This window comes from Culicoides brevitarsis, chromosome 1 (genome assembly GCF_036172545.1).
Source record: "Culicoides brevitarsis isolate CSIRO-B50_1 chromosome 1, AGI_CSIRO_Cbre_v1, whole genome shotgun sequence".
NCBI classification, from domain to species: Eukaryota; Metazoa; Arthropoda; class Insecta; order Diptera; family Ceratopogonidae; genus Culicoides; species Culicoides brevitarsis.
This window is the reverse complement of record NC_087085.1, coordinates 45,564,997-45,709,175: the sequence shown is the minus strand read 5'-3', so window position 1 is coordinate 45,709,175 and position 144,179 is coordinate 45,564,997. Positions and strand designations below refer to the sequence as shown.

Genomic DNA, 144,179 nt, shown 5'->3' with positions numbered 1-144,179 from the left:
AAATAAAAAAAAAATTAAATTAAAATTAAAAATTAATATTTTAAATATTTATTAATATTTTTAAAAAATAATTTTAAATTTTTAAAATATTTTTTTAATTTTTTTTTTCAAAACTTCAAAGTATTCTTAATTATTAAATAATTAAAAAAAATATTAAATTTTTTTTTCATTTTTTTGTATATTTTTTTAAGAATTTTTTGAAATTTAAAAAAAAATTAATTCTAAGAATGAAATAATTTAAATTTAAATTATATTAAACTTCAATTAAAAAAATAAATGAAAAAATATAAAAATTTAAATTTTAGCATTTTCTTTTTGCATTTACCTGATTTGGAAAGAATTCTTATTTGTTCGTTCAAATCTTGAAAATTGATTCGTAAAATGAATGGAAAATGTCTTTTTCTATGGTAATAACAATTTTCCATTGAATGCCCAAACCAAAAATTAAACATCATTGTTGGCCCATAAAGCACATTTTCTCAAGGGGGGAAAGAGACTTTTTCCCGATGTTTTATTGCTCAACAATAAATTTCAAATGGTCATAAATCTCTTTATAAAATCCACACTCATTTTTTCTGTTTGCCCCTAAATCATGACCGCGATGACAATTCACTTATAACGCAATGAAAATCATGTTATTTTCCTATCTCCTTCTGTTTGTTTGTCCTTTAATGTTTATTTTACTTTTCTTTTTTTTTCTCTTTCCTTCATTTTTTTCTGTTTTGTCATAGAAAACCACGAACTGTTCGGATGTTTGCCCAGTTTTGAAGTCATGTGTGAGAAACGTTTGTTTGTAAAAGACAAATTTTTCTTGACATAGTGCCAAGATTTGTCACCCCATGCTTTTTTTTCTTATTTCAAGAGAAAAAACTTTTACTCGTTTTCAGAGTAATTTGAGGTAGGTTCAGGACAAATTCTGAAAAAAAAAATGTTTTTTTGTGTGAATTTTTCACGAAATATTAAATATAAATTAATTTTAAGATTTCCTTCTGAAAATAGATCAAAAATCACTTAAACTTTAGTTAGGCTCTTTAGACATGCAAATCCCGTGTTACATTATTTAAACATGTGTAATGCAAGGAGATTTGCATTTTCTTGTGTGACATTTCCATTATTTCTCTCGTTACGGATTAAAATTCCACAAAAAGCTCAAAATTTAAATTCAAGTCTCTCTTTAAAATTCCCTTTTGCCCAAAAAATAGATTTTACCTTTCCCTTGCCAAACAGAGCGATAAAACAAATAAACGACAACTTGACAAAATGAATGCAAATTTTCATTAAAATCTGCATTTATTTTTCTTGCTCTCGGATTTTCAGTTGGAAGACGTCGTCTTTTGTGGATCCAACAACAGAGATAAATGGCATCCATGCGATATCAAAAAACATAAAAGATTAAGTGCTTCTCTTTAACACAATTCAATTAAAATGTTGTGTGTCTTCCTGTGTATTTTTGTTATTTCAAGGCATTTTCTGTGTTGGAGGGAAATTTTATACTTCAATAAATACAGTCAGTAAATATTATTGCATGACACTTGAAATTAATATTTAAATCTACTCTCTCTCTCTCGCCTCGCTCTCTGTGACGTCGTATTGCAGTTATTTCAGAGTAGAGCAAAATTTTCCATTTTATATGAAAAACAATAAATAACTGAGACTTGAACATGACCCCTGTGTGCTTCACTGTTTAATTCTCTTTCAATTTATACCAATTTTCAATTTAAATTTTCGCCTCTGTTCGTTCTTGTTATCCGCCTTAACTTATGTTCGTGTCTCTCATTCTCAATTCTTGTAAAAATTTTTTTTGTTCTTTTTCTTGTTTTTTTTTTTTTTATCAGGTTACAACATTTTTTTTACCGCACTTTGTTTCAATTAATTAATTAGCACTCAATCTTTGGGACAACCGTTGTATAAGGCACGTGTACGCATCAAAACGACTTATGTCGAAGAATTTTGTTTCCGGACCATTTTTCTAATTGTTTCACAGTTTGTTACGCACCGTAATAAAATTAGGGCGCGATGCTAAAAAGAGAAATTAGGAATTAAGTTTTTACGAGAAATTAGTTTTCTAAATTTTGATATGTCAATTTTAGTATTTTTTTAACATTTTCACTCAAAACATTAAAAAATAAAAAAAAATTATTTTGAGTTTTGCTTGAATAACTTTAATAAAAATATTTTTTTTAATTGTAGATAAATTATAAAAAAAAATAAATTTGAAAATTTTAATGGTATAAAATTAAGCTATATTACCGTTCTCCAGCTCAAATTGAAGGTTTAAACATTAGAAACAACTTTTGTTCAGGACTTTTTCAAAATTTTGTGTTTTCGATGTACAGGAGCGATTTAAAGATGTTAGCAAAAAAAAGTAATAAAAAAATTTCTGCCAATATCCTCTTATTATGAGGGCTCATGTTCCGATTTTTGAAAATTGAGCTATATAACCGTTCTCCGGCTCAAATTGAAGGTTTAAACATTAGAAACAACTTTTGTTCAGGACTTTTTCAAAATTTTGTGTTTTCGATGTACAGGAGCGATTTAAAGATGTTAGCAAAAAAAAGTAATAAAAAAAATTTCTGTCAATATCCTCTTATTATGAGGGCTCATGTTCCGATTTTTGAAAATTGAGCTATATTATCGTTCTCCGGCTCAAATTGAAGGTTTAAACATTAGAAACAACTTTTGTTCAGGACTTTTTCAAAATTTTGTGTTTTCGATGTACAGGAGCCATTTAAAGATGTTAGCAAAAAAAAAGTAATAAAAAAAATTTCTGTCAATATCCTCTTATTATGAGGGCTCATGTTCCGATTTTTGAAAATTGAGCTATATTATCGTTCTCCGGCTCAAATTGAAGGTTTAAACATTAGAAACAACTTTTGTTCAGGACTTTTTCAAAATTTTGTGTTTTCGATGTACAGGAGCCATTTAAAGATGTTAGCAAAAAAAAATGTATAAAAAAAATTTCTGCCAATATCCTCTTATTATGAGGGCTCATGTTCCGATTTTTGAAAATTGAGCTATATTATCGTTCTCCGGCTCAAATTGAAGGTTTAAACATTAGAAACAACTTTTGTTCAGGACTTTTTCAAAATTTTGTGTTTTCGATGTACAGGAGCCGATTTAAAGATGTTAAAAAAAAAAAAATGAGGGTCATGTTCCGATGAAAAAAAAATTTCTAGTAAAAAAAAATTTCTGTCAATATCCTCTTATTATGAGGGCTCATGTTCTGATTTTTGAAAATTGAGCTATATTATCGTTCTCCGGCTCAAATTGAAGGTTTAAACATTAGAAACAACTTTTGTTCAGGACTTTTTCAAAATTTTGTGTTTTCGATGTACAGGAGCCATTTAAAGATGTTAGCAAAAAAAATGTATAAAAAAAAATTTCTGCCAATATCCTCTTATTATGAGGGCTCATGTTCCGATTTTTGAAAATTGAGCTATATTATCGTTCTCCGGCTCAAATTGAAGGTTTAAACATTAGAAACAACTTTTGTTCAGGACTTTTTCAAAATTTTGTGTTTTCGATGTACAGGAGCCATTTAAAGATGTTAGCAAAAAAAATGTATAAAAAAAATTTCTGTCAATATCCTCTTATTATGAGGGCTCATGTTCCGATTTTTGAAAATTGAGCTATATTATCGTTCTCCGGCTCAAATTGAAGGTTTAAACATTAGAAACAACTTTTGTTCAGGACTTTTTCAAAATTTTGTGTTTTCGATGTACAGGAGCCATTTAAAGATGTTAGCAAAAAAAATGTATAAAAAAAAATTTCTGCCAATATCCTCTTATTATGAGGGCTCATGTTCCGATTTTTGAAAATTGAGCTATATTATCGTTCTCCGGCTCAAATTGAAGGTTTAAACATTAGAAACAACTTTTGTTCAGGACTTTTTCAAAATTTTGTGTTTTCGATGTACAGGAGCCATTTAAAGATGTTAGCAAAAAAAAGTAATAGATGTAAAAAAAATTTCTGCCAATATCCTCTTATTATGAGGGCTCATGTTCCGATTTTTGAAAATTGAGCTATATTATCGTTCTCCGGCTCAAATTGAAGGTTTAAACATTAGAAACAACTTTTGTTCAGGACTTTTTCAAAATTTTGTGTTTTCGATGTACAGGAGCCATTTAAAGATGTTAGCAAAAAAAATGTATAAAAAAAATTTCTGCCAATATCCTCTTATTATGAGGGCTCATGTTCCGATTTTTGAAAATTGAGCTATATTATCGTTCTCCGGCTCAAATTGAAGGTTTAAACATTAGAAACAACTTTTGTTTTGTTTTGAGCCATTTAAAGATGTTAGCAAAAAAAATGTATAAAAAAAATTTCTGTCAATATCCTCTTATTATGAGGGCTCATGTTCCGATTTTTGAAAATTGAGCTATATTATCGTTCTCCGGCTCGAATTGAAGGTTTAAACATTAGAAACAACTTTTGTTTTGGAATTTTTCTTAATTCTGCGTTTTCGATGTACAGGAGCCATTTAAAGATGTTAGCAAAAAAAATGTATAAAAAAAAATTTCTGCCAATATCCTCTTATTATGAGGGCTCATGTTCCGATTTTTGAAAATTGAGCTATATTATCGTTCTCCGGCTCAAATTGAAGGTTTAAACATTAGAAACAACTTTTGTTCAGGACTTTTTCAAAATTTTGTGTTTTCGATGTACAGGAGCCATTTAAAGATGTTAGCAAAAAAAATGTATAAAAAAAATTTCTGTCAATATCCTCTTATTATGAGGGCTCATGTTCCGATTTTTGAAAATTGAGCTATATTATCGTTCTCCGGCTCAAATTGAAGGTTTAAACATTAGAAACAACTTTTGTTTTGGAATTTTTCAAAATTTTGTGTTTTCGATGTACAGGAGCCATTTAAAGATGTTAGCAAAAAAAATGTATAAAAAAAAATTTCTGTCAATATCCTCTTATTATGAGGGCTCATGTTCCGATTTTTGAAAATTGAGCTATATTATCGTTCTCCGGCTCAAATTGAAGGTTTCACAACTTTTGTTTGAAGGTTTAAACCAACTTTTAAAGACTTGAAGGTTTCAAAATTTTGTGTTTTCGATGTACAGGAGCCATTTAAAGATGTTAGCAAAAAAAATGTATAAAAAAAATTTCTGTCAATATCCTCTTATTATGAGGGCTCATGTTCCGATTTTTGAAAATTGAGCTATATTTCCGTTCTCCGTCTCAAAATGAAGGTTTTGGCATTAGAAACAACTTTTGTTTTGGACTTTTTCAAAATTTTGTGTTTTCGATGTACAGGAGCCATTTAAAGATGTTAGCAAAAAAAATGTATAAAAAAAAATTTCTGTCAATATCCTCTTATTATGAGGGCTCATGTTCCGATTTTTGAAAATTGAGCTATATTATCGTTCTCCGGCTCAAATTGAAGGTTTAAACATTAGAAACAACTTTTGTTCAGGACTTTTTCAAAATTTTGTGTTTTCGATGTACAGGAGCCATTTAAAGATGTTAGCAAAAAAAATGTATAAAAAAAAATTTCTGTCAATATCCTCTTATTATGAGGGCTCATGTTCCGATTTTTGAAAATTGAGCTATATTATCGTTCTCCGGCTCAAATTGAAGGTTTAAACATTAGAAACAACTTTTGTTCAGGACTTTTTCAAAATTTTGTGTTTTCGATGTACAGGAGCCATTTAAAGATGTTAGCAAAAAAAATGTATAAAAAAAATTTCTGTCAATATCCTCTTATTATGAGGGCTCATGTTCCGATTTTTGAAAATTGAGCTATATTATCGTTCTCCGGCTCAAATTGAAGGTTTAAACATTAGAAACAACTTTTGTTCAGGACTTTTTCAAAATTTTGTGTTTTCGATGTACAGGAGCCATTTAAAGATGTTAGCAAAAAAAATGTATAAAAAAAAATTTCTGTCAATATCCTCTTATTATGAGGGCTCATGTTCCGATTTTTGAAAATTGAGCTATATTATCGTTCTCCGGCTCAAATTGAAGGTTTAAACATTAGAAACAACTTTTGTTCAGGACTTTTTCAAAATTTTGTGTTTTCGATGTACAGGAGCCATTTAAAGATGTTAGCAAAAAAAATGTATAAAAAAAAATTTCTGTCAATATCCTCTTATTATGAGGGCTCATGTTCCGATTTTTGAAAATTGAGCTATATTATCGTTCTCCGGCTCAAATTGAAGGTTTAAACATTAGAAACAACTTTTGTTCAGGACTTTTTCAAAATTTTGTGTTTTGTAAAGGATGTACAGGAGCCAGGTTTTTAGTTTTCGATGTAAAAAAAATGTAGCAAAAAAAATGTATAAAAAAAATTTCTGTCAATATCCTCTTATTATGAGGGCTCATGTTCCGATTTTTGAAAATTGAGCTATATTATCGTTCTCCGGCTCAAATTGAAGGTTTAAAAATTTTGTGTTTTCGATGTACAGGAGCCATTTAAAGATGTTAGCAAAAAAAATGTATAAAAAAAAATTTCTGTCAATATCCTCAATATCCGATTTTTGAAAATTCTTATCGTTCTCCGGCTCAAATTGAAGGTTTAAACATTAGAAACAACTTTTGGGCTTTTTCAAAATTTTGTGTTTTCGATGTACAGGAGCCATTTAAAGATGTTAGCGATTATTTGAAAATTGAGCTATATTATCGTTCTCCGGCTCAAATTGAAGGTTTAAACATTAGAAACAACTTTTGTTCAGGACTTTTTCAAAATTTTGTGTTTTCGATGTACAGGAGCCATTTAAAGATGTTAGCAAAAAAAATGTATAAAAAAAATTTCTGTCAATATCCTCTTATTATGAGGGCTCATGTTCCGATTTTTGAAAATTGAGCTATATTATCGTTCTCCGGCTCAAATTGAAGGTTTAAACATTAGAAACAACTTTTGTTCAGGACTTTTTCAAAATTTTGTGTTTTCGATGTACAGGAGCCATTTAAAGATGTTAGCAAAAAAAATGTATAAAAAAAATTTCTGTCAATATCCTCTTATTATGAGGGCTCATGTTCCGATTTTTGAAAATTGAGCTATATTATCGTTCTCCGGCTCAAATTGAAGGTTTAAACATTAGAAACAACTTTTGTTCAGGACTTTTTCAAAATTTTGTGTTTTCGATGTACAGGAGCCATTTAAAGATGTTAGCAAAAAAAATGTATAAAAAAAAATTTCTGTCAATATCCTCTTATTATGAGGGCTCATGTTCCGATTTTTGAAAATTGAGCTATATTATCGTTCTCCGGCTCAAATTGAAGGTTTAAACATTAGAAACAACTTTTGTTTTGGACTTTTTTTTCGATGTAAACAATTACAGGAGCCATTTAAAGATGTTAGCAAACTTTTTCAAAATTCTGCGTTTTCGATGTACAGGCCATTTAAAGATGTTAGCAAAAAAAAAATGTATAAAAAAAAATGTCTGTCAATATCCTCTTATTATGAGGGCTCATGTTCCGATTTTTGAAAATTGAGCTATATTATCGTTCTCCGGCTCAAATTGAAGGTTTAAACATTAGAAACAACTTTTGTTCAGGACTTTTTCAAAATTTTGTGTTTTCGATGTACAGGAGCCATTTAAAGATGTTAGCAAAAAAAATGTATAAAAAAAAATTTCTGTCAATATCCTCTTATTATGAGGGCTCATGTTCCGATTTTTGAAAATTGAGCTATATTATCGTTCTCCGGCTCAAATTGAAGGTTTAAACATTAGAAACAACTTTTGTTTTGGAATTTTTCTTAATTCTGCGTTTTCGATGTACAGGAGCCATTTAAAGATGTTAGCAAAAAAAATGTATAAAAAAAAATTTCTGTCAATATCCTCTTATTATGAGGGCTCATGTTCCGATTTTTGAAAATTGAGCTATATTATCGTTCTCCGGCTCAAATTGAAGGTTTAAACATTAGAAACAACTTTTGTTCAGGACTTTTTCAAAATTTTGTGTTTTCGATGTACAGGAGCCATTTGATAACTCTAACGTTATCAAAAACACTTAAAAATACGGAAACAAAAACAAAATAATATTCAATGTTGTAAAATTAAAAGCTTACAAATTCTTGTTTTGTTGTTTTGTAAAGTATCTTGTTATTGTGGTACTTAATCTCGTTTTTGTTCCATTTTTTTTTCTTTTTTTTTTATTCAATTTGCTTTTTTAGTTGGTATAAATCTCTGTCTTGTTAAACCAATTGACAATTTTCTCTTTTTTTCCATAAAATGTTCCTTCGTCAACTAAAAATAAAAAAAAAATAATTATGTTTACAATTTTAACGTCAATTGGTACTTTTCCGTTTCTATGATAGACGGTTCTTTAATTAAAAATAATAAAAATAAATATATTTCTAAAGCTTACCTTGAAGAGCTTTAAAATTTGCGTATCCGAGGTTTTTCTGTATCCTCTTCCGTTTTGTAGATTTTTTTTTTGTGGATGCTCGTCTCTATTTTTCTTGTGTGTGTTTTTTCACTTAATCCTCACACATTTTTCATCGTTCGTTGTTGCTGCGAAAAAAAAGCACAGCAGTAGATAAAGTTGTTACATTAGTAACGAAGCGGCGAAACATTTCAAGCCGAGAGAATAAAAGTTTTACAAAGTCAAATAAAAACTTTTTTTTTCTTCTTCGCTGTGCGCTATCACGATCATCATCATTATGCGATGACGCCGTTCTATTTCTTTTTTTCGCACACAAATGACCGTCGAGGCGCAAAAGCTCATAATTATAAGGGAACGACAAGTTTTAAAAAATGCACAACAGACACGGTCTATAAATCAAGTTATTTTTTATTTTTTTGGTAACTAAACTATTCTATATCATTATTCCATAAAATATTATACCCAAAATATAATTTCTGAACAAAAGACTTATTATACCCTCTAAAAATAAAAATATAATAACAGTGCGGGTCGAATCGAGTATAGCTGCGTGAAAAAAAACGTTAGCAGGCACTAAATATATAAAATATTACGTCGTTCGGTAAATAAATGTAAATGATAATAATAATGTTCATAATGTTAAAATATTTATAAAGAGTCCTCTTTCGTTTACATTTCGAAGTTACACACACAAATTTTAACTAAACGATGATCTTTTTTCATAAATTTAGCAATTTAAAACCATTCACCCCTCATTTAGACGCCTAATTATCATCATTTATATTCAAACATTATAAATTTTTGCCTTTTTGGGCATGTTTTTCTGAGTGTACGGTACATGAAGTGCTCTTTATGTGTCTCATTCTGTCGTATTAATAGAAATATAATGTCGAACATACAAAATAAAGTTGTTTTCTATAGAAGAGAGTTTTCATTTCAAAAAGTTACTTATATTAAAAGTATCAAAAAGTGAATTGATGCATAATATAAAAGATTTTTTAAGAGCTTTACTATTTGAATTGAGAAAAATATTTTATTTTTCAAAAGTTTAAATTAGTTTTTATTTAAAAAATAAATTTTTAGCTTACTCCTCTTTGTGTAAAATTTTATAACCGTATTTTTACTTTGAATTGTGGTAAAAGCAAAAAATGGAGACGCCTTGTAATTTATTATTATTTTTTTTATTTTTTCAGGAAAGATTTCTTCAGGGAATAAAATTTGTTTAATTTAAAAGTTAAACTTCAAAATTTTTAAAAATTAAACTTTTAACTTAAACTTAACTTTAAAATTGAACAATTTTTTCCGTATTTTTTAAAAATTAAATTTTCAGAAAAAAATTCATAATTTTTGATCCCCTTTAACATGAAATTTCCCCCATTCAATTGCGTAAAATGGTATTTTAGATTTTGTACGAGAGTTTTCAATGTTACTTACTTGTCGGGCATCATGTTGCTGTTTTTTTGAACATTTGCTCTCCATGTCGCTCTCTGTCTTTTTTGTCGTAGTAGTAAACATGGAGAAAATTTGTTGTTTTGTATCATAAAATGACATGCAGCGTGTAGATACAAAAGCAAAATTTAGTCACTTGCAAATGAGTTTTGTGGCAAAGACTCGAGTTTATTACTTCACTTACTTTCCTTCACAATGATCTTGTGTTTGGGTTTTTAGTTAATTTGCTGGTTTTTTGTTGTTGTTGTTGGTTTCTGGTTGAAAAGTTTCCTCGGTACGAAGAAAATGAAATGGAAAGACAAAAGACCTGAAATTTGCATGAGTGAAATCGATTATACGTTAATTAACTTTGGGGAAAACAAAGTCGGGTTGTTAGGGGGACACAAATTGTTTGTTTATGATAATAAATAAATAAATAAAAGGAGTATTTACGCACGCAAGGAACACCTGTACAATGGAAAATATTTCCTTTTGTCTGATGGTTTCTTGTCGAAATGGAGCTTGATTAAAATTTAACCTGAAAAATTCCGGAGGTAAATATTTTTACTCTTGTTGTCACAAATTTTGCACAAATTAAATATTCCATGGCCCGCAACATACCGAGAGAAAAGAGATACCTTCATCATCATCATCATCGTTTGTCATCATCCATGTCATCCTGGTTTGTTAAATGAATGACCGAACATTGTGACAAAATTTCAGAAAACTTACCATCATGATTCGCGCTATTCATGTCCTAAATTTGGTTGCGTCAAATTTCGCCCGAAAAATTAATTAATCAAGTCGATTCATTTACGATTGAACAAACACGCGTTCTTTTTTTTTTCGTCGATATTTCCGGAATTCACACTTTGATCTGATTTCTTTTTTTGTTTTTGTTCTGAACAAAAAAAAAAAATCGCGTACAAAAAAAGATCCATAAATCAACCCCTTTTTTCTTTTGTTCGATGTTTTTTTATTTATAAACATCCCGGCGTTCTTTTATTTGAGCGTTAATCAATGCAGCAGCGGCAATGAATGAATAAATTATGATGGGAAACCTTTTTCATTCGAGGAAATAAAAATCTGCTTGTGGGATTTCACGTTGGAATCGGTTTTTAAATTGTTGATTATTGAACTTTGATGCATAATGTTATTTCCTTGAATTGAGTCACGAAATGACATTGAAACACGCGATATTTTTAATCAGTTTAATGAGTTTTATTTTAAAGTCGTTCAGTTTTTATTTTAAGATTATTACTTTTAATGTTTAACTTTTAACTTTTCAATCGTTTTTTAATGAAAACAAAAAAAATCGAAACATTACTACATTTTTTCTTTGAAATGCGGTAAGAAAAACAAAAAATGGAGACGCCTGTTATTTTACTTTTCCAAAATCGTTCATTCAACTTCAATTTCTTCTTCGTTTTCGTCGTTTTCCTTGATTCATCAGGAAATTACTAATGGACTTCCATTAAAAAAACAGCTAATACACGAACACACAGGAAACATTTCGTTCAGTCAATGATTTCATTTCTCCTTTCACGGTCGAGCTGTTGAACGAAGAAGAAAAAAAATGTTTTTTGGGTGAAATGGCAAATAATTAACTTTGCTAACAAGTCCATTATTATCCATCCATCCACATGTTGTAACGTGTCGCCCATAGCGATCGTTCGTCATTCCAACCGCCTGTTTAATAAAGTACAATTAACAGCAGAACGCTCACAGCTATTTTGTTATTCTGCATGTACTTAACGCATCCTCGCTCTCTGCTTTGTTCGGCTGTGACAATATGATGAAATAATTGCGACGGCGACGACGTATGTTTATTAATAATATTTGTGTTTACGTTACGGATGCCACTCCATTGTTAAATAATAAGCAGAAGATATCACGGAGAGAGAGGTCGAGACTGATGATATCACGTTACATAAGAAAAACAAATATCAACAAACCTTTTTATTTGATATTTTGTTTGTATTTGTGTACAAGGAGAAAAATCAGAAAACGACGAAAATGCTGTTTTCATTGTCAGGCGTTTCTTGAACATTGAAAAGGAAAGTCAAATAAACACTTTGAATGGGAAAAGAACAAAATATTTGCCAAAGATATTGTCGTTTCGTCTCTCTGAGTTGAATTTGTTCAACGTAATAAAGTAAAACAAACGAAATTTAAGGAAGTAAGTCAGACTATTTTCTGTTTGGAGATAATTAAATGCCTTCTGTTTAAACTAAAGTTATCGAAAATTAAAAAAAAAAACAAAAAGTTTTTCTCAAAAATCTCAATATTGAGTAACAAATTTTTAATTTTTTAATAAAAATTATAAAAATATACATATAAAAATAAAATTTAAAAAATACTAAAATAATTAATAAATTATTATTAAAAAAAAATTAAATTTAAATTTAAAAAAATTAAAACATTAAGTAAAAAAATTAATTAATTAAATTAATTAATTTAAAAAATTGAAAATTAAAAAAAATGCGCTTTTATACCTTAATTTTCCATTGTATCGACGAAACTATCAACATTTATTCACATTATTGGACATTGCCATTCCAACTGTCATTTTCTCTTTACGGCTTTAAGTCGAAACGAAACAGTAGAGACAACAAAGAAAAGGACACCATTACCATCAAAATGAATCTCGTGCATTATTATTGTCAGTTTTATGTCTTTTGGATGTGATTCGCCTACTTATAAATATAAAAGTTTCTCCTTTTACATTAAATGCTTAAATTTACCAAAATGACCTGAAAACGTTTTTTTTTTGCGGGACAAAGGTAAATTTTTTGTAATAATAAATTAATATAATGTGAAAATTATTATATTTAATGATGTTCAGTGCCATAAAATTTTTCCCACAATTTTGCTTTATTTTTTTTTTTATTTTTACATAAAATTAAAATTGAGCATCGTCATCTTTGTGAACCTTTTTTTTGATATAAATTTAAGTTGTATGATAAATTAATCATTTTTTTGCAATAAATTAATTAAATTAAAAACACCTCGGGTAAATTTATGGGTAAGCCGATTACATTTTAGCAACTTTTATGCTTTTAATAGACCTATTGGAAAAATATCATTTTTTCGAAATGAATTAATTTCTGATACCAAATTAATTTTCCGCTTGACAAACCACTAATTCAGAAAAATATAAAAAAAAAATAAAATTTGGTTTTTATCTCATTTCAGACTTAATTAATTAAAAATTTACGTGAGCAACAAACATCATCGAGCCTCATTGGAGACGGAACATGAAGATAAACTGAAAAAAATAATAATTAAATTACCTTTTAAATAGTTTGTGGATACGCGCTGCGATAAAAATTAAATGCTGCGAAATTAAGCGATAACGAGAGAGTTTTAATCAAAACAATTAAACATTTTATCCTATTTCGCATCATAATGACTTTAAATGCCTGAGCAAATGCCATATCGTCATGCGAACATTTTTGCGGAAAATAATTCGGGATGATGATGATGATAATGATTGCGGTGAAATCCTTCGGGCAAGCAATTCAGAAAATATTTTTCGCATGAATAACAATAAATTGAGCAAATAAAAAAAAGATAATTAATTATGTAATGAGAGTGAATTCAACAAATTAACAAACAAAAGAAAAAAATTAATTATTTATCAAACAAAAAAAAATGTAATGATACCAAACTTGTCCATTTAATACTTGATAAATTCAATAAAAAAAATGGAAGATTTTTCCGGGTCACCTTCCAACAACAATGTGAGAGAATTTAATTTATTTTTTTGAAAAAAAAAGAAAATGGAAAAAAATATGTTCCGAGAATAAAAAAATAAATAAAAAAAATATTTTGTGAATAAAAAAGTGACCAGTTTTAAATAGAACAGCTATGGAACAAGGGACACATTTATCACTGGATATTTGCATATTGCTGATATACATTTTAGGTAAGTGCCATTTTTTGTACTTTTTTTCTCGTGTCTGTAAGATTTTCGTATCTCTATGAAATCGCTTTAAATATTTTCACTCTGAAAGTTAGTCAAGTACGTTCTAAATTTATGTCGAGCTTTATAAATAGTACCCAGAAAGTTGTTTACATTTGACCAAACGAACCGTTTATAACAGCTATGCTGTGGTAAAGCGACGGCGGTTCGTTTAGTAATATTAACTGTTTTAATACTTTTTTTTGTGTTTGCCTCTCATAGCAGCGAAATTTATAGACATCACATGATATTTTAGCTATGGCAATATTTAAATTTTGTTGTTATTTATATTCAAGCGTGCAACTTTTGTCTGTTTTTGAAGGCGGGCGTAACAATGGAGTTTGTTAGAGTTGATGCGATGCAATGTTGTTGCCATCAAATTTTTTTTTCATCTATTTCGAGCGAAAATTTAATTTTCATGACAAATGAAAGTTTTTTTTCCGTATTTTAGTTATTTATATTGGTGAATTTTGTTGTGATATTCATTTAAATTTCAAATTTTGTGGTTTATTTCATTTTATTTTTGTTACTTTGTGATGAATTTTCAGGTCAAATTAATAGAAATAGAAAAGCCAGCTCATAAAAAAATATGAAAAATTTAGAAAAATAGAGAAATTTAGAAAAATTTTGATGGAAAATTTTTTAATTAAATATTAATTTATTTAATATTTAAAAAATAGTTTTAATTAAAATATTAAAAAAATAATTTTAAAAAATTTATGCTATTTAATTTTTAATTTTTTCACTAATTTTTTCGAATTTTTATAAAATTTTTAAAATTGATAAAAAAACTTAATAATAAAATTTTTAATTAATAATTTAATTTTTTTTCTAAAATAAATGTATATTTTGCATAATTTAATTAGCTAAAATCAACCAAATATAACTTCATTTAAATCAAAATTTCCTCTTGTATCATTAAAATATCATTTCCTTTCGAATTAAATTGAGCAACGCAATTGTTGACACCCATCTAATTATCTTCTTACACTCAACTTATTTCTCTCTTTTGCTTGAAAAAAAATGCAAAACACACGACAAAACGAAAAGTCGGTGAAAATTCAAAACAATTTTGCAAAAATAAAAACATTCAGTATATTTTCTTCATCATTATGTCACTTATCTACTTTGTTGTCGAGGAGAGGAATTTAGCTTATAAATGTAATTTCTTTCCGTTCCTCCTTCTCACATCTTATAAGAGAACTGCAAACTTTGTCTGAAAAAAAAAATAAATAATATTGTTTCAAGTATTCGCTTCAATAAGCAGAATTTTTCTTCTTATCAAAATGTTTGCTCCTCTTTCGTGTCGTCGTCGTCAGTTTGTTGAATAAATTCGAATGAATGACGAAAAAATATCAGATTTAAAAGTTTTTTTTTTGCAACAATTTAAAGTCGGAAATAAGAAGTGAAGTGATGTGTGATTGAAAATTGTTCGAACGATTGTTGCTGGATTTTTCGAAAAAAAAAAAAATAAATAAACATTTGCATCGCTTTCAATTACTCGGGTTTTGCCAGAAAACATTCTGCATTATTTTGTTATTATTTGGCTAATGAGAAAACTCGGAGCGGTTTTCGGTATAATATTTTTATTTAATTTGATTGCCAAGCTCTGCAAAAGCTCACGGATTTTCGTGGTACGCGAGGCAGCATTTTATTACACGATACGAGAGTTGTTACAAAAATATTAATAACCATTATCATTATAATAATAATGTTGCCTCTTTTCGTTGGATGGAAATTCATCCGCCGACGCCGCGTCGCGTTGCCTAATGCAAAAACGTGATTTTATCTGTTGAAATAAGTATTTATGAGCTGTGTAATCATAATATTCCGCCGTTTTCTACGATGTGCCAACACACATGCGATTAATATGCCCGGAACTGTTATGTGATACGTGCCAAAGCCCGGCAGATATGTTGTTTGCTCACATTTGTAATAATGTGAAATATAAACTGTGAGGATGCACATTTCCAGAAATGCTCCGAAGCCGTGCCAAGCCAACTTTATTTTATTATATATGGGAGAGGTAAACATTCAACATTATTATAGTAAATATGGCGCAGATTAAATAAAATACGAGAGTGCTCCAACGTTCGTAAATATTGTAATAATAATTATGCAGAAATTAGGCGGAATTTTATCCTTTAAGTCAAATAATTTTGCGAGACTAATTTATTAGACAGGTGTTTTAATTGTGTGTGTGTGGGAACGAAAATGGAAGTATCCTGAATTAGTTGACATGTAATTTATCATCGTTGTGATACTCGGGCAGTTAAGCAGCTGGATAATGGGAAATTTATGTGCTGTAATGAGGTTTAAACTGGAATAAGAGGAAAAGTTTGAGTCATTAAAATGATTAAAATTACTTCTGATAATGAAATAATTCAATATGAAGCAGAAATTTTTATAAATTAAAAAAAAATATTTAACTTATGATTTAAATTAAACCAAATTTAAGCTTCAGTAACTTAAGCTTAAGTAAAAATTAAAAATCATTTTTTTCAAATTTAATAAAAAAGAAAAAAATTAAAAATAATTTGATTTTTTGAAAAAGGAACACATTTTTTGAAAAAAAAATGTAAAATAAGTTTTTAAAAGTAAAAAAAATTAAAAATGTTAAAAATAATAAATAATTAAATAAATAAATTATAAACCAATAAAAATAATTCAATAAATAAATTAAATCTATTTTTAAAAAAAATATTAAATTAAATTAAATTTTCAATTTCTTTAAATTATTTTTTATTAAATACTATAATTTATTATTTTTAAAATGATTTAAAAAAAAATATTTTTTTTTAATTTTTAAAATTTTACCCAAAAGGAAATTTATTCAAAGTTAAATTTAACTTAGCGATAAAGATTTGAAAAAAAATTAAAAATCTTAAAGTTTATAAAAAACTGAAAACCTGAAATATTCTTTCATCAACAAGTTTTTTTGTATGTAAAAATATTTCTTTGCGTGTATAAAACATTTAGTTTTCTCTCTATCTCAAACACAAACAAAAACCCTCTTAAACCAACAAAATATATATGTCGTATTATCTGCAAAAACAAATCCTGCTCTTTACATTCCGGTCCTTCTGCGAAATAAAAGTGTCATCAACAGTCAAGACACACACTTTATTTGCTCGTGTATTTCATCTTTTGTTGTCCTTTTTTGTTGTCTCACCTGTCAGCATGTTGATTACAAAATATCGATCATCACAAAATTCCTTCCACACATACGAATTTCTCTCAAAAACCACAAGAGCATACAAAAGTAAAAAAAAATATTCTATGGTTTATTGTAATCTGATTCGTTTCAATTGTTCTCCGCATAGACTTGGAATTTTCACGAAATGAAGAGTCCTGACCTGCATAACAAATCATGAATAAAGCCAGAGACAAACAAAAAAAAAACAATAAAAATAAATATCAAATACTTTGTTCGAGAATTTGAGATTTGAATGAAGCAAGAAGGCTTTTGAAGCAAAAAACAGCAATTCGAGAGACAAAAATCAGAAAATTCGAAAGAAGACTTGTTTGCTTTATAACTTGCTTATATTTTATTTACTTACAGGAATGAATAAAATATTTATCTGTGTATTTCGACAATTCAACCCACAAACAATGTATTGCAAACAAGGAAAGAAGAAAGGAGACTCAAAATGAATAAATAACAAAAAAATCGAGTCTCCGGTCTGTTTGAATGAGAAATGAAAATATGAAAGGTATTTTCGGTTCACACAAACACAAGAGAAAAAAATGATTCACTTTAAGTGGCATATGGCATGGACCAACGTGCGGTATAAGCTTTTAATATGCCATCTCATCTTCTGTGGCTTAGTTATGCTCCGAATGTCATAAATATTCAAACTTTTTAAATAAGAAACATTTTTGTTGTGTGTGCGTTCATCATCATAAACTAAAACTTTTCTCTCGGAATTTTTTTTTTATTTCTAAATAAAAACAAAGAAAGAGACAAAAATTTATAAGTGTTCTTTTTTCGTATTTTTTTCTTGTTTGAATGCAAAATTATGAAATATTCATATTCTTTGCAAGTTTATTATTAAACAACTTCTGTCTATTCAGATTTATCGTTGCCTTAAATTAGATTTTAAAACAAGTTTTTTAGTTAAATGAAGACACGGAGAAAACCGAGAAAAGAAGAAACGACATGAAATTTCATAAATTTAATTATGAACGTCGTAACATAAACGGGTTTAGTTTTAAGGACTTTTCTTTTAGTGCGGCGCGTGACGCGATAAAAAATAAAGCATTGGCGATTAAAAGGGATAAATTTGGCGGACAGATGTTGGTAATGGGTGATTAAAATTCATGATGAACGAGGCATTTTGTGCATTTTTTTTTGCACTAAATTCTTGTTTTAAGAGCCACAAGAGGATTTTCTGATTAAGGATTTATTTCATTTGTTCATTTATCATTCGAGATTTCATTGAAAATTAACTTAAAAAATTTATGAACAGAAAAATTTTAAAATATTTTTTAAAAAATTCATTAAAAATGTAGAAAATTTGCCATATCCAAAGAATTTTTCATTGAATAATTTTAATCAAGTTATTTTTAAATTTTCGCATCTCGCATCGATCTATTTCCATCCGCATTTCCGGCAAACTAAAAATAAATAATGTGTGTGAAGCGAAAAAAAAATATCAATTTCACCCATTTATCATCGGGTGAGTGAACTTTTTGCTCCATAAACTCGAGCCATCTGCCATCGTTACCTTTATCATATATTATTATTTATTCTCGTCTCCAAATGACACCGAAACACGACTCGTTTCATACATTTATGCGATTATCGTGGCAAATATCATCGTCATAATCGTACGAAAAATTGTGCAAACTCTCCGCAAAACCGACTAAAGCACGAGAATCCTTTCCACTCGTCATTTCGGAATGTTGGGACGAAAAATTGAAAAATTTATATGTGTGCTTCGGTGATCTTCATTTCAACTTTTATCATGTGTATCGCAGAGAGAGTGTGCGACAGAAATAGTGCTGCGGTGAAATTGTGAGCAAAATGAACTCTGAGGAAAATATTCATCCAACCATTTTACCATATATAAATTTATTTGATTACATTCACTTTGAATTTATCACATGACGATGGCAGACAAACAAACGAGCAGAACGTAACAAATTACTGAGAAGCAAAACACACACACATGATGTGCATTGACTGAAATGTAACGAAATCCTGTTATTTGTTTTCGTCTTCTCTCGAACGTTGTGGCTTTTTGTTTCGTCGTCATCTTGATTTTGTCTCATGAAACGAAAATGAGTAAATTTCAAACGTTTGAATCCCTAATTTTCTCTCTTGATGTTTAAAATTCATCTTTTTTCAAGTTCCCGAGCACTGAACGATTTCATGATAATTTTCATGCATAAATGTGTAAATAAAGTTTCAATGACGACAAATTCTACCCCTTAAAAAGGCGCCTTAAATGGCAGATAATTACTTTAAACTGCTGTTTTTGCGTTCAACCCCCATAAAAATTGATGTTTTCATTTTCAGTCCTTCAGTTTTGAGACTTTTCGTGTGTCCGTGATTTACGACAACCATAACTCATATCGCCCTCAAGTCCTTTTTCGTTCAAAAACACCCACTTTTTTTCAAGTATCGACAAATAATGAACAATTGAATCGCAAATGGCATTTCGCCAAAAATATGTTTGTTCAAAGATTTCACGAGTAAAAAGTTAAATCGAAAATTTGCAAAATTATTTTGTACATAAACATAATGTGGCTTTTTTCAACCTCTCACTAATTTCGAAAGCAATGTTGATGATCGATCATAAATAATAAATGATAATGCGCATCAAAACCAATGTTGTTGATCGCAAAAATTAGAAACATTAGCGGAATGTTTGTCGTGCGAGATTGTCGAAAATTATTTATCTCTTCACTTTGGCACGAGAGAGATAATGGCTTGTAGAATGCAAATTTCTGTCTAATAAACACGTGACCAAGAATTTAATTTGTAAAGCAATTAATTCTCAATGATATTCTGTTTTGTGGTCGATTCTCTGTTTGTTTGTTTAATTTTGACGTGCAATTTATGTGTATTAATAATATAATATTTTGCTGTATCTCGGAGAGAGAAAAGTGATATTAATATCAAAATTAGGTTGCAAATCATTTAATTTAAAATTATTTGGAGAATGCGAGAGAAGTGGCTGAGGAATTTTGCATGTTGCAATCAGACACTTGCATATTTAGTGCATAATTGTGAGAACGATATGGTTTTGTTGTGAATTGTTGATTGTTTTCGGATTTTGGTTGAAAGTGATTAAGAGACACTTTGTTTGTAGATGGATAAATATTTCGATATTGTTAGCAATAATTGTCAATTGCATGTTTTTGTGTCGGATTACGGATGTGTTAAAAGTGCATTGTTTCCATTGTATTCATTAATTCGACAAATTTTCAAGATTTGCTTGGTTTGGATTAATTGAAAAATTAGATTTTCTTACCTTTGAGAATATTTTAAATATTTCATTTAATTTAAAAAAACAAATATTAAAAAAATTTAAAAAATATAAAAAAAAATTTAAAAAAAAATTAAAAAAAAAAAAAAAAAAAAAAAAAAAAAATAAAAAAAAAATTAAAAAAAAAATAAAAAAATACCTAATTAAAAAAATATAAAAAATGAAAAAAAGGAGATAAATGTTTTTTTTTTTTTTTAAATTTTTAAATTTATATTAAAAAAAATTTAAAAAAATTAAAAAAAATTAAAAAAAAATTAAAAAAAAATTAAAAAAAAAATTATAAAAAAAAAAAAAAAAAAAACTTACCAAACGAATAATTTCCTTTTACAAAAAATTCTCTTTGATACAATTTCCTCTTTTTCCATCGATTTTCTGTTTAACAACACGAACCTGAACACTTTGCTTCTTTTCCCTTTTAAAGCATCATGCTTCACTTTTTAACAATATCAACACTTCCCACTCCAGCTTAAAAACCATAGAAAAATATGATCAAGTTGATGATATAATTATAATGATGAAGAGGCCAACAAAACCGTAACTATGAAAAATAATTCCTGATAAAAAGCAGTGCGCGTTCGTTACACGATGATGAAATGGTGTTGATGATGTTGTCGGCCAGAAAACGGGCTGAAATAAAAAACCATAAAAGAAAAATAAGGAAACGATGATAAAAAATAATTTTTCATAATATTTATGGTTCAAATGCAGAAAATAAAAAAAAAGTTGCTCATCATTCTTCAGTACAAGAATCAGTCATGCTGAGTAAAAAATTTTCCTTTTTACCATCAAATTTAGATGATTGCGTCTTCCTCCCTTTTTTTCGCGCCTCTTCGTCAATGACAAGCAACCACACCTTTGAAAAGAAATTACTTTTTTGTGTCAATTAATTACGAGCAGTATCAGATTTGTTCATTTTTTTTTGTTTTGTCATTTTTTTCACGCGATTTTTTTTGTATCTTTAAAAAAAATTAAAGTAGTTACATATTACTTTTTGTTGGTTAAAGTTGGTTCGTTAAAAAACTTTAATTGTAAACTTCTTTTATCCTAAAATTGTAAAAATTGACTAAAAAACTGAAATTCAATAAAAATGCTAATTATTGTATCAAAACTTGCATAAAAACTGTTTTCCCTGAAAATTTTTCAAGTTTTCGTATCCTTTCATGAAACAAAATTAAGAGCTTCATCATTCAATTTCCGATATTTTTTATCGGCTAGCTGTCGTCAAACGTGACAGACAACGAGATCAAATTAAAATAATGTTGAATGAACGAACCTTATCAGAATCGCACACATTTTAAAATTCATTGAAAAAGTTCGTGTTCGTCACTTCACAACAGATTTTTACCTCTTTATGTCAATTTATGTTTCGATTTTTCCCCTGTGTGCAGTTTTTTTGTGTTAAATTTTATATTTATTTTATATAAAAAAAGAGTTGAAAGCGTGCAGATTTCTATTGAATTCAAGGAAATATAATGAAAAAGCTGCTTTTTATTCAAATTTTTGACTGTTTTATGCATTTGATGCGAAAAATTGAGGAAATGAGAAAAATATTTGATTGTTTGAGTTGATAAATCAAATGCACGAAATGTCACTTTTTTGTGAATTTTTCAATTAGTATTTAAAAAAAAAATTAAAAAATAAGCAAATTTATTTAAATAAACGGCCATTTATCGAGTCGAGTGATTTTCCTTCAGGCTATTTGAGAATTTTATTTGTGTTTCAATTTTGTTCCACAGAAACACAGACGTAATTTTATGAATTTTTTAACAATTCAAGGCATTTAATAGACTTCCAGCATCGGTTTGTAGAACTCAGACCTTTATTTGAGTTCATTTTCCGTGTACTTTTCATATAAAAATCAAATATTTTTGTTTGTTTTTCGCTTCAAGAGAATTATTATTATAAAATCAAGTCCTTCTCATTTTTTTGCTGCGAATGTTTTTTTTTTCTGCAGCATCATCGACATAATTAAGAGAGGAAGGAGTAAAAGCTAGTTCCTCCGGATGTTTAACCATCAATTGTTGATAAAACTGATAAAATAATTGATATGAGATGTTTTTCTTGCGTGTTAGTGAATTGATGATACTTCGTCTACTAAATCCCTTTTCAATTTGTATCAACGGAAAATCGGAGAGATTTCCTTTCATGTTGCGAGACGGCAAATCGTTTCATTGAATAAAATGGACAAGGTTAAGTAACTAATGGATTCTATTGGAAGGAAATTGACTTTTATCTTAATTGTTGCCGTGATAGATGAGCAACCTTCGACCAATATCGTTTTTCAAGTTCAGTCAATCTTTGCTTTTATCTGTTTTTGGTTATTCAACATGAAGATTTTCTCATCCAAAATACACAACCGACGAGAATATGGAAAATATTTCAAGCGTTTTTGATCAATTTTTCGTCTGTCTGTGAAGAAAAAGAAAAACATTTTATAAAACAGTGACAAAAATAAAGTAGCTCAATAAATATTTAAATAATTTTTTAAAAAATTGAAAAAAATTGTTATACAAAATTTAAAAAAAAATTAAATGTTTAGAAAAAAAATTAATTTCATTTTAATTTATTAATTTTAAAAATTATTTAAAAAAAAACATAAAAAAATGTTGAATACCTGAAAATTGCTTTAGAAGGTTCAGACGTGTGTTCTTTGCTCGATTTTTTGTTTTTCTGTAAATAAAAAAGTAAAAATTTTTATCATAAAATAATAAAATAAAAATAAATAAATTTAATTTAAAATTAAAATCTTTCAAAAAAAAATTAGAAAAAGTTAAAAAAAAAATTAAAAAAGTTTAAAACATAATTTAAAAAAAAAATTAATTTTTAATATCTAATTAATTTAAAAAAAAATATTATTAAAATATCACAAAATTTCTTTTAATACCTAATTGGATAAAAAACGAAATGTGCTTAAATTATAAAAAAAATTCCCTTCACGAACGCGAAACTTTTACATCTTATTTATAACATAATAGATTTAACTCATTTTTGATGGTTTTACGTGCTTCTTCGTATTTCATGCGTGCGCCAAACTTTTCGTCATTAACCTCGTTCATCTCCCCGATTTTTTTCCTCGTTCTTTATGCAAAACTCATATCAAGCCATTGCTCGAGACATAAAATAAACAAAAACGCTTATCTAAGCGAGACATGCATTGAAACATAAAAAAATATAGAAAGCGAGAGAAAAATTGTCTCATCCTCATATTTGGATGCGATGATAAAATAAAACAATAACATGCAAGAGAATCTTTATTTACCCATAAACTACGATGGAGATGTACGTCAGTGATCAATGACTTTTAGTGATCTGGTAATTTTTCTCTATCTATCCGTTTTATTTTTTCTTCTTGCTCGCCTAAAAGAAGAAAAAAAAGTTTTTCACATAAAAAACGAGGAAATGTTCGATAAGACAAAAGAAAATAATAAAAGAAGCAAAAAAAATCGAATTTTATTACCATTTTTTGGCTTACATCATGTCGCTATCCCGGCACAGTCACGTTAAATGTCTCTTTTTTTTTGTTAATCCTCCGAGGCATATTATTACATTTGTGGCTTTTTTCGCCAAAAACTGCCTCCGTCAATGACATCGTCGCATTAATCAAACAAATCAATGTTTGGCGTGCGTGCGATTGGCTGAAAATGATTTAATGATGTACAAATTCGTCTTATCTTGATTAACGCAAAGCCCAAAAACGAGAACAGAACACATAAATAAATAAATCAGCAATAAATTCCGAGACGATTGAATGAATTTTGACAAGATTTGTTGTTAGTGCGCGACACATTACAACTCGGATTTTATTGCTACCGACTCGAATTGTCTGCATGCTAAACACGCACAACAAAGAGCAGCCAAATAACGAAGATAATGCGAAAAATATTGTAAGTAAAAGTTTTTGGACAGTTATTTGGTGTATGACACAACAACATGTCGAACTTTTGTGTTGGAAAGGATGCGAAACAGGAACGTCTCGACTTGTTTTTTGGTACGCTTCAGTGCAATTCAGGGCGATGCCATGCGATGCGATGATGAAAAATGATTTAAAAACTATTGTTTAGTATCCTCTCGAGAGTTACGAACCATAATTCGGCACATCCGATAAATATTTCATCCTTCTTGTCTCTGTTCGTTGTGAAAATTTTGAAATTCTCATCGGTTTTTTTATTCTGTAAAATATAAAAATAATAAAATAAACTAAATTAATAAAAATTTTAAAATTTAAAAAAAAAATTAATTAGAAAAAAAATTTCGAAAAAAAAAATTAATTTAAAAAAAAAATTCATTCAATTTTTGAAACAGTTGAAAAAAAAATAAAATTAATAAAATTTTTGAAAAAAAGTTCGAAAAATAAATTTTCTACATTAAAAAAAAAAATAAATAAAAAATTCATGCGATTTATAAAAATTTTGAAAAAATTTTTTTATACATTTTAACAAAAAATTTGGAAAAAATTCATGAAATTTTTGGAAAATTTGAAAAAAAATTTCGATACAGAAATTTTCCACATTTTCACTATTTCTCTCCTATAACTTTCTACTTGAGACACATAAATACCGTACATGATATATGATTATTAGTTATGCTATAGTAGTTGCCATCGACACACATGTGCGATACAGGAAAGATGATGATAACACGTTTTTACCGCTTTTTTTATGTTTTTAGCACAAGATACGTGAAGAATCAGACACGTAACGAAGGCAACTCTCGACCAAAAAACACACAATGATTCAACATTCATCTCATACATAAATATCGTTTCGCTACTTTCATCTGGATGGGCATTATCGCCCTTACTCAACTTTACTCAACATCAAAACCGCACACTACTCGGCAAGTTTTTGCTTTTTTTTTTAGACAAAGGAACAGTTGGATCTAGATTTAGAGAAAAGACGAGAAAAAAATGAAATGAAAGTAGAAACCGTAAAAAAATATATATTAAAAAGACGGAGTGATTCTTGCGGAAATGACTGACAGACAGAGCGATATTTAACGCAAAAGTAGCAGGGAATTGAGAAGAAAAGAATTTATGGGCTATCTTAGCGTTTCGTGAATTCTTTTACAGCTCAGTTTTACTACTTTGCTCAAAGACTCGGAGAGAGATGAAAAATGTGATACACGTTTAATGACTTTTTTTCTCGTCTTTAAGCCAAATTCTTGTGTTAAGAACTTTTTTTTTCGCAAAGGAAATTTTCGTTTTGATAGTTTTTGATTGTCTGTCAGTCATTTTTTTATATAAATTCATCAAAAATTAAAAAAAAAATGAAATTTTCTTTGAAAAACAAAATTTGAGAAAAAATTTATGAAACTAAAATATTGTTAAAAGAAGTAAAAATTGAAAATTTCTTTTTCAATTTCAAAAATTGAAAACTTTTAAAAATTTTTAAGAGTTAAAAATTGTGAAAAAATCTATAAAACTTAAAAATTTTTGAAAAAAGTAAAAATTGAAAATCTTAAAAACTTTTAAAAAATTTAAAAAAGTAAAAGTTAAGAAATTAAAAAAAATTAATAAAAAATGAAGAAAATACGCTCTCACAAATTCTTACCTAATCGTTGAGTTTCTTCATATAATTCATCCTAAAGCACTTCATTATTCATACGACAACGAGAACGAATGTTCATCACGATTTCCCTTGAAGAAAAAGAAAAAAATTAACTCGCAACTAATTCATTGTTGTTTTTATTTTGTGTCATTAACATAAAAGAGAGACTTCACATAATTTGCGCTTTATTTGACAAATTAGCTGCAAATTAGTCACTAATGATAACAATATAAATTTGAACGCACAATAATTTCCTTATACGATAATTTATTTATTTTGTTTATTTAACTCGGTTCAGAGGACTTTAAATCAACCATAAGCAAGAAAAACATCCTTTCGCACTAATTTACAGGACAAACACGATTTTTTTCTGTTTCACTCTCGTTCTGGTCAAAAGTCATTCTTTGCTTCGAGCAATTTTTTATTCGAGATAAACAATGGAAAAGTAGAACAGAACAAGAAAAAAACCACAAAACGTTAAATAAAATTAAATCCTAAGTAAACATTTCATTCTTTTTACGCTCGTTGCTCGCTTGTCTGAACTGAATTTACACGAAAAGGAAAAAAAATGTTTGATTTACCATATTTTTCTCTTTACTCTTGGCTCTGTAGCTATTCATCATTCATTCTTGCCTTGCTTTAATTTTGCAAAGAACCACATAATAAATTATTATTACGGCTTGAATGTTCGTTGCCATCTCCAATCAAGAGATAAAGATTATAAACTCGCAATTATTTTCGGTGCAGAAATTGTTTGCAAAATGGTAATCAGCCTAATGCGTATCATGAGTCGTAAGACGATGAGGAAACATGGCAAGAAGAAAGAGATTAGTTCGATTTTAATGTTGTTTTTCCTCTTTCGTTGGTTTGCTCTTTGTCGTTTTTCGTTGGAGCTCAATTGTCGTTCAAGAAAGAATGTTCGAGAGAGAGAGTTTGTTATATTTGTTCCAATTAAAAATATATGAAATTAGGTTTAAATTTTGATGTTTTTTATCGTGCCATTGTTAAATTGTTTTGGAAACAAAAACTTTTTTATGGGGTGATTCGTTTTGTTTTTGGTTTGGCATGAACATTTGTCGCTACAATTTAAAATTTCTTTCATTGAAAAATATTTTAAGCGCATTTTAAAGTAAAATCTTTGAATGAAAAAAATTTTCAAATGAAAAAATTTAAAAAAAATTAAATGAAAACATTTTCTTTGGAAATTATGATAATTATTTTTACTCTTTAGAAACAAAAAATAACAGAAAGACGTCAAAACTTCAAAAAATAATTTTTTCATAAAAAATTGTTTCATTTTAAAAACGTGCGGAGACACTTTTCTCATCGATTTTTTATTTTGTCGAACAAAAATCAGATTATTGCCAGACAAAAAAAAACTTGCAAACCGCCATAAAGACGACAAAAATCGATAAAAGACACTCCAAAGACAAACATTTGATTTTATTTGCGGATTTTTCATAATCCAAAAAGTAAAGATGATCAAATTTTCGTTAAATTTTCATTTTTAATTAAAACAAAGAACAAACTGACCTACTTTTCGGCGGTTTTTGCGGTAATATTGTAAGAGCAACAAATAACTCGAAAACTTCTCGTATCGTATCGTTCAACGTTGATTATGTCATTTTTGATCTCTTGATGGCTTTATTAATCACAGCTTACTTTTAGTTTTGTACAGTCATTGCGCTCATGAAGTTTATTTAATCTTTTTGATTGAAAACTTTTTTTTCTGATATGCCGTCAAATAGATTTTGTTCATATCCATAAAAGCCGATTAACGTTTACATCTGTAAAAGTTTAGTAAGTCGGATTTTTTCGTGTCGTGCGTTTTTTCAGTGCAAACTCAATCAGTTTCGCATTTCCAATTCGATATTTGTCAAACAAAACCCTTTTAAGCCTACTAAAAACTTCAAATATCATTTCAATTGGTAAATATTGTTTTTCTCGCTTTCATCGAATATTTATCACACAAGGAATTTTTGAGTACCTTGCGGATTGAAAAAGAGGAAATTTTATCAACTTTCAAAAAAGACTCAATAAAATAAAAATGAAAGAACATGAAAATTGAAAAAAATTAACGCTTAAATTCATTTTCATTTAAATCACAGAGTATTTTGGAACTTTGTGTCGCAAATATCAACAAAAACTTTTCCTCATGAAAAAAGATTTAATTTAAATTACCTTTGATCCATTTTCCATATAAATCTCTTCGCAAGTGTTTCGTACATGTTCAGACTCAAACAGGATATTTATTATGCGGATATTAAAAACACACATTTTTGTAACGAGAAAATCCTTTGAGTGCTAAAGTTCTGAATAGACTTTTTGTGTATGAATTGTCGATGAATACATGCATCAGACGTCAGTTCATTGGCTTCCAAACCACTTTCAGCTTTTGTATTCGCAGAGAAACGACATAATAGAGCCTTGAATAAACAAACAAAAGAGGTGAAGTGAGTCCCTCGTGTCTCGTTTTCGATTATTATTATACGTTATTGAAGGCTCTTTCATAGACAGAGAAGTAAAGATATAACTTTCGTCTTTTGTTCTCCTCTCTCCCTCATTTTTTGCTATGCTATTGTAAAAAAGGATGCGTGATGGATATGATGGATGCTTCTCACATAAACACACGTCGAACAAAAAAGAAACTAAAGTGTAGTCGATGGATTGGATTTCTATTTACCAAAAAGAACGTGAAATAGGAGAAAACGTGAATTGATGGGAAGGCGTATATGGGAAATAATTGACGCGTGTTTTGCAAGAAGAACGTGTTTGAATACTTTTTAAGTATTCATGAGGGAAACGCAAAACAAGAGATGATGGCTATCAATTACTAAAAGGACATTCAAATCAACCAAAATTTGTTTCTTTCGAAACTTTGTTGCGTGTACTTCGTGAGAATAAATGAAATTACTCAACGTCAATTAATTCAATGAAATCGACTGACATTCAATATCTTCTTAAATCGACATCGGATTATTTTATCATTTTATTGACGTGAATAATAAACTCCTTTTCGAATTGAATTTCCATCACTTATTACCAATTATTTAATTTTAAGCTGCGGTTTTAATTGAAAATAGTTCAGATTACAGTCGTCAATGAGAATAATTAACAAGAACGTACATACTTGCGGTATGCATCAAATATATTTCAAGTAAAACGATATTAATTAATATCGACTATGGTATTTTAAAATACGAAAATAATATAAAATTTAAAAATTGAAATTTCAAAAGTTCGTAAAATTTCCTGAAAAAAAGTTATTTGTTTTAAGCACGTGAAAGTTGCACCAAATCTTTATTTTTTCTGAAAAATAAGAAAGTTAAATTAATACAAAATTAAGTTTAAAACTTACCTATGAAAGTCCTTGAAAATTTTCTTCTAACTCTTTAATTTTCAACTTTTTATGGAAACGTTGTTTTTTCTGCAAATGTTTTGTACAAATAATAAAGTCACTTACACTATCAAAGCACGTGAATCTTAACCGCAATTTGTATTCTACAAGATGTTCTGAATCGGGTCATTAGATAATGTTTCTTTCACATTAAATCTACATTAAAGTCTTTTTCTTCTTTATTTTCAATATAAACAGTTGAGTTCAGGATGATTACGGATCCACAAAAAGACAACAACGAAATCTTGTTGTTTATATTATTTTATTATTAGATATTTAGCTCGTACCAATTTCATTATTTCGGATTTTTATTGTCAATACTCATTCCATTTTCCATGCAAAAAAAGAAGATGATGGGAAATAATAACAGTCACGACGATGATGATGATGATAATAGATTCGAGGTACATTTTCCAAAATCCCTTGTGCGTTGTTATTATTAGATTTGTTTTGTTTTGTTTCAATCAAATTCGCACTGGTTGGTCCTTTTATTACGGATGCCCAGTCGTAAATACATTCGGAGTCCCAAAAAAAGATAACATTCCGTTATGACAACATTTCGGGTTTCGTCTCCGATATGAATGTTCGAAAAAAAATTGGAAACAAAAAGTAATGCTTTGTGGTTCTTTTGTTACATTGAGGGACGTTATGCAGATTCTATCGTTGTTTAGGTGTTTCCGGAAAAGACAGACAAATGTTTCCGTTTTGCACCCCTTTTGACGACACAAACGGATAAATATCATTAAAGTGTCACGAGCATTTAGAGATTTTTTTCTCTATCTAAGCGTTTGTTCGTGCCAACCTCAATGACAATATTCATTTGTTATGAACACAATACCGACAAAAAACACAACAAATTTATTCAAAGAGAATGAAAGCAACAAAAGACATGTCAATAGAATGTTTTTGATGTGTTTGAGATTGGTCATTCATCCGATGTTGATTTTGCTCGACCTTAGATTTCTTTTTTTATGAAAAAAATCTGAAGTTTTGCTTAACATTAATTTTATTAATTTTTTAAAATTATTTTTGAAAAATAAAATCTTTCTGAAATAAGAAAAAAAATCTGAAAAATGTTTTTAGTAAAACTTAAAAAAAATCTAATTTTTCTTCATTTGGTATGAAAAATCTAATTGACAGACATCAAAAAATCCATTCACGTACTTCCAAACATCCCGTTAGTTTTTCTCTTTCAACTAAATAGCACTTCGTTGTATTTTATGATTAAGAATTTAAATTGGATTCTTCGCACATACGAAAAAACACATTCTCCGCACTCATAAATTGCCGAAATTTATCTAATCCGTGTTTGTATTGAGCACTGTAGAGAAAACGTGCGCAACATCTTCGCATGAGCGCTCATGATAATTATCATGAAATAATACGAGTTTCCACAAAAAGTAGGACATTTTTTGCCCGAAATGTAGAAAAAAAAGTGAACATTGAACATTGCTTCCCAATCATCTAATCAGGCACATCATGTACGGAATTAAATGGGGAATACGTGTCATGGTTTTTACTTTTTTTCTCTCTCGCTTTTTTGATAAGCGATTTTTTGTACTTTTCCTTTTTTTTTGAGGGAGGATGAGAAATTTTGTGGAAAAAGTCAGCAATATCCGCAAAAAACATTAACATCGTATATTTAGTGCAATTTTGTTCATTTTTTTTTTGCACCTGATGTTACCAATTTCTGTTTTCAAGTCATGTTTAACCCAGTTCATAAGCTCCAATTTTAATTTCATTTTGGAGTAAATTTTATTTTTTTTTCGACATGTGTCTCAACGTATTTTTCCATAAATCTACTTTAATTGAGTGGCACAGTTTTTTTCCGTTCGTCGCGTCGTTTTCACAGGAAAATGGTAACTAAGTGTTAAGTATTAAATATAATCTTGTTCACCTTGTCAAGGTAACAAATAATCATACAAAATTTACATAAATTACATTTCTTAAAGGAAAATTTGCATAAATCTTATTTATCATCACGGGACTGTCGCGCGACACAGCGAAGAGTATTTTTTGTCGATATTTTAATTTTTTTATAATGGAGGAGGAAAAACGAATTGGATTATGGTAGATTAAAGTACTTAAAAAATAATTTTATTATTGGTTTTTGACGTTTAAAAGTCGTTCAGGAAATATCATGGGAAAAAAGCAGTTAATAACGTTATGAACTAATTGAACAGAATTCAGATGAAATTCCATTAAGGTTTTAAAATTTAGTTTATTGGACAATGTTTAATGTTTTAAAAGCAAACTCAATAATTCTATGAAAAATTCAGAAAGAGCATTTTAAATGAAAACCATTTACAAAAATTGTTTGAAATGACCTTAAAAAAAATTATTTGTTTTAAGCACGTGAAAGTTGCATCAAATCTATAATTTTTCTGAAAAATAAAAAGTTAAATTAATACAAAATTAAGTTTAAAACTTACCTATCATTTTTTTCTTCCAAAAAACGTACTCCATAATTTTCTGAAAAAATCAGAAAGAGCATTTTAAATGAAAACCATTTACAAAAAAAAAAAAAAAATCAATGGAAATCTCTAATACTTTAAAATTTTGTTTGATAAAAAAAATTTTTTCACAAAAGAATTTTAAATGTTAATTTTTATACCAATTTTAATTCCCATAAAACGAATTTTTTTGCAGAAATTTTGGAATTGATTTCCATCGACATTCCGATTTTAATATTTTCATTAAAACCGACATCCTTCATTCATAATTCAAAATTGGGAAACATATTTTCGTCGTCTAGCATGAATTTCAACAACAATTCACAATCCCCGCAAAAACAACGAAATCTCTTGTATTTTTGTAACAACATACATCATAACATACTCACAACTTTTCGGAATATAATATTTATAAATAACAACAATTTTCACCTAGTTTCCCCCGATGATACATAATAAAACCATTTATTTCCACAATAAACATTAAATATACATTTTGCGTGTCTGTTCTCGTGTTCTCGCTTCTACATGAGAGCTGCTGAGCGACGAGAGAGCTGAAGAAGCAACAACAACAACAAAAATAATAATAATAAATGAATTTATGCCTTGTTTGGCAGTGGTCTGTTAAATGTTTTATAATCCCCCCGAAAAATGCATGAACGGATAAATAATTATCATAATTTTAATATTAATTGGAAAGCAAAACTGAAACCATGTTTTGTCAATTAAAACGAAAGTTATTTATGACTTTCATCTGGACTCATGTTAAAACACATTATCATGTTATAAATCTAATTGATGAATTAACTTTCAATTTTAGTGAGAATTAATGGATTAAATTTTATCCGGGAAATTTTTGACACTTAATTTACCACGAAGGACGACGTTTTTTTTGTGTTGGGTGCAAAATAATTGAATTGTGTTCGTTCGTTGCTGTGTTGCAGTCAAGTAGTAATAAAAACTTTTGTTATTATTGAAAATATTACCGGATAGAATTGCTGTCATAAACTTTTCACCCTCCGTTTTTTCACGTTGCGCTGAAAAGAGAACATGAACAACTTTTTTTTGGTTAATAAAGAACGATTTCAACAAATTTACCTTTAAAATTTATGAAAATGCTCAACTTCGTTTCAACTCACGCTAAAGGATAAGTTATAGGCAGAAACGAAGAAACCACTGACACCGCAGAAATTGTGATATGAGTGTTTCGTGTACGCTGTGAAGGAAAAGACAGCAGTGAACAATGATAATTATAAAAGTTTTTGATAATGATAAAAATTAAAGAATTAAATGGAATGTTTAAAAAAGTAGTTCGCTCCGGTTGCATCTTTCTGTGGAATAAAAGGAAATATAAAATGAAAATTATTTTTTTTTTATAAAAAAGAATAAAAAGTTTGAAGAAATTGCTTTTAATGAAAGAAAAGATGCAAAAAAATTAGATGAAAAGAAATTTTAAATAACAAAAGCGTATTTTGTTTAAAATTTAATTTTTTAACATTTTTAATTTTGATGAAAATAAATTTTTATTCAAGCAAAGTTTAAAATATTTAAAAAAATAAATTAAAAGAAACTTTTTAAAGAGCTCAAAAACTTAAATTTTAACTTTTTAAGAGCCTTATGAACAAAAACTTAAGAAATTTCTCTTAAAAGTCATTGAAATAAATTTATTGACTGTTAAAGAAGAGACAAAAATGTTAAATTAGGAGTAAAATCTTTGTGATTTTTATTTTCGTTTTTATGAAATAATGAAAAAAGTTAAAAGTGAATGATTTAAAAACTTTTGAAATTAAACCAAAGACAAGAGCTGTTGATTGTTTCTCATGAATTTCAACAGATATTAATGACATCGATTATGACAATCTCTACAAAGCCATTTAACTTTTCAAAGACGATGATTAATTACCGGAAATTAGAGAAACTTCATTTACGTTGCAATCCCTTTTTGAAATATTGCGCTTTTCATTGCCCTACTCAGTGACATCATAATCGCTTGCTGTACAACGCTAATTAATTTGCACACACATCCAACAAGAGCAAACAAAAAAGGTTAAAATCTTCATTATTTCTCCCATATCGTTAAACATACACGACGTAAAGCAGAAGAGATGCCATGGCACGACATGACACGTGACACATTGTTGAAAGTGATGCTCTCGTCTCATTTGCTTTTTCGTCGTCGTATGCGAACGTCACTAATGGCGGCACACTTGATCTAAAAGTAGAACAATGTTGAGTGTAATTTAAATTGGTTGCACTCCTCCTGCGTTGATGTTGTTGTCTAATTAAAATTGTATGCATGCACATTTTAATGCTCTCAGTTGTTGACATCGTTTTTGTTGATGTGCTTCTCAGGATGTTGTGAGACGAAATACTTACGCAAAAAAAGTTTTTAAAGTTAATATTGTGACAAAAAATAATAAAAGAAAACGGAGTAAATTAGGTTAATAAGTCACATAAAAAAGTTTGTTTTTCAAAAAGAAGAGAAAATTTAGTTAAAAAAGAGATTTAAAGTACATAAAGTCTTCTTTGAAGTTCATTAATTAACAAAATTGTTAGTTTTTGCATAAAAATACAAAAAAGCGGGAAAGAAAAGGCGGGAATTTGATCTACAACAAAATGAAACGCCCTCTGAAGGTCATTTCATGAACTATTTTTACAAGTTTTGTTAAAAAATTATCAATTTTTGCATATTTCTATTCAAGCTTTTGTCAAAAATCAAGTTAAATGGTTCATGAGCATCATGTTGGCCACAATGTAGCCCAACAAGAAAAGCTTTTAATGCAAAAACCACAAACACTTAACTACCAAGTGAGTTGCAAATTTGTTGCCCATGAGCTGAAAAATACTCACATATATTCCAATTTTGCAAAGTCCATTGTCTTTTCCCATTGAGTTACTTTAAATAGAAAATGATAAATTTATGTAAAAAGGATCTTTCTCCATCCATGTTTACAAAATTCATTACAACAATGGCACAGAAAGAAGATGAAGAAGGTACAAGAGGGAGGTAAAAGCTTGCGGCGCATCAACATATCGTTCCTCTGCAGTAAACTCATTGACATGATAAATTTTCTATTGTTATTTTATAAATTGTATATTGCTTACGAGTGCATTGTAGTAGAACAAGGGATACAAGAGAGAGATACAAGTTTACGTGATTGCATAAAGAATTCGAGAGGAATTTGCAGAGAAGATGTTTTCCGGTGTTGCAAAAACTTGCTTGGAATTCAATTTTTGTGTGTTTTTAAAACTTGTTTTGGACACAAAAATGTTAAAAAATACTTCATTTCTTCTTTGTGTGAAATCATTGAAACAACAAAATCACAGTAAAAGCCTGTTACGACGCACTCACATCTGGTAAGAGCCGTCATTCATTCGCAATATATCCTTCTTTTCCTGTTTTCCAAGCACAACTACTTCATCTTTTGAATATGGATTACTACCAAGGTCTGTTTCTGTTTTGTTCTTTTTTTCCTGCTTTTGAATAATTTTCACATTTGCAAAATGATGTTTATGAGTTATTTTATGCTAATATTGCGTTCAGGTCTGGTTACGTAAAAAGGCGAATGTTTCTTGCTGCAGGAAAAACAGAACGATAAAAAGTAGAGAGAGAAAATTTTTAGAGAAAACTTTTATCACAATCTTATCGAACAAAAAACAGAAAAGAAAATCTTTTTATATTATTTTATTGAATGATGATCCTCTCTCTCTGTGCACACACATTCTTATTATTCTCTGTGGTATTTCACTTATTTTGTGTATGAAAAAGTTTTTTTTTTATTAAATATAAAATTGAGCCGTTCATGACCGGTTATTGCATATCATAAAAAACGGAAGAAGAAAATAGAAGTTTACGTTTCGAGAGGAATTTCTTTCATTTTTTTGTGAAAATTATTTGAATAAAAAGTCGCTTCAGGATTTTTTAAAAGTCATTTTTAAATCTGAATTTCATATTTTATAGAAAAAAAAAATTTTTCAAATTAAATATCTAAATTTTTGAAAATTCGAATTTAGTTTTACAAATTTTCGAAAATTCGAAATTAACTTTACAAATTTTCGAAAATTTATTTGAAATGCGCTTTCATTCATTTTTCTTTCGAACAAAAAAGTATTCATTTTTTATTAAAAAATACAAAATTGTCGAGTGATGCACAGCTAAAGGACAATCAAACAAAATTGCGTCTTGTACGAAGAATTTTCATCTAAAATTTATGATCCAAAGATTAAATCTTTCGAGAATTACTGCTGTTTTTGTGTGCTACGTTTTTCTTATTATTTTGCTTTTTTTACCGTATCAAACCGAAAAACTTTTGAAAATAACGCGATGACGGACAGTAAATTACAAAATTTATTACTTGTGAAAGCAAACCGTCGCTTTTGCTGTCACTTTATTGAGTGTTTTATAACCGCCGTCGCCGCGTGCCGACATAAAATCAGGAAATCATTTACCTGTAAAATTGACATTCCCTTCTCAAGTACCTCAAATACGCAGGAAAAAAAGTCAATGTCAATCATGTATTAAGACATTTATTTTATGTTAGCACCTCCGTTCAACTCTTGTCGTTCATCGAGTTTGTTAAATGTTCTCGTACCAATTTTTCTCTGCTTGACAACTTGATGATTTAATTTTGTCTTTTGTGTTGAGGAAGTCTTCTTCTCTTGCTTGATGGATTTTAATACATTATACTTTGAGCTGAGTGTGTGCTGATGAAAAGCTCATCTATCTGTGAAATTGTTAATAATAAATGAATGAGAATTAATCAAAGAGACTTGGAAAGTAATTAAAGTTAAATTATGGAAAATTTTGAATTTTATCTTTTTTATCGTGTGAAATTTTGAGGAAAATTTTCGTTAAAATTGAATTTTTTTTTGAGAGAAAGGTCAAGGTGACACAAAAAAGAACAAGAAAAAAGCCACAAATGATCAAAAAAGATTTATAGCCGAAATAGATTTGCATGCATAAACAAATCAAATTAATGTCTTCTCTTTTATTGGAAAATTTTCCTTCAATAATAATTTATTACATTGCCAATATGCCCATATTCTAATATTATTGCCGCACGATACAAGATACACCGCAACACAGACATATCCTCAAATATTGGCAATGATTGATAATCCCATAGACAAACACACCTCTTGCTACGAGACGAACCATTAAGTTGTGTAAATTCCCCCGAATGTTGTCTTAGACTTGATATTCATCCTTGTTCTATGGGAGAAACAAGAATATTAGGGATTCATGTTAGATCATTAGATTTATTTAAAAAAATATATGAAAAAACATTTTTTTACGACAAATTTGTTTTTTGCTTTTTTATAGTTTTAAAAATTTTTGAAATTGAAAAAATTTGTTAAAATTAAAAAAAATATATTTTTTAGATTTTTTTTTAATTTTATAAAAAAAATATTTTGAGATTTGTTAAAATTTTATAAAAAAAATTATTTTAAGATTTGTTAAAATTTTATAAAAAAATTATTTTATTTTTTAAAATTTTACAAAAAAAAGAAATTTTTTTAAAATTTTTTAAATTTTAGAAAAAAAAATTATTTTAAATATTTTTTTTAAATAAAATTTTAAGATTTGTTAAAATTTTATTTAAAACTATATATTAAAAGATTTGGTTAAAAATTTTATAAAAAAAATTATCTTAAGATTTTTAAAAATTTTATACAAAAATTATTCAAAAAAAAAAATAATTTTTTTTTTTAATTTTTAACTCAACATATAAAATTGAAGAGTTTTTATTTCGCATATTTGAGCAAAAAAATATTTCTGCCATCCCTAATATTAAACACCCGAAGCAAGGCATCGAAATAGTGTGTAATCTATATTAAACCACAAAACATATTTTCTTATCTCTTGCAGATATTACGAACGGAGCGCAATCAATAGGAGGAGGAGGAGGAAACGGCGGAACACACGAGAATAGCAACAATAACCACAACGACTTAGATGCTGGGCCTTACAAAATTCCTACATCCAAAACACATAATAAGCCATTAATATCAACTAATAGCGATAGCAATAATGTCACGACGCAGGATCCCTTCAACCCAGATGCCCGACAATTTGGGAAGAATGAGCCGTATTTCGATGCGTCGACACCCAAAAATGTCACGGCGCTCGTTGGAAAATCCGCCTACATGAATTGCCGCGTGAGGAATTTGGGCAATAAAACTGTAAGTCACACAAAAAAATATAAATCATTTTGATCGGCTTTTCGCTGAATATTTGTTTTGCAAACGCACACAATAAATGCTATAAAAGTGACGCTTTTCATCAATTCATTATATTTTTATGCTTTTGAATGGATGATGATACTTGAAATGAAATGATATGAATTATTGCAAAGAATTCAAGTTTTTCATAAATTTTGTATTTTTTCATTATTTTCGATTAATATTAATCGAACATATATTTTTCGAAAAAAAAAATTTTTTTTTTCATACTTTCATAATTTTTTTAAGGTTTTATATTTTTTTAAAAATTTCTATAATTTGTTTTCATAATTTTTAATATTAAAAAAAATTAAGATTTTGTTTTTTTTTTAAATAAAAAAAAAAAAAAATTCAAAATTTTTTAAGATTTAGTATTTTTTTTTTGTAAGTTAAATTGTAAGTTGAAAAATTTTCAAAAATTAAAATATTTTTTTTTCATAATTTTTGAAAATTCTTTAAGATTTTGTATTAAAAAAAAAATAAATAAATTAAAAATTTTTTTGTCAAAAATAAAAAAAAATTCATATTTTTTTTAAATTTTTGAAGATTTTGGATTTTTTTCAAAAAATTATTTTTTTTTTAAATTAATTTTTTTTTTCAAAAATTCATAATTTTTTTTTAAAAATCAACAAATTTTTATTAAATAAAATTTTAAAAAATTTCCTTTAATTCATAAAATTTGCATATTTTTGATTGCAAAACTTAATTTTTCACAAAATACAAACAAAAAATAATTTTTCATTGATATAGGTCACTGAATATTATTAAATGTGCTCATGATTCATTTTATTCATCAACTGACATGCACTTTACCTTGAGTCAAATTTAAACGACCTTCATTCTGAAAAAAAAAAACAAAAAATTAATCAACTGAAAATTTTTATGTTTTCTTCCAAAAAAAAAAGTCTTTTTTTAAAGTATCAACAAAACCGAGTAAAAAAAATCAGAAAAAATAAAAAAAAATGCCCCGAAAATTCAATTTCTCTCCTTAAATTACCTTAACGCGCGCACAAAATCCGCATAAATCAGTTTTTCCATTTGAGTTTTCCCCAAACCTCTAATCCGTCATTCTGTTCATCTTGCTCCATGTCTGTTCTTGATGGATCACTTTAACAACAACTTGTCTGTAAAAGGAAAACTATTAAATTATAATGAGCTCCATCTCGCTCTCTTGTAAAATATGAACTAACCGCAAAACTTTTTTTTCTTCTTTTCACATGAAAAAAGGTTGCATTTGTTCGTCACAGAGACCTCCATATATTAACTGTTGGAAGTTATACATATACCACAGATCAACGGTTTATAGCAACGCACCACAAAAAAACTGACGAATGGACATTACAAATTAAATGGACACAGAAAAGGGATGCGGGGGTAAAATGAAACTTTTTTTTTAGAATTTTTTTTTTGCATGATGATATTGTTATGTTACATAATATGTTTTTTTTCGAAAGGTCTACGAATGTCAGATATCAACGCAGCCTGCACGTAGTTATTTCATTTACTTGAGTGTTGTTGGTAAGTTCCTGTTTTATTATTACGACGGAAAAGTTTATAATTTTTGCTTCCTCCTTCAACATATGTTCATAAATTCCGTAAAAAAAAAATTAAATTATAACAAAATTGCGGGAAAAAAACATTTTTCGCAATATATTTTAGGTTGAAAAAATTAAATTTTGCTTAAATTATTTTTTTTCTCGTTTTTTCTCTAAAATAGTTCCTACTGCCAGCATTTTAGGCGGACCCGATATATATGTAGACAAGGGAAGCATGATAAATCTCACTTGTACAGTAAAATACAGTTCAGAGGTATGAAAAAAATTATATAATTATGTCTCTTATTTTTAATGTTTGTCTTGTTTTTTAGCCTCCTGCTTATATTTTTTGGTATCATCATGAAGAGGTAATTTTTTAAAAAATTATTTTTTGCTTTTATGTAGGATTGTGACAAAAATAACACGTCATGTTAGTCAGAACGGAGCAAATATGCGAAGATTTCTCAGAAAATTTCATTATAAAAGGATAATATTGTCTCGTAGGAGTGAATTTTTTATTTGATTTTCCAGTCAGTCTGCTTTTGTGCGAAATTGAAACGCAGTTTGATCCATAAAAGACAATAACTCCAAAAATTCACCCCCAAATTTCATCAGAAATGTGTCTAATCAATAGACAGAAATAGAAACCGCTAAAATTTTCGCTTTTATGTCATGCTTCAATTCATTCGCAGTTTAGCCAAATAACTCACTTTATTAAAATTTTCTCATTTCAGGTAGTGAGTTACGATTCTCCGCGTGGCGGCGTATCTGTGATAACAGAAAAGGCAGAAGTAACAACGTCCTATCTCCTCATCCAAAATGCCGATACCGCGGATTCGGGGAAATATATTTGCGCGCCATCGAATGCGGATGTCGCTACTGTGAGAGTTCACGTGTTAAATGGTAAATTAATCATTTTTGACAATAAATTTATTTATAAAAAAAATATTTATTTTTTTGTAGGTGAACAATTGGATTATCAAAAAATAAATAGCGGCGTTGTGAGATGGCCATTGAGCAATTGCATTTATTTAATTTTATTCATTCTGCTAAATATCACGTCGATATTCAATTATCTTGGTGCGGAGATGCCGCATCTGTCACGATCATCATCATCAATGCATCATCAATCAATTAACAGAATTTTACATGTGAATAATATTGACACAGACAACAGGTGATAAATTAATGAATGCGGATTTTTTCTGTTGTTTCGTTAGGGGCGTGCACGAATTTTACTCGTGCATGAGTAAAAAAATTGTAATTAAATCAAATAATTAAAATAAATTGTTTAGATTTCATGCCCAACAAAATTTTTAGAATGAATAAAGTTAAGAGTTAATTGATAGGGCATGGCAACCATCAACAATGCAAAAACTTAATTGAAATCAAACAAGTACGAAAAAACAAGATAATTTAATCAAATCAATATATTTTAATTAAAAATAGTAAAAAAAAAGTTTTTACATGAAAAATGAACATATAAAAAAAAATCTAGCAATAAAATGTAATATAAATGGAAATATTGATCATAGCTTGTAAAATGTAGAAAAGTTAAGATAAAAGTATTGAAAAAAAAAATAAAATGAAAGAAAAAATGTGAATAAATTGGAAAATATTAAAAATTGTTTGAATTTAAATTTTAAAAGAATTTATTTTAATTAAAGAAAATCTTTTTTTAAATAAAATTATTGAAGGTAAGTTGACCTAATTAATGAACTTTTCTATTCAAACCTTAAAAAACACACATTTCAAACTACTTGACACTGTTGAGTCAATAAACTATTGTTTTAACTGCACATAGAAATAAAACAATTGAACTCATTGTGGGAGATTTTTGCGTGAAACCCCCCGTTGGCGTCGCATATTCTGTGAATATCATAATTGAGCATCATCATCAAAGAATGCAAACAATTCAAATAATAAATAACGGCACTCTACTTCATACATAGAACAATAGGAAAAATGTATTTTTTAATAACACTGCATTTTTATATATTTTTTTTTCATTTTTTGAAGTGAATTTATGATAAAAAATATAAAAACTTATAGTTTGCCTGAAATGAATTCAAATTGAAAAAAATATGAAAATTTCGAAAAAAATTTTTTTTTTGTTTTGAAAAAAAAAATTTTTTTTTATGTTTGAAATAAAATAAAATTGTGAAAAATAAATAAAAAATATTAAGAAAAAAAAATTTATTTCTTTAATTTTTTTTTTAAATTTCGAAAAAATAAAATATTTGAAAAAAATATAAATTTTTCAGTCTGTCTGAAATAAATTAAAATTGCAAAAAATTAAAAATTTCAAAAAAAAAATGTTAACCTACTTAATTTTTTTTATTAAATTTCTGTCTGAAGTAAATTCAAATTGAAAATTTTGAGAAAAACAAAATATTTTTTTATAATGCTTCTGATTTTCATTTTTTAATAATAATAATTTTTTTAGCTCACGAAGTATTTTTTTATAAAATTATTATTATGAGCTGCTTAAAATGATACATAAAATGCACTCAAAACATTCAAATCCATCGCATTCATGGAAAATCCTCTATTATTGTATTTTATTGCTGAAATAAAATACATTCTGTAGGCTACTTACTTATTTTTATTGCGCTTGTTCCTCGTTCATGTTGCCACATCATATCATAAAATAAACATCACGCATAATAAAATATATCAGAAAAGTACTTCAGGAAATTCATTTTTTTCAAATCCGATTCCATGTCGAACAGATATCGTCTCATCACAATTAGAGACAGAAAAAAGCGCAATTACAAAGAGATCAATTCATTCTCCGAAGTTCACAGACAGAATGATTTAGCATCCAAATAGCAACCTCAACTGTTCCTCCCTCTTTTTCCTGTGTGTCGGGCTTTTGATAAATGAACTTTTGTCACACCGATGCAAAAAAGAATCCGTTATCATGTGACTCGTGTTCTCCTTTCTCTCTTTCGATACAATGAATCCCCGTGACATGGCATGTAGTTCTTTCACAAACACACACAAGATAAATGAATTTTCCGATTGAATTCATTAATTACGTTTTGTATTACAAAATTGTCATGTACATTGCGGGGCGAGGAAAATATTTTCCATTAATGGTTACACTTTGCATACAACATTTTCGCATCTCTTCGGTATTTTGGATCAGAATGCGAAGCAGAGACAATGTAGATTTTGCGGTGTTTCTGGTTGGCATGGATGATTGAATCATAATCCATGTACCTCGTTATCTGAGTGTAATTTCAAGTGGATCATGAATTCGGGGAAATATGACCTAATACATGACATTTTGAGGCATAATATTGAGCTTTTATTACTTTATTTTATCGTTCTTTAAAAATTTTAAGTTTTTATTGGTTTAAGTGCAGTTCAAGAACATTTCCATGGAAAAAAAATTCCCTTCAGGAACTATTACTGTAGAAAAATATAAAATATTTTTGTTAGATATTATTCAAAATATTTTTATTTGCTTTCATTTCGCAATAAAAATATAAAATACAAAAAAATGATAGAAACTGCAATTTTATTTACATCCCATTTCTTTACTAAAATTCAAATGTTATTTGTCATTAATCATAAATACAAACATTTTCATGTCAAAAAGGACTTGCTATCGTCAAAAAGTGGCAGAACATCTCAATCAAAATCCTAAAAGGTGTCGGAAAAAAGGGACTAATAACTTGTATAAATCAACCGGCATGAAGACCTCAGATAAATCATACGCAGAAAATGTACCTAATCTAAAGTACATCTGCAAATAAAACGTCAATTTATATTGGCAAACACCCCGAAACTATTATCACATCTATCAAACATTAATTTTATCAGACGACGACAGACAAAAAAGGATAAATGACGATAATTTGTCAGTGTATGAAGGGAATTTTTGCGATGAGGTGTATTTGAGGTATTCTCTTTTTGTATACCGAAAATTGTCGCACTATAGTGTTGATTTATTGAATACAACTAATAATAAGGAAAACAAGAAAACATGAATTATTGTTCTTTAAATTAGTGTCATTACTGAGTTTTTGGTTGATTTTTGAGGTTTGTAACGCAATAACTCAATTTTTGTTTTACAAATCTTTGAACGGATTTTTGATAAATTATTCGTTGAAACTATTAGAAGGTTTTTGTATTGAAAAAAATTCAGAAAACTCGAAAAAATTTAAATTTTATATATTTAATATTTTTTTTTATATATTTTATCTTTTGTACTTTTTGAGGAGCAATTTTTTATTATAATTTCTTTCTTAAATATTTTTTTATTTAAAATATTTTTTGACATTTTTTTAATTTTTTTTTTTAAATACAAAAATGATTTTAGAAGTTTAAAACTTCAGAAATGTTTTTTTTTTAATTTTTTAAATATTTTTTTAAAATGTTTTTTAAATATTTTTTAAAAATATTTTTAAAAAATATTTTTTTAAATATTTTTTTAAAACATTTTTTTAAATTTTTTTTAAAATATTTTTTTAAATATTTTTTAAAATATTTTTTTGAATATTTTTTAAAGATATTTTTACCGCATTTCGAAGAAAAGATGCGGTATTAAACTCGACTTGTCGTGTGTGTGTTCCGGTGTGCCCCAAAATTTTTGTAAGTAATTCTTAGTTATTTAAGTACCCTAAGGGTCTCTGGGCATAAAAAATTGAAACTGAAAAAAAAATTTTTTCTTTGACATAGTTTTGTTTTGAAAACTAAATCAAGAGAAAACTATGTCAAAAACTGTGTCAAAAACCGTGTCAAAGCAATTTTTGTCAAATCTTGCTCTAAATGGATAAAAATTTGTCAGAGGGCTCTAATTTATCATTTTTAATCATTTTGCAACTCAAAACTGCCAAAAAATTGAAACTGAAAAAAAATTTTTTCTTTGACATAGTTTTGTTTTGAAAATTAAATCAAGAGAAAACTATGTCAAAAACTGTGTCAAAAACCGTGTCAAAGCAATTTTTGTCAAATCTTGCTCTAAATGGATAAAAATTTGTCAGAGGGCTCTAATTTATCATTTTTAATCATTTTGCAACTCAAAACTGCCAAAAAATTGAAACTGAAAAAAACTTTTTTTTTTGACATAGTTTTGTTTTGAAAACTAAATCAAGAGAAAAACTATGTCAAAAACTGTGTCAAAAACCGTGTCAAAGCAATTTTTGTCAAATCTTGCTCTAAATGGATAAAAATTTGTCAGAGGGCTCTAATTTATCATTTTTAATCATTTTGCAACTCAAAACTGCCAAAAAATTGAAACTGAAAAAAAAATTTTTTCTTTGACATAGTTTTGTTTTGAAAACTAAATCAAGAGAAAAACTATGTCAAAAACTGTGTCAAAAACCGTGTCAAAGCAATTTTTGTCAAATCTTGCTCTAAATGGATAAAAATTTGTCAGAGGGCTCTAATTTATCATTTTTAATCATTTTGCAACTCAAAACTGCCAAAAAATTGAAACTGAAAAAAAATTTTTTCTTTAACATAGTTTTGTTTTGAAAACTAATTTATCATTTTTAATCATTTTGAGCCAAAAAATTGAAACTGAAAAAAAAACTAGTTTTATTTTGAAAACTAAATCAAGAGAAAAACTATGTCAAAAACTGTGTCAAAAACCGTGTCAAAGCAATTTTTGTCAAATCTTGCTCTAAATGGATAAAAATTTGTCAGAGGGCTCTAATTTATCATTTTTAATCATTTTGCAACTCAAAACTGCCAAAAAATTGAAACTGAAAAAAAAATTTTTTCCTTTGACATAGTTTTTTTTTGAAAACTAAATCAAGAGCAAAAAAACTATGTCAAAAACTGTGTCAAAGCTTTTTTTTTGTCAAATCTTGCTCCAAATGGATAAAAATTTGTCAGAGGGCTCTAATTTATCATTTTTAATCATTTTGCTCTTTTAAACTGGATAAAAATTTGTCAGAGGGCTCTAATTTATCATTTTTAATCATTTTGCAACTCAAAACTGCCAAAAAATTGAAACTGAAAAAAAATTTTTTCTTTGACATAGTTTTTTTTGAAAAAAATCAAGAGAAAAACTATGTCAAAAACTGTGTCAAAAACTGTGTCAAAGCCATTTTTGTCAAAACTTGCACCAAATGGATAAAAATTTGTCAAGATGCATAAATTATTCGATAAACATTTTAATGCAAAAACAATAAAATCAATCATTCTGACATCAACAAACACGTAACACACACAATTTTACATCATTTCCTCCGTATTGTTCGCGTCGTAACGAGCTCCCAATGTAAATGTGCATTTGAAATGTGCGGAGGAAATGCATTTTCATTCTCAATTTAAATTAATATTCTGCAACAGGTGTTCATCAGCATGTTTTGCTACTCTTGCGCTCGAATGAAAACACAATTAAATTATATCTCGACAAGCAACGATGACGACGTCAGTGTGTGATTTTTACTTATAGATATTTCTTCTTTGGTAAGAGAAAAAAGTTATGAAAAGTAATTCCTTTTGATTTTTATTCTTCAGGGTTTTTTTATCATTATTGCACATCATTTTATCATTTTCAACGGCAACTGATTTTTTTTATCGAAAATTTATAAAACAAGCAATTTAATTTCTTCGCAAGAGTAAATGAATTTACTCGAGGAGTGAAGTAAAAATCAATCGTGTTCGTGCAATGCATTCCAAGGTGCATGTACTTCTTTTTTTTTCTGTGAAGGAGTGAAATTCTTGTGAAATTAAATAAAAATTTTCTTTTAATTAGGTTTTAAAATGAACTTTTCTCGTGTTCGATGCTCTGTGGGAAGAAAATGACAGAATTTGACTCTTCGTGAGGTTAAAATTTTCTTTAAAATTTCTTCAATTTTGACCCAATGCACATTTAAAAACTTTGACCCAATGGAAATTCTTCATTTTTGCCCCATTCGACATTTAGATTGAATTGGCCCAATGAACATTCAAAATTTTTGACCCAAAGTGCATTTAAAAGTTTCGCCCCAGTTGACATTTTGAAATTTCCAAAAATTTTTTTTAAAAGAAAAATTTTTGCAACTCAAAACAACAGTTTCGTTAAAAAAAAGTTTAAAAAAATCAAAAAATTTTTTACCAATTTTCTCGTTACAGGACACACAACATGCAAGCAAAGTGTTACTTATGCCAAAGGTATTTCATGCCTTTTTCCTTTACTCATTAGAAGTCAATTAAAATAAATGAATCTGATAAAGTGAGAAAACATCTACTTACCGTTAATTTATTGAGAATGACACGACATTTGAGCGCACATGTGACCAACGATACTTTCAAGAGTGTTTCTCGATGCCTGTAAGATGAGCAAAAAACACTCGAAATGCAAAGTTTCCTTGAACACTCTCTTTAAAAAAAATAAAGTCCTTGAACAAAGTAAGAAATATATAGTTAAAGGTAGTTTTCTCTCGTCTTAAACGATTTTGAACAAACTTTGTGCAAAATATTTTCCTGGATATCGGATAAAGAGGCAACAAAAAATGGTAAATTGGTAAAAGTTTTCTCAACTTTCCTGTTCAACACTAAATATTTTTATTTATTTATAACACAAGTGCCAAAACATAAAAAGATTAAGAAACCAATAGTACTCGGAACTTCTAATTGCTCTCTTGCTTGCAACTTACCATTTTTGTTTTTCTGCCTTATTTCTCTCCCTCGCATAACTTTAAATTAAAATTTATCGAAAATTTATTCATTTGGCTGGGAGCCCGAAAGTAAAGGGGAAACTAACAGTAAACAATAAAATTTGTATTTTTATTATTTTTTCCTGTTCAATAAGAATTTTTCAATTTTTTTTTTAGTTTCTTGAGTAAGGTCAGTAAGGCACAAATCTTGAATTGTGGAAAACAAGAACATCGGTTTAATAAATAAAATAATTTAATTTATTTCTTAACTTTTAGCTTTGAAATCCATCAAAAATTGGTTGAAAAACTTGAGAAAAAAGTCGATTTTTGCTCCATTGATAAAATCGTACAATTTCTTCAAAAATTGAATTGAAAACTTTAGAATGCATATTTATTCAATTTTAAAATCAAAAATTGGTTGAAAAGAAACCCAAAAATTGGTTGAAAAGTTTAAAGACTTTATTTCTTCAAAAATCAAATGTTTTGTTTTGCCTCGAATTTATTAAAAAAAATTTGAATTTTGCTACATATAATAAAATAGTTTTTTTTTTATTTCTTCAAAAATCGATCAGATATCAATTGAAATCAACTTTAGAATGAATATTTATTAAATTTTAGCTTTGAAACCCATCAAAAATTGACTTGAGAAAAAAAGTACGATTTTTGCTCCTCATATGATAAAATCGTACTTTTTTTATTTCTTCAAAAATCGATCAGATATTTGGGAATCAATTTTTTACTTTTGAATGCATATTTATTCAATTTTATTTTGAAACCCATCAAAAATTGGTTGAAAAGTGACTTGAGAAAAAAGTACGATTTTTGCTCCTCATAATAAAATGAAAAAAGTATTTTTTTTTTTTAAATCGATCAGATATCAATGGGAATCAACTTTAGAATGCATATTTATTCAATTTTAGCTTTGAAACCCATCAAAAATTGGTTGAAAAGTGACTTGAGAAAAAAGTACGATTTTTGCTCCTTATATGATAAAATCGTACTTTTTTTTATTTCTTCAAAAATCGATCAGATATCAATGGGAATCAACTTTAGAATGCATATTTATTCAATTTTAGCTTTGAAACCCATCAAAAATTGGTTGAAAAGTGACTTGAGAAAAAAGTACGATTTTTGCTCCTCATATGATAAAATCGTACTTTTTTTTATTTCTTCAAAAATCGATCAGATATCAATGGGAATCAACTTTAGAATGCATATTTATTCAATTTTAGCTTTGAAACCCATCAAAAATTGGTTGAAAAGTGACTTGAGAAAAAAGTACGATTTTTGCTCCTTATATGATAAAATCGTACTTTTTTTTATTTCTTCAAAAATCGATCAGATATCAATAGGAATCAACTTTAGAATGCATATTTATTCAATTTTAGCTTTGAAACCCATCAAAAATTGGTTGAAAAGTGACTTGAGAAAAAAGTACGATTTTTGCTCCTCATATGATAAAATCGTTGTTTTTTTTTATTTCTTCAAAAATCGATCAGATATGAATGGAAATCATCTTTAGAATGAATATTTATTAAATTTTAGCTTTGAAACCCATCAAAAATTGGTTGAAAAGTGACTTGAGAAAAAAGTACGATTTTTGCTCCTCATATGATAAAATCGTACTTTTTTTTATTTCTTCAAAAATCGATCAGATATCAATGGGAATCAACTTTAGAATGCATATTTATTCAATTTTAGCTTTGAAACCCATCAAAAATTGGTTGAAAAGTGACTTGAGAAAAAAGTACGATTTTTGCTCCTCATATGATAAAATCGTTGTTTTTTTTTATTTCTTCAAAAATCGATCAGATATCAATGGGAATCAACTTTAGAATGCATATTTATTCAATTTTAGCTTTGAAACCCATCAAAAATTGGTTGAAAAGTGACTTGAGAAAAAAGTACGATTTTTGCTCCTCATATGATAAAATCGTACTTTTTTTTATTTCTTCAAAAATCGATCAGATATCAATGGAAATCAACTTTAGAATGCATATTTATTCAATTTTAGCTTTGAAACCCATCAAAAATTGGTTGAAAATTGACTTGAGAAAAAAAGTACGATTTTTGCTCCTTATATGATAAAATCGTACTTTTTTTTATTTCTTCAAAAATCGATCAGATATCAATGGGAATCAACTTTAGAATGCATATTTATTCAATTTTAGCTTTGAAACCCATCAAAAATTGGTTGAAAAGTGACTTGAGAAAAAAGTACGATTTTTGCTCCTCATATGATAAAATCGTACTTTTTTTTATTTCTTCAAAAATCGATCAGATATCAATGGGAATCAACTTTAGAATGCATATTTATTCAATTTTAGCTTTGAAACCCATCAAAAATTGGTTGAAAAGTGACTTGAGAAAAAAAGTACGATTTTTGCTCCTTATATGATAAAATCGTACTTTTTTTTATTTCTTCAAAAATCGATCAGATATCAATGGGAATCAACTTTAGAATGCATATTTATTCAATTTTAGCTTTGAAACCCATCAAAAGTTGGTTAAAACTTGACTTGAAAAATTTCATGACCGTTTTTCTTTTTTTTTTCGAAAAACGGTCATGAAAATTTTTTTTTTATTTCTTCAAAAATCGATCAGATATCAATGGGAATCAACTTTAGAATGCATATTTATTCAATTTTAGCTTTGAAACCCATCAAAAATTGGTTGAAAAGTGACTTGAGAAAAAAGTACGATTTTTGCTCCTCATATGATAAAATCGTACTTTTTTTTTAAAATCTTCAAAAATCAATCAGATATCAATGGGAATCAACTTTAGAATGCATCAATTTATTCAATTTTAGCTTTGAAACCCATCAAAAATTGGTTGAAAAGTGACTTGAGAAAAAAGTACGATTTTTGCTCCTTATATGATAAAATCGTACTTTTTTTTATTTCTTCAAAAATCGATCAGATATCAATGGGAATCAACTTTAGAATGCATATTTATTCAATTTTAGCTTTGAAACCCATCAAAAATTGGTTGAAAAGTGACTTGAGAAAAAAGTACGATTTTTGCTCCTCATATGATAAAATCGTACTTTTTTTTATTTCTTCAAAAATCGATCAGATATCAATGGGAATCAACTTTAGAATGCATATTTATTCAATTTTAGCTTTGAAACCCATCAAAAATTGGTTGAAAAGTGACTTGAGAAAAAAGTACGATTTTTGCTCCTCATATGATAAAATCGTACTTTTTTTTATTTCTTCAAAAATCGATCAGATATCAATGGGAATCAACTTTAGAATGCATATTTATTCAATTTTAGCTTTGAAACCCATCAAAAATTGGTTGAAAAGTGACTTGAGAAAAAAGTACGATTTTTGCTCCTCATATGATAAAATCGTACTTTTTTTTATTTCTTCAAAAATCGATCAGATATCAATGGGAATCAACTTTAGAATGCATATTTATTCAATTTTAGCTTTGAAACCCATCAAAAATTGGTTGAAAAGTGACTTGAGAAAAAAGTACGATTTTTGCTCCTCATATGATAAAATCGTACTTTTTTTTATTTCTTCAAAAATCGATCAGATATCAATGGGAATCAACTTTAGAATGCATATTTATTCAATTTTAGCTTTGAAACCCATCAAAAATTGGTTGAAAAGTGACTTGAGAAAAAAGTACGATTTTTGCTCCTCATATGATAAAATCGTACTTTTTTTTATTTCTTCAAAAATCGATCAGATATCAATGGGAATCAACTTTAGAATGCATATTTATTCAATTTTAGCTTTGAAACCCATCAAAAATTGGTTGAAAAGTGACTTGAGAAAAAAGTACGATTTTTGCTCCTCATATGATAAAATCGTACTTTTTTTTATTTCTTCAAAAATCGATCAGATATCAATGGGAATCAACTTTAGAATGCATATTTATTCAATTTTAGCTTTGAAACCCATCAAAAATTGGTTGAAAAGTGACTTGAGAAAAAAGTACGATTTTTGCTCCTCATATGATAAAATCGTACTTTTTTTTATTTCTTCAAAAATCGATCAGATATCAATGGGAATCAACTTTAGAATGCATATTTATTCAATTTTAGCTTTGAAACCCATCAAAAATTGGTTGAAAAGTGACTTGAGAAAAAAGTACGATTTTTGCTCCTCATATGATAAAATCGTACTTTTTTTTATTTCTTCAAAAATCGATCAGATATCAATGGGAATCAACTTTAGAATGCATATTTATTCAATTTTAGCTTTGAAACCCATCAAAAATTGGTTGAAAAGTGACTTGAGAAAAAAGTACGATTTTTGCTCCTCATATGATAAAATCGTACTTTTTTTTATTTCTTCAAAAATCGATCAGATATCAATGGGAATCAACTTTAGAATGCATATTTATTCAATTTTAGCTTTGAAACCCATCAAAAATTGGTTGAAAAGTGACTTGAGAAAAAAGTACGATTTTTGCTCCTCATATGATAAAATCGTACTTTTTTTTATTTCTTCAAAAATCGATCAGATATCAATGGGAATCAACTTTAGAATGCATATTTATTCAATTTTAGCTTTGAAACCCATCAAAAATTGGTTGAAAAGTGACTTGAGAAAAAAGTACGATTTTTGCTCCTCATATGATAAAATCGTACTTTTTTTTATTTCTTCAAAAATCGATCAGATATCAATGGGAATCAACTTTAGAATGCATATTTATTCAATTTTAGCTTTGAAACCCATCAAAAATTGGTTGAAAAGTGACTTGAGAAAAAAGTACGATTTTTGCTCCTCATATGATAAAATCGTACTTTTTTTTATTTCTTCAAAAATCGATCAGATATCAATGGGAATCAACTTTAGAATGCATATTTATTCAATTTTAGCTTTGAAACCCATCAAAAATTGGTTGAAAAGTGACTTGAGAAAAAAGTACGATTTTTGCTCCTCATATGATAAAATCGTACTTTTTTTTATTTCTTCAAAAATCGATCAGATATCAATGGGAATCAACTTTAGAATGCATATTTATTCAATTTTAGCTTTGAAATCCATCAAAAATTGGTTGAAAAGTGACTTGAGAAAAAAGTACGATTTTTGCTCCTTATATGATAAAATCGTACTTTTTTTTATTTCTTCAAAAATCGATCAGATATCAATGGGAATCAACTTTAGAATGCATATTTATTCAATTTTAGCTTTGAAACCCATCAAAAATTGGTTGAAAAGTGACTTGAGAAAAAAGTACGATTTTTGCTCCTCATATGATAAAATCGTACTTTTTTTTATTTCTTCAAAAATCGATCAGATATCAATGGGAATCAACTTTAGAATGCATATTTATTCAATTTTAGCTTTGAAACCCATCAAAAATTGGTTGAAAAGTGACTTGAGAAAAAAGTACGATTTTTGCTCCTTATATGATAAAATCGTACTTTTTTTTATTTCTTCAAAAATCGATCAGATATCAATGGGAATCAACTTTAGAATGCATATTTATTCAATTTTAGCTTTGAAACCCATCAAAAATTGGTTGAAAAGTGACTTGAGAAAAAAGTACGATTTTTGCTCCTTATATGATAAAATCGTACTTTTTTTTATTTCTTCAAAAATTGATCAGATATCAATGGGAATCAACTTTAGAATGCATATTTATTCAATTTTAGCTTTGAAACCCATCAAAAATTGGTTGAAAAGTGACTTGAGAAAAAAGTACGATTTTTGCTCCTTATATGATAAAATCGTACTTTTTTTTATTTCTTCAAAAATCGATCAGATATCAATGGGAATCAACTTTAGAATGCATATTTATTCAATTTTAGCTTTGAAACCCATCAAAAATTGGTTGAAAAGTGACTTGAGAAAAAAGTACGATTTTTGCTCCTTATATGATAAAATCGTACTTTTTTTTATTTCTTCAAAAATCGATCAGATATCAATGGGAATCAACTTTAGAATGCATATTTATTCAATTTTAGCTTTGAAACCCATCAAAAATTGGTTGAAAAGTGACTTGAGAAAAAAAGTACGATTTTTGCTCCTTATATGATAAAATCGTACTTTTTTTTATTTCTTCAAAAATCGATCAGATATCAATGGGAATCAACTTTAGAATGCATATTTATTCAATTTTAGCTTTGAAACCCATCAAAAATTGGTTGAAAAGTGACTTGAGAAAAAAGTACGATTTTTGCTCCTTATATGATAAAATCGTACTTTTTTTTATTTCTTCAAAAATCGATCAGATATCAATGGGAATCAACTTTAGAATGCATATTTATTCAATTTTAGCTTTGAAACCCATCAAAAATTGGTTGAAAAGTGACTTGAGAAAAAAGTACGATTTTTGCTCCTCATATGATAAAATCGTACTTTTTTTTATTTCTTCAAAAATCGATCAGATATCAATGGGAATCAACTTTAGAATGCATATTTATTCAATTTTAGCTTTGAAACCCATCAAAAATTGGTTGAAAAGTGACTTGAGAAAAAAGTACGATTTTTGCTCCTCATATGATAAAATCGTACTTTTTTTTATTTCTTCAAAAATCGATCAGATATCAATGGGAATCAACTTTAGAATGCATATTTATTCAATTTTAGCTTTGAAACCCATCAAAAATTGGTTGAAAAGTGACTTGAGAAAAAAGTACGATTTTTGCTCCTCATATGATAAAATCGTACTTTTTTTTATTTCTTCAAAAATCGATCAGATATCAATGGGAATCAACTTTAGAATGCATATTTATTCAATTTTAGCTTTGAAACCCATCAAAAATTGGTTGAAAAGTGACTTGAGAAAAAAGTACGATTTTTGCTCCTCATATGATAAAATCGTACTTTTTTTTATTTCTTCAAAAATCGATCAGATATCAATGGGAATCAACTTTAGAATGCATATTTATTCAATTTTAGCTTTGAAACCCATCAAAAATTGGTTGAAAAGTGACTTGAGAAAAAAGTACGATTTTTGCTCCTCATATGATAAAATCGTACTTTTTTTTATTTCTTCAAAAATCGATCAGATATCAATGGGAATCAACTTTAGAATGCATATTTATTCAATTTTAGCTTTGAAACCCATCAAAAGTTGGTTGAAAAGTGACTTGAGAAAAAGTACGATTTTTGCTCCTCATATGATAAAATCGTACTTTTTTTTATTTCTTCAAAAATCGATCAGATATCAATGGGAATCAACTTTAGAATGCATATTTATTCAATTTTAGCTTTGAAACCCATCAAAAATTGGTTGAAAAGTGACTTGAGAAAAAAGTACGATTTTTGCTCCTTATATGATAAAATCGTACTTTTTTTTATTTCTTCAAAAATCGATCAGATATCAATGGGAATCAACTTTAGAATGCATATTTATTCAATTTTAGCTTTGAAACCCATCAAAAATTGGTTGAAAAGTGACTTGAGAAAAAAGTACGATTTTTGCTCCTCATATGATAAAATCGTACTTTTTTTTATTTCTTCAAAAATCGATCAGATATCAATGGGAATCAACTTTAGAATGCATATTTATTCAATTTTAGCTTTGAAATCCATCAAAAGTTGGTTGAAAATTGACTTGACAAAAAAAGTACGATTTTTGCTCCTCATATGATAAAATCGTACTTTTTTTTATTTCTTCAAAAATCGATCAGATATCAATGGGAATCAACTTTAGAATGCATATTTATTCAATTTTAGCTTTGAAACCCATCAAAAATTGGTTGAAAAGTGACTTGAGAAAAAAGTACGATTTTTGCTCCTTATATGATAAAATCGTACTTTTTTTTATTTCTTCAAAAATCGATCAGATATCAATGGGAATCAACTTTAGAATGCATATTTATTCAATTTTAGCTTTGAAACCCATCAAAAATTGGTTGAAAAGTGACTTGAGAAAAAAGTACGATTTTTGCTCCTTATATGATAAAATCGTACTTTTTTTTATTTCTTCAAAAATCGATCAGATATGCATGGAAATTATCTTTAGAATGCATAATTATTAAATTTTAGCTTTGAAATTCACCAAAAGTTGATTGAAACTTGACTTAAAAAATCTCGATTAAACTCGATTTGTATGTGTGAGGATCCTGAAGGTCTGAAAAAAAAATACGGAAAAAAACTACGAAATTTCAAACATTTTTTAATTGAAAATGTTTTGGAATGACAAAATGAATCATGTTAATTTTTTTTAAAGATTAAAAATCCGGATCTTCAATTTTTTTATTTTTTTTTTAATAATGGGCGGATATACGAAAAAGCAAATAATTATAAATGAAATAATATTGATATAATTATGCCGGAATTGCAATGTGATTATAGATTATTGCATGAAATGAATTTATTTGCATAAATTGTTCTGTCAGTACGACGATATATTTGTTCTTAATTATTAATTGCAAGTTTGTTATAGGAATATATTCGTACAGATATAAATTTTACAAGAAGGAGAAATTTCCATATATTTGTTTTTATTTTTAATTTAAATAAATTTTAAAGAAATAATTTTAAAATTAAAAATTATTTGAGTTAATTTTTTAATTTTGCAAAAAAAAAACTTTTAAAATAAAATAAAATTTAAATTAAAAAAAAACTTTTAAAATAAAAAAAATTTAAATTAAAAAAAAATTTAACTCTAAAAATAAAAAAAGTTAATTTTTCCGAAAATTTCCTTCCTCAAGTGAAAAATTTTTTCATACAATGCAAAGTCATCATATTATACTATTAGAAAATTGACAATGCGAGACAACGTATCATCTCTTCTACAGTAATAATTGTTACAATGCAAACAAATTTCAAATTAAGAAACGATTAGAAGGATAATTTGATGTTAAATTATACTATTTGACTTGCTCAATTTGAATAAATTTACGCAAAAGGGTGTTTAATGACGCGGAACTTTTTACTTGTTAATATATTCATAAAATAATATGTACCGCAAAGCACTCGTGGAGACGCCTTGTTAAATTTCGCATGAAAAATCATCATTCAAAAAAAAAAAAAAGTTAAAAGCCACTCAACCGATACAATTCACACATTCATTTGTTCTTTTCTGGTTCATCATTTGTTCATTTTTGTTTGTGAAATTTAAAAAAAAATTGTTAACTTTACCCTCAACACAATGTTTGCCCATGCCTATCAGCAAATTATGCATTCAGTAAATTTGTGTGTGAAAAAGGCATAAAATTTTTTTTTTGAGCAACTATACGAGGTTGTAATTTTTTATAGTTTTTCATGTAAAAAGGGATGCGAAACATTTTAATATTTACGCAAAAGAGTACATAATCTTTTTGTTCTTCTGACTTATTGCTCCACAAACGATCTGTTTGTTAAAGTTTTAAAATAAATTTTGTAGTTGCCAAAGGGACGTCATTAATTTAACAACGCACAAAAAACAGCAGCCTTTGAGAACACGTGCAAAAGTAATCTAAAAAATGAGAGAGATGAATTTTATTGCTCAAACAAGTTAAACGTAAGAAGCACACAAGCGGAATTTCAACTGATCAAAGTAATTATTAGTTACTTTATGTGAGTTTTTTATGGTTGAGTGAATGAATTTTATGATTTCATGTACGAAAATTTTAGTTTTTAGCATCAATTTGAAATTTTTTAAGGTATTCAGCAGAAAATTTTTGAATTTGAAAGATATTCAGCAGCTTGTTTTAGATATTCAGCAGCTTGTTTTAGATATTCAGCGCTTGTTTTAGATATTCAGCAGCTTGTTTTAAATATTCAGCAGCTTGTAAGATAAAAATTAAAACCTCAAAAAATATTTTTTTTTACTTTTTTAGATATTCAGCATATCTTTTTTAAATTTTTTTGATATTCAGCAGCATATTTTGGATATTCAGCAGCTTGTAAGATAAAAATTAATAACACAAAAGATAATTTTTTGCATTTTTCGTCATTCAGCAAGCAGTAATTGACACCTGAAGATATTCAGCATGTAACTTTTCACTCTCTAACATATTCAGCAACTCTTTAAAGATTATTTTAAGCCTTCAATGTACATTGTATCATTCTTTAAAATCCTTATGACTCATAAATTTTGTCACTTATCTCATAAAACATTATTATCTCCATTGTCACTCACAAAGCCTACTTTATAATCATAAAAAATAACTCAATTTAAATGGTAATGCTAATGTTTGGTCATCAAAAAGTACTCCAAATATAATAAATTTATTTATTATTTTGAAAAACTCATTATTGCATTATTCCATCGGCAAACAGTGAGAGTGTCATAATGTGAACTATACGGAAAAAATTAACAAAAGTCATTAATTTTATGTGATTTGATTCAAATATTTATTTTAGCTCTCCATTCTGCCATGATAGAAAATTTCATGAGTATCGGTAAATTTGTGTTTTGCATAAACAAACATATCAGGAGCACAATGATGATTGAATATCCATTTCACCTCGTCATTGTATTTCTCGTCGTCATAAACATTGTTGAAAACGGAATAACGACACACAAATTATATCCAAATAACAAAATAATTAAAATTTGCAATATAAATTAACAACTTTATTATAAGTTTATGCAAACATAGCGTACACAGCGAATGAATATATCACGACGATATGATGCATAATTCTGTTTAAATGTCAAATACATGTGCCTCTCTCCCGCTCCCTCGTCTTTGTTGTTATGACAATGTTGATATTTATTTTTGTTTTGTTGCAAATTATGAGACACAACAATACCTTCTCTGATGAATGGGATGCAAGCAAGTTGTTGTTGTGCTGTTTATTTAGTCATTTTATTATAGTTTTGTAGCATATATATTTTGCTCAAATAATGACAAACAACACACAATGCTTGATAAAAGGCTTTTGCACACACAATTTTGTGCAATAATGAAGGGGCATAATGTCTCTTTATCGTTTGTTTTGTGGCTGCTGTGGATTCAAGCTCAAGTGATGTGATGTCATGCAAAAAGGGAATATTCTTGCATTAATCGAGTTATGTAAATGGAAAGTTAGTAAAGTGCAAACTTGAATGATTTTTGAATGCGTTTGACAAAAGAGTGCTTTGAATTATTCACCAAATGAAATAATTCTCAGTTTTCAGGTTGTTGTGTCAAAAGGATTTGTAAGTAATATGTTACTGAAAGGTTTTACTGCTTCAGTTGAAAAGTTGAATAGTTTTGAAAGATATTCAATAACTTTTGATCATTTCATGTAATTAAGCAAAATTTGATATTCTTATTTAATTCAGCAAATTTCGATTGGTTTCATATTCAGCAGCTTTTGATATTCAGAATTTTTTTTTTGATATGATAAGATCAAAACTTAAATAAAAAAATGTAATAATAAAAAATCTAAATATGCTGAATATAAAAAAGATTGAAATTTGCTGAATATAAAAAAAACTAAATTTGCTGAATATATTGGTGCAAGCGTGCAAGGATAAAAATTTGCTGAATACTTACATTTTATCTTTTTTATATTCAGCATATTTCAATATTTTTTTTATTCAGATAATTTCGATCTTTTTTATATTCAGCTAATTTAGATAATCGGAAAGTTTAAAAGCAATGTTAAAAAATTTTTGATATGTATTCAGCAACTTTTGTTTTATTTTTTTTATATTCAGCAACAAGTTCTTAAATAGAAAAAATTTACTTTGCTTAAATTTCTTAACTTTTCATTATGAAATTGTACTTTAACGAACAAAATTTTAAATGAATAACGAGCTTTATCTTTTACAAATTTCAAATAATTTTCTCTCGTCGAGTCAACATTACTGAACATTGCCTTTTCCATTTTCCAATCATCTGTTTCTTCCATATACGGAAAATAACGTCTAATGCACTTTCCATTGGCATACATCCTTTGTCAACTTTTCTCTCTCTTGACCTTCGACAAAAAATTCCATTTTCCTCTCTTGTCGTTTATCCTTTTATCGGGAAAATTACAAAACCCCTCTTCACGGATTTTGCTTAAAATGTCATGCGCGTTTGATTTCCCCGCATTTTCTTCCATTTTCCAACCGATGTAGCCTTTTACAATAATTTTCACTATCATATATTAAGTATAATAATTTCCCGTTCGAGTCTGTTTGCACAAGAAACGAGAAGACTTCAAACACCAGACATGCCGTTCAAATATTTTTGCATGAAAAAGTAACATTAGTAAAGGACCTTTTATGAAAGTTAGTAGCATTTGTGTGTGATGCCATAACGGAGAGAAAAATGTAATAATACGTAACAACAACAGCACTGATGACGATCATATGAATTGTTTGAGTCATCTGCCGACATTCGGAGGTACGTGCGAGTATGAGACGAAAGAAAACAGAAATTGGGTGATATACTGCTCTGATAATAATAATTTCACGAATCGTTTTGTTGTAATAATATGACAAAGGAAGAGTGTCGCACGTTCGCACGAAAGAACAAAAGAATTCAATTTTTGCACGTGTGTCAATTTTTTCTGCGAAAAATGTCGTGTTTATGGTAATTGTCGTTTTTACGCACTTGTTAATACATTAAGAAACTTGAGACGAAAAATGTTGATGTATTTTGATGAATTTCATCAATTTTGCACGAAAAAAAGTTAAGAAACTCTTTTCCAACAGATTTCACTAAAATAATATCCATTTTGTAAGCTACTTGCTGTAAATAAGCAGAAAATGACGCAAAACCAGGACGCAGGAAGAAACGAAGGAAGAAAATTCTCAAAAGGAATTTTTAATCGGATTTATATTGTTTACCTTTTGCACGAACTTGCTGTAACCTAGCATAACAATATCTAAAAGGGACGCAATTGATGTTCTGGATGTTTACGAGACACGAAAATGATGAATCCTTCACTCGGCTCAAATGGCTCGTGTTGATACATGGAAATTATTTGAATAATAATGAGAAAGGTTTTTTTCTTGTTTTTCGAGTATATTTGAAGGTATCTAAGAGCAATAAACATTGAATGAGAGGGAATGAAATGGAAATTTAATGGATTTTGTGTTTTTTAGTCATTTTTGATGAAAGTAAAACTACCAAATTCGTTGAAAACGAAAATAAGGCAGATGAAAATAATATAAAGTTTAGAGAAAAAAAAAGTTTTTCGAAAAATTTTTAATTAATTTTTAATTTTTTAGCTATTCAAAAAATTTGAAAAAAAAAAATTAAATTATTTAATTAAATTTTAACTTTCGACGAACTTTAGAAAATTTTTTTTTTGTAATTTTAATTTTTTAGCTATTCAAAAAATTTAAAAAAAAAATGAATTAAAATTAAATTAAATTAAAAAATTTTTTTTAAGCTTTAGAAAATTATTTTTTTTTGTAATTTTAGTTTTTTAGCTATTCAAAAAATTAAAAAAAAATGAATTAAATTTTTTAAATTATAAAAATTTAACTTTCGACGAAATTTAGAAAATTTATTTTTTATTTGTAATCTTTAAGCTATTCAAAAAATTTGAAAAAAAACTAAAATTAAATTATTTAATTAAATTTAAAAATTTTAACTTTCGACGAACTTTAGAATTTTTTTTTTAATTTTTTTAAATTAAATTAAAAAATTTTAACTTTCGACGAATTTTAAAAAATCATCATCAATTCACATAAACTATAAAAAAATTAACAAGTAAAGTTTATTTTTTTTTTCTTAAAAATACATAATTTGCAAGGATTATTCTAACTGTTTCTAAACTCTTCCAATCAAATTTTTCCTTGAAATCAGTTTAGTAACAAAGTTTCTTTTCACTCTTTTCACAGACTCTTTCAAAGGAAAAAAAAAATCGAGCAAATGATCCATAACGAAGCATTTTTCCATCAGTTTACTGTACAAAGCCTTAAAAATCGGAAAACTTCTTGTCCAATCAATTACAATGTTCAGGTCAATTTATGTTTTGTGCAAAAAAAAGTATCAAAATAATTGCAATTAATCTTATAAGCAAGGAACTTTCCGCAATTTAAGCAACCAACGATGGATAGTAAACAAGGATTAAATTTTCGTCTTTTGTTTCTTCTGTTGATATTTTGTCTGGGACGGAAGAAAAACTGTCATCGTAATAATCTTTCGGAGCGTATGGCACATTCTTTTCTTGTTTTCCGTGTACTTTTTTAATAACAGTAATAATGCAGCTTGTAGAAAAAAGAGCAGAAAAGTTGAGGAGGAAAAAATTCTGTTTAAAGAGATAAGTAATTGTATGGAAACGTTTAAAAAGCATTGTTGAACGTGATAGCAGCAGAAAGAAAAGTGCATTTAATAATAATAATAATGTTGTAGCTGGCTTTTGTAACAGCGACGACGACGACGACGGGCAGAGTACCAACGCGAGCAAGAAAGAAAGAAGGCAACTTCAAACTTTTATAAACAAAATAAAGTGCTGTACTTATAATAGGATAAGGTGCCTATTGTTGGATTATGCGAGCAGCAAATGCATGAAATATGCATCGCAATCCTTTTAACGTCTGTTCATCCTTTCGTCAGTCTATTCAATTTATTTTTGTTGTTTCTCTCTCTCCTAATGCTACTTAATTAAGTTTATGTTGCCTCGTAAGCAAACACACAGAGAGCAGCAACTGAAATTGATCTTCTTGTTGAAAATGCTCTTTATCACTACCTATTAGAGCAGAAATTAATTTTGATATAGAGCAGTACATGTCGCTACTCCCTCCAGCTAATGGCCATCAATAAAAGCTAATATATGCAAAATTATTATTTGATAGAGAGAAAAGGTTCGCCGTTGCGCTCGAGAGGTTAATAACAATTATTTTCGTGGAATGTGAAAATTAAGCGAGCCGGTGTCAATGTCGATATTATGAAATATCGGTAATGAGGTAATCATAATGCTTTGTCCCTATTATGAGTAATGAATATGATTGATAATAATTAACAGTTTGCGCTTTTTTGTTTCATTATGGGATCAATTACGCTCGAAAATGAGATGATTACTGTTGAAATGCAAAATTTTCAAGTTTTTAATTGTTTTGTTGATTTAAATTAATTTTTTTTTTAAATTTTTATTTAAAAAAAACAAAATAAAATAAAAATAAGCTTTTTTTAATTCTCTAAAAGGTTAATTCTCTATAAATTAAAAATTTTAATTCAAAAAAAAAAAAAATAAATAAATAAATTTAAATAAAGAATAATTTTTAATAAAAAATAAATTTAATTTAAATAAGAAAATTATCTTTTGGTTAAATATTAAAAAAACTAAATTAAATTAAAATAAAAAAAAAATTAAATAAATAAAAAAAAAAAATTAAAAAAATTAAACTTTTTTTTATTTCAACTAAATTTAAAATTTTTTAATTAAAAAAAAAATATTTTTAATTTTTTTTATCAAATTTAGAATTTTAATTCAAATAAATAAAATAAAATAAAAAAAAATTTAATTTTTTAAATTTAAAATTTTCAAAAAAAAAAAAAAATTATAGTTTAATTCAACAAATGAATGAAAAACTTAAAAATAAAACAAAATAAAAAAATCTCATTAACTATCAAGATAAAAAATTTAAACTTCTAAAAAATTTCTTACCTCATTTTGATTTTTCACATTTTTTCAGTTTCGATTAAAACAAAAAAGAATAAATTTAAAAAGATCGTTGTAATAAATAAATAAATACGTTAAAATTAATACAAATTCATGATCGTCTTTGGTTATGGCAGTATACCAACAAACATTTCCTCCGTAAAAAATTTCTTTAAAAAAATTTACTTTTTAATGTCTTTGATGTCTCTGAATGCCGTAAAGTAATACGGCGGATACTGTTGCGGATAACTCTCAAACGGTCTTGGTCTCGGTTGATTTGGCACAGAAATGAATTCCGCATCAGGATTAAAGGGACGTCCCTGTTCACTCAAAATCTGATTCACGCGAATGTCGTTGGTCAAATCGAACACTTCAGAAGCTGTTTGCCCCGAATACGGGCCTGAATTCCCAAAACGATCGTCATCGTCATCTTGAAGCTCCGTATTGTAAATCGGTTGAGGAACTTCATTCACGAAAGGACGTTGAGGCGGCGGATAAACAGGACGATTGAAATTATGGTTGATGGGATACGAAAACGACGGCGGGAATTGCGGGCGATTAATGTTGTTTACGGGTCGATTTGGATTTGTGTTGTAAAATGTTGGTCTTGGTTGTCGATGCGGCGACGTTTGCTCGGGAGGTGCATTAACGATTGATTGATGCGAATTTGGTAATGTGAAAATTTGAATGTGTTCCAACGGAGCTTCTCGTACTTCTAATGACTCTCGTGAGGATGACGATGATGAAGATTGACTTGGCGCATCACGAAGCATCTTGAAATGGGAGAAATTTCAAGTAAATATTTTTTTTTATTTTTTTCTTTTTATTAATATAATTCTATAGAGCATTCAATGTCACTTACCTTGAAAATTTTCTCGATATGTACAAATTTTGTATTTACATAATTCTCCTTAACTGATAAATATTTGTTTTTAATCAAATTTCATGCAATTTGAGACAAATTCTTGTCACAACTTTGATTAAAATTAAGGAAGAAGCCTCCAAATATGTACAAAACTATTGTCATTGAGAATTTTTGGCTATTTAACTATCTTAAGTTAGGGGTAATGAAATATTTTTTTTTCATTATTCATCCAAAAACATATAAAAATTTTTTTTTTGTCAAATTTTATCTTAAAAAAATTATGAAGAGAAAAAAATATTTTTTTGAACCTTTAAATTTAAAGTAAAAAAAAAAATAAAATTTTATTTTTTTATTTAAAATAGAAAATTGTTCTTCAAATCGTAATTTTTAAAGAAAATTTTTTTCATTTTTCGTCCAAAAACATACAAAAAAATTTTTGATGTAGGTAAAGGTTTTAAAATTAAAAATTTAAATTTTCAGTTTCAAATCAAAAATTTCTCTTCAAATCGTAATTTTTATAGATAATTTTTTGTTGAAAATTTTTTTTTCATGATTTTGAATAAAAAATAATATATAGGAAAAATAGAATTTTGTTTACCCGTAATACAGAGAGAAGCATATTTACACAGCAAGAGAAGCAGAAAATTACCATTCTCAATCATCATGTAGGCATTGAGAGGGAAAGAGGATTTACAAAACAAATTACAAGCTTCAAGAATACAAATACTAAATAATAATATATAACAATAATACAAAATATAATACAATTCATGCCATAAAAAAATTATTATGGAAATTCTGTCATGCTATTCCATGCTAACATTCCTTTTACTTTTAGTTACTGAAGATTTTTTTTATCTTTTTAGATCGTAGCAGATCCCTTCAACTTTCCACTTTTGGCATGCTTTTCAGTTTGACGCTCATTCAATACCTGATTTGCTTCGTCATCATCGCTCTCCGACTCAATTTGCTCCGTATCACGAACTTTTTCATCTGACGCGGCAGTTGTCGAGATCGAATCAACTTCTGCACTTTCGTTCACGGGACGCACATGAACTGTGCGAACTTTGACGAATTGCGTTCCATAAGGAGTGTCTTTCTTGTAAACGGTGTCGTTAATTGTGACTTTGTGATTATCGACGACTTTCACAGTAGATGTTGTGTTGCCTTTGTCGCCATCTAAGCCTTCGCCGCTGACGATTCCGTGGAAACGGTTACGCATGCGATCGATCCAATCTGGAAAAATCACAGATGTGAGTTACCTTTTATAGTTTTTTTTTCGAGAAAAGTCGTGCAACGCTTCGAAGCATGAATTTAATTATAGAGCAGGTGATTACACAATTTGCACGCCGAGCGTTATGTAAGCAGATAAGGAATGGTAAATTGAAAATTGACACGAAAGAGGTTTTTTTCAATGGATTTTATGGAAAAAAAAGATGGTTCAAGGGTAAAATTTTGCAAAAATATCTTAAATTTCTTAACTTATGAAATATTTATGTATTTAGTTAATTAATATTTTGTTCGAATATTAATTTGAACATATAAAATATTTATTATTTCGAAAGATTTTTCGCTCTATAAATTGAAGTTTAAATTTTTTTTCTGAATTTTAAGCAAATTATGAAAAAAAATTAAATCATTAGATTTTAAAACAACTTTTACATTTGTTAACTTTTGTCTTAAAAAAAAATTAAAAATTTTTCTTTAAAAAAAAATTAAAAATTTTATGAAAAAAATTACAATTTTTTTTTTGAAACTTACATTTTTGTCTTTAAAAAAAATAATTTTTTAACTTAAAAAAAAAATAATTTTTTTTTCATAATCATATTTAAATTTTTTTTTTTGTAATTTTTTTTTTAAAAAATTAAATAAATTTAAAAGTAAAAAAAAATTAAAAATTTAATTAAAAAAATTATTTTTTTTTTAAATTTTTAATTTTTTAAACTTTTACATTTTTAAATTTCTTAAAAAAAAAGTTAAATTTTAATTGAAAAAATTTTAATTAAAATTTTAATTAATTTTAAAAAAAATAGAAATTTTTTAATTTTTCGTCTTTAAAAAAATAATTAAATTTTTAACTTAAAATAAAAATTTGAGTAAAATAATTTAATAATTTTTTTTTCGTAAAATTTAGAATTTTTATCAAAAAAAGAAAATTTAAAAATGTTTTTAAAATTGCAAATGCTTTAAAATTTCATAAATGATAGAAAATTAAAACTTTAAACACAAGTATCATAAAAAAAAACCTTCATACAAAATTAAATTCATCTTTTTTAAAAAAGTAAAAACAAACAATCTTCAATTGTTGCTTAAAAAAGCCTCAAACTACTGAAGTAAGCAACTTGTAAATCAAACAAAGACATTTTTATTATTGTCGTCATCCTCAGTTGCTCACGGTTATGAGTCATGCTCGTCGTACAGCAAGTTAAATTCACAAAAAGGCCAGAAGTTAACAACAGTTATCGGCCTGCGTTAAAATTGTTATAATAAACATTTGCTCATATGTTATGACTACAATTACTTTTCTACCTTCTAGACTAAATATGGGCATTATATAAACACACACACAGACAACATTACAAGGTCACGGAGAGATATCACCTTAATAACGTTCCGCGGAAATTTCTCGAAAAAAAAACTTGTCAGTCAAGGTTTTGCTCAACTTACCGTCAAAGCCGGTAAAGAGACTCCTGAAGTCGATGTTGAACGGGAAATATGCAACCGGAACAAAGCTTGCCGGCGGATAATCGTCGTCATAGTCGGCACCAAAGGCATGCGATGCGTTTTGCTTCTCCAGAGGAACGACCTCAATCAACTCGACATCGTCATTTTTTGCTGTAATGCGATATAAATTGAATAAAATTATGATTAAATGAGGTGCAGTGCATTAAAACATCATTAAAGTGCTCTTGCTCGTTGCACACTTTTTTATGCATGTCTAACAACCGTTATGTTCGACAAGTCATCGCTGTTGTTAGAAAAATCACGCAAATACCAGAAAGCTCCATCGAATCGAACAACGACAATTTATCAAGAAAAATTACATCGCAATAATCGTTAATCTATATAAATATCATCATTTATCCGGTTAGCGCTTATATAAGTGATGCTCATCGTGCCTCGAATACTCAACAATAGATGTTTGTTAAAAAATTCGACGAAAAAAGAACACGACATGAGATCACTCTGCATGATAAAGTACAGATCAGAACAATAAATTGACCGGAAAATGATACTCGTATATCGACAGAAGCTAAACAATTGCTTACCTGGAGCACCATTTACGGCGATGATCAGCAACGACACAAAAATAATCAATTTTTGCATTTTTACGTCTTTTTTTTGTCTATCTGGAAAATACGAGATTTTCACTTCAAAATATTATTATTTTGAAAAATGGGTCAAAGGTTGCTTTAATAATTTTCTTCACTTCAAATTTAAATTTTTAATAATTTTTTGTTTATTTTAATTTTTTTTAGAACCTTGACGTTTTTTTTTTAGAACACAAAATCTTGAAAAAAAAATTCACCTTTAAAATTTTTAGTTCGTCGTCACCCAATTCCAAATACAAACTGCGGATTCAACTGAAATATATTTATCGACTGAACTGGACTATCCGTTAATCTCTTGCTTATATGCTTGCGTTGTTGTTGTTGTTTTTGTTGTTATTACAACGAGTAAGTGAGTACAAAACGTGTATGAATGAATTTATTTTAAATTTTTTTTTTGCCACACGCATTTCTACACGTCTTTCGTGAGTGTGTGTGATAAAATGAGAAAAATTTATTCTCTCACATGATTCAGCAGCGGCAAATAGTAAAAAATATTAATAAAAATAAAAGAATATTGTCCCCAAATTGGATTTAATCGTATTAGAAATGATCGTATGGAGAAAAAAAAATGAGAGAAAGAGAGAGAAACGATCAATGGGAGACCTATTTAACCGGCTTTGTTTTTATTTTGTACTTGAATGTTGGGTTAAGTAGTCTGTATTTGTTGAACGGATCGTTTTTTTGTGTGATGATCGTTCAAAAAACTCACTCTCATGTTTTTACGGCGTAAAATTCAGAGAGAATTGCGATCTTCAAAGTGACATCTGTTGAGAAATTCACAAAATTTTTGTTTTTGATCAAATTATTTTAAATTTTTGTTGAATAAAATCATCGAATTTTGACTTAAAAAATTTAAAAATTAAAAAATTTTAAGTAAAAAAATTTTTTTTTTTTAATAAAAATATCTTTAATTTACGTATAAAAGTATCAAAAAATTCTTCTTTTATAAAATTATCACACTTATCGACATTTTGCGATCTTCAATTTCAGCACAAAAAAGAGCGCAATTTGTAAAATTAGAATCCAACAAAGTAATCCGCAAACATCAAAGACGTAAGAATCGTTCGCCATATCCAATCTCTCCAAAAATTTATCCGGGCGCCTTTCGCAATACTTGAATGGATCAGGACACTCCAATTTTGATCGATTATATCCATAAATTGCTTGAACAGATCCTTCTAACCCATATCGGAAGTATGACACATACGTAAATGGCTTGAAAAACGAAAAAAGCTCATCAAAACGGATGAAAAAGCCGGAAAAGATGAGCATTGGAATGCTGGTTGCTGGAAGAAGGAAGACTCCGTGCTAAAAATATTAAATTAAAAATAAGTTAAAAATTTTTTTTTAACAAAAATTAAAAAAATTACTTTTACACTAAAAGCTGCTCCCGCAACAAGTCCCAAAGAATGTGACATTGTCGCCATTAACACGCAAATGAAGAGAAGCATCAGAAATCGATCACATTCAAAGGGTTGTCCCGTCATGAAATACGAGATTGTGACAAAAAGTGTGGGACAGATGAGTTGTAACGGCAGATCTGCGATGATTTTTGAGAAGTAATATGCTTTCAAGGAATACCAATGGTTCAAGAAGCATTGATTCACGAACACTTGAGCCTCGCAAGGGACTAAAAATGAAATTTTTGATTAAATTTGGATTGAAAATTGGTTTATAAAGGCGAAAAAAAACTTACATGTAAGAACAGTTGGCATGGTATTCGCGAAAAAGATGAAAAGTAAGAAAAAGAAGAGACAGGATAAATTTGTCATCACTTTTGAAGCATCATTTCCGACATCATAAAAGACACTTCCAAGTAAGAGGGCGACAACTACATGTGCAATGACTCGTAATTGGGCGAAATACTGAAAAATATAAATTTTAAGGGAATTTTTCAAAAATTTTCAATTAAACAAAACTTACCAAATCTCTTATAGTACATAACATTGATCTCTGAGTCAAAACAAGGATTTGCTTCATCATTGACGTTTCGTAACTTTTTCTGTTTTCCTCTTCGACTTCTGATGATATACTTCCATCTTTGCTGCTTCGAGGAGTCATGTCTCCCAATAACATTTTTTGTTCAACAGAGACACTTCCGTCATCCAAACAATCGATTCCGTAATCTTCTGATTCTTTTGCCTTCATTTTATTCAGCGAAATTAGCCTTTCAAGACCATTTTTCATGATTTCGACATTTTCCGCTTCTTCTGTGTCATTTTTCATCCCGAACGACGCAACTTCCAACGCGAAATCCGCTCGATTGTAATAATTCGGGCAATTTAATCCAACTTGCTGAAAACTTTCGACCATTTCATCCAAAGCTCCATTGTAAATGCAATTTCCATTCGTCAAAATGTACAAATCGTCAAACAATTGCAGCAAACTCGAACTCGGTTGATGCACAACGACGATTATTGTTCTTCCATCGTGCGCTAACTCACGCAAATGCTTGATTACCTGTAACGACGACACGCTATCCAACCCGCTTGTGGGCTCATCGAAGAACATCACACTCGGATTTGTAATCAACTCGACGCCAATTGACAAACGTTTCTTTTCTCCGCCCGATAAATGATAAACTTTGTTATTTTCGCATCTCTGAAGTCCCAAAAGTCGTAAAATTCCTTTCACTGTTTCGCGTTTTTCCGTTTGACAAACTTTTGAGGGAAGTTTCAGCTCCGCAGCGAACATGAGAGTCTCAAAAGTCGTCAAGTATTCGAGAAGAGCGAGTTCTTGTGTGATGAAGCTGCAGGCATGACGAAACGTTCGAAAATCTATCGGTTCTTTGTTTGCGAAGATTTTGCCGGAAACGCCATAATTTCTGAAAAATTTGAAATTTTTGAGAAAAAATTTTAAATAAAAATAATTGAAAAATTACTTAAATCCGCTTAAAATGTTCAAAAGGGAAGTTTTTCCTGATCCGCTTGGTCCGAGAATAGCACTTAATCTTCCTGATTGAAATTTTCCATCGATGCTGTTGAGAATTGTAATTGGATCTCCTTCTGTTGAAAAAAAAAAAAATAAAAAAATGAAAAAAATAAAAAAATGAAAATATGTCAAATTTCAACCCAAAATGAAGTCAAAGATAAATATATTTTTAAAATTATTTAAAAACTTTTTTACGAATCTTTAAATTTAAATTTTATTTTTAATTAATATTAATGATATCTTTAAAATTATTTGAATATTTTTCTTTACATTCAATATAAGAAAAGAAAATAAAATAAAAATTAAATAAAAAAATATAAAATTTCAAACTTTAATTCAAAATTTTTAAAATATTTTTTAATTAAAAAATAAAAAAATTCTTAAAATTTTGATATTTTTACGTAGAAAAGTATTACAATCCTTGAAAATTTCATTAATCTTTTTTTTTCTACGCTAAAATTTTCATGTCAATAATAACAAGCGATTATTCTCTTTTTTTTACAACAAAGTCAATGTCATTGATAAGTAAAATCTATTCTATTATAATAATAAAAGAAGACGCAAAGGCGATCATATTAAAATATTTCTGCCCGATAAGAAACACTAAAGTCTTGTTTTGCGCCTACGTCAGAAAAAAATACTCACTGCATGTTTTTGATGAGTAAGTTAACCCATTAAAGCAAATATCGATACTGGATGCTTTCTTCCTGCTTTCAACGATGTCGATTTTCTGCTCATTACACTTTGCATGAATATCCGCACTCATTATTACGCAATTTTTTTTGTGACTCCGGAACCGGTTTGACGAGATCACAGAAAGTTCAGTCGCTTTTACGATATTTTTATTGTTCTTTGTGCAATTTTTAGCGACACAACGTGCATCGCAGTCGAGACGCTGATTTTAACTGAACCGTCTGAAGATTAAAAACAAACACTAACGTCGTTCCTATCGACAAATTTTGTTTATTTATATTGTTTTATATATTATGTAGTGGCGTGCTCTCAAGAATATTGATAACTTTTTGGTTTGATTAGACACATGCCATGTACATAACGCGCAAAAAGAGAGACAAAACTTAAATTTGTGAGAAAAATGATCGTATCGAAGACATGCAAAGTGTTTGTTTCAGTTTTGTGCATGCACTTTCATGAAGACTCGAGTGTTTGATCAATTTAGAGTTAAGTTTGTGCAGTTTTTTGCCATTTAATGATTCACATAACTTATTAAGGCGTTATTAAGTTGCACATTCTGTAATTTTCCAATGCAATTGTAGGTCACTATTTATTTGAAATCAAAAAATAACAAGTTTTTATCGTAAAATATCTTTTGCTTGAGACTTGTTACGAGATTTCATTCAATCTGAATTTTAATTTTTTGATATTAATTGCGAAATATTCACTTTTTTAAGATTTTAACGTTTCTTCTTTTGGTATTTAATATCAACTTTTTACCTTTAACGTGGCAAAAAGCTCCAAAAATAAAATTTTAGACGAGTAAATAAACAAAAACATTCAGTTGCGCGTTCGTTTACTTCATGACTGAACTCAACTTTCAATTAATGTACCACGCAACTTTCGTACGATGATTTATTTCGTGAATGAATACTGTATAAAGTAATTTCTGCATGTCACTTTACATGAATAACGGGAGAAGGCATAAGTCAAGTGATCATGCATACAAGAAATTTTTATTAATTCGTACGTTTGTTAGAGTAAATGAATGAATTGTGAGGTTTCTGTCGTGAAATGACGTAAAGGTATTTTATTATTAAGTGAAAGGTCAAAGAATATTAATTTTAAGCTTCATTAAAATTAGAAAAAAAAATTAAAATAAAAAAAAAATAATTTTTAATAAAAAATAAAATTAGAAAAAATATTAAAATAAAAACAAAAATAAAAATCAATTTTTTATTAAAAATTAAATTAGAAAAAAAAATTAAAAAAATTGAAATAAAAAAAAAAATTTTTTTTTTAAATTAATTTTTCATTAAAAATTAAAATTTTATTAAAGTTAGAAAAAAATTTAAAATTAGAAAAAAAATATATTAGAAGAAAAAAATTAAAAAAAAATAAAATTAGAAAAAATAGAATAAAAAAAATTAAAAATAAAAAAAAAATAAAAAATTATTTAAAAAAAATACTTCCTTTTATCCATTTTGAAAATCACTTAATTTGCTTTCTTTTAATTAAAACGACATAAATTTATCTTGAAATCAATAACATTACTGCGATTTTATTAAATTTAATTTTTTTATGTTCACTATTAATATAAAAGAAGTTCAATACATTACTTTTTATTAACTTTTATATCACTTTAAATTATTTCTTGTTTTTAATTTTTAAATTCCATAATTTTAATTTTTATTGATTTAACTAAATTTATCTTCCTTATTTATTTTTAACAGATTTTATAGGAATTTATGTATCACTTCTTATATTTTCTTTTTACTTATTTTCTATCGTAAATATTTAATTAATTGTAAGTTTTTATTCTTTCTTCAAGGTTTTTTTCACACACGTTAGCAGAAAAACTTAAAAGAGCATTCCACAGGGCAGGAAAATATGAATCTCAAACTTTGGCACACTTCGAAAATTTTTTCTATAAACTTCTAATTTGTTGATTTTTTTAAGAATTATCATCCTTTGTGTTTGATTCTGTATGACATGACGTAAAATGCAGCAACTCGAAGCACTAAAAACATGACGGTCAAAGAAATGCATGCATGGAGAAAACTTCCGTTATCGAGAGCCATATCTTGGATGAATTTTTTTGGTTTTTTATAGTAACAGAAGATCTCATCGCATTGCATTTCGGGTCTGTTGTAGCCAAAAATCGACAAAACTGCGCCTTCGAGTGCGTATTTGAGGAATGACACATGAAATAGCCACGTTAGAATTCCGGGAGCATCGACAATACGGATGAAGAATCCCGAAAAGATGAGAAATGGTGAGATGAAAAATGGACCGAAAATTGCACCGTACTAAAAATTAAAGATTTTAACAAAGGTTTTCATTAAAAAAAAATTTTCTTACTTTGACACTGAATAAAGCGCCAACAAACAGTCCGAGAGCTTGTGCAACGAAGACAACCATCAGTAAAATCGTGACAAAAAGTCCAAATCTGTAGAATTGCATCGGTTGTGATGTCATATAGTATGTGACCATGAGATAAATCGTCGAACAAAGCATTTGAATGGGAACATCAGCTAATGTCATTGCCAAATAATACGCTCTTAAACTGTACCATCGGTTAAAATGTTCCCTCGTGATGATCGGAAGCTCTAATGGAACTAAAAAAAATATCAAAAATTAACTTTTTTTTGATTTTAAAAAATGTTTAAAGAACTTACATGCCAATTGCATCGCACTGAATGCCGTAAACATCAAAAACATGATACTAAAGAAGATGTAGTTCAAATTACTTCTTGCGAATTTCGCATCATTTCCAATATCAAAGAACAAAATTCCAATTAGAGGCGCCATGCAACAATGAATAACCAATCGCGTTGTCGTCATCGATTTATCTCTGCTCAATATCAGAAATGTTCGCATCAGTAACACGCAAAATTGCTTGAAAAATGACGTTGGATAGCGATCATTGCGACGACAACATTTTTTCGGAAGTGAACAGGATTTGGCGTGTGTCGAGGCATTTGTCGTTGTATCGCCATCGATATCGTCAACGGGATTTGCGAGAGCTTCGTTTGATGGCAGGAGCATTTCAGCAGCTGTTGGACCATCGACTGTTGATGTTTCTTTCAGAATACGAACATTTTCGTTTATGATGGATTTTTTGCGATACACGGAGCAACGGCCATTTTGTATTTTCTTTGAGAGAGAATTATTGTGAAAACCATAGTCGTTGGTTGCAATCTCGAGTACTAAAAGAAAATTTTATTTTAATGATTTTTTCTAAATTTTAGGTAAAAACGAAACTTACGATAATCTGAGGGATTGTAATATGAAGGACATTTGAGACCTGCTTCTGATAAAAACGGCACTAAATTGTGAGGCGATCCAGCATAGATGCAACTTCCTTCAGCAACAGCAAATAAATGATCGAATTTTTCAAATGTTAGAGCGTTCGGTTGATGAATTGTGCTAAAAAACAACAAATTTTCAAAAATAATTAAGTTAAAAGTTTGAAAAAGTTAAACTTAAAATCTATTTCAATTAATCCAAATCAAGCAAATGAATCAAACAAGTTTGAAATTATTTTCCATAAAACGAAAGTTCAATACTGACGAGTTAATTTTCAACTAAATTTTGATTAAAACGTTTTAAAATAATTTTTTTTACCAAATAATTGTCCTTCCTTGATGAGATAATTGCTTCAACAGGCTAATACATTGGAATGACATCGACGAATCCAATCCAGTTGTTGGTTCATCAAAGAACATTACAGGAGGGTTATTAACTAATTCTAATGCTATTGCTAAACGTTTCAACTGTCCTCCCGATAGTTGTCCTGTGAGTGTTTTTTTCGCATTTTCTAATCCGATTGCCTTAATAATACCTTCTATCTGTAATTTTTAATAAAAAATTTTTTAGTTTAAATATTTGTAATTTTAAACTCTTTTATGAATTTTTTTTATGAAAATTTTTTTGATTAAAATTTTTAATTTAATTAATTTTTTTTTATTTTTTATGAAATTTTTTTTGCAAATTTTTTAAGTTTAAAATTTTTTTTAATTTAAAATTTTTTTATGAAAATTTTTTTTTTTGATTTAAATTTTTTTTAATTTAAACTTTTTTTCATTTAAAATTTTTTCATTAATTTTTTTTAATTTAAAATTTTGTTTAATTTAAATTTTTTTAATCTTATTTTTTTTTTGAAAATTTTTTCAATTTGAAATTTTTTAATGGATTTTTTTTTTAAATTCAAAATTTTTTTATAAAAAATTTTTAAATTTATTTTTTTTTTATTTAAATTTTTTAAAACTTACTCTAATTTTCTTATCTTCTTTGGACATTTCATCACCAATTTTCAGACTAGATGAAAAATGCATCGCCTCTTTGACCGTCAACAAAGGTTGCAAGTTGCAATCTTGCATAATATACGCCGATTGTCGTCGAAACTGCTTCATATTAATCGGGAGGCCATTCACCGATACCTTGCCATTGTATGTTTCTCTGTAAAGTACAACAACAAAAAAGTTCATGAGAAATCGAAAACTCTATTTATCAAGTGGTTGCTCGAGTATGTACTTGCTTTTAGTCCATTTTAATCTCAAATATTTATTCGATGAAGTACAGAACATTGACCCATTTAAGTTATTTTCTAAGCAACCATCGCCGTACACACGAACCCGAATGCACGAAAACAAAAATAGAGGAAATAAACAAAGAAACACACATCTGATCGAGTACAAATGAGTGACTCCGTTCGTTAAAGAAGAAAAAAAAGTGAATATGCAACATTTCTTCGACCGTACAGAAAAGGTAATAAAACTCGCAGGTACAAAAAAAAAATGAGTCATAATAATTCAAAATTCGTGAGTTACTGTCAGCTGAGTCAGTACGCTCGAGTGCAACGCGATCGAGTTTCAAGTACATTCGAGTGACGAGTTCGAACTGACATTGCATTTGCTTCTTTGTTGGATTTTATTGAAACAACTGATTAATTAAAAACGAGGTTTTATGCGAATCGACGTCACATGCATTGTTAAATGATTCAGAGATCAAAGTTCCTGTTCGATGTTCAAGCAAGTGTTTAAATTGAAAAACAGTTTCATTGAAAACTTACACGTATCCGGAGAGGATGTCGAGAAGCGAACTCTTTCCAGCGCCCGATGGTCCCATAATTGCTGTTAGTTCGCCAGCACGAAAGTCTCCGCTGATGTTTTTGAGAATTGTCTTTTGTTCTGAAATGATAAAAAAAAATATTAAAGGTCAAATTGTTTTTTTTAGTAATTGACTTTTTCCTTTGATAAGTCGATAATTATATATGGGAAATTTTTGCAGTCGTTTAATAAATAATTATTGACGTTGCGTTGATTTTTATTACTATGTCTAATTTAAAAAGTGATTGCTTCGTTAGAAGTCTTCGTATGAAACATGATTGTGACTTTGTAAACGCGTTTATCAAGAAACTTGATCTCATCCGCTGAGATCACTCGATTTTATTGAAGACTTTAAAATTGAAATGTGAGTTTTTTCTTTCTTAATTGAGTTACCTATTATTGAATTAAACTTTATGATTTTTTTTTTTCAAAAAAGTTTTAATATTTAATAATTAAATTTTTATTAAAATTAAATTAAAAAATTAAACTAAATTTAAAAAAATTATAAATTTTAATCAGAAATTAATTTTAAAAAATATATATTAAGAAAATAAAAAAAATCTTTGAAATTTGAAATTAAATTAAATAAAATTTTTAATTAAATTAAAAAATCAAACTAATTTAAAAATTAAAATTTTTTATCAGAAAATTTTTTTAAAAAATATATTTTGAGAAAATAAATAAAATAAAAAAAATATATAAAAATATATTTAAACATTATATATTTTTTTTAAATATATAATTTAAAATTAATTTCTGATTAAAAATTTTAATTATTTTGATATAGTTTAATTTTTTTTAAATTTAATTAAAAATTGCATTTGATACAATATATTTTGTATATGTTTGCAAATTTTTAGTTTCATTAGAAAAAATTAAATTTTTTTGAACGAACTTTTCTAATTGGCTTGATAGTTTTAATAAATACTAAACTTGCTAATTTCTCTTACTCTATGTATAACTTTAACAAATATTAGTTAAAGGAAGCTTACTTGATAATACAAAAAAAAAAAAAAAATGTAAGATAATCGCTTATAATGGCAATGAATTATTTTCTTATCAACTATTCCAAATTTTATTGTCAAAGCAACACCTGAATTTCAATCAATATATTTATTACATGACATTGACCTTATTTTTTGATCATAATGAAAATTGATTCATCAAAATTGTCATCGATGTTAACCTAAAGATCAATATCGCAAAATTTTTATCAAAATATTAATTTGCAGCTGCAAGAAATTCCAAATTCTTCCAAAGATTATCTCAAAATGATAAGATTTTGACGTAATTCTGATTGGAAAGTTACGGAACAAAAAAAGTTCAAGGTCAATTATGTCCTTTTTGTAAAATTAAAAGCTTTAAAAAGGTCTTTCACACGCGTAAATCACGTCGCGTGCCCGACCTTGCCCAAAATAAATTAATTTGTTGATAAGAAGTTCATTTTTATGTGACACCCCTTATGTTCGTCGCGCAACATGATCCGTCAATACCGCAACGAAACTCTTATCAGCTATTTTTGCTTGAGTATTTGTTCGAGAGATTAATTTTGTAGTTGATCGACTAACATTTAAATTTGGAGTGAATTCATTTTATTACGAAGTATATTCACATTTATTGATAAGGGAGAGTCTTTGTTTGATTCTTTTCGATTATTGACCGTAGAATGTTCATCGACTTCAAGGCGATATAATTTTACGACGAATTAATTAAAATCACATAAAAAACTTAAAATTACCTTTCTTTAATATTCCAGTCTTTACGGTGTAATTTATGTCGTCGAATTTGATGTCTAACGTTCTCGTGAGATTTGTCACGGTAAAAGAGCCCGCTGTCGATCCCGAACTGACTTCTCCGTCGTAGCTGTGACGCGATGCATAAACTTGTTCTTTACTACTGCTACTTGTACTGCAACTGGGAATTACTTCCGCTGTGCCATTCGATGCTGAGGTATATTTCACTGACATTTTTTCTTTTTTTTTTTTGTCTTTTTAGGAGATGAAACCCTTTTTTGTGACAGCACTGAATCAATTTTTAATTTCACTCTCTCCGAATCTCCGCGAGAATTTTATCACACCATGCCGGTTTTTAACCATTTGGCACATCTGTCTAATGTCTTTATGTAATAAATTTTTATTTTATTCGTTTAATGAGAGTGAAAAGCGACACACTTGGATTCTATTCTATAATTAGCTGCTCGAACAGAGAAATTCTTGTCCAGAAACGTGTTGTCGCTGCGTCAATTTCAAACTTCCTTTGTCACTTTGGAACAAAAAAAAATCGCTTCCTTGTAGGTAAGTTACTTTAGTTCGTCGCGAGAGAGTGTCATCGGTACAAAATTTTAATATTATACACAAAAAGGCGAACAATTATTGTACATATGTATTTTAAATAAAACACTTCTTTATATATTTTGCACGTAGGTCCGTAGATTCATTTTTATTATCTTTGTTAACACTGTAAATTATTCATTTGTATTTGTACTGCGAAAATATTTGCGGATTATTAATTAATCAGTTTCATTGTCATTCCAACTTCAACATTTCTCCATATTTTTCCTTCATTGTGCAATCTTTTCGTTCTAAAGTTACAAAACGAATTACAAAAAAAAATTAAAAAAAATCTAAACTAAAAACGCTCGCGGAACGACTTCTATCCGCATTTAATACTCGTGCTAGACTAAAGTCACTCTCGTCAAAATACGTGCATTTTGTTCACATATTAATTGAAATGTATACTAAAATAAAATAAAACAAGTTACGATCGTGTACAGATGGGCGAATGACTTAGTGCGTCGCGTATATGTGAAAAATATCGAAATGTGTAGTCAGTTAAGTAGATAGATAGAGAGATGTGTGTGTTCATGTATTTTTTTTATACATATTAAACACATTTTGAGTTTTTGGGGAGACACACTCACTCACTGTTCGAATTTGTGTGGAAAAGTAAATGAATGAAAAAATGTAAATAAAGATTTTTTTTGAGCGGATTGAGAATATTTGATCGTTCACACTTTGTGAATGAGGTGTTTTGGGTTGAATTGCTCGAAATTGAAGAAATGCACTCTTTTGTAATTTGTTCTATTTGACTTTAATTTTGTTAAAAATCTATTTATTCGGAAAATTTTAAAGAAATTTTTTGAAAAGTTATTTTTTTTGATGATTTTTGCAGAATTTTTGAAGAATTTATAAATTTTTATATTTTAAAGTTCTTAAAAAACTATAAACATTAAAAAAAAATTTTTTTTTTTTTGCTTTTTTTTTTTAAATAAAAATATAAATTAAAAGAATTTTTTGAATTTCTAAAAAAAATCTAAAATTTCATGAAAAAATTTAAAAAAACAAAAACGTTTGAAATAAATTGAAAAGTTCATTATTTTTTTTATAGATTTTTGTTTTGAATTTAAATATTTAAATTTAAATTATTTAAAAAATTAATTTTAAATTAAAAAATTAAATAAAATTAAATGAAAATTTCATTAAAATTTATTTTTTATAATTTTTACTTGTTATTATATTATTTTTATTTTTATTTAATATTAAATTAAATAAATTAAATTAAATTAAATAAATTTTTATTTTTAAAAAATTAATTTAATTTTTTTTTATTTTTGAATGAATTAAATTTAATAAATTTTAATTTAAAAAAATTAAAAAAATTATTTTTTTTTTAATTTCTGAAAAAATAATTTTTTAAATAAAATTTCATAAAAAAAACTTACCCGATATGAATAAATTTTTGGATTTTCAACTTGAAACACCCCAATTCGAGATTTATAAAATACTTTCTTGTATATGGTCAGCTGTAACAAATAAAAACTAAGACATTGAATTATGTGTGGGTCTCGATTTATTGTTGTCGAACCTTTTTTTTTCTAATGTGTCTTTTTTTTATTTCAACATTTCTGTGTCTCTGTGTTAAACAAGAACAAAAAAAGTCGCGTGTGAGATCACTGACCGTTGTTAATATTAAGCAAGCGTAACGAATCACTCCACACAAAAAATGATGCGATTGAATTTCTTCTTATCAAAATTTTAAAATAAAAAATGACCTTAACTAAAATTTCTCACTAAATTCAGCGCAAATCTATTAACATAAGTAAACAAAGATCGCAAAAAAAAACCGCGAATCTAGGTCTACAAACGACTGAAATACAAGAGCGCTCTTTATGGTTTTCAGTCTCTTTCTCTCTCCTCCCTCTGTGTTACTACGACAACTACCAACTGCTTCTGCTGCAAACACAACGAAACTTTTAATGAATGGTCAGGCACTCAATTATTGCATCAGTTTTCATGAATATTGAAGAGCAGCTGATGGAGTGTTCTTGTTATGATTGCAATGTTTACATTTAACGCATCGGAATTCGTTCTGCGGAATGAAAACAAGAACGTTTTTTAATGTATTGAAAAAAAAATTTTTGATGTTTTTTTGGCGCTTTAACAAACAGTTGGAAAGTAGCAAATTGATGTTTACATATCGGAAATGTGTTTTTTGTTAGGTAAGTCATTAACAAGAAAATTTTTTTTAAGATTGATTTTTTTCAAATTTGAAATTTTTTGGATTCTTAACATTTTTTTGTTTCTTAGTTTGCTTACTCAACCAATTCAGCTACAACGCTAATTTAAAAGCTGTATGAAGTTGTCAGATGTATCATATGTGTTTACATATGAGTTTACATATGAGAATAAATACAGTTATAATACAACAGTGCTATCTAACGGTAAGTAGGAATATACTTTTAAGATAAGATTAATATTTAAAAATATTTTTCGTTATTTTTTGAGCTTTTATTTTTTTAATTCTATAAAATTAATTAAAAATAATTATCATCGTCAATCTTTATTAATTTTTAATTGTTTATTTTTAATAAAAAAAAAATTAAATTTTAATTTTGAAATAGAAGTAAAAAAAATTGAAAGTATTTTTTAAAAAAATTGTTAAAAAAAATAAATTGAAAAATTAAAAAAATAATTAAAAAAGATTAAAAAATAAATACATAATTAATTTTTTTTAAATTTCTGAAAAAAAAATATATATTTAATTTCATATTTTAATTTTTTGTGAATTTAGAGAAAAAAATTATTTCAAACAAAAATTTATGCTTACTATAAATTTAAAATGTTTTATATTATTTTTAGAATATTTTTCACTAAAAAAATAACAAAGATAAGAAAATATTAAATTTTATCATTTTTATGAATTTTTTTTTAATCATTACAAACTTTTCAGTAATTATTTATCATTTTAAGGAATAATTTTTTAGCATTTAAAATTTTTTTTTTCTGATTTTAAAGTAAATTTTTTTACGACATAAAGAAATTTTTCAAAAAAAAAATTTTTCAAAAATCATTTTAAAAAAAATTATCTCAGAGGATGATAAATAATTACCGAAAAGTTGAAAGTAGAAAAAAAATTTAAATAATTTTTAACAAAAGCATAAAGAAAATATTAAATTTTAAATTGATAATTTTAGATTAAAAATAAATCGCAAAAAAGATGTCTTTATGATGCAATAAAATAATAGAAATTATTTATTTTTGTTTACTTATTTCGAAAATTTCCATCCTAATCAATATTTCTTAGGTACATATTGAATAATGGGAATTTCACTTATTGAATAACTGATAAGACAGGCCTTCTAGATCTTTCTCAAATGACTTATCAGATCTTAAAAGAAAGCGTTATTGCTGATAATCCTCAAAATAAAATAATTCTTACTTTGTTTCAAATTTCAGATCCGCATGTTGTGACTCAACTCTTCCGCGCGAACAATTGAATGGAATATTTTTCATTTTACTATTTTCGCATCATGTGAGTATTAAAACGAGATAAAACGCTCCATTAGCGATTGAATGGGAGGAAATACAATCAAAAAATTACAAACAATAAGAAACCTCATTTGAAATTCATTTGCAATTCAATTGAACCCTCTCACAATATTTCGACGATTATTTTGATAGCACACACGACGACGACGACGAATATTTAAGATGATACAGATGGAGATGATGGTAATTGACTCTCATACTTATTTATTGAGATGAGATGTAACAATAGACGGCTTTTTTCAACACGAGCTCGTAATAAAAATGTTGGAATAACATTCTGGAATGAAATAATCTGCTCTACTTTTGCGCTATCACACAAACCCTATGATTCGTATAAATGAGTAAATTTCTACTGATATCACGGAAGTGTATTGTCAAAGTGAATCTTTTGCTCATAGACGCCGAAATTGGGTCATTCTTATCAAAAGACGACACAAAAAAAAATATGAAATGTCTGTCAAAATTGCACTGTTAACTAGGTCAAGAAGTAACTGTTTATGTTGTAAAATTATTTTAATTAATCCAAACCAAGCAAGTGAACGAGAAAAAAAAATTTTTTTTTTGGTACTCATGAACAAGTTCAAGGTCGAATGTTGCTTCTATAGTAAAATTTTTTTGTTCATGAATTTGATCATATGTTTTTTAAGCTCACTAACCGGTGTTTTTATCCATGAAACAATTTTTTTATTTGTCGCGCGCGATCATTAACGCGTATTTCTCGAGAGAATTAGGTCGTGTGTAAAGTTACGAAATGCTTAGAAATTATTCGGGTTTTGTGTTGCGTAAGGGTTTTTGTAATGTCACGTCATTTTTTGATCAAGTTTCGAGATTTTTTTGTAGAGTAGGCTTCATAATAAAGAAGATTATGTAATTTAATTAAATTCCCAATTGACCTGAATGATTCTGGAAAATGCATTTCTCGTTGAGTTGAGATCCAGTTGAGATCAATTGCATACTCGATTAAATTAATGGAGGGTTTTTGCGTAAATGCTAATGAGAATTGTCACTTGAGTGACGTAGAACGGCAAATTACAAGAGTTATGATATTCTCTGTAATTAAAAAATTAATAATTTTTACCGTTAAAGAAGTATAATTTTTAAGTTTTTTATTTTTTAATTAAAAAAAAATTAATAATTTTGAGAAAAAAAATTAAAATTAAAATTTATTTTTATTTTATTTAATTAAATTTTATTTAATTTTAATTTTTTTTCAAATTTTTTAATTATTTTTTTATTTTTATTTATTTAATTTCATTTATTTAATTTTATTTTTATTTAATTTAATTTAATTTTATTTTAAGTCATTTGTACAAAAAAATATTCTTTTTCAAACCACAGAGTAATTAAAATCATTTTTCTGAAAACTTTCATGAGAGAACTCAAATTAATTCTAAAATAAAACTCTTATCTCAGAATTTTTATCAACAATCCCCCGTAACTTATTGACAAGAGCTTTTGAAAAAAGCAACTTTTTTATCATTAATAAATACAAAGCAACTTCAAAGTGAGTTGTTTCTCTGTATACTCGAATTTGTACGATCGTGCGTCGTACACTTAATTCACTTCATTTCATTTTGAGTTAACCGATGAGTGCAAACCGTGATTTTGAACAGTTGAAGTTTAGCGGCGATCGTGAACAGGCCATCCTTTAAACAATAAAATTTTTATAATTTTATTAAGAACTTTAAAAATTCATTAAGAATTTTTTTTTAAAGTGACTAATGTTTGAATTATTTAAAAACAAATGACAAACAAACGATTTTTTTATGAGTGAATAACCGTAAAAAATAAAAAAAAATATTACAAAAGATAAGAAATAAAAATATGAACAGAAATTGAGTGCAAAAAAAAAATAAATAAATAAATAAAATGAATTTGAATAAAAACAGCATCTTCTAATAAGATAACAAGGCACGTAAATATGTCATCTATTAAAATATATCATTAAATATTAACGGTTCACAAATTCCAAAGCTTTTTTTTTTGAAACTCGGAATCGAATGTCAATTGATTGCAAAAAAAATTCTGAGGTCGCGTGAAGATCAATTTCATTAATTTTTCTTTTGTTATGTGAGAAAGCGCAAATTGAACTCAGACATCCATCGATCGAGTGGCGTTTTCAGTTCAAGTTCCTATCAGATGGAAAATTTGCATAACTCGCTTCCAGTTTTGACACATTGGTCCATTAATTTATTTAAATCGAATGCAAACGGCTTGCGAATTAATAAAAAAAACTTCAAACAAATCAAAAGTTGCAAACAAATGTAAGCAAAAAAAAAAATGAGATTGTTTCTAATTCAGTTCGCATTTAGCGCGCGAGTGTAGTGAGTGCAACGTAATGTCTATGATTAATAATGAGATTATCATTATCGTTTTTTTAATGACATGCGGAAAGCTATGAATTAAATATAAAAAAAATATATCACAGAGAGATTATTTTGTTGTTTTTGATCGAAAAGTGATGCATTTTAATTTTTTGGCGCCTATTTTTTTTTTAATAAAAAAAATAATTTAAAAAATAAAAAAAAATAAAAAAAAAATAAAAAAATGCAAGATTTCTAATTAATGAAACAAACGAATGATTTTATAGTTCACGCAACTTCCTTAATTATATCTATTATTTGTTGTTATTACAAAATCATTACAAATTAAATTTTATTTCTAACCCGAAGTAGATTTATAAATTAATTTCTCGAACTTTGTGTGATTTCCAAGAAAATTTTTTAATCTGGAAAATACGTTTGAAAGGTAAATTTTTGCCCCGAGTTCGACAGGCATGAACGAATTGATAACAATCTGGTCCGTCGTTTGCTTTTAATTGCGTACCTGACCTTTGATATTTTTTTATCAAACGTTCTTCACCTAAATATGTATTTAAATTAAGTCGATATAAGTAAGGCGCACAAAATGTGTTACACAAAAAAATAGGAAAAATAAAGCAGGAAAAAATCAAAACAAAAAATCTGATTTTTTGAAAACCTGAACCGGTAAACAAATTAATTAATTCTAAATAAATATTTTTTGATAAAAAATAAACAAAAATCACAGACAAGAGGAAACAAGACAATGTTGTTATGCTTATTAGGTTATTAATTTAATAGCTGTATAAAAACGTTACTTATTAGCATATTATTGGCTAAGGCGCCCTTCGTTAGTTATTTACATTTTTTTCTGAGTATTTTTTGGTGAGCAAAAAAACGTAAATAAATCGTAAAACCAACCTCTTAGAAAGGGCTATGACTAATTAATTGAATGTTTGTTATGAAAATATTCTATTTATGGAATAAAACTAATGTTGACATCATTCATGTTGATAAAACTCAACTCAACTGATAAATTTTTGACATGAAAATATTGCCGTAAGAACATTGGAATGATGTAAATTAAAAAAAAAATTAGCACTTCTCGGGTTTTTTTTATTGATGGTTCTATTAATTCAATTATGATAATTTCGTGACACTCGACGGAGAAATATTTCAAGTGATGATCGCTAATAAAAAGAATTTGACAAAATATATTTTTTACGGAATCTATTTTTGTTTGAATTTCACAAGTTGAGTGCTAATTAAATTTGACGCATATTTTTTGTCAATATTTTTGCACACTTTTACGGTATCCAAAAATTTTTTTTTTATCAATTTTAGTTTGAAGAAAATCAAATTAAAGAATTTTTTGAATAATTTCAAATGTTTTATGTTAAAAATAACTTCAACTTTAGAAGTTGGATCATTTTTCAAAAAAAAAAAAAAAAAATAAATAAATAAATTAAACAAAAAAATTAAAATTAAATAAAAAATATTTTTTTTAAACATTAAATTTTTAAATAATTAAACTTCCTCTAATTTTGAAATTTTATTTTATTTTTTCAATTTCTTTAAAAAATCAACTTCAAGTTACAAGCAACTTTCAAAGAAGTTTATTTAAAGAAATTGTGTCTTAAAAAAAAATAAAAACAATATAAAAATACTTTTTTAAATTTTATTTAATTTTTTTATAAGTTTCTTAATTTCCTCTTAAATTTTATTTATTATTTAATTTTTATTTTAAAATTAATTTATTTATTGAAAAAAAATAAATAAAAAAAAATTAAATCGTTAAGTTGAAAGCTGTTGAACTTTAAAATGTATTTTTCACTTTAAGCCAACAAACACGAGTTAAATTTTGTGTTTAAATCACTTCCTTAAAAAATTCGTACAATAAAAAAAATACTTGACATATTACATTTTATTCTTAATAATAAATTGCTCTTCCTTAAAAGAAAACCAGAATTATAAAAAAATGAAACCATAAAAAAGATACTTGTCAAAAAATAAGCTCTTTTTAAAAAAATTATTGTACCTTCATAACGTTCAAGTACGCTCCACAGACTTCACGTGTGTTTTATTGTTTATACATGTCTCGATCGTTGTCGACTGTCAGACAGCTTCTATTATATTAATATTATTAATTTCATTTGTGTCTTGACTTAGACACAAGAGACATCATTTCAAGTTGACATGTTTGTTTTTTTCTTCATTCGCGCGCGCACATGGCAACATAAGTCGATGACATTTTTTTTAACGCGAATGAACAATTACAATGGAAGTTTCGCAATGGTTTAGATTTTGAGGTCGATCGTGAGCTGTTAAGCTTAAGAATGACTTTGGCGGTTACCCGGATGAAAAATGTTCTTCTTCGTTTATCACAAAAGAAACCACAATTCTTTTGTTTTTTTGCAGCAATTTGTCATGAAATTACTCAGCAAGTACTTTGTCATTTTTTTTTTCAATGGAAAAATGTTAAACGTGCTGTTCTCACACTCTTTGTTTATTGATTTAAATGTTTCATTTTTTATTATTAAAAAATAATTATTGTAATAAGACAAATAGCTCGTTAAGAAGTTTTTTTTTTATGTATTAACACGCAAAAGCACGTGACATTCATTAATTTTAAAAATTTTATTGTATCTTCAGAATAATTAAACAAGCGATAATATCCTTCTATGATACGTTTAAAGGGAATTATTTTAATTATTACTTGAAGTTTCAATAAAAACAAGTAAAAATTAATAAATCTTTGAAGAAAAGCGCTTTTAGATAAAGTTGATAACGACTTTTGACATGAAAAAATTAACAATCATTTAAGAGAGCCTTGCTAATTGCCAGTTAGATGTAATCATTAGTACTTTTCTATGTAAGTGACTGTGCAGAGAAATACGAATTTCGCCGTTTCATGATAATAATTATCAAATTTGAAGTGCATTTAAGACGTTTTCATTGCACGAGCGACGTTAATTACATGTAACAATGAAATGTTCTGTGTAATTATTCGCTGAGAATGTAATTTTCTCACGATTTTTTTTTGCATTGAGTTCCGAGTTTCAGTTTTTAGTTTCAGTTTTATGAAAAAAAATCAAAATTGAAAGTTTACCCTATAATTTGTAGTTTAAGCAAATCGACAAAAAATCCATCAAAATTGAAAATTTACCCCAAAATTACAAAAAATCCATCAAAATTGAAAGTTTACCCTATAATTTGTAGTTTAAACAAATCGACGAAAAATCCATCAAAATTGAAAGTTTACCCTCTAATTTGTAGTTTAAGCTGCTCTAAAGTGAATATTAACTTACTAATCGATACAATAATAAATGTTTAATGTGTGATTCCCAACAGGTGTGCGTGGTGCATGCAATGAAAAATCCATCGACGACGACGACGACTGAAAAAAAGGCAAAATTAAGGTTATACCGAGAAAAATAAATATATCGAATATCAGATAATACTCTACTTAAAAGTACACGACACAACAGACAATAGAACAAAACTTAATTGTATATCATACAAATAAAAACTTCATACAAAAGTCAGAAACATGACAATTGTTAAAACAGAAGCGATTCAGGCGCAGGCGACGACACTCGCTGGTTGCTGTCAAAGTGATAATATTAGCACGGATTGCGGATCATCCATGGAAGACATCGATGAACGCATCAAGATGGATCCATCCTCAGTTGATCCCGAACAGGACGACGAAAAATATTCATTTCCCAAACGAGAGCCCGTCGATGTCGAATTCAAGGATTTGCGATTTACTGCAAGCAGATTTTCGCTGAAAAATTTCAAAGTTGGTAAGTTCTTAAAAAAAATATTTTTATCGAAAAATCGAGATAGCCGGCTTATGCTTAACATAACGTGGAATAGACCAGACTATGCTCAGTTGGTTAGAAATGTCGGAAGTATATAAACGTATAGCAGCATAAAAAAAGAGAGAAAAACTAGTTTGGCTTGATTGCATTTTGCAATTTTTTATTCGAGACGATTCGATTTGCTTCAAGTAACACTAAACCAATGCTTGTAAAGTTATTGCAATGACGCTCGTACTTTCTCTTGTCCCGATTTTTATTTCTTTCTTGAATTTTTGCTCGATTTTTGTATTTAAAAAAAATTCTTAATTTTTTTCTATTGAGAACAAAAAATACGTCGTAGATTCTTTTTTTAAAAAAATTCTTTAGATGACAAAAAACAAAAGATTTTTTTAACTAAGATTTTTTTAAGTTATTCTGCGACGTTTTAACGCCTTTTCACGAATTTGTGTAAATATTTGTGAAATAAATTTAATTTTTATAAGTGTATTTTGAAATATTCAATAAATTTTGTGAATGGAGAAGAAAAAAAAACAGACGATAAAAAAAGTTGTTGGATCAGTTCCTGACCTAACTTTAGCTTAAATAAATTAAGAAATTTGGATATCAGTAATAATAATAAAAGATAATAAAAAGAAACGTCATATTTTAGCCTTGACTGTGAAAAATTTATAAAAAATTTCATTCATAAACATTTTTCGAATTTAAAATTTTATTTAAAAAAAATATTTTTTACACTTTTTTTAATAAAAAAAAATTATTAATTTTTGAATAATAATTTTTAATTTTTTTAAAGAGAAATTATCAAAAAATTTCCGAATTTTATATATTTTTTTTAAGTTTTAATTCTTACAATTATTTAATAAATGAAAAATAATAATTACAAAATTATAATTTTAATGTTTTTAATAAATTTTTTCTAATTTGCAATTTTTAAAAATTAAATTATAAAAAACTTTAAATTTTAAAAAAACAATTTTTGTAATAAAAAAAAATAATAAAAATTTGAATTTCGTAAAGAGAAATCATCTCAAAAGGTTCTTGTGCCATTTATGGTTATGAATCATCTTCGGATGCTGTCATCGACTTGACAAAAAAACCGCAAGCGAAACCTCTTAGGAAGTAAATAAATGAATACAATAAGAGTTAATCCGACAAAGAGAGATCATAACCGGCGAGGTGTGCATCGTGTCAACAGAAGTCGCTGTCTTCGTTAAATAAATTGAGATTTTGATCACGTTTCACAGACATTAGTTACGAGAATTTTCGTATACTGTACAAAAAATTGCATAAATATTTAATATTTTATACAATAATGAATGCAATTTGCTCGGTTGACCTACTAAATGATCAACAGCTCTCGTACGTTCACGATATAGAACGAATGTATTTTTATTAAGTGGTGGCTGAAGATCAAATAAAAGTAATTTATTTGTTTTGTTATCTCTTTGAAGAAGATGTTTTTTTTCAGAAGAGTGTCAAAAACTTACAAAATTTGAATAAATAACCGATGGCGTGAAAACGTGTTTCTTACTTCTATTTCTTACAAAAATTGTCGTTGTCACATTTTAGTTGTGTAATAATTGCAATTTATATCCTAAAAAATATTTGATACAATCACGAGAAATATTTCCTTATTTCATGCGAGTTAACCGGTTCTGTTGTTGTTCCCGCAATATACTTTGCGAATAATCGGATACTTTTTTAAATGTCATGTATCTTGTGTGTTGAACTACGAATGTAAGCAATTTACCAATAATAAAATAATAATGGAATTTAGCAACAACGGAACGGGAATTTTATAATAAATCATGGAAATATTTTGTTTCGCAGATGTGAACGGAACAAAGTTACGGGGCATTGACTCGTAATGCAATTTGCAATGAGGTTGCTAATTGATTAATGGAAGATAAATTGCAACAATTAAAGTTTTTTTTCATGTTAAGCATTTTATTGTGTTTTAGAATATTTAATTTTCGAAACTAATGAATTGGATAAGTTCATTAAGTTAAACTTTGATGTGTTTGATTCAACTTTTTTAACTAAAAATATTTAAAAAAATCTTCATTAGGACAATACAATAATGAAAAATGTTTTCAATTTACTGTCAAATATTTTTTAAAAATTCAATGCCTTCTTGCATTTTAATTGGATCTTCCATATCATTATTTTTTTTTTAAGTTTCAAGTCGTCAGCAAAAAGCAAGCATTCACAATTCTTAAAAAGCTTAAGTAAATCATTTATAAATAACAAGAAGAGAATCGGGCTTAGAAGGCTGCCTTAAGGGACATCAGAGGTAATTTCAATTTCTTCTGATAGCAAATCTTCGAATTTCACCAATTGAACTCTATTTGACAAGTATGACTTCAACCATCTCAAAAAGGCGCCCTGAAATAATGAATTTTTATTAAAGTTCTTTAAAAAAAATTCATTAAAATTAATTAAAATATTTTCATACATTTTCAATTTTTTTTAATGAAAAATTCGTAAATAAAATATTTTTCATTAAAATTTCATTTATAAAAATTATAAATTAATTAAAAAAGATATTTAAAATTTTTTTTCTTTTTTTTAAACAATTTTAAAAATAAATGCAAAAAAAGTTTAAAATTCTAAAAAAATTCAAAAATTTTTGTTCTTTTTGCAGTTCATTAAAAAAATTTATGAAAGCGAAAACATTTTGAATTTTTTAACGGCTTTAATAAATCATTACTAAAATACTTACTTGCAAAAAAATAACTTGTGACTTTGATTATGAATAATGCAATTAAGGCCAATCAGCGCGTTTATCTCGTTAATGTGCTCACCTGTCATTAACTTCATAAAAAAATCAATTTTAAACTAATATTTTATAACTTTATTAACTGTCTAAGATACTTACTCTATTAAATCTGAACTTCCAAAGTTACATTTCCTGTTGAGATAAATATTTTTTTTGTTCTTATCTTTCAATTTCAAAGTTATTTTGCATTAATGAGCTAATTACCTGCAATAATAAGCAAATAGAAAATTGTTTACTTTACAAACTGATAAAATAAGGTAAACACTTCATAAAAATTGAGTCATATAGTTTCGTTTTTTTTTTGTAAAAAAAATGCGATTTACCGACGTATAGTGAATGCATTAACCCGACCATAACCCTGATAATCATTTTTTTACATTAAAAAAAATATCGTTTATTATGCCACGCCATACCATTTAACGTCTACTTTTAAAGTATATCAGAAGTTTTTTTTTTCATTTTTGAGTCAATCAATATTCCGAAAGTCACCATCGTGTGCTTTACGTGTCATGAGTTTATTAATTATCCACGTCGTCATTATTTACATCGTAGAAAAGAAATACATTTTGAACACATTTTGATCTTGTAATAAATCCTAACATTGAATTTGAAACGTCGTCGTTGTCGTGTCATTCAAGCAAATCAAAAGTTGTAATGAAACGTTTTACTTATGTTTTTTTTCAAGTGTTTATCGTAAATTATTGAGTTGTCTATGAATGAATGAACTGATTCTAAAAGTTTACTTGTTGCTCTTGACCAGATGTTAGTTATATGATTGCCGCTTGTTGTGTATCGTTAGTTAAATTGCTGTAACAGTTAAAATAGCTGATTCTATAGCAATAAATTCTGATAGAATGTGGGACAGTTGTAAGGCGATTGTAAATTATTACAGGAACAAACAAAAGTGAAACTTGTTTTTTAGAAGGTTTCATTTTTTTAGTTCTGATTAGATGTTTACTTAAATGTCTGTAAAAATATAGGCGAATGACTTGTTAATGTTCTAATCAGGGACAAACGTACTGAAATTTTAATATATGAACTTTTATAAAATTTCCTTAAATTTTCTTTGTTTAACATTTTTTTTAAATTCAAATCGATTAAAAAATTAATTAAAATTTTAAAATTAATTTAAAAAAAAAATTTAAAGAAATATTTTTGCAAATTTTTAATTTTTAAAATAATTTTAAAAACAGATCTAATTTGAACTTTAATTTTTATGAAAATTTTTATAAACTTAAATCTTCTATAAATTTATCATGAAGGTCAAAATCGCTTAAAACAACTTCAGGTCACTTACTTTAATACAATTTTCCGCTTCATTGACAAAATTTGCAACATTTCAAATCCATAGCTTTGAACATTTTCCTGACTCATCATTAATTTGAATTTTCCCAACAGAAAAAATGACAATATGGAATTTTTTTCGTTGATTACTTAACTCACTTTTATTTTTGCCGCTCGACATGACAATTTATTATCATCATTATTATTGAATTCTGTTCCCCCTCATGGACAAGCGTGTATGGAAAATTGATTATGATTACACGACTTCATACATCAGAGCTAATAGTTGTTATCATGCATGTAATATCTCCGTAATTGTATAACATTATTTAGAGATAGAAAGTAAGATTAGATCATCATGACTCGACTCGCGACTCGACAGAAAGTTCTACAACGACAATGACCTCGATTACCTCAAAATTGCGCTTTCTCTAAAATTGCGTTTCTTTACAGAACACAAGGAAATTTTGCATGGCGTTAACGGCGCTTTTCGCTCGAACGAACTCACAGCAATTATGGGACCAAGCGGATCGGGAAAAACTACTTTGTTGAATTCGCTTGCTGGATATGTGTAAGTTTCATTTTTGTCCTTTGCCTAAAATTAAAAAAAAAAATAATTTTAAAAAAAATTATTTTTTAAAAAAAAATTTAATTTAAAAAAAAATCATTTTAAAAAATGTAATTTAAAAAAATTAATTGAAAAAAAAAAATAAAAATCATTTAAAAAAATTAATTTTTGAAAATAAAATTATTTAAAAAAAAATAATTTTTAAAGAAAATTTAATTAAAAAAAAATCATTTAAAAAAATGTAATTTAAAAAAAAATTAATTAAAAAACATCATTCTTAAAAAAAAATAATTTTTGACAATAAAATTAATTTAAAAAAGTTAATTTTTATAAAAAATTTTAATTAAAAAAAAAATTACCGTAATCTACATAATGCTAAGAGAAAAAAAACCGTTAAAATTTAAATGAAACGAAAAAATGTAGATAAAAAAAAGCTAATTTTGAAGTTAAAAAAATTTTTAACATTTTTAAATTTTTTTAAAAAAAAATAAATTTTGACACAAAATAATTTTAAAATAAAAATACATAAAAGTACAAAATTAGTTGAAATTTCAAATATTTTAGTTAAAAATTTTCAAAAATTTGAATTTGAAACAAAAAAATGTTAAGAGAACGAATTTTGACTTCCATTTTCGTTAAGAGAACAGATTTTTAAATTCTCTTAGCATTATGTAGATTACGGTAATTTTTAAATTTTTTTTGACATTACAGCAACACAGGCGTCAGCGGGCTCGTGCAATTTAACGGCGAAACTCGTCATGCGAATTCAGATAAATTTCGACATCTTGCTGCTTACATCCATCAAGACGACGAACTTCGACCATGGCTTACGACGGGCGAATCTATGATGTTTGCAGCCCATTTGAAGCTCGGTTATCATGTTTCGTATGCGGAAAAGTACAAAGCTGTCAAAAAAATTTTATTTCTCTTGGGCTTAGATAAAAGATTTAACACGCGAGCAGGAAATTTGTCGGGAGGACAAAAAAAGAGACTCGCAATTGCACTCGAAATGATCAGTAACCCACCGATTTTGTATTTGGATGAACCAACAACGTAAGTTTTGATGTTTTTTTAATTGAAAATCTAAAAAAAAAATAATTTTTTTTAAACAGAGGTTTAGATAGTTCCTCGACAACGCAATGCATCAAACTTTTAAAACGTTTAGCACAACAAGGCAGAACAGTAATCGTAAGTTTTTAACAAAATTATAAAAAAGAAGGGAATTTGCAGTTAATTTACATACAATTTAAGGCAACAATTCACCAACCATCGGCATTGTTGTTCGAAATGTTCGACAAGTTGTATGCTGTTACGAAAGGTCAATGTTTGTATCAAGGTCCAGTGAAAGAACTCGTGCCCTTTCTTGGCAATCTTGGTTTGCATTGTCCGAGCTATCACAATCCCGCGGATTTCTGTAAGTAAAGAGAATTTATTTATTAAAAAGTTAATAAAAATAATAATCGATTAATAATTTATTTTTATGACACCTTCCTTCATTCCACGCAAATTTACCTACATCGCAGTAATGGAAGTCGCTGTTGGCGAATACAACGTCGATGTGAACAAAATAATAAAAATCGCGCTTAAAAAGTACTACGAAGATACAGGAAAAAGTATAAATTGTGATATGGAGTCGTTCGAACAACCTGTTTACCGGTCAACGACAACGAGTTGTAAGTAATTTCTTATTTTCTTTCCTTGTTCTCGTTTTCTGTCTCCTATTTCTACAGAACAAAAAAAAACAAGAAATTCTACAATTAATTCTGCAAAAATACCTTAAGATTAAAAATTCTTGAATAACTTAGAAACGAGTTGAGTTTGAAAATTGTTTTTCTCGTATTGAAAATGACTCAGAGGTTTATTGAAGATCAATTTAATGAGAAATCGTAAAGTTTTTGTTCACTATTGAGGCACGTGCAACGTTCACTTTTGTTAATTAAATTTATGCAAAGCAAAACCTATATAAGGATCTTTTGAAACAAAGATGCCATTAACACGATTGAATAGATAAATGATGAATTTATGTCTGAGACTCGTGTACAGTTCATACACGGATTAATGAGATGCGGGATGAAGTCAAGTGATCACGAATTCCGTTGGTTAAAATTATTCTTAAAGTTATTTATGAATATTTTGTCTCGCGCGGGATTCCCGTTAACAACAAAATTTTTGAATATTTTATCATGAAAAATCACGTCGTTGATAAATGCCGGATTTACTTGAAAAATTAAAAAAAATAAAAGATAAAAAAAATAATTAAACAATTAAAAAAATTAGTTAAAGAAATAAAATTTTCAAAAAATTAAAAAAGTTAAATATTCAAAATATAAAAAAGATAAAAAATTAAAAAAATAATAAAAAAGTTAAAAATAAAAAAATTACAAATTTTTAAAATTAAAAAAAAAATTAAAAATTCAATTTAAAAAATTAAAAATAATTTAAAATTTCACAAAATATCAAATTTTCTTCAAAGCTTTCATGAAATTATTTTTTTTATATTTTAATGCAAAATTCAAGCAAAAATTGATTGATTTCAGTTCAATGTGTTTTTTATCGCCATTTAAGTTCTACATTTTATTTTTTCGAAAAAAGTTAATTTTATTAAAACATTCACAAATAAAGATAAAAATTCTTGCGATTGACGTCAAACATTAAAAAAACGAAAAATTCTTAAAAAAACAAAACAACATCAGTACAATAACTTACCTTGTTGATTCTCTGAATGCAATTCTCCGAAAAAACACGTATAAACATCAAATTTCTCACTTAGTTACTATAATAACCGTATTTGCCTCTATATTCACACGTTCCTATTGTGTAACGTGAAACATTCACCTTGATATTGAAAAAAAAAGCTGAAATTTGCATATATTCAAAAATTTTTTGTGCATGTAAAAAAATTAGCGTCTTCCGTACGTGTGCTTGTCGCGGTGTGATAAAACATCAAATTTCGGAACGGTTTTCGCGCACAGAATATTAATTTGCAAAAATTTCTTGTTTTTGTTTGTTTTGATGCCTTTTTGAGGTCGATGTCTGAACAATTGATTGATATTTTTTTTCATTAGATAACGAAAGTAGCTCGATAACAACAAAAGTAACCACAAAATATCAATTTGACGGAAATGGAAACGATTTTCGGGAGACAAATTTGCAAGAAGCTCAGGACTCGTGTGTTTCTAAATTTGTCGAGACTCCAAAGCAAGTTAGTTGCATTTATCAATTTTTGGTGCTTTATCAGAGATATTTTATGTGCAGTCGAAGGAATTGCGTAAGTTCCATTTTTAATTTTTTTTTTCAAAATTTCATGAAAAAAATGAAAAATTTTTTAGTTTCTTATTGTTACTCGAATGCTTGCGAGTTTTCTCACCGCCATACTTTTTGGATACATTTACGCGGGTGTTGGGGCAGCAGCAAATACAGCGCTCGGAAATTACATTTATCTCTATGGATCCGTGTTGTTTGTTGTTTATACCGGAAAAATGGCTGTAATGATGTCGTGTAAGTTATTTTTTATCACTTGAGGGTGATTTACCGCGAATCGAATGAATAATTAATCGTAAATTAATCAATTACAATTTTAATTGCAGTTCCAACGGAGCTTGGGGTGCTGTCAAGAGAACATTTTAATCGATGGTATGGATTGGGGCCGTACTTTTTGAGCGTTATTTCGTTCGAAATTCCCGTTCAAGTGAGTATTTTTTTTTATTTTGAATTTTTAGATGATTTTTGACGAATTTGAAAGTTTTAATTTTTGAACATTAGAAAATTTGTTAAGTCAAAAAATTAAAATTTTTTGTAAAAAAAAATTTTTTTTTTAAATTCTTCAATTTTTCAAATTTAAGTCAAAAAATTAAAAAATTCTTTGAAATTAAAATTTTTGTAAAAAAATTTTTTTTTTTCCTCAAATTTCAAAATTAAGTGAAAAAAAATTAAAAATTTCTTTAAAAATAAAATTTTTGTCGAAAAAATTTTTTTTTTAATTTTTTCAAATTTAAATTTTTTTTGTCAATAAAAAAAATACCTTAAAACTTTGTCAAAATCACGTGTTATTACCACACGCTTCATACAAAGTTTGCTAATCCACGCACGATCATTAATCAACTTAATCATCTCTTGTCATTGAAGGTCTTGAGCATCGTCCCGTATTGTTTCATCAGCTATTTCCTCACGGGTAATTGGTATCAAACGGATGACTATCGTTTCGCTTATTTCACTATTGGATGCATTTTCGCAACTTTAGCTGCTCAAGCATGGGGTTTCTTAGTTGGATCAACGTTACCCACAAAGGTAACTTCAAATTATTTTTCAAAAAAAAAAAAAAAAAATCTTAACGACTTTTTAATAATAATTTTTTAGATTGCTGTGTTCATTGGACCGATTCTTCTCGTACTCTTCAGTGTTTTTGGCTTTTGTACGCCCTATTCCGAAATAAATCGAGCGTTTCGTTGGATGTGGCACGTTAGTTACTTTCGAGCGAGTTTCCATACGGCGCTTAATGCTGTTTATGGTTACAATCGGTGAGTTTTTTTCAATTTTAAAGAAAAATTTTATCTAATTTTGATATTTTTCGTTAAAGAACTGACATGTACTGCCCAGATAACGTCATTTATTGCCATTTTTCGAAACCAAAAGTATTTTTGCAAGAAATGGACATCGAGAATGTCAACATGTTCAACAACATGTCATTGGTTGGCGGCGTAATTGTCCTCATACATATCTTAACGATCATTTCTTTGTGGTATAAGTTGAATAGGAGATAAAACGGAATTAGCTTTTAATGCAAAAATGATTTAAAATTGAAGATTAAGCCAAAATCTGAGAAAAAATTTTTATCATTAAGCGCCAAACGTAAATATTAGATCTTAAGTTGGAATCTTCCGCGGTTTTTTATGGATTAAGCTTTATTAGTTTTTAATGTCGCTGTGATTATTTATTTTTCTTTCTTTAAATTTTTAAGAAATTTGTGAATATAAACGCTTTTTTTTAATATAGTAATTATTTTTCGCTTAAAACTCAAATCACGAAGACTTCAACTAAAAATAGACGCGAAACTCTTCTTAATTATAAATCATTATTCTACGCGTCGTCATCGTTCGAACATTCACTTTTTTCCCGTCTGCACATAAATTAAATAGATTCCCTTTAGAAATGCAAAATAACTCGTCTCGTAAGTGCGTCGTTGTTGGCAGACGACACGGCAGAATTTATGTAATGACATGCATAAAAGTATAAAGCAGTCGTGTCGTAAATATAGTTTATCGCACTATTTTTATGACGTCTCGATGAACTTTATGAGTCGCATAAACATCAATAAAACCGCTGTTCGACTCATATGGAAGTTGAGATTCTTGACTTTTTATTAAGTAACTCTTCTCATTAACACCTTTTTCTGTTTACTTAGACTTTTTATAAATTCTTTATTTGACTCCGCAAGAGGCTTTATTGTCGTTTTTTTCTAATGATTTCATTATTTGCTTAAAAGGGGTCATAAAAGTTCTGCAAAATGTCAATGGAAGCAATTCAATTAAATTTTTTGTAATTGTTCTTGTCTTGAAATAAGGAAGTTGTAACAAAGTTTGACCTTTGAAGCTCTTCCTTTATTTTAATTAACACGAAAAACCTTTGTTAAACATCAAACTAACGTTTTAAGAGACAAAATTATTTTTTTAAGCTTAACGGTTTTTTTAAAAGAATGAGACGAATGAAATTGACCATTAAACATTTAGCCGTTCAACAAAAGATGGCGGAATGGAAAATTGGTGTTCCGATCCAAAAGCTCGTGGATCGAAATCGAAAGCTCAAAAGCTCCAGGTCGAAAGCTCGTAATGGCGGGAATTTATTTTTTTTTCAAAAGTCGAAAATCATCATTTTTAGTTAAAAATCGAAATTTTCGAGTTTTAGCCTTGAGTGCTGCTGATTTCCCAAAATTGCTAAAAGGCTTTCGAGGGATATTTTATGCTCCTGCGAGGTAATTTTGCTGTTTTTCATTTAAATTAATTATTTAATTAAATAATAATTATAAAAATTTAATTAATAAATTTTCCAATTTTTTAAAAATTTTTTATTCTAATATTTTTATTTTTATTAAAATATTCCTTTTTTTAATTTTTTAAATTAAATTTAAAAAAATAAATTAAATTAATTATAATAATTTTATTAAGTTCAAATTAAAATTAACAAAATAAGAAAATAAAAAAAAAACAAAACAAAATATTTTTGAAAAATTGAGAAAAATAGTTAATTTTGAATTAAAAAATTTTATTAAAAATTCTATTTAATAATTAATTTAAAAAAATATAAATTTTTAAAAAATATTTTGTTTTATTTTTAATATATTTTTTTATTTTGTTAATTTTTCATCTTTTATCCATAAAAAATTAAATTAAATTTAAAAAGTAAAATTTTAAATAAAATTCGATTTTATTTTGACTTTTCTAACTCCCTATTTAACATTTTCTTTAAACTAATTTTTTTTTTATAATAATAATTATGCATATATGTAGGTATGTTAAAATATTTCCTCCAAATTAACGACAATTTTCAAAGAATAACCAAAATCTCTTCTTCGTAAATTACATTATTATTTTGTGCTGAGTAAATTAGTCAAATAAGCTTCAGCCTTTTCACATGAATCATTTTTTGTTGACATCAGACATAATTCGGAGAAATAATTACCAAAGCTGAACAAATTCTTTTACAGAGCTAAAAATGCATTTTCATGAAATTTTCAATATAATTTCATCTTTTTAATTTAATGACTTTCCAGAAATTTTTTTAATTTAAAAAATATCTCATTATTTTTTTTTTTTCATTTTTTTAATAATCTCAAAAAAAAAGAAATTAATTTCGAATGATTTTTTTACAGCAATGTTATCTGAAAATATCATTAATGAAAAAATCAATTGGAAAAAAAACTTCAAACATGAAAAAAAAATTGATTGCCACTCATGCTGTTGATTAGCTTGAAAATTAAAATCCTCTTTTCCGCAATAAAATCCCGATTAAGAATCGAACCATTTCTAATTTTAATGAATCAATTAATTTAATTAACACAATTAAAATTTCACTCCCTTTCGAAAAATTGACTTGAGGCTCAGATCCCTTTCTATCAAAGCAAAAAAAAAATGTTCAAAGTAATTAAAATTCACAGTTAGTACATTTTTTTCGGTTAAAAAGATACCTCCTCATTTTCTTTAATGTTCAATTTAACTTTTACTGCGCGATAAGGTGCTTTACTTTGACTTTCAAATCTAACAAAAGCTAAAAAAATTACATGCATGGCTAAAATTTAGTTTTTTTTTTGCAATTAAACTTTTTCCGATAATGAAATGAAAATTAAAATGAATTGCATTACACCGAATAAATGTTTGGATAAAAACAGCAAAAAAAACTCGTTCGCTTTTTAATATATGCGAAAAAATATTAAAATGTTAATTAGTAGTGAATGTATGTAATATCGAAAATATGCATTTGGCAGCTTCGTTTCAGACAAACATTTGCATATTGTACCCTGGATGAGAGTTAATGATATTGCAGCTCTCGGATTAAAATAATAAAATAATCAAATGGGAAAAAATCCAATAATGTAATTAGAATTGTACGACGCTTTGGCAAGGACGACATGCAAAAAACTTGCCAAGAACGGATTTCTGTCGTCGTCGTTGTCGTAATTTGATTTATAAAGAGATATCGGATCGATCTTCACATTTCGCAGCATGCACAAGTGTTGTGTGTCTCAAAAAGCATTGAAGGATGATGCATAATGATGTAAATAAGGATAAAAATTATTATTTCTGAAGGTTGCTTCGGCACAGAAATGCTCAAGAGAAAAAAAAGGAAGACGATGAGAGATACTTCATAATCTCATAAATGCAAAAAAAAATATGATAAGATTGCTTTTTAATTAAAACTTTAATTGGAAAAAATTAATTAACAACAATTTAATGATACTTGATGATGAGCAGTAGGAGTGAAAACTCTTGCGTTATTTTTATTTATTTTGTATGGAAAATTTCTTCTTCTGATTTCGTTGGAAAAATTTTTAAAATTGGAATGAATTTTTAAAAGAATTTATTTAATTTATTGTAACCTGAAAAATTTTAGATTTTTACTCAATTTTCAATGTTGAAAACCATCCAAAAGTCATCCAAAGGCATTTTCTATAACTTTTGTTCAATTTGAAGCTTCAAAACCATCAAATGGACCTTCAAAATAAAAATTACGTATTTTTTACGTATTTTTTATTTTTCAATTTTCAAGCTTGAGAACCATCCAAAAGTCATAAAAGAAATTTTTCGTAATTTTTAATGAATAAAAGAAAAAAAAAAGAAAAATTTTGACAATTCTTTAAAAAACTCGCAGTTAGATAATATTTCAAATACAAATAAACAAATAAAACATTCAACCAACAAGAAAATGTACAAGTTTATGTTTCCTGGAAGTAATTGACGTCTCTCGAAAAGTACACAGACTGAATGAAATCCCATACAAAGTAAAGAGAATTCTTATCACGAGTCACTGATTGCCATTTTATTGCATAATCGAGATCTTTTTGATGTCCCTGCGATAAAACTGCAATAAAAATCATGAAAATCATCGATCGACTTCATTAGATCGATGCAAATATATGACCGAAGCTCATCACATAAAACATAACAATGCGATTTCTGTGCAATAAAATAAAATTAAACGGTTCACGTAACACAGCAAAAACAACAAATTCACGAGAACGTCGACATTGCAAATAATAATACGAGTCCTTTGTGTCGTTCAATGGGATTTTGTTATGATTATTTTCGTATCTCTTGTCGACATCGTAGTCATTGGCATCGTCGTCGTCGTCTCGCTTATTGACATAAGATAACCCAATATTGTCGGAATAATGTCATCAATATACGCTCTCTATCTCCCATGTTTTGTGTCATCCTTTTTTATTTTTATTAAAAACGGAGGCACGAGACGGGATGAGGTCCTTTTATGTAACCTTTATTGTGCATTATACTTACTTACATGCCCCGAAATTGACAAAGGTAACATAATAATGATGAAAATTTGAATTTTTGTATCGTTTCTTTGTTATCTGAACTTTTCTTTCGATTTAAAAACTTTTGTTTTTTATCAATCGAAAAATATTTACAATTTTTTTTTTATTTGGTTCAATTAATTCTTTGAAGCAGCTTTTAGTCCCTTTTTATCATCTTCTTTAAAAACAAGTAAAATTTTGAGATAAATAAAATGAGAAGAAAAAAAAATGAAAACAAATTATACGTCACGCAGTCCTTTTTTCAGCTCAAGCAAAAATGAATGAAATTTTCTTTTATCGCATATCTCACGAGCAGGACACGGCGCGGCGTAACGCTACGCCGGTATACATAATTAATTAAAGGACTATAATAATATTTTAGTGTTCACTTTATTCTTTCTTGTTTCTTTTTTCGTCGTTCTATTTACGTTGCTCCTGCATTTAATTTTTTTTCGTCTTTTTTTTTGTCGTCGTCCTTTTCTTTTTGGATGTTAAAGTAGTAAAAAGGACTGAAAAAGGAAAACATTTCGTGAGAAAAATGTCATTAAAAGCGCTTTTATGGAAAATTATCTTGATGAAATTATTCAGTAAATATTATTGAGACTTTAGCACTTATTGAACTGCTTAAAAATTTTGATTTTATTGAAATTTAAATATTTTTTATTTTAATTTATACGTTTTGATAATTTTATTATTATTTTTGAATTATTTTTTTTATTTTTTTAAAAAAAATTTTTAATTTTTCGAATTGTTTTTCGAATTTATTTTTAATTAATTTTTTTTTTATTTATTTATTTTTTTTAATATAAATTTTCAAGGATATCTAATTATTTTAAAATTTTTATATAAAAAAAAAATATTTTTTTTAATCAAATTATTAATAATTGTCAAAAATCTGTTCAATTAACATTTTAATTTTTTTCTTTTAATTTATAATTTTTTTTTTTTGATTAAGTCGGAACTCATAATTTTTAATTTTATTTAATCGTAATTTTCAAATTTTATTTTTAATTAAATATTTGTTGAACATAAATTTTAAATTTTATTTTGTAATTTTTATTCAAAATTTTTTTTAAAAATTTTTAAATTTTTATGCAATTTTGAAGAAAAAAACTCAAAATAAAAAATAACCAAATAAATGCCCTTTCTACTAACCGCTATTTTTCTATTTTTTCTGCGAATCTGCTACCGACAGACATTCAACCAACCATCGCTTTCCTCGAAATTCCTCAAGATCACGACCAAATTCCTCTAAAAAAAATTATTTGGGTCTATCTTAAGCTTTATTTTTTTCATAAAATTCGCAGAACACAATTTAAGGCAACATAAAGGTAGATTTTTGTCTCATCGTCAAAGCAAAGTAACTGAAATACATATTTTTTAATAACAGACAGAGGAAATTAATGAACGACTTGTACGAAAGGAAATTCTCTTTTTTCCGTTTTCAACTAACTAACCTACGTCAAAAGGTTCATAATTTCTCGTTCGTGATGGTTATTGTGGCTTAACATATTTTCGTGCGCCGCATTTATCCGAAACAAAAAAAAAAGATTTTTTAATAAAGAAACTAAAAGCTGACAAAATATATTAATTTTGATGCCATGCCGCTAAGGAAGCTTTTAAGGGAAAGTAAATAAATATTTTTTTTTCGCTCGTCGTGACAAAATGATTGCCGATAAAATGCTGAAAAAGGAAGAAAATAACGACCAATCCCTTTTTGTTTTGGGCGAATGAAAGTCATTAAGAGACCACTTATGGAACGCAACGAAACATCACTTCAGGTAAAAAGTTTTCTTTTCTATTTTATCTCGTTTTATTTAAATAATTAAAACATCTTAATTGAGTTTGCAGGCAGGCGGGAGACAAAAAGAGCGAAGAAAATGACCAAAACGCAAGTGATGTTAATTTATAAAGTCACTGAAACAGTAATAATAATATTTATTTTAGATACCTTTGATGGCAACGACGTTCCTTTCTCCTCCTTTTTAATTCAATCAACGCGAAAAATAAAACTTTCTGCTTTCAATTAGGCATGACGATGTCAATTTAACGGCGACTTCTTCTTCTTTGGCAAACAGTAAATAAACAATAAAATTTCAAGTCGTCGTAAATTTGCTGGTCAGACATCAATTAAAACTAAAGTTGCTGAAAACGGGAAGGCGTGGAGAAATTTCATCGCGTGGGTCGACGACGACAAGACAAGCGAAGAAAGGTGTAATTATTAACTTACTTCGTCTATTCCCAACTGTGAAAGCTGTGATTTGAGAACTCAGGATAATAAGCGACCTGCAAACACGCGAAAGATAGCAAACCATGCGCGAGAATGATAATTGTTGAATTATTGCCCATTCGCGTTTATTCATCCCTTGGCGTAATTTTTCACCGCATGACGCTTGTGTTTCATTAAAAAATTGTTTTTTTTTTGAAGCAACAAAAGAATAGAATAAAAAGAAGGGAAAAGAAAGGAGTAAATAAATTAAAAAAAAAATAGAAACAAAGATAAATTGATTTTAATTAAAATTATAAGGTATTTACGACAAATGTAGTCACGAATCATTTACAAAGCGAGAATGGGCAGCGAACAGGAATGGAATTAATTATCATTCAAAATGTTTTGTTGATGATTAATTTTTGTTTTTGTGCCTTTTTTGTTTTGAAAAGTTGCTCGTTTTATGGATTGTCTGTCGTTTTAATTCGAAATATTTTTTATTTATGTCGAAAAATTCGTAAATTAATTTTTTTGACAATCGAGTTATAAATTAGCTTAGAAACTAAAAATAAAAAAAAAATTGTAAAAATAATTTTAATTTAATTTTAATTTAATTTTAATTTTAATTTAATTTTAATTTAATTTTAATTTAATTTTAATTAAATTTTAATTTAATTTTAATTAAATTTTAATTTAATTTTAATTTATTTTAATTTAATTTAAATTTTAATTTTATTTTAATTTAATTTAATTTAAAATTTAATTTTAATTTAATTTTAATTTAATTTTAATTTAATTTTAATTAATTTGTCAAAAATATTTTTTTAGTTTAAATAATTTTAATAAAATTTGTGAATTTTAAAATTTTAAAAAAAAATAAAAAAAAAAAAATTTTAAATTTGTAATAAAATTATAAACTCATAAAAAAAATTTTAGTCTAAATACGATAAAACTATATTTTAACGAAAATTAAAAAAAAACATATCAAGTTGATTTGCCTCATGGGACTCCTTTAAATTTTTCTTTGTGTTAAAAAAAAATAAATTCCAATTTTATTAAAAGAAACAAAAGAGAGCAATTTTTGTGGCTTATAATTCACTGTCAATCCTTCCGTTTCTTGACTTTTATGAAATATATAAAATAAATTGAGAAACTTTTTTTTTATTTTTCGATTTTGCAGAGTAAACGACACGCATTGCACATCAAACTTTCAAGACAAAACAAGGAACATGATAACTTTCTTATTCCAATTTTTTTTCTTCGCCAGATATTAAAAGACTTTTCTGGTTGTTTTCTTTCAAAAAAATTTCATACAGCGACTCACACAATAAATGTAACATCGTCTGTCCCATATATGTTGCCGTGTTGTTGTTATGATCTGTCGTTTTGTCTGTTATTTTTCCTCATATTCAACGGGAATGAATAACATCTTTATGTATGAAAAAGTTTTCTCTTCCTTTTTTTGCTGTGGACTACTCTTCTTCTTCTCTTTATTTATGACACACACAAGGAAAAGACAAGAAAACAAGTTTTTCCGTTAAAATATGTATTATTTCATGTATTTTACCTGGATGGATGATGATGTTGATGAAAAATAGATGAACGAAAAAATTTTTTCGTTGTTGATATAGATAGCATGGCTCGTGTGTTATTCACATCGTCACATCATCATCGTGATAGTGAAATGGCATGATGACGATGATAATAGAGAAAAAAATGATGTCGGAAGCGAAATATGGGAAAAAAGTAGTTTTATTTTCAGTTTTTTTTTCCTGTATAATAATTTTGTATTTGAGTTTGTTTAATGACAATACATTTTTTTAACGAAAAATTTGAGAAACATTGTTTTAAAAAATTTTACCAAAAATTCAAGAGAGATAAAATTGATGGTCAAAAATTTTTTATTTCATGAAAAAAATGTTTTTTTAACATTTTTCTATGGACGATATCAAATTAAGGTTTTTTTATATTAATTAACGAAAATATTTTATAACATACGAAAATGCAATACAAACTTTCAATATTTTTTTTTTATTTTTATCAGAAAAAATATTTTTAATCGAAAAAATATTTTCAAACTTAAATTTTAATATTTAAAAAAAAAATTAAAATTTTCTTAAAAATTATTTCAGAAAACTGTTGTTTTAAATATTTTTAAAATTTTATTTTTTTTTTAATTAAATTATTTTCAAAATTTTTATTCTAAAAATTAAATTTTATGTTTTTTACTTCCTTTTTTAAAAGTAATATTTTTTGTTGTACCTAAATTTTTCTATAAGAAATTTTTTCTTCAAAATTCAATAATAATTTATTTACTTAATTTTGACATCTGAAATAAAAAATTCAAACGAACTCGAGTTTTCTTGCTGATTCAAAATACTTTTAATTGCCTTTAAGTAACTTTTTCACCTTTCATAGTATCTCTTAATAATATCAAAACTTAAAATTTTTCCCTTTTTTCCATGAAACTCGTAAATTCATACACTTTACCTTCACTGCTGCATTTTTTCATACAAATTAATATAAAAAAGGCTCAAGTACTTTTTCGTATTAAAATATGTCTCTATTACTCGAAAATTCACACAGACCTACAAAAAAAATTATTATAAATTTTAAGCTTTTTTTCATTTATTCATTTGAGTAAAAAGTTTTCTCTTCTGTGCTCTTATGAAAAAACATCAAGAATAAAAAAAACGTTTTTCTCATAAAAAAAAGAGTATGTTAATGTAATAAGGCAGCGTCACAGTCTCTTTCCATGATTATTATGCATACGTGTTTATATGAATTCCAAAAGTGTTTTACGAGTGAAGAGAATGAAGAAGGATTGCCTTGACTTACAAAAAATATATGGACTGCAACTCGGATGGCATAAGGGCACAAAATCTGAACGCAAAATATCTCTCGAGAGAGAAGAAGGAGAAAAAGAAGAATGTCTCCGTGCATAAATTTGCAGGTGAAAGATATTTTCCGACAATTTTCCACATCTTTTACTTATCTGATTACACATTGAGAGAGCATCGTGTGTTTCTCCATCGAAGTAAATGCCTTCTCACAAGCAAATAAATGAAATGATGCAGAAGAAAAGCCTTATTTCAATTATTTTATGGATATGCTGCATGGGCGAGGGAAATAAGTGATAAAGTTTTCCTTCGTTCTGCTCTCGGTTCTGACGTTGGTCATTTACAGGTATCACTTAACTTATATGGGCAACTTCCTCCTCATGTCTCAGGTTTTGATAAAAAGACAAAGTTTTTGGTTTTCTCTTTAATTATAATTGAATAAAGTTTTCTTTCTCCCTTTTTGTGCAATGTAGCATATGCAATTATGAGGTCATTTATATGCATGTTGCAGTCAACTTTTTTTTTTTTTTTTGATTTTTGCGTCTTTGTGACTAATGAAAAGTGTTACTTAATATTCAGCTAGATCGTCCCCTTTTACCTTCATCATCAAGGAATTTCTTCATTTTATTGACGTTCCAATGCCATCATATGTCGCCGTGTGGGTGAGAAATGCGGATGCTAATGTGAACAGACTAAAGCTTATTTATTGTACATGAAAAGAAAATTTACATCTAAATTGAATTGCATGTCGTTTACTGCGAGCTGAAGGAATGGAAAATAAAAAAGGTGAATTCGATGAAGATGAAGTGATTTTATTGGACTCCTTTTGAAAACGACATGCGAAAAATTTTGAGTTTTGAGAAGAAAAATGGCGGGAAATGCTAAAAGAAAAAAAAATTTCTTAAATTATCTCTTAATTAAATTTTCAATTTCAAGAATTATAATTTTTAAGTTTTTTCTTTTTAAATTTTATAAATTTTTTTTTAATTTTTTTTAATTTTTTAATTTTTCATTAATTCATTATTTTTTGTAATTTTAACATTTTAATGAAATTTTTTAAAAAAATTATTTTTAGCATACTTTGACTAACTCAATGATTTTTTAAAATTCCCAAACTCTCAAATTTCCTAAATTAATTGCGAAGTTTGGGAGTAAAACTTTTAATAAAAAAAAATAAAATTAATTTTTTGAACGAGAAAAATTTCTCTTAAATAAATTAATTTTAATTTAAATTTTTGAATAATGTAATTTTAATTTAAATTTTTAAATAAATTTATTTTAATTTATTTATTTTTTTTAAGTTTTATGTTAATTTTAATTTATTTAATTAATTAAATTAAATATTTTTTTAAAATTTTTAAAGTATTTTTTTTAAATAATAAAAATTAAAAAAATAAAAAAATAAAAATTACCATTTCAGTAGATTTCATTAATTTTTCGTTCCTCAGTGTGACTTTTCTGAATATGACAAACGATCACATGTATCCAGAAATTCGATTTAGCATGAAATTGCGGTTTGTCTGTTGATACTCTTACATGATAAAGTCACGCAAGTCCGTTGCTCCAAATCCATTTACCTTCTTTCGTCTCATAGAAAATCTCTCTTCCAAAGGAAAAAGTTTGTTCACATCGTTCAATCAAAGCACACACACAAACAGAGAGGAGACACACTTGAACGTCAACCTCAATTTTGCTTCACTTAACATGAGCCTCCTCTATCATCAATATAATGTCCCGTTCTGAATAATTAATGCACCCGGAGATAAACTCTTTGTTCATATTTCATGTCTTGTGTCATCGTGCTTCTTTGTCAAGAATGTAAGTGGCTTGTAATTTCCATGAGAATTTCAACAACTTTTGCTCCGTGAGATGTTTTCAGGTAGTTGCTGTGCACAAAGACGAGTCGAGTGTCCCTCGATCAAAAGTTGCATGACAGTTACTAATTACAATTGTGACTCGAGTTTGACTTGAGTAGTCTTTTGCTTTCGGTACGAACTTTTTTTTCCGTTGCAATAATAATAATCATAATAAAGTTCATTAAAATTTTCTACATTCCAAAGTGAAATTTTCTCTCGCCGCTTTTCTTGGCAAGGAACTGATGACGAAAACGACGAGCGACGATAGTAATTAGTTTTTTATTATTATGATTCGACTCGACGAGGTACGACGACGACGTGGTTGGAAAAAAGTTGGGGTTTTATAATGTGACTCATAAAACGGAGCATGGGCGAGGCACACACAAACACAAAACTTTGATGATGGTGTAATATTTTTAATCTAAAGAAAGGCTTTTTGTACGAACATAATAAAAAGTGACTTTGGTTTTAATGGTTGTTGGTTTTTTTTGCTGTTTTGAGCACACGTCAGATTTATTTTTTTTTTGTGTATTTCGACACGCAACACACGTCTTTCGCATGACTTTTAATGAATTTTAACAGTTAACAATGAATTACATTCCAGAAGTAATTAAAAGTACTCCCGTTTGTCATGAATTCATGAAATGTTAAAACTAGCAGGTGGTTACGCATGTTTGTGAAAGAAAAAACAAACGAATTTTCACATTAAAGGAATTTTTATTAAAAAAACATGCAAATTTAACTTTATTAAATTTCAATAAATTCAGGGAAAAATTCTTCCTTTTTGCTTTATGTCAAAAAAAAAATTTTTTTTCAAAAAAAATAAAAATAACAATGAAATAAATATTTTCTTCTGATTCTTAATTCATTTTAATTAATTTAAAAAAAATAATTCATTTTTAATTATGTAATTTTTTTTTAATGAAAATATTATTTTTGTTTCAGAAATAAAAAATAAAATAAATTATTTTCTTATAGGTATTTTTTAAATTTTTAATTAAAGTTATTTAATATTTTTTAAAAAATTTTTAAAATTTTTCATTTTTTTCTTTTGCATGGTTAATGAAAATTATAATTAAAAGATAAATAAATAAAATATTTTTTTTTATTATTTTTTAAATTAATTTTATTCAAAAAATATTTATTAATTTTTTAATGAAATAATTTAAAAAAAAATCAAAAATTAATTTACTTTAATTAAAAAAATATATTTGAAATTTGAAATAATTTTTAAATAAATTTGAAATTAAATTTTTTAAAAATAATTTTTATGTTCATTTTTTTAAAATTTCTATTTTTTATTTTCTTTAAAATTTAATATGAAATTGCAAAGGTACTCATGAATTAAAAAAAAAAATGTTGCAAAAGACATTCCACAAAGCACAAGCAATTGATCGTCAATTAAAACTCCTGCACTTTCGAATGAATTTCCCATTATCAAGTTCTTGCTTGAGTTATTTTCTGCACTTTATTCAGCACAAATGCTCTATCAGACACAAATTTGTCTTTTTCTGTCCTATTGTCATTTCAGTGCAAAACCAAACATGCATATTGGCAGGCAAGAAGAACGACGACAAAGACATAACAACACTGCACCGAGAAAAGTTCGTGTTTTTTTTTTTGCTCGAAAAAAGGAAGGTACAAAAAGTATGCTAAATGAAAAATTTTTCAAATGTTACAAAAATTTTAAACGTTTTCTGCCATGCGATGTTATTAAGCGCGCTTACCTACAGATAAACTTTGTTGCCCTATATTCTTCGTTTTTTTATTTTTTTTTTTCGTGTTAAGGTAGGTTCACATGCATTTCAATAGCATTTGAACAAAAAAATCTTTTTTCAGTTGTTTATGAAGTAGACGACACACAGATTTCTTTCCCATATAAACAACAAAAATGTTACAGATCTGGGCGAAAAGAATGTAAAAAGTTGGTGTTAAGGTATTTTTCTGTTGTTCGTATTTTTTTTTGCTTTGCAACAAACATTGCATGAAGGATTCTTTTCATATTAAAAAAATTGTGTTGTTGCGTTTTAATTTTTTTTAGGACAAAACAAAGGAATCTCAAAAATAATTTTCCGTGACGTTTGTTTTAATCTTTATTGTAATGAAGATGATGATTACGATGTTGTTGCATTTAAATTCGGAGAAAATTAAATGATGAAAAATGGTTGTGTCTTAATTAGTTTTCTCATTTAATTCTTTTCTTAAGAGAAATACTGAAAAATTAAATAAAATTTTTTAATGAGAAATTTTATTTTAAAATTCGTGTGCAAGTTTCATGGGAAGGCGATTAACGAAGAGAGAATTTTTTTTCCAAATTTTCAAAAAAAAAAATTTTTTTTTTCATGAAAAACATTGCTCAGGACAAGTTTAATTGGAAGGCGTTTTACGAAGAGATAATTTTTTTTTTCCAAATTTAAAATTTTTTTTTTCATGAAAAACATTGCTAAGGACAAGTTTCATGGGAAGGCGTTTAACGAAGAGATAAATTTTTGTTTTCCAAATTTTCAAAAAAAAAAAATTTTTTTTCATGAAAAACATTGCTCAGGACAAGTTTCATGGGAAGGCGTTTAACGAAGAGATAAATTTTTTTTTCCAAATTTTCAAAAAAAAAAATTTTTTTTCATGAAAAACATTGCTCAGGACAAGTTTCATGGGAAGGCGTTTAACGAAGAGATAAATTTTTTTTTTCCAAATTTTCAAAAAAAAAAATTTTTTTTTTTCATGAAAAACATTGCTCAGGACAAGTTTCATGGGAAGGCGTTTAACGAAGAGATAAATTTTTTTTTTCCAAATTTTCAAAAAAAAAATTTTTTTTTTTTTTTCATGAAAAACATTGCTCAGGACAAGTTTCATGGGAAGGCGTTTAACGAAGAGATAAATTTTTTTTTTCCAAATTTTCAAAAAAAAAAAAAAATTTTTTTTTTTTTTTTTTTTTTTTCATGAAAAACATTGCTCAGGACAAGTTTTTTTTCCAAATTTTCATTGCTCAGGAAAAAAAAAAAATTTTTTTTTTTTTTCATGAAAAACATTGCTCAGGACAAGTTTCATGGGAAGGCGTTTTACGAAGAGATAATTTTTTTTTTCCAAATTTTCAAAAAAAAATTTTTTTTTTTTTTTTTTATGAAAAAAATTGCTCAGGACAAGTTTCATGGGAAGGCGTTTTACGAAGAGATAAATTTTTTTTTTCAAAATTTTAAAAAAAAAAAAAAAAATTTTTTTTTTTTTTTTTCATGAAAAACATTGCTCAGGACAAGTTTCATGGGAAGGCGTTTAACGAAGAGATAATTTTTTTTTTTCCAAATTTTCAAAAAAAAAATTTTTTTTTTCATGAAAAACATTGCTCAGGACAAGTTTCATGGGAAGGCGTTTAACGAAGAGATAAATTTTTTTTTTCCAAATTTTCAAAAAAAAAAAAATTTTTTTTTCATGAAAAACATTGCTCAGGACAAGTTTCATGGGAAGGCGTTTAACGAAGAGATAATTTTTTTTTTTTATTTTTTGATGAAAAACATCGCTCAGGGCAAGTTTCATGGGAAGGCGTTTAACGAAGAGATAAATTTTTTTTTTCCAAATTTTCAAAAAAAAAAAAAAAAAATTTTTTTTTTTTTTTTTTTCATGAAAAACATTGCTCAGGACAAGTTTCATGGGAAGGCGTTTAACGAAGAGATAAATTTTTTTTTTCCAAATTTTAAAAAAAAAATTTTTTTTTTCATGAAAAACATTGCTCAGGACAAGTTTCATGGGAAGGCGTTTAACGAAGAGATAATTTTTTTTTCCAAAATTTCAAAAAAAATTTTTTTTTTTTTTTTTTGATGAAAAACATCGCTCAGGACAAGTTTCATGGGAAGGCGTTTAACGAAGAGATAAATTTTTTTTTTCCAAATTTTCAAAAAAAAAATTTTTTTTTATGAAAAAACTTGTTCAGTGCAGAGATAAATTTTTTTTCCAAATTTTCAAAAAAAAAATATTTTTTTTTTTGATGAAAAACATTACTCTGCAAACTGAAGATTTCTCAAAACTTCAGGAAAGGAAACAAATAACGGTAAATAATTTACTTTTTTATCTGTCCTATAAATTTCTGCTAAACTAGCAAGCAACCGAGCACACTATCTTTCTTTCTCGGATTCAATATATTTTATTATTTGTTCGGGCAAATATCTCTTTTGTTGCTCGACACTTTACATATTTACCATTCGAGTAGTTGTTGTTGTTGCTGCTATTTATTATTGTACGATTATCGGAGTTGTAGTTTGCTATCTTCTCGTCGTTCTGAGTACTTTAAAATATCTGTTTTAATGGCAACGGAGGTAACATAGTTTTAGGTACATTAGAATTACGGCATTTTAAAGCCTTAGGAAAATATTTTGCCATAGCAATAAATACAACGCAAACAGAGGATAATCTCTTTATATTTCAGGTTGTGCAAAGTACGAACAAGGAATTCTTGGATGTTTATAAATTTCTGAAAAGGTATTTGTTTGTCATGTATATTTCGCATAAGCATCACATCAACATCGTCATCAAACATTTCAGAAGTAGGACATGGAATTTCTGCGTAAAATCTATTCCAATTAATCCAAATCAAGCAAAAACCCTTAAAGAATCCATCAAGAAATCGAAATGAAAAATTGTCAATTAATCGATGAGGTCTTGACCCTCCCTATTGCTTAACGTCGGAGTAAAATATTGAACCAGCATAATTTCAACGTGTGAGTATCCTTTTTGTTTGTTGATAAATTGAGCCGAATGCCAAAAAGCATCGCCGACCATTACATAACAAATAAATTTATTGAAAGGGAGAGAGGCAGCAAATGTTCCACACACTTATCCTGATTACTGTTATTATTTATTGCACCATTTTTTTCTCGACTACTACAATTTTTTTTATTCTACAAAATTTTATGGTCGACAGTTAAAGAATTTTATTGCTTTTGTATCGGCGGTGTGTTACGGGTACGGGTCCAAAGCTTATTTTATGTGACAGCACAACTGTTTTTAGTATTTTTTATGTTATTTAACACATTGTTGTGTATTTATTATTATTGATATTATTATTATTATTCGGTAGATATCGGGCACGAAAAAGACATTTATTCAAGTCAAACACACTCACCGATGATGACTCTTTCTCTTTTCGGAAATTTCTTGCACGTGCAAAGACGGCTTTAAGCATAGAAAAAGCTGAAATAATAATGTTAAGGTACAAAAAAGGAAAACAGTAGTAAATTTAATACCTTTATCCCTATTTTCAATGTACCAAAAAGATGATGTATTTACAGTTTTTACGTTTTACGAGCGATCTGACGATGCGACGGCGGCGGTAAGTTGAGAATAAATTTGAAAAGAAAAAAGTCTCAAAGAGAAATTTTCGATAAAAGAAATTATTTAAGTGTATTTTTCTTTTTGATATATTTTATCAAAAATTTCTCTTTTTCTTCCTCTTTGATAAGCTTAAATTTTTAAACCTTACAAGAATTTAAAATATGTAAACAAGAGCTTATCTGATCAAACATTTTTCGTGACAAATTTTAGTCTGTCTGAAATCTGATCTCTCGATCATGAAATTTTATAACCTCAAAATTTTCATTTAATCTTTTTGAGGTTATTTGTTAATTTTTAGGTTAATATATTATTTTAGATTATATTTTTATTAATTTATTTAATATTTAATATTTATTAATATTTATATCTTAATATAAAATAAAATCTAATAGTAATTAAAAACTTATCAAAACATGTGAAGATGTTTACAGCGCCATCTTTAATTTCGTTTAATATTTTTTGTGATCTATTTATCGATCTCAAGATCAAAAAAAATTTTTATTTAACGAAACTAAAGATGGCGTTTAAGCATCTTTTTATATTTTGGTAGATATTCAATTATTATTAAATTTTAGTTTCAGATATTAATTTTTTATTTTAATATAAATAATAAATAAAAATCAATTTAATTTAATATATTGATCTTAAATTATATAAAACAATAAAATTCGATACATAACCTCAAAAAGATCAAATGAAAATTTTATTTTGAGGTTATGAAATTTCATGATCGAAAGATCAGAGTTCAGACAGACTAAAATTTGTCACGAAAAAGCGTTCAACATGTCAAATTCCCAAAACATAAAACTTGACATGAATAAAATATTAGCTATTTTGCCCGTGAATTTACTTTATATTGGCTTTCTGTCTTCACATTTGGTTGTCTGTCATAAACTCCGATTCATAAAAAAATTTTTTTTTTCACTTTAAAAAAATTTTTATCTTTTTTAGAATAATTAGAGCATGATTTTACAATAATGACGCGTAAACTTTTAAAACGTTCAATTGACACAAGCAGCTTCACATTACAACAATAACAATCATAATAACATGAATAATAATAAAACAAAATAATTTCTCCGAACATTTACATAAGAATGTGCAATTTTGTCGTGTTTCCATGCAAAACATGTCATATTTAGTTTCAGGTGTTCATCCTCTGTATCTCGATTCTTCAGCCGCTGGCTCGTTGTTGGTCTGTCGTCGTCTCTTGTCGCACACAATGCAGCAGTTTATTTGAATATGTAAGTAATTTTGCTGCTGTATACATTTATTTTAGAACAAAAAACGGTAATGGATGCATAATAATAAAAAGGAACAATCATATACTTTTATACGTTGGACATACAACGAAGAACAACATACATATTTATTACGGTTTGGATTTTATTGTTTTGTCTTGTCGTGTCCCTCTGTTGCTCTCTCGTATACTGCCTCTTTTATTATTTTCCGTTTTAAACGCAAAAAAACGAACACTTTTATGACTTCTTCTTATGTAAAATTAAATTGCGAATTTCTTTGAGAGGATTTAATAAATGTAAGTGGTCTTTTTTTTCTTTCTGCGAATTACATTTCATGTAAATTAGGTAATTTTCGGAAATTTCACTCTCAAGGTTGGCATGAGATAAAATACATGAGGAAACGCCTGGTTTTTCGCATCAAAGTGAATTAGGAGCAAATTTCCTGAACACGCCACAAATCTAATTTTAAACAAAAATTAATTTATTCAAACCACACTTGCTCGTGCTTTCCGATGGAAACATTTCAAATTGTAAAATCCAATCGAAATATCCACTTGTTAATTTTATTTTTCAACATCATGAATTCTAATGAAACTTTTTTTTTACTGCTATTCATTTTCATCCATTTTAGTTGCACCTGCCTTATTTCATCATTGTCTCGACATACCTTGCATCCCGCAATATTGACAGCGCGTTGCAGTACGAGTTTGTAGAGGAATTCAATTAAATTGCAGTTTCTATTGTGTTTGAAGCACATGCCAATGAATGCGAGTGTCCAATGACAAAATTGAACAAAGGAAAGGTGCAAATGAATTTCAATATATCACAAAATTGGATGTGTATTTTCGTCGTTCTTTTACGGATTGTTACAAAAAAAAAAGCGGCAGCGCATTCTTTTATGTAAACATTGTAGCAATATATAGACAATTTATTGCGAAAATAATACATTTAACAGCTGAATGAATCAATTGCTGCTAAGCAATAATCAATTAGTTGACTCCATTTAGCATGGGTCATTGATTCGCTCGATCTAATTAATTTTCGCGAAATAATTGAAAAAAAAGGTATAAAAAGTGACAATTTTATTGAAAGGACATTTTTTGTTACTTTCACGAAGACAAACTTGTTCTTCTTCTTTGTTTCTATTAATAGCTTAAATAAATAGCTTAAGAAAAAAAATTTTATACCTTTTCGATTTTTTTCGTATTTTTTTATGATGAATTTAACATTCAATTAATTCCAAAAAATTGATGAAATTTTATTACTTTAATTTAAAGACTTTTTAAAAAAAAAATAATAAAAAACAAAAAAAAAATTATTATTAAAAAATGACATCTGAGTGATAATTGCATCAATTTCCGTTTTTTAAGATGAATTTTTTTTCATGTAATTTTTTTTTAATATTTATAACTTTATTTTAAATTAAATTTAGAAATAATTAAGAAAATATTTATAACTATTGTAAAAAATTAAATATTATTATTTAATTAAATTTTATTTGTTACTAAAAAAATAATAAAAATAATTTTTATTTATGATTATCATAATTTATATTATTTATTTTTTAGTTTAAATAAAATAAAATTTTAAAATAAAAAAAATTATGATATAAATTAAAATAATTTTTATTATTTTTTTAGATATAGTAATTATTTTTAATTTATTTAAAAATAATATTTAATTTTTTAAACAAAAGTTTTATATTAAAAAATTTATATTTTTATATTAAAAAAAATTTACCTATATTATTTTCTTAATTTATGTAAAAAAAAAAATTTTTTAAATAAAAGTAATATAATCTCTTAATTAATTATAAATTTAATAAAATTACATGAAAAAACGGAAATTGATACCAATGTCACTCACATGTCATTTCAAAAAATTTTTCCGTTAAAAATTCATTAAATGATAAAAACTACCTCAATTGTTATTCAATCAATTTTCCCGCCATAACAACGGAACTTTTGTTGTAAATCGCGTCCATCGTCATCCTTTTATGTGCGAATATTACAATAAAATCACGTTTTATGTCTTAATATTGGGTGTTGTATAGCATATTTTTTATTATTATAATGCTCAAAGTTTTTTTTTATAGGACGACATGCCTCCTCGTCCCTTTCATTTTGCGCTTCGTGAAGAAAGACAATACAACGCCAATACGTGCACGATAATAAAACTAAAATTTATTATTATATTAGTTCGCAAGTACTTTACACGTAGGCACACTTACCGAAGCGAACTCAATCTCGTCACACATACCTCCGTGGAAGAGTCATTTTCCGTCGACATTGATTGAATACTTTTTTAACCAGTTATGAATTTATTTTATTAGCTTCTCATGGTTTGAGCAAAAAATGGCGAAGAAAAACGTGTCCATTTTTTTTCGTCGTCGTGCTGAAAAAACGAGATTTTTATTATTTATTTATTTTGCGTTGGCATGTGAATGTTTTTTTTTGCGTGTAAAAAAATTATTAGAGATATGAAAAGTAATGTATTATTGTCGTGATGACCCTGATGATTAATTGAACAAGAATTTTTTTCGCGTTGGTAATTAACATGAAACTTTTATCTCTCCAACCAACCATTAAAGAAGCCAAAAAACGAAAGAGTGCAAGATTTTAACGTCGAAAGGATCCCGCACTTTGTCACTTGGCGAACTTTTCTCGGTAATTTTATGGTAATTCAACCATAATAACATCGCTTCGGTCTTCACAGTACTTGACATTTGCAAGGCTTTAAAAAAAATTTAAGCTCTTAATCTTCTTACAGTATATACGGTTTTTTATAGCGCTTTCCATTACAAACGTGAAACAAACAGCAACACGTTCCTCCGTCTCTCTCCGTTCTCCGTGTCATGTCATTAAAGTTTGACTAAATGTATTGCGGGAGAAAAAAATGTTAGGGACAATTTCATAAGATAGAACGAAGCTTTTACGATGTTAATTAAAATTTGAGCGAAAAGGAAGAAATACGAAGAAAGACGAATCCGGATAAAGCAATAAAAAGGTTGTTGAGTGCATGAGTGCCAAAGGTGTTAAAATGTTATTTTACTTACCTAAGTTGTTTTTGTTGTTGTAAATTGTCAGTAAGTGGTTGACAAACAATCTCTAATAAAAAAATACGGAGAATAAAGCTTTCACAATTTTCACAGGTCAGTGAGATTTCATTTGACTAAACGATTGAAAATCCGAATTTCTCTTTGATGTCGAATTATTTTCTCGTCGCATTTCAAAGGATTAAAAAAATGAAATTTTACTTGTTTTCTTGTCCATAAACGATTTTCTGCAATGATAAAAATTCAAAATATTTTTAAATTGCTTTAACAAAAACAAAAAAAAAAAATTTGAAAATAGGTATGAAAAAAAAATATTTTGAAAAAATTCGTAATTTTAATATATTTTTTTTAACATTCAAAAGTTCTTATTTTTAATAATTAATTAAAACAAAATAAAAAATTTCAATAAGTCAATTTAATTTTTTAAAAAATTATTATTTATTTTTTTGCTTTTATTTTTTTTATTTTCAAAGAGAATTTTTTTATTTTATTTTTATTTCTTTTTACTTTTTTTAATTTTCTTTTAAATTTTCAAAAATTCATAATTTTAATTTTTTTTAAATTCATAATTATTTACCTATTTTATTTTTTTTTAATTTTCAAAAATTTATAATTTTATTTTTTCTTTAAATTTATTTTTTTTTATTTAAAGTTTTAAAAATTGAAAAAAAAAAAGTTAAAAAAAAAAATATTTTTTTTTGAAAATTTAACGAAAACTCCAAATAATTACTTCATTGAAAAACAAAGCAAATTTTATGTCATGACAACTTTTTTTTTATTTTTCAGTTAACGTTCAACCGGAACAGCAACACACACATTTTAATTATTAGGAAATAGATTTTGCAATCTACACACACACACTTTTTTGGTGAATTCTAAATTTTTGACATCTGTTGTCTGAAATTTAGTGACAAAAAGCATAAAATACAATTCACTTCATTTGCTTTATTTACTCTGCATGTCTCTCAATTTGTTTTAAAATGCGTTTATTGGAGTGGTTTTGTGAAGCGAAGCGCATCATCAACGACAAAAGCGACGATGGCGACGAATCATTCGAGGGGTAAAATGAGCGAAAAATACACACACAAAAAAGTCATGTTTAATCAGGTGTGTAATAAAATACAGCGCAAGCAACATCAGGACAGCGCGCCTCTTGTTCACTCTTTAGCAAAAGGGACAAAATGAATGATGAGAAAGCAAATTTCGCCAATTCTTAGTCGAGTGATACGAGAGGCATCAACATCATCATCATCATGCCTCGATGACAGACGATATCATAATGGCTTTATAAATATCTTTCGTTTTCGGTGAGTTGTTGAATAAATTTTGCTTTTTTCTCTTTTCTTTTTGACTTGTAAGCAGTTTTTTCCTCGTGACTGACTGAAAAACAAGGGAAACAAAAGTCATCGTTGTCGTAATATTTTTTTTTTCTTTTGCCGTCTTAGACAAAGAGAAAATCAGAAAAGTGTCGGGTAACAAGAGAATTTGTTTTTATGAAACAATGAAAATTTTCAGACACACAGAAAAAATTTTGTTTTTTGTTACAGTCTCAAGTCGATTGAATAATCAAGAAAGAAAAAAAACTGTTTTTCATATAAACGAAAAAGAAAAAAAAAGTCACTTAGACCCCTTATTTTCACTTGAACGCACAATAACCAATGAACGAATTTTCTTTTCCATTTCGCGTGATAATAAACAAAATTGAGATATTTAAATGGAAAATTGCAGCTATTATTCATTGCACGATGGAACACTATCATTACTCCTTCTGCTTCGTCTTGCAGACGTCCGAATAATCACAGGGAACGAATAAAAAATTGTTTTTCGTGCAACCGATTGCTTCTCTATCCTTGCAATACGGAAAAATAGACTTGCTCAGACGTATTAATAATACGGAAAAAAAATTTGTAAAAATCAGCTGAAAAATTTCTCACAATTTAACAACCTTGTTTTTACTCCAGACCTATTACAACGTTTATTTTATTTTGTGCAAAAGATATTTTAAATATTTCTCGTTTACTTATTTTTTGTGCAAACACAGAAGTTTTTGATGATGATATTATTGCTTGCTTTGGAAAAAGTGCAAAATGTTGCATTTAATGGTCTTAAAAGTCATGATGCGTAGTTTATATTTGCAAACAGAAACAAAACTCGGGAAGTAGTAATAATTGTATGGGAGAGAAGTTTAGCAGTAACGAGTTAAATTGTAAAATGTATTTTGTTTCAATATTTTAATGACTTGTTAAAAGAAGTTGTTTGAGGGATTAAAATTGCTTGCATTGAGGTCTTGTTAAGGAGGTTTGTAGTTTTCATTACATTTTAGTGTAAAGACCTTTTAAGTACATTTAATTAAATTGTTTTTGTTTTTAGGATGATGAGCTAAAGAAATTCAATTAGGTAAGTTTTTATTTAATTCTTATTAAAAATTTGTATTTAATTATATTTAAACAATTTTAATTAATTATTTAACATAATAAATATTCATTTATTTATTTTTAATTTAATAATTAAAAAACATAAAAATATTATATTTGAATCAATTAGAAATCAATAGATTTGAATATATTTTTATATTTTTTTAATATTTTAATATAATTTTTTTATTGAACACAGGTTAAGTTAAAATTAAATGTCAGCAAAACAAAGTTTATGATTTTTGGAGACAATGACAATGATACTACCGAATTGATTTTGCACGATGAAACAATCGAATGCGTAAAAACCATCAAATACTTGGGAATCATTATAGACGAAGAATTGAATATGAAAGAAAACCTTAATACTGTGATAAGAAATGCGGCAAAGAAGGTTGGTTTTTTAATAAGACATAGAAATAAGATCAATAGAGAAACAAAACTGATGCTTTATAAATCTATGGTTGGGTCGTACATAGACTATTATAGCTTTAATTTTGATTTTGAACAACAAGATTGATTTACATGAATTACAAAAAGTGCAAAATCAAGCATTAAGATCACTGACTGTGATATGTTGCAAAATTTTCCCTCAAATGACTTACGCTCTTTAATATTTTTTTTTTCATAAAATTCTCCTTTATAATTACTTCTCATCGGATATCGATCAAAATCTTTTGTTTATTCACAAAACGCAATTTTGTTTACAAAATTCGGAAATTTCTCGTTAAATTCCAACAAGAAATTCAATTCATTAGAATTCCATAGAAAAATTTTGTTTACTTTCAATCAAAGTTGCTTTGAAAACATGAACTTGACAATATTTTTTGTTTTGTTTACCTAACCAAACTACTTTAAACGAACGATCAATTGCGCCATTCTTTAGTCTTCCATTCTTTTGCCTCTCTCGTTTTCTCTTAAGTCGACATTCTCTCTCGACACTCTCTTATTACTTTGATTTAAACATAACTTAACTTCTGACGTTTTCGTTTTCATTTTATCAATAAGTCAAGAGAAGTCATTCAGAATAGAGCTGTTGCTTAGATAAATTAAACGAAATAATTTTCAATCAGTTAGTTTTCTGTTTCGCAACAATGCAGTCTTTGGGCAAAACAACTGTAACGGGATTATATTTCCAATGGTAAGCAAAATATTTAATTAAAATTGAAAGTGAAATTTTTGTTTCCGGGATTTGTTGCATTGACACCTGAAAAAGTAAATATTTTGAGTAAATAATTGTTGGAAATACAAATTGAGACATTTTTGTTACTTTGAGCAAATATTTGCAAGTGTCTGATAAGAAAAGTATTTCAATTGATAGCAATTTAGCAAGTTACCAAGTGAGTGAACTCTTTCGTTACGTCGACATTGTTTATGTGTGTCTTTAAAAAGTATATTAAATTAACGAGTCGATTGAGTAACACAGAGAATTTTATATCGTTGAAAGTTTTTGTCGTAGAAGAAGACGAAGAAGATAACGAGAGAAGTGCGTGCTCGTACAGATACCGGTTTGATCAAGGTCGTTCTATTTAATATTTTTAATTTAAAAAATTCTCGTTTGTTTATTTTGTCTGGTTTTTATGCTAAAAACTTCTCTCTCTCTCTCTTTTTCAGGAATGCGGAATTATTGTAGCAATGCAACCACAGCCCAGTTTCGTTCAATTCTCAAAGCACAACTCGACGAGATAAAAGCAGCTGGCACGTACAAAAGTGAACGCGTCATAACGTCGCCCCAAAACACGGAAATCCATGTGCAAGGATCTCCCAAGAAAATTCTCAACTTTTGTGCAAACAATTATTTGGGATTGTCGTCGCATCCGGAGGTAATTGGAGCAGCGAAGAAAGCTTTGGATAACTATGGCGCTGGATTGAGCTCCGTGCGGTTTATTTGCGGAACACAAACTATTCACAAAGATTTGGAAGATAAATTGTCATTTTTCCATGGAAGAGATGACACGATTTTGTATGCGAGTTGCTTTGATGCGAACGCCGGGTTGTTTGAAACGATTTTAGGACCTGAAGATGCCGTTTTGAGCGATGAGTTGAATCATGCGTCGATTATTGATGGAATTCGATTGTGCAAAGCGAAGAAAGTTAGATATACTCATAGAGACATGAAAGGTAAAATTTTTTTTTTTAATCAAAATTTGCATTTTCAAAAAATTTTAATTTTTTAATGAAAATTTTAATTTTTTTTTTCATGAAATTTTGAATTTTTTTCATAAAAATTTTAATTCATTTTAATTTTAAATTTTTCATGAAGATTTGAATTTTTTTAATAAAAATTTTATTTTTTTTCAGATTTGGAGGAAAAACTAAAATCAACAGATGCACGAATGAAATTGATCGTAACTGACGGTGTATTTTCCATGGATGGCAATATCGCTCCTTTACCACAAATTATCGAATTGGCTGTCAAATACGGAGCATTGACCTTTTTGGATGAATGTCATGCGACAGGATTCTTCGGAAAAACTGGAAAGTAAGAAAAAAAAATTTTATTAATTTTTTTTACTTCAAAATTTTCATTTTTAGAGGAACTGAAGAGTATTATGGGTTACAAGGAAAGGTCGATATCATTAATTCTACTCTTGGCAAAGCTCTTGGAGGAGCTGCGGGCGGTTATAGTGAGAATTTTCATCATTTTTTATAATTTCATGAGTTTCAAAAATTTTTTTTTCATTTTAGCAACGGGCTCTCAAGAACTCATCGACCTCTTACGAAACAAATCTCGTCCATATCTCTTCTCAAACTCCCTTCCGCCGAGTGTTGTAGCTGCGGGATCGGCTGCCATCGACATTCTTCAAAACTCCAACAAGCTAAGTGCAAAAGTTCAATCCAATACGGAACATTTTCGCAATACCATGACAAAAGCAGGCTTCAAAATTGCCGGTATGAATCATCCAATTTGCCCCGTGATGCTCGGAGATGCTAAACTTGCGACAAAATTCGCTGACGAGATGTTGAAACGAGGCATTTACGTCATTGGCTTCAGTTATCCCGTCGTTCCGAAAGGCAAGGCACGAATTCGCGTACAAATTTCCGCAGCGCATTCGACGGAAGACATCGATCGTGCTACTAATGAATTTATCACGGTAGGACGGAAGCTAAATGTGATTCCCTAAAAGAATTTCTTGAATGAAGAACTGCTTGCCATATAATAAAATAAACGTACGACAACTTTAAATTACACATTTTATTTGCAAATTGTCAACCCGATGGCAATATGTCAAGATTTTTCGCTGAATTCACAATTGCGTTATAAACTTTTCTGCCGAAAATTGTGATGGAAGTAAAATTATGTTTTATTATAATGCGAGGAGTGATAAAAGAAGGAGCAAAGGTTCGTCAGAGATGGCCCGATATCCACAGAAATGCTTTTCTTGGAAAGACATTTTTTCCACAAAAAATGATTGATTATGTTTTCCGCTCATTAGACACTCAAAAATCTGAAAATAATGAAATTCCAATTACTTCCGTCCCTGTTCAACTTTCTGCTGAATAATATGCGTCCCATATGTACCTTTTTGTCATTTTCTTACATTTTGTTCGTTGTAAAAATTGTTGTTGTTGTAATAAAAGTCACACAAAACTTTTCTTTTGTAGCATAATTGTCATTATTCCGTGCGTACATCCAAGTAGTAGCATCACAAGAGGATTCAGAGCAAAATGATGTATGACTCGTACGTGAAATTTTGAGGAAATTTATTTAAAGTTTTACGAACACAACATGTGAAAACAAGTCTCTTTTATGCGAAGACGTGTACTGTGGTTTGCGCAAAAGAAACTTTGTGTACAAGAGAAAAATCATTGCCTCCATCTCGAGTTTCATCTTCATCAGTTTGCGAAATAAAATGAAATTTGTACGGATATTATGGGATGTGCGAAAAATATATGAGGGTTGAGAGATCATTAAAAACGAAATATTCGTTAAAGGCGTTTTTAGGTGTCATTTGAGGAACGTTGATTGACGAAAGACTTCATAAAATGATCGTAAAAGAGCAAGAAAAGCTTTAAAGTTTCATTTTCATAACGAGAAAAGTCTCGTGTTTTAAATGAATTTTAAAATTTTTTGCACGTTTTTAAGTCTTTCTGTGTTAAATTTTCGAAAAAAAAATATCAAAAAATTATTTAAAATTTAATTAAAAAATTTTTTAATTTTTTTTTTTCAAAAAATTTTTTTAATTGCTTAATTTTTTTTATTTTTTTAAAATATTTTTTAATTTTTTAAAATTATTTTTTTATTTTTTAAAATTATTTTTTAATTTTTTAAAATTATTTTTTTATTTTTTAAAATTATTTTTTAATTTTTTAAAAATATTTTTTTTATTTTTTACAATTATTTTTTTATTTTTTAAAATTTTTTTTTATGTTTTAAAATTATTTTTTAATTTTTTAAAAATATTTTTTAATTTTTTAAAATTATTTTTTAATTTTTTAAAATTATTTTTTAATTTTCAAAATTGATTTTTTTAAATTTTTTTATAGAATAAATTTATTAAAACTTTTAAAATTTATAATTTTGTTCCAAAAATGAAAATTTTAAGCAAAATGTTCAAGAAGCACTCGCATAATCGAAATTACAACCTTTTTTATCTTTCAAAACCGTTTAATTTAACTTCTTTTCTTACTCCCTTATCAATTATGTTCGACAAAGGTTAATCGCTTTTCAATATCAAAACATTTACTTTCCGCTTAAAATTGCCCAAAAACAACCTGAGGCACTCTAAATACCGTTTAACTTCTCACAAAAAGCCATTTTTCATGCAAATTATTAATAAATAGTTCCCAAATTACTTTTCATATTCTTTCGATCGCCTCTTCTGAAGGAAAATCCGGACATTTTTTCGAGTTTAAAAGTGCCTGTGGCTGCGATACGATACCCTTAATTAGTAGGAGAAATTTCACATGGTAAAGAAGGAAAGTTATGATATGCCAACCTCATCCCTCGTATCAACTTCTTTCGTTGCTGTAAGACCTTGCTGTTATAAGACTTTTGTTTATTCTTCACTTATATCATTATTTAGTTAATACTTGCTTGTGCGTGTCTGTGTGTTGTTTATAAATATAATTGTGGCACAAAACTTGTACAAGTTGGATTAAAAAGTTTCGAGCTGCAGGCAGAAAGTTGAGCGAGGAGACGAAGATCTTACTTTACTTTATGCCTTCATGCAAATACGACGAGAAAACTTTTGTCGTACCTCTTTCCTGTTGTACCAATCACTTTTGTGTCGACTTTTGTATGAGAAAGTTAAAAATATGGCAGTTTTCCAAAAAAAAGTGATATATCAACTTACTTTGTACGCAATTTAAATACATGTAAAAATATGTATCGAAAAGGATCGCAAAGTTTTTGTCTGATAGCTGAAAGAAAAACAATGTCAAGTTAGTTGTTTTTTCATAAATTACAAAAGAAAAAAAATTATTAAAAAAAAATATTTTTTTGAAAAATTTAAAAATTTTGATTTTTTTTATTTTGAAAAATTATTTAATTTTTTAAAATAATTTGTGCAAGATTTTAATAAATTTTTAGAGAAACATTTTTAATTTTTTTTTAATTATTTTTGTAAAATATTTTTTTAAAAGTTTTCGAATTTTTTCATAATTTGAGAATTTGAAAATAATTTCAAAAAATTTATCAAAAAAAAATATGATTGAAAATATATTCAAACTCTTAAAATATGAAAAAAAAAAAATCCGAAACCAAATTCAAAAAAAAAAAAAAAAAATTATCGAAAAAATGTATGCCAAAAAATTAAAAATTTAATAAAAAGCAAAGAATTTCGTTAAAAATGAGACATAAAGAAAAATACACAAAACAATAGAGAAAAAACTTACCGACAAACTACTAACGAGATAATAAAACAATGTGGCGTCTCTCGTCAGTTGTGTACCAAAAATATGTAGAAATCTGATTGCGTGTTTGTAAATTTCGACAAAACAACAAATAATGATGGAAAAATTAGTCGCACTACACTGAAGATACGGAAAAATCCAAAGATAAACACAAAACCATACAAATTATTATCGTTGTCGTCGTAATATTGCTAATAATGACTCGTAGTAGTAATAACATTGTAACCCGGCTTCGAATTCGTTAAGATTCTGTTTGGGGAGCAAATTATGTGTGCAAATGAGCTTTTTCGGTTTTCTCATCGTCACTTACCCTCGTGCGTGTCATTTGCATATTATGTGACGCTAGCTTTCAATAACAGACGTGCTGCCTGAATAGATGGATGCCTGAGAATATCTGGAGAAAATGATGATATTCACTTTTCATGAATAATAAACAAAATTTTGATGTTTTTGACGTTAGCTCTCGTACAATTTATCGTATATGCGTTGTAATTATGATTATTATTGTTGTTGTGTTATGTATGGAAGAAGATAATAATTTTGTGCTGTTTAAGGTTTATTACTGCTAATTTTAGGGGTTTTATATCAGCTTCTTTGCTTTTTGAGAAAGATGTTTAATTAGAAATTTTCAACTTTTCAGCAAAATTTTAAATTTAATAAATTATATGAAGATAAGAAAATTAATTTAAAATCAAATTTCATGATTTTTTTTTAAATTAAAAAATTATTTTTTTACAATTTAATTTTATGTTAATTTAATTTAATTTATTAATTTTAATAATTTAAATTAAAAAAAAATTAAATAAATTTATTTTTTTTTATTTTTTTTAAATATTAAATTTTGATCAATTTTTTAAAAATTTCAGTTCAAATGCATGTTTTTATAATAAATTGAGTCATTTTAATGCTTACCACACATCTATTTCAGGAAATTGCGTCAAAGAGAATGCCAAATAAGCTGCAAAAACGTAACACCTCTATAAATTATTTTTCACTTTACACGCAACGAAGGCACAAGGACACACATGATGAGTGAGGCAAAAAACGTACCTAATTAAAATCATGTTACCTCCCGTTCGAAGCACTTTTCGGCGAAAAAGAGCGCGCTTCATATGTCATGGAAGGCATTATTATTATCATCATTATGACAAAAAACAAGCACATTGGGATGCCGCTTTCGCACAAAAATTATTTAAGCTCTACCTTTTAGACGTAATCTTTTTAAGTTGTCATACATGCGAAAAACTACGATCATCATCACGGGTATCCATTATTTTAATGCAAACAGCGGCGTTCTCGTCACACACACAAATAAATTACATTTGGTAAACAACAGCGGTGAGTTTTATGTTCTAATGAATATCACGTTAGTGTCTAAACTAAATGTTCGTCGTCAGCGTCGTCGAGTGTGTTTGAAATATGGCATCCGAATGGTTTCATTACCTTTCGTTTGTGCCATTGCAATCGCATGGGAAATGCAACAACGTCGTGATTTCTGTGAACGACGAAAGAGAAAAATCCCGTATCAGTGTAAAGTATCATGATATCGCACGGAAAATGATGACGATGATATATTTAGTGTGTGCGTTGCTATTTGTACAAAAGATTAAAATGGAGTGAAACATGTTAGCGTTACACGCGAATTTCAATGCAGCGACGCCAGACATACACCCAGAAGATAAATTCAATTAATTTTGTAACATTTGAAACAAAAACAAAAGGCAGGCTTAGATACGCAACGCTCTATTCTTTCATGTATGATGCGAAGTTTGTTGGATCTTACAGATAATTAAAGTTGAATATCCGACGAATTTTGTTTTTTTTTTGCTTTTCATGGAATTATACTTAAAGTATTTCGGGGAAATTGAAACAATTTGTATTGAGGTTTAATTCAGTTTTGCAGTAATTTTTGGAAAATGGGATAAATTTTTAACATGAGATTTTTTGCTATGGGGTTTAATTAACTTTTAAGTGCTTTATTTGCCAAATTTCGGTTTAATTTTCAATACAATTTATCGAAACATCATTTCTGACCGATTCTCTGAAAAACTATTTAGAGAATATCAAGTTGATTCAACTTTGATTTGTGTCATTCAACTTTCGATAAATTTCTGATTCTATTTGGCATTGTTCAAATATATTTACTGATTTGATTGTAAGTATTTCTCTCGGTATGAAATAACTTTAACAGAATATATTTTCTTTAAGGAATTTAATTGTAGATAATGTTTGAAAATTCTTATTTTATAAAATTTTATTTAAAAAAATTTTTTTTTAAATAAATTTTTATTAAATTAATTTATTATTTTTTTTTTTGAATAAAAAAGTAAATATATTTAAAAAAAATAGAGAAAGTAGTCGTCTAAAGAACAACATACTATACCGTATTTCGATGTTACATATCTACGCTTTTTTGTACTCCTCATTTTACAATTTCGTACTCCTCATGACAATTTTGCAATTTCATACACTTTCAAAACAAAACCATGTCAAAGGAATTTTTTTCAGTTTTAATTTTTTAGCAGTTTTAAGTTATAAAATGATTAAAAATGATAAATTAGAGCCCTCTGACAAATTTTTATCCATTTGGAGCAAGATTTGACAAAAATTGCTTTGACACGGTTTTTTGATTTAGTTTTTCTCTTGATTTAGTTTTTAAAACAAAACTATGTCAAAGAAAAATTTTTTTTTCAGTTTCAATTTTTTGGCAGTTTTGAGTTGCAAAATGATTAAAAATGATAAATTAGAGCCCTCTGACAAATTTTTATCCATTTAGAGCAAGATTTGACAAAAATTGCTTTGACACGGTTTTTGACACAGTTTTTGACATAGTTTTTCTCTTGATTTAGTTTTCAAAACAAAACTATGTCAAAGAAAAATTTTTTTTCAGTTTCAATTTTTTGGCAGTTTTGAGTTGTAAAATGATTAAAAATGATAAATTAGAGCCCTCTGACAAATTTTTATCCATTTAGAGCAAGATTTGACAAAAATTGCTTTGACACGGTTTTTGACACAGTTTTTGACATAGTTTTTCTCTTGATTTAGTTTTCAAAACAAAACTATGTCAAAGAAAAAAATTTTTTTCAGTTTCAATTTTTTGGCAGTTTTGAGTTGCAAAATGATTAAAAATGATAAATTAGAGCCCTCTGACAAATTTTTATCCATTTAGAGCAAGATTTGACAAAAATTGCTTTGACACGGTTTTTGACACAGTTTTTGACATAGTTTTTCTCTTGATTTAGTTTTCAAAACAAAACTATGTCAAAGAAAAAATTTTTTTTCAGTTTCAATTTTTTGGCAGTTTTGAGTTGCAAAATGATTAAAAATGATAAATTAGAGCCCTCTGACAAATTTTTATCCATTTAGAGCAAGATTTGACAAAAATTGCTTTGACACGGTTTTTGACACAGTTTTTGACATAGTTTTTCTCTTGATTTAGTTTTCAAAACAAAACTATGTCAAAGAAAAATTTTTTTTTTCAGTTTCAATTTTTTGGCAGTTTTGAGTTATAAAATGATTAAAAATGATAAATTAGAGCCCTCTGACAAATTTTTATCCATTTGGAGCAAGATTTGACAAAAATTGCTTTGACACAGTTTTTGACACAGTTTTTGACATAGTTTTTCTCTTGATTTAGTTTTCAAATCAAAACTATGTCAAAGTAAAATTTTTTTTTCAGTTTCAATTTTTTGGCAGTTTTGAGTTGCAAAATGATTAAAAATGATAAATTAGAGCCCTCTGACAAATTTTTATCCATTTAGAGCAAGATTTGACAAAAATTGCTTTGACACGGTTTTTGACACAGTTTTTGACATAGTTTTTCTCTTGATTTAGTTTTCAAAACAAAACTATGTCAAAGGAAATTTTTTTTTTCAGTTTCAATTTTTTGGCAGTTTTGAGTTATAAAATGATTAAAAATGATAAATTAGAGCCCTCTGACAAATTTTTATTCATTTGGAGCAAGATTTTACAAAAATGGCTTTGACACAGTTTTTGACATAGTTTTTCTCTTGATTTAGTTTTCAAAACAAAACTATGTCAAAGAAAAAAATTTTTTTCAGTTTCAATTTTTTGGCAGTTTTGAGTTATAAAATGATTAAAAATGATAAATTAGAGCCCTCTGACAAATTTTTATCCATTTGGAGCAAGATTTTACAAAAATGGCTTTGACACAGTTTTTGACATAGTTTTTCTCTTGATTTAGTTTTCAAAACAAAACTATGTCAAAGAAAAAAAATTTTTTTCAGTTTCAATTTTTTGGCAGTTTGAGAAGTCGAGTTTAATACCGCATTTTTTCTTCGAAATGCGGTAAAAATTAAATTTAAAGTTTTTAATATTTTAATTTGCTCTATATTTTCCTTTGAAAAATTTCTTTTCATCACAACTTCATTCAAACATTGTCCCAATTCTTATCCATCAACAACATCATAATAATCATAAAAATCCAATAAAATCAAGGTCAATGGAAATTCTTCGCTAAAAGATTATTTCTTATGAAGTGAATCGTTGATGGAAGTTTTTTTCCTTCCTTTTGTCACACACACTCACACAAAATAATAATTTTATTGTGCCAACTGAAATTTATTTTTATGTTTGCGGACCATCGTTTCACTCAGTTACTTACTTACGAAGCCGAAATACAATAAAAGTCAAATCCTAATAGAAGTCTACTAAAAATCTCAGTTTATTTTCTCCTTTTTCACACCATTGTCGCAAGGCAGCATTCACTTAATTTAAAGGAGTAATCTGTAACGCTACAATGGCTTCGACTTCATTTCACACAATGGAATCCACGTGGATTGCTTTCAAGCAGGCGACACATTTCGTGTTGCTTACATATGATGAAGGTACAAAAAATAACAATATTTTATACTTTTATTTTACTTTTTTCTTTTTTTTTCTTTCACAGGGAACATAAAGACGTAAACCTCTTTATTTGTTTCAGATTTATGTGCGGAAGAAGTGTGAGAAGCTCAAAAAAGTCACTTTTCATATGTTTTACCCTTCATTTTGCGACAACATTAACCAGCTGCTGTCAAATGAATCAAAACAGATCAAAAGTGTTTCTGTGAATAGGCTGTCCCGGAAACATTCGCTCCTCATCAAAATGACACGAATTCTGTGAAAAATTTCACTTGAGCTTTGTCGATTGCATTTAAAAAATAAACGAGGGAAGCCTTATGGCATTAACTGTTTTGATGTTCATCAGACTGTGAAAATATTGCGAATTATTTAGGCAAGAATTGTTTTTAAAATATTTTTGATCAACTGTTACCTTCCTCAAAAATTGCAGGACAAAAAAATGTTTCGCCGGACTTTGACCCGAAATAAAATGGAGACGCCTTGCTAATTCGGATGCTTTTTATTGCTCATCAAAATGCGAGTAGATCGAATAAATAACGGAAAAAGTTTGGGATTTTATTGCCGCCTTTCATACTTCAATGCCTAAGCCCGAACCGAAAAACATGTCTTGCATTTCTAATTCCCGGTTAGAAACGAAATAAATGTAAAAATGGAAGGAACAGAAAAAAAAAGTGAAGACATCAAAACAATAATTAAAATAACACAGTGTCAAGAGGAAAAAGCAATCAAAAATTTTAAATGAATTTCTCGAATAAAGTTTAACACTTAATTACACGCAGCGGCTTCAAACAACAAAGCGCACTCGAGGCAAACTTTACAAAAACTCATCGTCGTCATAGAATGGAAGAAAAGAAGGGGTAAAAAAATAAAATTTTATTTTTATGTGAAATGAAACGAAATGAACGCCGACGAATAACAACAACAACAACAACAATCATCATCAAAAATTAAGCCCAAAAAAAAATTTTCCACAGAGGAAGAAGAGAAAAAGTAATTAATATGTGCTGCATGTTCGTTCTTAATGTTTGTCAAAAAAAAAAAAAAATAACATACACGAAGTTAGTTTGACATCAAATGACACGAAAAATATAAAAAGTAATTTTCTAGCAGTGAATTCAAATTATCTGTTTATTTGCCGCTCGTGGATTCGTGTTGCCTCCGCGAGTGTATTTAAGGCACAAACTCGGAGTTAATTACATGTGTGAATGATCCAAAAGTGGTAATTATGAAGTGTTTCAACGGCGTACTGCTCTCGTGTCGCGTACATGATAAATAATTAAGTGAAACAGTTAGACATTAGTACTTAGGAGCTGATGTTATAATTAGTACATGCCATGTTGTTTTATTTTTCGAAATAAAAAAAAAATCGATTAACGTCTTGGAAAAGTTCTTTCTTGGAAGTGTCTGTAATATGGAAACTGTAATAAATCAAAAGACAGACGATATGTTATTTATTTTCGTTGTTCTGCTTCTTCTTCCTCGGATCTAATGAAGTAAATGTGTATTATTTACATTAAGACGTGATTTCGTTGTATATTTTATGAGGAACTTAAGTACTGTGAGTTCAAGTCATTTTTTGTGTATTTTTATAAAAAAAATATTTTTTCACTTTACTTTAATTTTTTTAAAATTTTTTTCTAAAAATTCATTTAGAAATCAAAATTTTTTTATCATGAAATTTTTTTCTCGAATAAGTAAAAATACAGAAAATAAACTTAAAAAAAATTAAATAAATAGACAAAATATAATAAAATTATCAAAATTTTAAAAATATTTAAAAAAAATTATAAAAACATATTTTAATATATTTTTTTATTTTATTTTTTTTATATTTGATATAAATAATTTCTTTTTTTTATTAAAACATATTTTTATTTTTTTCTCGAAAAATAAAAAGATCAGAAAAATGCACAAATCATTTGAGAAAAATTAATGAAAATTTAAAAAAAATTAATAATAAATTTTTATAATTTTTTTTTATTTTTTTAAATTTTAAGATTTTTATTGGATCTAAAATTTCTTGTAAAAATCAAAAATTTTTATTCAAACATACATGTATTCATTTTTTCATTAAAGAAAAATGCAGAAAATTAAATAAAAAAATATTTAAAAAAGTAATTTAATTAAAAAATATAAATTAATTTAATTAAACTCGTAATAATTTGAAAAATTTCTGAAAAAAATTTCATAAAAAAAATTTAAAAATAATTTTTTTTAATATAGATTCTTTATTTTTGATTTTTTCGGTTAAAAGCAGGGTAAAAAGTCAAACCATAGTACACTTTTCGCATCACATAATTCCCCTGAAACCCTTTGCAATGAAGCACATACAACAATTTATTGCTTAATTTAACTTGCGAATACAAAACAAATTCTACTAAAGGCCTCTTCCACAAATTTCTTTGTTCTGCCATTCAAACAATGGATCTTAATATGAAATAAACAAAACAAAAAGAATAATAAAAAAACAAAAAACTTAATTGAACATTGCGAAGAGCAGCAATACCTGACGGGCAAGCAAGATATTCATTATTAACCTCCTGTTGCTGACTTCTTGCCCATTCTCTTTTTTTTTGGTTTTTCTAAAAAAAAACAAAAACAAGGAAAAAATGATGTTTTAATAACAAAAATATTAAAATAATTCGAGCAAATTGAAAAGTTGTCCGGAACAAATAGGAATTTAATGTGACAATTTAATGCTCGACAGGACAAAATCGAATGACCTTTTTCTTAAGCTCTCTTACAAAGACGACGACGACAATGAAATACGTGACGACACCCCGGCACAAAAATTAATTGTTGTGCGTTAATATTTGACGACACGAAAATACTGAAAAAGAAAATTAAATTATTCATAATTGGGTTTGTCCGTGTTTGAAAATAAACTTGAGGAACTTTTTTTTGGAGCATTTAGCGGCAATTATTTTTAAATTTGTCATTTTATTATTTCATGGATGAAGTAATGTTCCCTATTTATTTATTTTTATTTATTTTTTATTAATTTTTGTGACACGGAAGATTTTCCATGAATGACGTTCCTTCGCCTCGGTACTTTTGTCTATAGCTAAATCATCATTATATTGCTATTCACGGAAAATTTGCCGATATTTTCAACTTTAGCACGTTTTGACAATATTTCACGAGTGGTACGAAGTAAATTGTGTGCAAAAAATGAGGCATTTAATAAAATCATGAAGGAAAATGATTTAATTTTCAATTAAACGGCAATCTGTGTGTGTCAAACTAACATCTAGAGACGGCAGAAAGAGACGTGAAAATGACTTTTATCGAATTAATTGGACAATTTTTACTTCATTTTTCTTGTTTTTTCTCTTCGCTCGGTGTTTGCCTCTTTCAACGCATGTCCTTATCGGCGATACTTGACCATTCGCAACGGCAAACAAACGAAGAGAGGAATTGCGATAATTGTTTGTTGTTGCGTGACTGATGTTGCCAACTAAACGACAGCGACGTATAGAGGAAGGTAGGTAAGTTTGTTTGCGTGAATGGTTCTCTAAGGAGTTTCGATAGCAGCGGGCGAGCACAAGAAAGCGAACGAGCAAAGCTGTAATCAAAATCGTTTTGTATTTCGTTGTGTGTGTGTTTGTGCTTGATTACTCTCTAATGCAATGTTTCCGGTTAGGTAATTTTAATTGACGTTGAGACTTTTGAATTGAATGTTTTGTGCCGTCGTTGATTAAGTTCAAATTGAGAAATTAGTTTCAAATGTCTTCATTTTTAGCTTGAAAAGTTTTTAAGCGGTAAATTGAGGATTGTTTAAGAAAAAATGAAAAATTTAAAATTTTTGCCCCAAAGCAAATTTCAAAACTTTGTCCCAATGCACATTTTAAAATGTCTTCCTTCAAAATATTTTGACTTTTTGTCTCAATATGTGTTGAAAAACTTCTTAAAACTCAAAAGATTACATTTAAAAGTTTCAGCCCAATGCATATTTTTGAACTTTGATCCCAATTTACATTCAAAATTTTCCCCTAATGCACATTTTTTTCATCAAAAAATTTTAAAACCAATTTTTATCTATTTTTTTTTTAAATAAAATTTTAAAAGAAATTGATAAAATATAAAAATTGTGAGGAAATTTATTGAATGAAAAAATCCTTAAATCAATTGAATTTGCTCAACCAAAAACCAAATTGATGGTTTGGTTTAATTTTTTCCCATTGTTGAATCCTAAAATGAAATGAAAGGAAACAAAAAGGTCTATAAAAGATTTATGTTCGATCAAAAAAAAAAACTTTGAAACTGATAGACAGACGAATGTCGCAAATAGAGAGAATTGAAGAAGGAATTAAAACGACTGAATGGATAAAATGAAATGAAAACCTTTTTCTCACATTTTTTTTCCTTCAAACGAAAAAAAGATTATTTTCAGATTTATTTCGTTCAATCGTCGACATCTCACACAACTCTCGTAAATTTTTGACAGTTGCAATGTAACGATAATAATTTTGAGAGATTTCGACGTCGACACACACACACACCGAACATCCGGATAATGCAATTTGACCACACACACAAGCCGAATAAAATTTTCACAACTATTTGTGCACGGAGCAAATTTGCCACATTGTTTAGAATATAATCGAGAATAATACGAGAGATGAGCATTATCTAAAACCATTAAAACCTTCTTCTAACCAGTTTGTGTAGCGCACACAATAGGAAATAAATTATTTAGTTTCAGGACATTAAAATATTTCAATCAACCTCATTGATTGGATTTGTGGTTTCATCCCTTTTACTCTGGTCACCATTATATTGATAGTAATTATTTTATCATCGCATCTTCTGCTTCTTGCTCTCTGCGTGATTAGGACAACGACACGACGACGACGACGCAGGATTTGTGGCAATGTTCGATAAATATTTACGTGCTGTGCAGATTATGGTTAATATTTGCTGTTGTTGTTCCTTTGAAGCAAATCATGGGAGAAATGTTGTGAGATATTTGATGAAAATAGCAATCAAAACCAATTAGAATTGGTAAATTGAATGATAACAGATTTTGGAAAAGTGATACTAATTATGCATCTTACTGAGTGTCCCATGGTTCAAATATTCATTGATCGTCTTATTCGATTGCTTTGAGAAAATTCCTAAAAATAATGAAAAAAATGGTATAATTTTTAATAGTTTAAAAGGAATTAATTTTAGACTTAATTTAATTCATTAATTTCTTTAATTCATTTTTTTATTTCAAAGTTTTATCAACACATAAAAAACTTCTTAAAAATTTAAATTTAATTTATTATTATTATTTAATTTATTTTTTATTTATTATTTTTTTTATAAATTTGATAAAAAATAATTAATTTGATAATTTTTATTAATTTATTAATTAAATTGAATTAATTATAATTTATTTATTATTTAATTTTTTTTTATTTTAATTATTTATATTTTTAATTAATTTAATATTTTTTAATTTATTTTATTTTTTTATATATTTTTTTAAATTTTTTATGTTAAAATTTTCATAAAAAATCAACAATGCAAAATTTATCATTTCTGACTTTTAAAATTTCTTTTTGTGTCATTTTTCTCTTTAGCTCATAAATTTTGTTTAAAATTCTTAAAATTTCTTTTTACGTAAGTTTTTTGATGTTAGTTATACCTAACTAAAAATTTCTTTATTATCTTAAAAATTTTGTCTTAATATTTCGTAAATATCTTTAAAAAGTTATAAAATTTCCTTTAGAATTTTTCGTTTCAAGAATTAATTTTAACCTTTGTCAAAAGTAAAATTCTTAACTTGTCCCAAAATGCGACAAATTTTCATTTCCTTTCGATTGCCCTACTTTTTATTAAATTTTTCATCATGCCCATAAATCTCCCCAAATCTAATCTAGTCTCGCAAATTTTGCATTTTTGATTCCAATTTTCTACTTTCCTTAATTCAATAAACAACTTTCCTCGCATTTCAGCCAAACAACGACGACGGCCTTTTTTTAAGCACTTGAACATCAAAAAGACAAAAAAGCACGACATTAGATATATTGTCAAGCCGCAATAAAATATTACATTCTATTGGTAACAGCGGTAACGAGAAAAAAACAAAAGAGGAAAAAAAAAACTTAAAAAACTGGCTTGCCATGGCACCTTTGTTCGTTTTTCCTCATTCTTTATTTCCTCGCAACGTGTTGTGTTTGTGTGTGAAAGAAGAAGGCGCGCAAACACAAAAATAATGCATAAGTAGGTCATACAAGTGGTTATAAATTTAAAAAACACAATGTCTTCAAGCCATTATAAATCTTTCGAAGTTTAACTACCAAACACGAGTAGAGCCCTTTTTGTGTGTGTGTTCGAAAGAGTAGTTGCTAATAGAATGTTAATGGAATCTAAATTTACTCGTAATGCACGTTCACTCCGTTTTGTTGCTAATAGTTTCAGTCGTCTTTTGTTGTTTCTTTCAAGATTTTTTTCTAAAATTTATTTTTTTTGGAAAGCTGTCATATTCTTAATTTTCCCAAAAAAAAAAATCAGAAGGAAATGAAAATTTTAGTCATGCGGTTAACTTTTTTTTTGTGTGTGAGCCATTTGTTTATGATGTGGCTTGTCTTGCTTCGGGCACTTTTTCTATAGTTTTTCGTTGTTTTGTTTATGAACCTTCGTTGTGATTTTCTCTAAATTTATTTATTAGAAAAGTTTTTGTTTGCTCAAAGGCAATGCTTTTATTTCAATTATGAGAGAAAATTTTCGTTTCATACCGCAATGGATACGCCAAGCACTTTTTATCTGCTCGCCACACATAAAATATTTAAAATCACTGTCATCAACGACGTTAATTTGTCATATCGTTTTCAGTAGGCACGCATAAATTTATATTTCAACGTGATTATTATTAATTAAAGAATAATAATAATAACCATAATAAGCCTTTTTCGCCAAAAATAATAAAATAAATTGTTGTGAATTCCCCGATTTTACGTGCACTCGCGGAATGGCAGATAATTCAAATAAATAATAAAATAATACTAATAAAATTAATATGTTCTATCTTTAAAATTGGTCATCCAACGGCGAGAAAAAGCTCAAATTTCGAATGACGTAAAATAATATTAAAGGCTTAAATTTGGTTCAATTTTCGCCATTGGCAAATAATCACCCACATTGTTCCTGTTTCAATCATAAAATAACAATAACGCAATAAAACAAAATAAAATAATAATAAATACTCGAGTAGTCGAGCAATGCAAACAATTACACATGAAACACACAAGTCGACGTCGGTATTATTGTTGGTTAGTTGGAATTATTGCAGAGGAAAAAAAAACACGCAGAAGAGTAAAACCACGTCAAGAGGCATTTTAGCGTTTGATCATCAAAGTAGCGGAAAATAGAAAAGAGTCACATAAGTGAGTCCTTTGTGAAAAAAAAAATTTTTTTTGTTCAAGAAAGTTATTTACAATGGAGTTTAAAATTAATAAAGAACTCAAAAAAAAAAAAAAAAATTAAAAAATTTTTAATTAATTAAAAAATTAAAATTAAGAATTAATTTTTAAATTAATTAAATTTCTCTTGAAATTATAAATTTTTGTTAAAAATTATTTTTTTTTAAATTTTTTAAATTAAAATAATTTTATAAATTTATTTAAAAAAAAATTATTTCATTATTTTAAATAATATTTTCATAAGATATAAGATTTAATATTTTTTTATTTATATTTTATTTTCAATAAAAATTTAATTTAATTTAATTTTATTAAATTTATTTTTTGAATTTTAAATTAATTTGAAATTACCTAAATTTTGATTAAAATATAATTATAATTATATAATAAAATTTTGATTTTTTTTTTTTTAAAAAAAAATTAATTTTAATTTTAAAATACTTTTTTTTTCTAATATTTTTTTTAATTTTCTAAATTTAAATAAATAAATTTATTTTAATTTTAAATTAAATTGTGAGAAATTAAAATTTAATTGAAATTAAAAAAATAAATATTTTTGTCTTTATAATTTATATTTTAATTAAAAAAAAATGTAATTTTTGTCTGAAGCAATTTTACTTTTTCTATTAATTGAAACATTTTTTTCAAATCTAATCTTTTTCTTTTCTCTTTTCTGTTTTTTTCTGACTTATTTTCCATTAAAAGTTATAAAACTACAAAGGCTTCCATTTTATGTCATATTAAATTTAATTAAAAAAATTATCGCAAAAAATTTAAAATTTCATCAGAACTCGTTCAAACTCTTCAAAATCCATTATTGTTGATTATTTTCGATTTATCGCAGCAATTTTGCCCAAAAAGCGATTCCAACACTCACTGCCAATGTCCTTTTGATTACTCCAATTGTCCAATTCACGACATAACTTTGACAATATTTCATTATATCGAATTGCATTTCATGATACCCACAAAATAGCACACAATATTGTTTTATTTATTGATGATATCTGAAACGGAAAATAAATTTGTCACACACACAAACAGAGAAAATGAATTGACTACAGTTTGCCACTGTGTCATTGTTCAACAACAACATTGGAGAATACACGTGAGGATTTGTTACACATTTGACAGTTGCATGATACATGGAATTAATAAATTCGATTAAAAAATGAAAATAATAAAAAAAAAATTAAAATTTACCTGAAAAGTTCATTTTTGAATGAATTTAAGTCTCTCTTGATCGCCAAATTCGCGCCTCTCTGAAGATTTTTGAAAATTTTATTCATTTATTCATCATCATCTGTTTTGTTTTGCTTCATCGTTCGCGTGCCTTGCATCTGTTTTAATTTATGAATGAACAGTTTCTTATCACTTTAGCGTTTTTTTTTTGTTTTGGTTTCTTTCTTTGCCTTCTTTTTATGATTTGTTGTTAAACACAAAAAAATCATTTAAAATTCAAATTATCTCCGTAGAAATGAACGAAGAAAGCAGCGTAAAGGTATAAATAGAGGCTGCGTTGTCAGTTCAACTTTAGTTTCGTTGATGAATTTGTGCCGTTAGATCTTCGGTTTGAGTTTTTTAATTTTTTACTCAAATTACATAATTTTTTTTACGCAATATTTACAAATATTTAAAGTTAAATAAAAATAATTGAAAAAATGAGTTTTTTGTTCAGAAAATCGGTAAGAAATTGAAAAATTTAAAAATAATTTTATCAGAAATAGAGAAAAAGTGGGTTAAAAGACATACGCAGTGAAAGTTAAAAAGTGACAAAAATGCATCTGTACCAAAATTTATAAAAAAAAAGATGACGTTGATGATTTTTTGACACAATTTGATAAACTCGCAATAAATTCTCGATTGAGTAACGTGTGTGTGACCTTAAGCGATGAACTTTTCTTTGTTTCTTTGAAGTTTTTACACAACATTTTGTAGATTTCATTATCAATCGTATGATTTTTTTTTCGCTAATCAATTTTTTTACGTTTTTATGATTTTCATTAGTATTTTTTTTTTTTTGTATCTTTTTGAATTTCGAACGTAAAAATTTTTTTTTTTATTTTTTTTTTATTTTTTTATTTAATTTTTTAATTATTTTTTTTTTTTTTAAATTTTTTTTTTAAAAGTTTTTTTTTTTTTTTTTTTTTTTTTTTAATTTTTTTTATTTTTTTTTTAATTTTTTTTTTTTTTTTTATTTTTAATAAAAATTTTTTTAAATTTTTTTTAATTTTTTTTATTTTTTAAAATTTTTAATAATTTAAAAAAATTTTTTTTTTAAATTTTTTTTTAAGTTTTTAAAATTTTTTATTTAATTTTTTTTTTTAATTTTTTAAAATTTTTTATTTTTTTTATTTCAAATTTTTTTTTTTAATTTTTTATATTTTTTTTTTTTTTAATTTTTTAATTTTTTTTTTTATTTTTTTTCACAGGAACCCAACGTTACAAAATTGCGAATTGCAATAATTGGTCAGTCAAATTTCGCTGCCGATGTCTTAACGACAATTTTAGCGCTTCCGGAGAAACCTGAAGTCGTTGGAGTTTTCACAATTCCTGATAAGGGCAACCGGGAAGATGTTTTAGGTAATCAATCACTTTCTTGCTGCTTTATTTACAAACAAATTGCGTCGTACTGATAACAAAATTCTCTCCATTTTAGCGACAACTGCGGCGAAATTCAACATTCCTGTGTTCAAGTTTGCGGCATGGCGTAAAAAGGGCGTCGCATTACCCGAAATTCTCGAGCAATATCGCAGCGTCAAGGCAAACCTGAATGTTTTGCCATTTTGTTCGCAATTCATCCCCATGGAGGTAATTGATGGCGCGGAATACGGAAGTATTGCTTATCATCCGTCAATTTTGCCGCGTCATCGTGGTGCAAGTGCAATTTCGTGGACACTCATTGAAGGCGATGAAATTGGGGGATTTACGATCTTTTGGTGTGACGACGGTTTGGATACGGGACCGATTTTGTTGACGCGCGAATGTAAAGTTGAGATAACAGACACCCTTGATTCGCTTTATAAGCGATTTTTGTATCCGGAAGGCGTAAAAGCGATGGGAGAAGCTGTGAAAATGATCGCGAACGGAGTTGCTCCGAGAATTGTGCAACCTGAGGAAGGAGCAACGTACGATCCGGCAATGTTCAGAGAAGAAAATCAAGTTTTGAAGTTTGAGAACAAGACGGGCAAACAAATTTATGACTTTATTCGCGGATTGGATTCGACTCCGGGAGCTCTTGTGTACGTATTTGACGAAGAAACCACAGAAATTGTTCCTGTTCGACTTTTTGCCGCAGAATTGTTCGAAGGAAGTCTTCCAACTAACGGAAAAAGTCTCAAATTCAAAGAAAACGAAAGCTTCAAAGAAGGATTTGTTCACGAAAATGGACTTTTGATCGTTGGTTCTGACAACAAAGCTGTCAATGTTCAACGATTGAAGATCGGAAGTCGTTTTGTTCCTGCGAGCAAATATTTTGATCAATCCAGCGGCGAAACTGTCTCTTTAGATCTCACGCCTGAAGAGGAAACCATCAAAAATGCCATTTGCGACATTTGGAAAAATATTTTGAAGATAGAAATCACAGAAGATACAGATTTTTTCGCTTCTGGGGCCGGAAGTATGGATGTCGTTCGTTTAGTTGAAGAAGTTAAAGACTTAATTAAAGTTGAAAATCTCGAAAATGAAGTTGTCTTTTTGGCGCCAACTTTCAACGAGTTCATTTCTTCTGTAATTACCATCAAACGTTCAGGCGGATCTCAAACCCCGAAAGAAGTCAACTACAAAGGCGTCGTTTTTAACGCAAACAATCGTGAAATCCGTGTTCCAACCCAAATGTTCATCAATAACGAGTTTTTAGATGCCGAAAATGGAAATTGTTTGGATATCATCAACCCGAGCAATGAAGAAGTTTTGTGCAAAGTTGCTGCTGCTTCCGTCAACGACGTCAATAAAGCAGTAGAAGCTGCTAATACTGCCTTTTACGGTCCATGGAGTCAATTGAGTGCTCGTCAACGAGGAAATTTGTTATTTAAACTCGCGGATTTGATGGAACAACACAAAGAAGAACTTGCGACTATTGAATCTCTTGATTCAGGAGCTGTTTATACACTTGCCTTGAAAACGCATGTTGGCATGTCGATCGAAAGTTTCCGTTATTTCGCTGGATGGGCTGACAAAATTGAAGGAGCAACAATTCCAACGAGCGCAGCAAGGCCTAACAACATCCTAACGTATACGAAACGCGAACCAATTGGTCCTTGCGCGATTATTATTCCATGGAATTATCCCTTGATGATGCTCGCATGGAAAGTTTCCGCATGTTTAGCGGCGGGAAATACAGTTGTCATCAAACCAGCTCAAGTTTGTCCGTTGACAGCTTTGAAATTCGCCGAATTGTCTGTTCTTGCGGGATTTCCGCCGGGTGTCATCAATATTGTCACGGGAAAGGGTTCGTTGGCGGGTCAAGCGATGTCAACGCATCCATTGATTCGAAAATTGGGCTTCACGGGATCGACGGAAGTTGGAAAAACTATCATGAAATCGTGTGCTGAGAGTAATTTGAAGAAATGTTCGTTGGAGTTGGGCGGAAAAAGTCCCTTGATTATCTTCGGGGATTGTGATTTGGATAAAGCAGTAAGACTTGGGGCACAAAGCGTTTTCTTTAATAAGGGAGAAAATTGTATTGCTGCGGGAAGATTATTCGTTGATGAGACGATTCATGATGTTTTTGTTGAAAGAGTTGTTGCTGATATTAAAAAGATCGTTATTGGAGATCCGTTGAATAGAAGCACTTCTCACGGGTAAGAAATTTGATGTTTTTGCTAAAATAAAAATTATATTTTTATATTATGTTGAAAAATTCATTTGAACAATCTTTCATGCTAAAAATAACAAAAAAAAAACAAAATTTTAATTTTTTTTTTTTTTTTTATTTTTTTTTTTTTTTATTTTTTTTTTTTTTAATTTTTATTTTTTTTTATTTTTTTATTTTTATTTTTTTTTTATTTTTATTTTTATTTTTATTTTTTTTTTTATTTTTATTTTTTTTTTATTTTTATTTTTTTTTTTATTTTTTTATTTTATTTTTATTTTTTTTTTTTTTTTTTTATTTTTTATTTTTTTTTTTTTTATTTTATTTTTTTTTTTATAAAAATGAAAAATTTTATACAAAAATTATTAAAATTTTAATTACCTGATAAATTTTTATCCTTTAAAAATTTTTAGACCTCAAAATCACAAAGCACATTTTGACAAATTGATCGAATACTGTGAAATGGGCAAAAAGGAAGGCGCCAAATTAGTTTACGGAGGCAAACGTTGTCCAAACATGAAAGGATACTTCTTGGAACCAACTGTTTTCACAGATGTTAAAGATGACATGTTCATTGCTAAAGAAGAATCTTTTGGTCCCATCATGATTATTTCCAAATTTAATGCAAAGTAATTTTTTTTCTTTAAAAAATTGAATTTTTTCATCAAATTTTCGTTAAACAGCGACATTGATGGCGTTCTCAAACGTGCAAATGCAACAGAATTTGGACTTGCGAGCGGCGTATTTACACAAGATATCAACAAAGCACTCAAAATTAGCGAAAAATTGGAAGCTGGCACTGTTTTCATCAACACCTACAACAAAACTGACGTTGCAAGTCCCTTTGGTGGTTTCAAACAATCTGGATTTGGCAAGGATTTGGGTAAATTTTTCATTTTCAACACTTACTTTTGTTTTTGTTTTGTTCTGTTTGTTTTGGCAAGCACGTCAATTAATCATTCATTCGTGTGTTCATTGCAGGTAAAGATGCCCTGAACGAGTATACGAAGACAAAGTGTGTTACAATTGAGTTTTAACTCTCTCTCTCTCTTGCTTCTTGTTGTTGTTCACTTTGATGTGCTGAAATATGTTTAAGAAAATTTAAGTCAATAAATGAATGAATTTTGTATAAATTTACCTGAATTTTCCATCAACAGATTAATGTTTTATCGGGATTTCATTTTGAATTTCTCTCGAAGGCATGTTGGAGGAAATTTACCATTCAATGATTCTGTTTGTGAGAATGTTAAATCCTATTAAAATGGTATAAATTCGAGAAAAAGATTAAATTTAACAGCAACATGAAATTTAAAGGGATTGGGAAATTTTTAAATCTTCGGATTTCAATGAATTGATATTTAATAAATAAATT

The 144,179-nt window shown here is 27.4% G+C and overlaps 6 protein-coding genes across 6 annotated transcripts; 4 read left to right on the top strand and 2 right to left on the bottom strand.

Annotated features, from left to right (window-relative positions):
- Window positions 1-34,589: 34,589 nt before the first annotated feature.
- Window positions 34,590-40,709, top strand: LOC134837930 (kin of IRRE-like protein 2). The gene is made up of 8 exons (XM_063853327.1): window positions 34,590-34,614; window positions 37,490-37,803; window positions 39,070-39,216; window positions 39,297-39,360; window positions 39,560-39,651; window positions 39,710-39,745; window positions 40,112-40,280; window positions 40,341-40,709. Exons 1-8 carry the CDS (start codon window positions 34,590-34,592, stop codon window positions 40,556-40,558), a joined length of 1,065 nt encoding a protein of 354 aa, XP_063709397.1. The 3' UTR covers window positions 40,559-40,709.
- Window positions 40,710-59,268: 18,559 nt separating this feature from the next.
- On the top strand, window positions 59,269-123,038 carry LOC134831990 (2-amino-3-ketobutyrate coenzyme A ligase, mitochondrial). Its single transcript, XM_063845848.1, has 5 exons — window positions 59,269-59,274; window positions 121,478-121,984; window positions 122,165-122,345; window positions 122,399-122,490; window positions 122,552-123,038. The coding sequence occupies exons 2-5, from the start codon at window positions 121,480-121,482 to the stop codon at window positions 122,986-122,988; spliced, it is 1,215 nt and encodes a 404-aa protein (XP_063701918.1). The 5' UTR covers window positions 59,269-59,274; window positions 121,478-121,479; the 3' UTR covers window positions 122,989-123,038.
- LOC134837929 (uncharacterized) lies at window positions 62,501-66,872 on the bottom strand. The gene is made up of 5 exons (XM_063853326.1): window positions 66,805-66,872; window positions 66,545-66,625; window positions 65,943-66,110; window positions 64,141-64,511; window positions 62,501-63,183 (listed from the first exon to the last, which is right to left on the bottom strand). Exons 2-5 carry the CDS (start codon window positions 66,600-66,602, stop codon window positions 62,593-62,595), a joined length of 1,188 nt encoding a protein of 395 aa, XP_063709396.1. The 5' UTR covers window positions 66,603-66,625; window positions 66,805-66,872; the 3' UTR covers window positions 62,501-62,592.
- On the bottom strand, window positions 67,501-77,982 carry LOC134837928 (ABC transporter G family member 2-like). Its single transcript, XM_063853324.1, has 14 exons — window positions 77,060-77,982; window positions 75,285-75,402; window positions 74,485-74,671; window positions 73,838-74,061; window positions 73,479-73,639; window positions 72,889-73,419; window positions 72,572-72,828; window positions 72,181-72,519; window positions 70,184-70,439; window positions 69,489-69,612; window positions 68,531-69,431; window positions 68,304-68,472; window positions 67,978-68,237; window positions 67,501-67,915 (listed from the first exon to the last, which is right to left on the bottom strand). The coding sequence occupies exons 1-14, from the start codon at window positions 77,286-77,288 to the stop codon at window positions 67,568-67,570; spliced, it is 4,104 nt and encodes a 1,367-aa protein (XP_063709394.1). The 5' UTR covers window positions 77,289-77,982; the 3' UTR covers window positions 67,501-67,567.
- Window positions 82,786-96,875, top strand: LOC134831978 (ATP-binding cassette sub-family G member 1). Its single transcript, XM_063845837.1, has 13 exons — window positions 82,786-83,060; window positions 86,801-87,255; window positions 91,790-91,907; window positions 92,616-92,957; window positions 93,017-93,092; window positions 93,156-93,318; window positions 93,428-93,577; window positions 94,970-95,172; window positions 95,234-95,402; window positions 95,492-95,592; window positions 96,030-96,191; window positions 96,261-96,421; window positions 96,481-96,875. Exons 2-13 carry the CDS (start codon window positions 87,000-87,002, stop codon window positions 96,662-96,664), a joined length of 2,085 nt encoding a protein of 694 aa, XP_063701907.1. The 5' UTR covers window positions 82,786-83,060; window positions 86,801-86,999; the 3' UTR covers window positions 96,665-96,875.
- Window positions 123,039-139,552: 16,514 nt separating the features above from the next.
- On the top strand, window positions 139,553-143,920 carry LOC134836958 (cytosolic 10-formyltetrahydrofolate dehydrogenase). The gene is made up of 6 exons (XM_063852251.1): window positions 139,553-139,679; window positions 140,427-140,577; window positions 140,654-142,796; window positions 143,221-143,436; window positions 143,491-143,690; window positions 143,789-143,920. The coding sequence occupies exons 1-6, from the start codon at window positions 139,656-139,658 to the stop codon at window positions 143,842-143,844; spliced, it is 2,790 nt and encodes a 929-aa protein (XP_063708321.1). The 5' UTR covers window positions 139,553-139,655; the 3' UTR covers window positions 143,845-143,920.
- The last annotated feature ends 259 nt before the right edge of the window (window positions 143,921-144,179 follow it).

Coding starts and splice junctions, on each gene's coding strand:
- LOC134837930 (XM_063853327.1), top strand. CDS start 34,590: ATGGCACAGAAAGAAGATGAAGAAG. Junction 37,804..39,069: donor GGAATTTGGGCAATAAAACT/GTAAGTCACACA, acceptor ACATGAAAAAAG/GTTGCATTTGTTCGTCACAG. Junction 39,361..39,559: donor CATTTACTTGAGTGTTGTTG/GTAAGTTCCTGT, acceptor TCTCTAAAATAG/TTCCTACTGCCAGCATTTTA.
- LOC134837929 (XM_063853326.1), bottom strand. CDS start 66,602: ATGCAAAAATTGATTATTTTTGTGTCGTTGCTGATCATCGCCGTAAAT. Junction 66,111..66,544: donor CGCCGTAAATGGTGCTCCAG/GTAAGCAATTGT, acceptor ATCGCATTACAG/CAAAAAATGACGATGTCGAG. Junction 64,512..65,942: donor TCTCTTTACCGGCTTTGACG/GTAAGTTGAGCA, acceptor TGATTTTTCCAG/ATTGGATCGATCGCATGCGT.
- LOC134837928 (XM_063853324.1), bottom strand. CDS start 77,288: ATGTCAGTGAAATATACCTCAGCATCGAATGGCACAGCGGAAGTAATT. Junction 74,062..74,484: donor AAGAAGATAAGAAAATTAGA/GTAAGTTTTAAA, acceptor TAAAAATTACAG/ATAGAAGGTATTATTAAGGC. Junction 72,829..72,888: donor CAGTGCGATGCAATTGGCAT/GTAAGTTCTTTA, acceptor TATTTTTTTTAG/TTCCATTAGAGCTTCCGATC.
- LOC134831978 (XM_063845837.1), top strand. CDS start 87,000: ATGACAATTGTTAAAACAGAAGCGATTCAGGCGCAGGCGACGACACTC. Junction 93,319..93,427: donor TCACAATCCCGCGGATTTCT/GTAAGTAAAGAG, acceptor CCTACATCGCAG/TAATGGAAGTCGCTGTTGGC. Junction 96,192..96,260: donor GATCAACGTTACCCACAAAG/GTAACTTCAAAT, acceptor ATAATTTTTTAG/ATTGCTGTGTTCATTGGACC.
- LOC134831990 (XM_063845848.1), top strand. CDS start 121,480: ATGCGGAATTATTGTAGCAATGCAACCACAGCCCAGTTTCGTTCAATT. Junction 122,346..122,398: donor TTCTTCGGAAAAACTGGAAA/GTAAGAAAAAAA, acceptor TTTCATTTTTAG/AGGAACTGAAGAGTATTATG. Junction 122,491..122,551: donor AGGAGCTGCGGGCGGTTATA/GTGAGAATTTTC, acceptor TTTTCATTTTAG/CAACGGGCTCTCAAGAACTC.
- LOC134836958 (XM_063852251.1), top strand. CDS start 139,656: ATGAGTTTTTTGTTCAGAAAATCG. Junction 139,680..140,426: donor GTTTTTTGTTCAGAAAATCG/GTAAGAAATTGA, acceptor TTTTTTTCACAG/GAACCCAACGTTACAAAATT. Junction 140,578..140,653: donor CAACCGGGAAGATGTTTTAG/GTAATCAATCAC, acceptor TCTCCATTTTAG/CGACAACTGCGGCGAAATTC.